The sequence below is a fragment of the Malus domestica genome, chromosome 09 (assembly GCF_042453785.1).
Source record: "Malus domestica chromosome 09, GDT2T_hap1".
In the NCBI taxonomy this organism is placed as follows: Eukaryota; Viridiplantae; Streptophyta; class Magnoliopsida; order Rosales; family Rosaceae; genus Malus; species Malus domestica.
Window position 1 is genome coordinate 15,815,844 of NC_091669.1, and position 125,207 is coordinate 15,941,050.

The 125,207-nt window shown below is 38.7% G+C and overlaps 7 protein-coding genes, 1 long non-coding RNA gene, 1 other non-coding gene and 1 pseudogene across 17 annotated transcripts; 5 read left to right on the forward strand and 5 right to left on the reverse strand.

Annotated features, from left to right (window-relative positions):
* Positions 1-9,902: 9,902 nt before the first annotated feature.
* LOC139187794 (uncharacterized) lies at positions 9,903-13,127 on the reverse strand. The gene is made up of 5 exons (XM_070804389.1): positions 13,098-13,127; positions 12,979-12,990; positions 12,666-12,682; positions 10,347-10,898; positions 9,903-10,263 (listed from the first exon to the last, which is right to left on the reverse strand). The coding sequence occupies exons 1-5, from the start codon at positions 13,125-13,127 to the stop codon at positions 9,903-9,905; spliced, it is 972 nt and encodes a 323-aa protein (XP_070660490.1).
* A 1,228-nt stretch (positions 13,128-14,355) lies between these two features.
* LOC103453591 (threonine synthase 2, chloroplastic-like) lies at positions 14,356-16,150 on the forward strand (annotated as a pseudogene).
* A 7,833-nt stretch (positions 16,151-23,983) lies between these two features.
* Positions 23,984-25,862, reverse strand: LOC139188081 (uncharacterized). Its single transcript, XR_011571242.1, has 2 exons — positions 25,641-25,862; positions 23,984-24,646 (listed from the first exon to the last, which is right to left on the reverse strand). It is a non-coding gene; the product is annotated as an uncharacterized lncRNA (long non-coding RNA).
* Positions 25,863-27,214: 1,352 nt separating this feature from the next.
* Positions 27,215-32,793, forward strand: LOC103453592 (aminopeptidase M1-like). Of its 2 annotated transcripts, none has more exons than XM_008393142.4 (19): positions 27,215-27,639; positions 27,722-27,867; positions 28,040-28,142; positions 28,285-28,471; positions 28,548-28,641; positions 28,714-28,867; positions 28,978-29,082; positions 29,186-29,302; positions 29,698-29,811; positions 30,215-30,397; positions 30,465-30,771; positions 30,904-31,025; positions 31,118-31,215; positions 31,472-31,649; positions 31,738-31,852; positions 31,957-32,024; positions 32,114-32,191; positions 32,310-32,387; positions 32,502-32,793. In XM_008393142.4, exons 1-19 carry the CDS (start codon positions 27,412-27,414, stop codon positions 32,682-32,684), a joined length of 2,658 nt encoding a protein of 885 aa, XP_008391364.1. In that variant the 5' UTR covers positions 27,215-27,411; the 3' UTR covers positions 32,685-32,793. The 2 variants fall into 2 exon arrangements, with proteins under 2 accessions (XP_008391364.1, XP_008391366.1); XM_008393144.4 differs by having other exon boundaries at positions 27,287-27,639; positions 30,263-30,397.
* Positions 32,794-48,653: 15,860 nt separating this feature from the next.
* On the reverse strand, positions 48,654-51,115 carry LOC103424148 (formin-like protein 18). Its single transcript, XM_008362225.4, has one exon. It carries the CDS (start codon positions 50,937-50,939, stop codon positions 49,155-49,157), a length of 1,785 nt encoding a protein of 594 aa, XP_008360447.3. The 5' UTR covers positions 50,940-51,115; the 3' UTR covers positions 48,654-49,154.
* Positions 51,116-54,700: 3,585 nt separating this feature from the next.
* Positions 54,701-58,487, reverse strand: LOC103453587 (large ribosomal subunit protein eL20z). Its single transcript, XM_008393134.4, has 5 exons — positions 58,200-58,487; positions 56,571-56,629; positions 55,840-55,966; positions 55,638-55,755; positions 54,701-55,021 (listed from the first exon to the last, which is right to left on the reverse strand). The coding sequence occupies exons 2-5, from the start codon at positions 56,578-56,580 to the stop codon at positions 54,953-54,955; spliced, it is 324 nt and encodes a 107-aa protein (XP_008391356.1). The 5' UTR covers positions 56,581-56,629; positions 58,200-58,487; the 3' UTR covers positions 54,701-54,952.
* A 641-nt stretch (positions 58,488-59,128) lies between these two features.
* On the forward strand, positions 59,129-59,209 carry TRNAL-AAG (transfer RNA leucine (anticodon AAG)). The gene has a single exon. It is a non-coding gene; the product is annotated as a tRNA-Leu (tRNA).
* Positions 59,210-61,067: 1,858 nt separating this feature from the next.
* Positions 61,068-65,909, forward strand: LOC103453588 (DNA-directed RNA polymerase I subunit rpa49-like). Its single transcript, XM_008393135.4, has 4 exons — positions 61,068-62,567; positions 63,055-63,204; positions 64,842-65,156; positions 65,258-65,909. The coding sequence occupies exons 1-4, from the start codon at positions 62,142-62,144 to the stop codon at positions 65,681-65,683; spliced, it is 1,317 nt and encodes a 438-aa protein (XP_008391357.1). The 5' UTR covers positions 61,068-62,141; the 3' UTR covers positions 65,684-65,909.
* A 1,627-nt stretch (positions 65,910-67,536) lies between these two features.
* On the reverse strand, positions 67,537-71,528 carry LOC103453589 (protein phosphatase 2C 50-like). Of its 8 annotated transcripts, none has more exons than XM_070804931.1 (6): positions 71,318-71,497; positions 71,049-71,160; positions 69,762-70,946; positions 69,062-69,421; positions 68,841-68,946; positions 67,537-68,196 (listed from the first exon to the last, which is right to left on the reverse strand). In XM_070804931.1, exons 3-6 carry the CDS (start codon positions 70,593-70,595, stop codon positions 67,862-67,864), a joined length of 1,635 nt encoding a protein of 544 aa, XP_070661032.1. In that variant the 5' UTR covers positions 70,596-70,946; positions 71,049-71,160; positions 71,318-71,497; the 3' UTR covers positions 67,537-67,861. The 8 variants fall into 8 exon arrangements, with proteins under 8 accessions (XP_070661032.1, XP_070661036.1, XP_070661037.1 ...); XM_070804935.1 differs by having other exon boundaries at positions 71,049-71,241; positions 71,318-71,485; XM_070804936.1 differs by having other exon boundaries at positions 71,049-71,212; positions 71,318-71,471.
* Positions 71,529-82,544: 11,016 nt separating this feature from the next.
* On the forward strand, positions 82,545-87,001 carry LOC103453690 (U-box domain-containing protein 35-like). Its single transcript, XM_029108290.2, has 9 exons — positions 82,545-82,897; positions 83,513-83,610; positions 83,938-84,059; positions 84,152-84,409; positions 84,540-84,813; positions 84,938-85,039; positions 85,130-85,558; positions 85,709-86,479; positions 86,621-87,001. Exons 1-9 carry the CDS (start codon positions 82,726-82,728, stop codon positions 86,675-86,677), a joined length of 2,283 nt encoding a protein of 760 aa, XP_028964123.2. The 5' UTR covers positions 82,545-82,725; the 3' UTR covers positions 86,678-87,001.
* Positions 87,002-125,207: the final 38,206 nt, after the last annotated feature.

The following is a 125,207-nucleotide window of genomic DNA, read 5'->3' on the forward strand; positions in this document are numbered from 1 at the left end:
TTATTAAATATTATTTTTTCTAATCTTAAAGTAAATTCAATAAAATATAGATGGAAATTGAAAGACCACTTTTATTAATATAGATTCAGCTGATTTGATTAGTTAAAAGACCGCTTTTATTAAATGTATTTATTATTCATTTCCATCTACATTAATAAATACATTTAAAACATGTAAATCGCACGTAACACGTCATGATTCAAAAAATGTCTTCTGCACGTGCGTGAGCGTGTGCATGGAGGCTAGTTATATTTAAAGCTAGAAGGTTGATGAACAGTGGAGAACTGTGGAATTTGGGGTCACGCATGAGACAAAAATTTTGGTGTCACCCACTTTGACAAAAATAATTGGACCAAACTGACCCTCAGCAAAAAAATTGAAAACTTGCCCAAAATAATATATCAAATTATGCAAGGGTAAGCTGGTAATTTGGTCATCATAAAATATAATATAAATATAAATGGGGAGAGAGAAAAGAATAAAAAAATGAAAGGGAAGAGAGAAAATAATATGGGTGTGATATTCACACCCCATTTTACTTTTCACACACCTTTCTAATTTTCAGCCGTCTGATCAGATGAACTAAGAAAATCAACGGATAGAAATTAACAAGGGGTGTGTGAATAGCACACCTCAAATAATAAACAAATTACAAAGTTGATTGTGCCCACGTGATGGGGAAGAAAAATATAATAAAAAACAAGAAAAATCATGAATGTTGTGTTCAAAACATCTTAAGATGCACGTAGCGCCGGTGATAAAAAAATAAAATAACGAAATAAAAAAATATTGAAGTAATTTACGCATGTAAATAATTTAAAAGTTGTCTAAGTCGTGCTTAGCATGCTATGATTCAAAAAATGTCTTTTGCACACGATTGTTTATTAAATATTATTTCTCAACTTTTTAAACACTTAAGAGGTGCGTAGTGCCAATTATAAAAAGGTCTCTCGCACACGCATAATAATGTGATTCAATTAGTTGTCAAATGATCATTTTTTTTTTACCAAACTATGTTATCTACACTAAGGGGAGGGAGTGGACTTAGCCTCATAATGGGTAAGCAAGCAATTGTTTATTAAATATTATTATTTTTCTAATCTTAATGTAAATTCAATAAAATGTAGATGGAAATTGAAATACTGCTTTTATTAATATGGATTCAGCTATTTTGATTAGTTAAAATACCGCTTTTATTAAATGATTTATTATTCATTTCCATACACATTAATAAATATATTTAAAACATGTAAATCACGCATAACACGTCATAATTCAAAAAATACCTTATGCACGCGCGTTAGCGCTTGCATGGAAGCTACTATGTTTAACTCTATTTCTCTAGATGATGCACGTGCATGGAGGCTAGTATGTTTAACTCTATTTCTCTAGATGACGTAATTTTCTTGTGTTACTTTGTGAAGCATATTTGTTGGGCAAGTTTTTCGAAAAAGAATTTGGGCCGGTCAAAGATGCCATAGTCATTTTAGCTCAAATGGAAAACAAGATACATTCTCGAGGCTTTGGATTTGTCACTTTTAAGGAAGAGAAATCTGTTTCTCTAAATAAATATGCCAAGGGTTTAGTAGGTGTGTGATCATCATCATCAACCATATTTTTTAAGGAATATCACTTATAACGCATCTATAAGGATGTCAATGTCGTTGAAATCACTAAAATAATGAAAAATATGAGCTCTTACCTCATGTTAATACATGCATAGTTATATGGGGACAAGGAAGGGCGGACGCCCCTTCGGTCGCCAAAAATCACCACTGAGAGTGAGGATTTCGCCCTTTTAGTCCTTTAAACTATTGTTGAAGTCTGTTGCGCTACTTCGCAGCTTCTGGGTTTTATGCTTCACTACTTCTTCTGCGTTTTATTTTTAAAATAACCAGACCGAAAAGACGTTGTTTTGGTCCTAGGATAAAAAAAAACATAGAACATAGTCATTCAGGAGGGCTACGGTAAAGCTGTCATTGTTCAAGAGTCTATTAAGTTATTTGACAATATTAACTAATTGGGTGTGTAGAGAAGTTTCAAGTTTTAGAGGCTCTATATAAGGTCATTATGCGCCATAGCCAGTATATGATGGCCAAGTGGTATTTTAATGTAATGTTGAGTGAGGAATAGAGATAAATAGCCACACTTATAAATCATATAAGTCACTCAGTCATGCCTACAAGGTGTTTGACGAAACACCTCACTTAACTGTCTCTCTCTCAAATGCCACGCTCCGTAGCTACTGTAGAGATAATCGATCGGAAGATACCTTGTATCTCTTCCATAACATGTTATCTGAGTTAAGAGGCAATAATGAAAAGTTAGATAATTTCACCATTCCTATTACCTTGAAGGCATGTACGAGGTTAAGGCACTCACATTATGTGGGGTGCTAGTAAAAAACAACATTTTAAAAAAGAAATCAATTAAAATAATTGAAATATTAATTGATAGCACCGGTGAAATCCCGTTGCTAAATTTCATTGTTCAATTTTTGGTACTGCGTATTTTCTGGAAATTGGTATTATTTTTCGTTAATTTTAGAATCTTAGTTGACTAGTTACAAAGTTTGATTTCATGCAATTAGTTATTAAAAGTCGGTAGACCTTTTGGAGTCACACTAAGTATGTTTGGATAGAGCTCGACATCATGAACATGTAGGCGAAAGTCGATCGAGAAATGGAGTTGTAACAAACGATTTGCGAGGCACTAAACTTAGGGGCAAAATGGTCATTTAATCCTCTTTTTATGGATGGTCCTGCTTAGTTAATCTGCATTAGGCGACCATACTATTATATATGTGCATGCTTATGGCCTTGCCTGGTTAATCCCCATTGTGGACAATATGCATTTTAGGGGTGACTCTGTCTGGTTAATCCTTGGGGATTATATGCATTTTAGGGGTGACTTTGCCTAGTTAATCCGCATTGGGGGGTCACTACCTATCTAGTTGGTTACATTATTTTCCTAGATAGTTTCGCCTAATTAATTATTATTGGGGAACCACACTATTGGAGGCATGCCCATGGTCATGCCTAGTTAATCCGCATTGGGGACCAATACTCATTTTAGGACTACACCTAGTTAATCCGCATTGGGGATCACTGCCCACTCAGTTACTTACTTCCATATGTGGTCATGTCTGGTTAGTCTGCATTGGGGGGCTATACACATTCTAGGGTGACTCCGTCTGGTTAATCTGCATTGGCGGGTCACTGCCTACTTGGTCAAATTATGTTATACGTGGTCTTGCTTGGTTAATCCGCATTTCAAAGACGGATTTTGTTGAGTGGTCCGAAACCTTAACTTCGCTAGATTCCGTTAAGTGGTCTGAACCCTATCTTCATTATATTTCGTTGAGTGGTCCAGAATTCCTTTCCTAATTCAGTTTCATTGAGAGATCTAGAACCATAGATTATTGTGCATAGAAGTTGCTCAAGTTTATGTTTGTGTTTGTAACTTAGGGTTACAATGTTATTGCTTTGGATTTCAGATAAGGAAATATGGCAAACTTTATGGAGGTTGTCTTTCTTAAAATTAGTGAAGTGATAATTGATCTTGTTAGTTGATTAACATAGTTAAATGTTAATATGATGCATCTTTGATTCATGGAATTGATTACTTGTTGTGAATGTGGAACTGTGGTTGGAAAACATTGTGAGATGTGAAAAACAAAATGACAGTCCTAGTTATTATATGGTTCGTTAAGCAGTCTGAAATCTAGTGAGTCATGCTCGTAAAGTCCATTGAGTGATTCTGGAACCCTATGTATTTCGACTGTAAGTATTATGAGAAATGTTGGAGTTTAACAAAAGGGTGAACTACGAATGGTTTGATTCTATGACCGAATTGACACACCCCGATCCTAGAATCAAGGCGCGCTGTCCGTCACGTGAGCGTGACGTAGCCAAAAGTGCGACACGGAAGCAAGATATAATATAAATATGAAGGAATTTAAACCATCCACTAGCAGCAATAACCTACTAGCATAAAAGAGTGGGTTATAAAGTAAAACACACGAATTCAGAGCGTAGGTACTAGGTGCAGTCAAGTAGGACCATAATTAAAAGTACAACACCCGCAGGTGAGTCCTACATGCAGAACGTCAGTCAGAACGCCGAAAAACACCTCATGAGCCACCAACTGCTAACTAGAACCTGGAGGGGCGCAAAACAAAGATGAGTGGGTCAGTAAAACCAAAGATTTTCCAAAAACATTTCATTTAAAACATTTCTAACCCCTCACCATAAAACCTATATACTTTCCCAGAATTTATTATAAAAACATCAATATATATATCATCAAAACTCAGCCCACAATCTTTCAACGTTTTTCAGAAAGAATATGTCATGCCATGCCAAAATATAATATGAATGCATCGATATAAATCAGGTGAAATACTAAATCAACCGGAGACCCTACAGTGGTCCTGTACGGCTGATTCTATAGCTCAATATCCCACTCAGCCGGAGTCACCACAATGACTTATACGGCCCTACTCTGCACGTCACTCGGAACTACGTAAGGTAGTCTGTACGATGAAAGGTGTAAGAATACGCTCTAGTGCTTCTCTCATCAATCATCGGCGCGCATAACTAAGGTCACCCACTAGTCGGAATCACATCTAGCGATCTATACGACTAGCATGTCGGAACCCTCACATGGTCTGTACGACATTCACCTACTTGGATCCAAGGCGAGCGTGCGGTGTGGTGAATAATATAAGCACTAACACCTAGGGTGCAGGTTATGAGCTTTCAATGCAATTCACATAAAATAAATCGTATAAATAATGTAAAACTCACCTGTGCGTCCACAGCGTCAATTCATATATATATGCATCAATTATCAATTCAAATATCTCATCGATTGCATGCATGGCATTTTAAAACATATTTTCATATAAATGCATTTTCTGGGAAAAACAGTAGTATATAGGTAATACGAAAACAAAACTGCCCATTCACTGGTAAGTCGATGGGTCGTAACCCCCGTGACATCCCTGGATGCGCTCGTCCTCGGGATAGGTGTCACCTATATGTGAAACAACTATAAAAACGTTAATTAAAACACATAACCAACAATTCGAAATAACTTCTCATACGGTGCTCAATTTGAGTATGTGAATATACCACAGTGGCCTACTCGACGTCACGGACGTCGACAATTTTTTAGAAAATTTTTTGGGTCTGCCACGCGCCCCCACACGCCCTTCTTCTTCCCCGCGTCACCGGACTGAGTTTTCTGGTGATCGAAAAACTGGGTACTTTTTAAAACCCTTGTTCTCCTTCGTTTCTCAACCGTTTTCTTCGAATTTTATATCAATTTAAAGCCCTTAACATGTAGAATCACAATGGACTAGTTTCAAGGTCTAAAATCCACTAGATTTTACCTGAGGGAGCACGATAATCAGGCCAATTTTGAAAGACTCCGTTCTCAGTCATCCGACGTCCAAATGTTACCAACGAAGTACCTCGAAGCTCGTGAGGATGTCCTTAAGCTCACTATGAGCTTGAAATTCCCTGAAATGTAAGATTTCACGTGTGCATGAACAGTGCACATTTTCGGGGTTAGGGTTTCACGACGATTCCGAGGGTTTCACTTCCTAAAACTAGTACCATTCAACTCAGAACATCAAAAGGATGAAGAATCTTACCTTATTTGCTTCGATCCGCAAAGTTTTGAAGGTTTTTGGTCTTGTCCGTACTATTTCGAGAGTGAGAGAGAGAATGAACGGAGAAGAGAGAGAGAGGCACGGGGAAGAGGGAATGAAAGGTGGTCCTGTGCGTGTGTGTGGTCCAACCAAAACCATACATACCAATTTTAATCCCTAACCACACAAAATACAATCTAAATTAATCCAACTTAAATTATTTTCTCCAAAAGTTTAAGGATGAATATTTAGTCCAAAAATATATATATGTCACACACACGTACCTTAATACCCGTCAAGGGTAATTCCGTCATTTCACGTTCCCGATATAAAATTTTCGGGACGGGCTGTGACAATCTCCCCTCCTAATAGAATTTCGTCCTCGAAATTCCCACAACCAAATAATCCGCTTAATACCCATAGAATAACCTTGGGTACATCTCTCTCATTCGATATTCTGTCTCCCAGGTAGCTTCTTCTACTGAATGGTTCCTCCACAACACCTTCACCAAGCTCACCGTCTTATTCCTTAGAACATTATCTTTCCAATCCAAGATAGTCACTGGTTCCTCATCATACGTCAAATCCGGATTAATCTCTAGCGGTTGAGGAGGGATCACATGTGAAGGATCAGAAATATAATGTCGAAGCATAGAGACATGAAACACATTATGAACCTTGGATAACTCCGGAGGCAACTCCAACCTGTAAGCAACTTTACCAATCCTCTCAGTGATCTCATAAGGTCCTATATATCTCTGACTTAGCTTGCCTCTCTTTCCAAACCGTACCACACCTCTCCAAGGCGACAATTTCAAAAATACCCAATCACCCACATCATACACTCGATCAGTAGCATGTCGATCCGCTAAGCTCTTCTGTCGATCCTGGGCTGCTTTCAGGTTAGACTTAATCACCTGAATATTTTGAGTAGTCTCATCCACAATCTCTGGGCCTTCTAACACTTTTTCACCAACCTCAGACCAACACAATGGCGTACGACACGCCCTACCATAAAGTGCCTCAAATGGTGACATACCAATGCTCGAATGAAAACTATTATTGTAGGCAAATTCCATCAAGTCCAGGCAATCATGCCAGGAATCACCAAATTGTAACACTGACGATCTCAACATATCCTCCAACGTCTGAATAATCCTCTCTGATTGCCCATCAGTTTGAGGATGATAAGCAGTGCTGTAAAGCAATTTCGTACCAAGAGCTTCCTGAAAAGCTACCCAAAATTTAGAAGTAAATCTTGGGTCTCGATCAGAAATAATATTCACTGGAACTCCATGATACTTCACAATCTTCGTGATGAACAACTTAGCCAATTTATTCAGATGATACTTTTCCCTTACTGGAATGAAGTGCGCTGACTTGGTAAGTCGATCTACAATCACCCAAACACCATCGAATCCATTTCCTGTACGAGGAAGCTTATACACGAAATCCATGGTTATATTTTCCCATTTCCACTGGGGAACGGGAAGTGGCTGCATTCGCCCAAAAGGCTTCTTTCTTTCTACTTTGACTTGCTGGCAAACAATACATTTACTTACATATTCTGCAATTTCCCTTTTCATACCCGGCCAATAATAAAATGGTCGAATGGTATGATACATCTTAGTTCCTTCTGGGTGCATCGCATAAGCTGAACAATGCGCTTCATCCAAAATTTCCTTATTTAATTCCTCATTATTCGGTACATACATTCTGTTCTCCTGCATAAGCATGCCATCCGATTCTCGAATCCTGAGGTCTTTCTTTTTCCCTTCATTTCTTAATTGAACCATTTCTTGAATTTCTTCATCCACCATCTGAGCTTTGAGTATACGATCAACCAAAACTGGCCTGACTTGAAAACTAGCAAGAAAAGCTTCGCTTCGATCTTCCAACTCCAACTTTACTCCAGTTGCCCTCAATTCGGCAAGAAGGGGAACACGGCAAGCATATAAAGCATTGAGTCGACCTTAAGGTTTCCTACTCAGTGCATCAGCTACCATATTAGCACGACCCGGATGATACTCAATAGTGCAGTCATAATCACTTAGCAATTTCATCCACCTTCGCTGACGAAGATTAAGATCATGTTGAGGAAATAGATACTGGAGACTCTTGTGATCTGTGAAGATCTTACACTTCTCACCATATAAATAATGCCTCCAAATCTTCAAAGCAAAGACAATGGCTGCCAATTCAAGATCATGAGTAGGATAATTTCTTTCATGATTCTTCAACTGTCGAGAAGCATAGGCGATCACCTTATTATGTTGCATTAAAACACATCCCAAACCATTCAAGGAAGCATCACTGTAAATCTCAAAATTACCGCTATCAAGTACCAATACTGGAGCATGAGTGAGGCAATATTTCAATTGCTGGAAACTCCGCTCACAATTCTCATCCCACTCGAACTTAACATCCTTCCTGGTCAACTTCGTTAACGACAAAGCAATCATAGAAAAATCCTGAACAAACCGTCGATAATAACCTGCTAAACCAAGAAAACTTTGTACTTCAGTGACGGTTCGAGGTTGTTCCCAATTCTCCACTGCTGCTATCTTTTGAGGATCTACTTGAATTCCTTGTGCCGATACAACATGCCCCAAAAATGCCACTTCAGTCAACCAAAACTGACATTTACTGAACTTGGCATACAACTGATGTTCCCTCAATTTCTTTAATACCAAGTTAAGATGTCGAATATGATCTGCTTTAGATTTACAGTATACCAGAATATCATCAATAAAAAAAACAAATTTATCAAGTTATTGCTGGAATACCTCGTTCATTAGCCTCATGAAAGCTGCAGGCGCATTAGTCAACCCAAATGGCATCACCAGAAATTCATAATGTCCGTAACGGGTTCTGAAAGTCGTCTTAGGTACATCTTCATCTTTAATCTTCAACTGATAATAACCAGATCTTAAATCAATCTTAGAGAATACACACGCACTTTTCAGTTGATCAAACAAATCATCGATACGAGGCAATGGATAATGGTTTTTAATCGTTACCCGGTTCAATTGCTTATAATCAATGCATAATCTCAGAGTTCCATCTTTCTTTCTCACAAATAATACTGGAGCTCCCCAAGGTGACGAACTAGGTTGAATGAAACCTTTATCAAGTAATTCTTGTAACTGAATTTTCAATTCTCTCAACTCAGCTGGAGCCATTCTATATGGAGTTAAAGATATAGGGTCTGTACCTGTAAGCAAATCGATAGAGAATTCCACATCTCTGTCTGGAGGCAATCCCGGCAAATCATCAGGAAATACATCAGGATAATGCCTGACCACACCAACTTCTTCCACACTGCTAGGAACAACATCATTTAACACCACATGTGCTAAATATCCTTGGCAACCTTTCGATAATAACTTCCTTGCTCTTATGGTAGAAATAATGCCATGTCTCACCCCACTTCTTTCACCCACAAAAGTAACCTCGGGTAGTCCAGGGCGATAAAAAGTAACTGATTTCTCATAACAATCAATATGGGCACGATGATAATGCAACCAATCTGCTCTGAGAATCACATCAAAATCCACAATATCTAATGGAATAAGATTAGCTAGCATAACTACGCCCTCTACCATCACTGGACACCCAAGATACACATTATCAACGTAACACTTATCTTCTCTAGGCATGGCAAACTCTAAATCAAATCTTAAAGGTGAAGGGTGAGGTTGAGTCATTTGAGCAAACGTATGAGAAATCATAGAATGCGTAGCACCACAATCAATCAAAACTCTAGCAAAATGATCAAGAACATTTAACGTACCATGATCAAATATGGATGGTTCTGAGCATCTTGCAGTGAGATGTGATTAACACGTCCCTGAGCTTGCTGTCGTCCACCACGACCTCTGTTGCCTTGATTACCTCGCCCCTGAGGAGTACGTCCCTGGCCTGACTGATTAGACTACCTAAATGATCCTACACCACTAGCAGCAACCTCTCCCTGACGGGGCTGACTTCCCTGATGCCACTGAGATCCACCAGCTGGCATGGAAAAATAAGAAAAATAACCCCCAAGGTCTTGGGAATACCCCGTCTGAGAATAAGGATCTTGGGGATACTGATATGGTCCGGAAGCATAAGGAGCAGCATCACCCTGGTAGTGGTAAGCACCACCACGACCCGACTGGCCATAACTGCCTGGTCCAAAGTTTTGCTGAATCGGCGCTGGAGGTGGCATAGTGGTCTGCTAAGGTCTCTGTTGACCCTGGGGACATTAAGAAGCCCGATGTCCCATTTGTCCACAAGTATAACAAGCACCACCACCTCTCATGCACTCACCATAATGACGAAAATTACAACGGCGGCACCACGGAGCACCAGAACCACCAGCACCACCGGAATCCCTCTGCCTCTGAAATCTGGGTCCACCAGAAAATCTTCCACCACCTCTCATCGGGCCAGTAATACTATATCCTCCACTGGAAGAACTCGAACTTACTCCACTTTTCTTAAAATTCTGCATCTTACGAGGTCCCGGAATGGGGATACCCTTACCTTTATCATCTTTCTTCTGACCATCATTCTTGTCCTCGTCATCCTCACTGTCACTAGGAAGATTGTCGGAGTCCTCCATCCTAACCAAAATCTCGAAAACTCATGATAATCAGCGCAGGGAAGTGCACTGGTAAAAGTCCGCCATTTTCTCTTAGTTCCCAACTTGAAACGTCGAAGCATCTTTACCTGATTACCAGTTGTATCAGGGTCATAATGAGACAAATCAGTAAACTTCCTGTAGTATTCATGCGCTGACATATTGCTTTGCTTCAATCGAGTAAACTCCTGTTTCTTGCGATCAATGTACTCTGGAGGGACAAATCTTTTCTTGAAATTCTCTTTAAATACTTCACAATCAGCTGCCATTTCTGGGGACATAAACTGAGTTTGATTCCTCCACCAACCTGCCGGCTCTCGTCCCAAAAACCAGGTAGTGGTCTCAACCCACCTATTAGCAGGAAAGTTCCCCTGACTTTGCATCACCTGAAACGTCTTCTCAATATGGTCTAGCCATTTCTCTGCCCCCTCGTGACCCTCATTACCCATAAAACGATCCAATTTCAAATTGTACATAGTCTCCAAGGGTGTCCTCTGAGGAGGGGGAGGAGGACGAATTGCATTCTGAAAAGCCTGGGCCATTGCTTCCCCTAACTGAGTGATATCAGGGAAATTAGGTTCAGAAGTACGGCGGGATTCCCTACGAGGCGGCATAATTCTGACAGAAAACATCAAAAGATCATTAGAGCATTAACAATTATACAGGACTGCAACCTAGGCTCTGATACCAAACTGACACACCCCGATCCTAGAATCAAGGCGTGCTGGCCGTCACGTGAGCGTGACGTAGCCAAAAGTGCGATACGGAAGCAAGATATAATAGAAATATGAAGGAATTTAAACCATCCACTAGCAGCAATAACCTACTAGCATAAAAGAGTGAGTTATAAAGTAAAACACACGAATTCAGAGCGTAGGTACTAGGTGCAGTCAAGTAGGACCATAATTAAAAGTACAACACCCGCAGGTGAGTCCTACATGCAGAACGTCTGTCAGAACGCCGAAAAAGACCTCATGAGCCACCAACTGCTAACTAGAACCTGGAGGGGCGCAAAACAAAGATGAGTGGGTCAGTAAAACCAAAGATTTTCCAAAAACATTTCATTTAAAACATTTCTAACCCCTCACCGTAAAACCTGTATACTTTCCCATAATTTATTATAAAAACATAAATATATATATCATCAAAACTCAGCCCACAATCTTTCAACGCTTTTCAGAAAGAATATGCCATGCCATGCCAAAATATAATATGAATGCATCGATATAAATCAGGTGAAATAATAAATCAACCGGAGACCCTACAGTGGTCCTGTACGGCTGATTCTCTAGCTCAATATCCCATGCAGCCGGAGTCACCACAGTGACCTATACGGCTCTACTCTGCACGTCACTCGGAACTACGTAAGGTAGTCTGTACGATGAAAGGTGTTAGAATACGCTCTAGTACTTCTCTCATCAATCATCGGCGCGCATAACTAAGGTCACCCACTAGTCGGAATCACATCTAGCGATCTATACGACTAGCATGTCGGAACCCTCACATGGTCTGTACGACATTCACCTACTTGGATCCAAGGCGAGCGTGCGGTGTGGTGAATAATATAAGCACTAACACCTAGGGTGCAGGTTATGAGCTTTCAATGCAATTCACATAAAATAAATCGTATGAATAATGTAAAACTCACTTATGCGTCCACAGCGTCAATTCATATATATATATGCATCAATTATCAATTCAAATATCTCATCGATTGCATGCATGGCATTTTAAAACATATTTTCATATAAATGCATTTTCTGGGAAAAACAGTAGTATATAGGTAATACGAAAACAAAACTGCCCACTCACTGGTAAGTCGATGGGTCGTAATCCCCGTGACGTCCCTGGATGCGCTCGTCTTCGGGATAGGTGTCACCTATATGCGAAACAACTATAAAAACGTTAATTAAAACACATAACCAACAATTCGAAATAACTTCTCATACGGTGCTCAATTTGGGTATGTGAATATACCACAGTGGCCTACTCGACGTCACGGACGTCGACAATTTTTTAGAAAAATTTTTGGGTTTGCCATGCACCCCCATGCGCCGTGGGTGGCACGGGCCTACGCACCCCCCACGCGCCCTTTTTCTTCCCCGCGTCGCCGGACTGAGTTTTCCGGTGACCGAAAAACTGGGAACTTTTTAAAACCCTTGTTCTCATTCGTTTCTCAACCGTTTTCTTCGAATTTTATATCAATTTGAAGCCCTTAACATGTAGAATCACAATGGACTAGTTTCAAGGTCTAAAATCCACTAGATTTTACCTAAGGGAGCACGATAATCCGGCCAATTTTGAAAGACTCCGTTCTCAGTCCTCCGACGTCCAAATGTTACCAACGAAGTACCCCGAAGCTCGTGAGGATGTCCTTAAGCTCACTGTGAGCTTGAAATTCCCTGAAATGTAAGATTTCACATGTGCATGAACAGTGCACATTTTCGGGGTTAGGGTTTCACGACTACTCCGAGGGTTTCACTTCCTAAAACTAGTACCATTCAACTCAGAACATCAAAAAGATGAAGAATCTTACCTTATTTGCTTCGATCCGCGAAGTTTTGAAGGTTTTTGTTCTTGTCCGTACTATTTCGAGAGTGAAAGAGAGAATGAACGGAGAAGAGAGAGAGAGGCACGGGGAAAAGGGAAGGAAAGGTGGTCCTGTGCGTGTGTGTGGTCCAACCAAAACCATACATACCAATTTTAATCCCTAACCACACAAAATACAATCCAAATTAATCCAACTTAAATTATTTTCTCCAAAAGTTTAAGGATGAATATTTAGTCCAAAAATATATATATGTCACACACACGTACCTTAATACCCGTCAAGGGTAATTCCGTCATTTCACGTTCCCGATATAAAAATTTCGGGATGGGCTGTGACACGAATACATAGACAGTCTAACACAAAGATTAGATGCAGCCATAAAGTAAACGAAAAGATACTATGCTGTTGGAATATGGGTTGTTTCTGCTACTTCACTTTGTGAGACTACTGAATTGGTTTACAAGTGCTTATATATGTATATTATTGAAGTACGGAATCTAACTTGATTGTTAATGCTTGTTTGCTACGTCTCAACGTCATGTGTCGATTCTGGACGTATCTTAAGGTCGGGGCATGACAACACCTTTTCTCATATGTCAAATTTGACAGCAAAAATTTCATGTCTATCCATGTAGGATTAAGGCATCAGTTGAAGTTTCTCCATCTTTCAAATTGAGTGACATTCTACTTGAGATTTGACTTAAGAGCTTTTTATAAAATAAAAAAAAATTATTTAAATGGTACTTTCCTTTTGGGTGAAATTCAAATTATACTTTCTAATTTAAGGAGTATGATAAACATTGCTATGAAATTCAAATCATAAGGAGTATGATAACATTTATATTAACATTTCTGTAAAATGTAGTTAAATTTTTTTCTTTCTTTTAAACCTTCCCCATTTAAAACGATAATCTCCCAAGTTCCAAGTCCCGAGTCCTGACCATGGTCTAAAATATCCATAATATCCCGATATTTCCATCGAAATTTCCGTGTTTTTGGACTACCGATATTTCTGATATCATTGATATTTTAGACCTTGCTAAGTCACTCATGTATCTTACCATGCAGTGTATAAAGTGTAAAATATTGTACTAATTCATTACATAGAAATGATTATGGTGTGTTTAAACTTCTTTCATTAATTACTACATATTTTCTACACTCACAATGTTTGCCAGCTCGCTATATAATCAACTTAAATCAATTATATTTATCATGCAATGCATTTCCTTTCAATTTTTTGTGATAAACTAATAGATAATTGACTAAATAAACATTCTGCAAAGTTTCAATAAAAATTTCCAAGTTTTTCTTACAATTTCCGTGGTTTTTATTCAATTTTTATCGATATCGATAACATCCCGATATTTCCATTGAAATTTCCATATTTTTAGACTACCAATATTTTCGACATCATCGATATTTTATACTTGGTCCTGACCCAGTTATATAATACAAACCAATCAGCCACCGAAGCCCCCACTTCCCCTTCCACACACACTCTCTCTCTCACATTCTCCGACGATGGCATCTTCCTCTCTCTTCCAATCTCCCCCTCTCTCCCTCAAACCCCAAAACCCCGCTTCCCACCACGCTCCAACCAAACCCCAATTCGCCACCACCATCAAATGCGTCTCCACCTCCACCCCTCCTCCCTACTCCTCCTCCGACCACCCTCACCACAACATTCGCGACGAGGCTCGCCGCCACAACACCACCCACTCCCACCACTTCTCCGCCCGTTACGTTCCCTTCAACGCCCACCCATCTTCCGCCGCCGCCGCCGAGTCCTACTCCCTCGACGAGATCGTCTACCGATCCAACTCCGGCGGCCTGCTCGACGTCCAGCACGATATGGCCGCCCTCAAAAACTACGACGGAAAGTACTGGCGAGACCTCTTCGACTCCCGCGTCGGCAAGACCACCTGGCCCTACGGCTCCGGCGTCTGGAGTAAGAAGGAGTGGGTCCTACCCGAGATCGACAGCGACGACATTGTCTCCGCATTTGAAGGTAACTCCAATCTCTTCTGGGCTGAGCGTTATGGCAAACAGATTCTGGCCATGAACGATTTGTGGGTCAAACACTGTGGGATCAGCCACACTGGAAGTTTTAAGGACTTGGGTATGACTGTTTTGGTCAGCCAAGTGAACCGGCTGAGGAAAATGAACCGCCCAGTGGTCGGCGTGGGCTGTGCCTCCACTGGAGACACATCCGCTGCCTTATCAGCCTACTGCGCCGCAGCTGGGATACCCTCGATTGTGTTTCTACCAGCGAATCGAATATCTCTGGCTCAGCTGGTTCAGCCCATTGCCAATGGGGCCTTTGTGCTGAGCATTGATACTGATTTCGATGGGTGTATGCAGTTGATTCGAGAAGTCACAGCGGAGCTGCCGATTTATTTGGCTAATTCTTTGAACAGTTTGAGATTAGAGGGTCAGAAAACCGCTGCAATTGAGATTTTGCAGCAGTTTGATTGGGAAGTGCCGGATTGGGTCATAGTTCCAGGGGGAAATTTGGGTAACATATATGCTTTCTACAAAGGATTTCATATGTGCAAAGAGTTGGGACTGGTCGATAGGATTCCTAGGCTCGTTTGTGCCCAAGCTGCAAATGCGAACCCGCTGTACTTGCATTACAAGTCAGGGTGGGATCAAGAGTTCAAGCCCGTGAAGGCGAACACTACGTTTGCATCCGCAATTCAAATAGGCGATCCTGTTTCGATAGACAGAGCCGTGTATGCGCTGAAGAAGTCGAATGGGATTGTGGAGGAAGCCACTGAGCAGGAGTTGATGGATGCCATGTCTCAAGCAGACTCCACTGGCATGTTCATATGCCCTCACACTGGTGTGGCATTGGCGGCATTGATTAAGCTTCGGAACCAAGGGATCATAGGCACTAACGACCGGACTGTGGTGGTGAGCACGGCTCACGGGCTGAAATTCACGCAGTCGAAGATTGATTATCATTCAAATGATATCAAGGATTTGGCTTGCAAGTATGCTAACCCGCCGGTGCAAGTGAAGGCGGATTTTGGGTCCGTGATGGATGTTTTGAAGAAGTACTTGTTGAGCAAGGCACCGAAGAATTAGTTGCTGAGTGTGATCTGCTCAAGTAATCATGTAGTCTTATGTTATTGTTATTTGGTTACTAGGAATTGGTTGAGTCTGTGTGTTCACTTTTTTGGTTCGGTTCCTCAATGGTTATAGGTTGAGCAACTATTTTGGCTTGTTTGTAGAACTCAGGGGAACAATTCTGAGGCAGCATCGCCAATTTTTGTATGAGTTAATTATCATTCGAATTCCATCATAGTTTTCTTCATGGTGAGTTTCTTTCTGCCCCCTTGAGATTGTTTCTCTAGAAAACATTTATATGCTCATAACTTGGGCTGGTTTTCTGTTTAGGTTTCCGTTTGGTACCCAAACCGAAAACCAGTTACCGAAAATCGAAACCGAATAACTTGGGAATAAGAAACAAAAACCAAAACCAAACCAAAATTTTAGATTTACCGAGAATTGGTAAAACCGAAATAAAAACCGTTTTTGATCGGTTTGGTAAACTGAAATTACATTCTTCTATGGATTCAACGGAGGATTCGATGATGAAAATGCAGATTCGACAGAGAATTGCAAGAGGAATCGACGGAATTTTGCCCAGAATTGTAGGGGAACTTGACAGAGGAGAACTGAAGAAATCCCGGGTAGGATTCACCTTAAATTGCTTCAGAAACACTTCTCTTTTTAAACTACTTAGAACCCAGATGATTAGAAATTTAGAATTAGTAAAATTATATCAGACCTCCGTCGAATCCAAAGTAAAGTACGAGTGACCGGGAAAGTATAGGATTAATAATGAGGGTATTAAAGGGCAAGTAGGAGTGGCTGGAATTGAAGAAAAAATGAGAGAAAATCAATCAAAGTAGTTTGAACATGTGAACCAATGATCTACAGATGCTTCAGTTAGAAAATACAACTATGAGACGGAAGTTCAAGGCAAAATGGTACATGAAGACTTAGGAAGTCTTGGAAAAAGACTTTAAAAAAAATGTGGAGTACTTAAAATTAATAGAAGATTTGGCACAAAATCAAGCACAATGACACTCTACGATTCATACAGTCGACCACACTTAGTAGGATATGACTTGGTGGTTGTTATTATACAATTATATCAAACCGCAACCAATTTTAAAATGCCCAAATCGAAACCCTTAAATCAATTCCTAAGTCTCCAAATTGAAAACCCTAATTCAATTTCAAAATACTTAATTTTTCCATAAAAAAGAAACACGAAATTATTCCGAGTTAGAGTGAAAATTCTTACCTTCAAGCTTGTACGACGAGAATGGCCGTTGCAGATGGCCATTGATGGTGGGAATGCTTGGAGAAGTTGCAGAGAAGAAGCTTGTATGACGTCAGAGTGGTGTGGCGTGGCATGGTGTAGTCAGAGAAGTTGCGAACTGAGTTGAGAGCACTGTTCTAAAAATCTTTGGTTATCGTCGCCTAAGCTCCACCTAAGCACTAGGCGGCTAGCCACTGTTCCGACTAATACCTAGGCGTTTGAAAATTAAGAAAGGGCGTCCAGACTTACTGAGACGCTCGCCTAGACCACCTAAGCACCCATCTAACCCGTCCAAATCCGCCTAGGTCCGACTCACTTAGACAGGAAATAGATATCCTTCATTTTGTATTTAATTTTTTTCAAAAAATTGTAAGAAATTTGTTACATACTTAAATGAACACATATTATATCATTGTTTCTCATGTTTTCATTATGTTTCAATACTTCATAATATATATGTCATTCTATTTTGTAGTTTATAATGAAAATATATATATATATATATATATATTAAGTATAAACATACACTTATTTACATGAAATATAATATATTTACTTAAATCTCTAGACCCCGTCTGGCCGTCTAGGCATTAGATCCCAACCCGCCGTCCGACTAGCGCCTAACATCTTTTAGAACATTGATCGGAGAGAGGGAGAGAGGGAGAGAGGGTGTCAAAGTCAATAGAGGGGAAGTGAAAGTAACACTGTGAAAGAGTGAAGACCTAAGAAAGAGAGTTGATTTTAAACGGAGGAGGGTGAACAAAAAATAATTCCATTAATAAATAAACAAACAAACATTTGTTTGTTGTGTTTGGTTTTACTAAACAAACCGTTTATGCAAACTAAATAACATAGTGAAAGTTCGGTAAGTTTCGGTTATTGAACTATTCGAGATATCGAGTCGGGTTCGATATGATTTGAGTCGGGTTCGATTTTTTTGGATAGCTTTTTCAGTTTACTCATAAGTGCTTTTCCAAAAGAAGATTATATTTTTCTGCCAAATAAAAAGTATTTTTAATTGTTAGAAAACGCTTTTACTTCTTCGGAAGTGATCACAAACAAGCCTAAGGTTCTACTTGTACTTTTGTGTTAATAGGTGAAATTTTCTTTGTGTTTTAATCTTGGATACTTTGGATGCGGCCTCTAATCTTTAACATTCTTTGATTAAAATCTTAATAATATTCAAAGTTTGATCAAGATCCCTTGACTTTATACACCTCATTATATTACTATTAATATTTATAGTTTTATAGTTTTGACATTAATTGTTTGATATTTTATGAGATTTATAATCCTATAAGTTTAAAATCCCTCATTATAATACTATTAAAAATGGTTACAATAAAAAAATTTAAACACTTTGATTGAATAAATGGATAAAAACTATGTAAAAATAATAAATAGCAAAATAATGTGTCCATAGTGTTAAAAAAATTGGTACATTTTACAAACAAATTGGTACATTTCACATATAACAAAGTGGTACATTAATAAAGAAGAATGGGTACATTAGAAATAAATTAGGGTACAAATAAAAGATTAAAAATTATGAATACAAATGAATTTTTAAAAATATAGGCGCTAAAAGAAATTAATACATGGGTACACAATAAAACTAAAAAGAAAATACTACAAATTTAAAAAAAAAATGTTGCAAATTAAAAGTGGGTACAAACTAAAAATATAAATATATGATACAAAGTTTAGGCATAAAACATAAATATACCATATGTAATTTTTCTATCATTGATTAAATATCACGTGACAGTATACACATGGGTACAAACACAAATAAAACTTTAAAAAATATGGGCACAACAAGAAACTAATATATGGGTACAAATTAAAAATGAAAAGAAAATTGGTACAAATTAAAAAATATTTGCAAATTAAAAATAGGTACAAACTAAAAATAAAAATATATGATAAAAAATTTAGCCATAAATATAAATATACTAATTGTAACATTTTTATCATTAAAGGAATATATTTAAAAATACAAATATTTAATTATTCAAATAATTAATGATGTTATTAATACCCAAAGACCATGATCAAAAATTGAAAATGAATAAGATTTTAATCAATGGAGCAACAAAAAGAAGGATGTGAACCTAATTTTCCCTTTAATCTTCAACTCGTTACTTTAATTACAAACCTTGAAGAGATTCATGCATGTTTTCTCCCAAGGAATATTTTAGATGGTCCAAGTTTTCAATTCCCAATTCACTCTTTTAAATTCTTTTTCTATTTTTATTTATTTTGAAAAAAACCTCACTTCGACTTCTTTATATATTATTTTCCATAATCTTTTAATTCACCCATCCAACGACATGTTCGCAAGCAACATGTGGAACACGGTCAAGTACTTTAAGTAATTTCAATTATCCAATCAATTGTAATATTACATTTTATAAACCGAATCGTGTTCATGTCTAGTGTTCTAAAAATTGACCTAGGAGGCCGCTAGACGCTGGGCGGCGGAGCCCCAACTCAATTTGGACCAAAAAGTTCACTTAAGGTGGGGAGTCAAGGCTGCTGCAAATCCCAAAATTCACTGCAACTCTCGCAACAAATTTGCAACTTCCAATGTCGTACATACAAATTAAGAGAGAGAGAGAGAGAGAGAGACTACTTGACATTCCAATCCGTTGCGGCGTGAGTTGCAGATTTAGTTTGAGTTTATGAAAGGGCTTATGAAGAAGAAGAAACGAAAGGGTTTAATGGGAATGGTATTTTCACTTTCCAATGGGTCAAAATGTGGTTTTGATCTCGGCTCCACCTTGGGGAACGTGAGAGAGGTGGAGTGGAACCTAGTTTTTAATTTTGAAACCACCCACTGCATGGTCTTTTTATCTTTTAAAAAGTTGGGGATATAAATAAATACTAGCATTTCTACACGCGCATACACGTGTGCAAAAGGCCTTCTATTTATCATGGGCGCTGGACTCCCTTAAATTTTTTAAGGGTTTTTGAACATTAGTCCTTGCAAAAGATTAAAATTTTAAAAAAACATGGTGCTATATTACATATTAAATTTAATCCCTTGAAGTGTACTTTTATCAAAATTTATATTCATTTTTTGTTATTTGATGTGTATTTTTATTTAATCTCTCCACATTAAATTTTAATTTTATTAATATGCACATATGTAGTTCTTTAATTATAAATGAGAAAATATTAAAAGAAATTTGTGATACAAAAATATATAAATACATAAGTGTACAGAAATGACTATGGCGAAATATATAAAATTGACTTTTTTATACCGAAATATTTGTACCTACATGATTGTACCGAAATATATTATTGACTTTTTATACCAAAATATTTGTACCTACATGATTGTACCGAAATATATTATAATGAACCTAAATGTATGCACCGAAATGTATTATATTGGATTAACGTACCTAAATGTCAATACCAAAATGTATGTACTAAAATGTATGTACCAAAATATAGTATATTGAATTAATGTACCTAAAAGTCAATACTCAAATGTGTATACCAAAATGTACATACCAAAATGCATTATATGAATTAATGTACCTATATGTTTGTATATACCGAAATATTCAAATGTATTAATGTACCTAAATGAAGAACATACAAAATTGTTATCGGAATATATATTATAAAAAAATTAGTTGTCTAAATGTAAACATTAAAATATATTATGATGTATGAAATGAAAATTAAATTTAAATGTAATTTATACATTAAAATAGGAATAAAAAGATAAATAAAACATCAAAATATAACTAATAAATGAGATAATTAATGTACTAGGGGCTAAAATTGGATTTTAATCTTACACAAGGTTATAATCTAAAACTCATATTTTTTAAGGATTAAAATGAAGTTTTCTATTTTTTAAATATGTTTGATAAATGTGGAAACAACATAACGTTAGTGTTTAATAGCATGACGTAGGTCATATTTCTTCAAGATGTCACGTGCCTCCTCAATTTTTGGAGGAAGAGATATTATATCGCCTAGCGTGTTGTGATTAAAAAAAGACATTTCACATGCGCATGAGTGCATGTAAGAAGGTTATTACTTTATAATATGAACAGTTCAGATTATAAAACAGAGTGGATGAAGTGGCCCGATTGTTGCCAAACCTTATGATCACATCCTTCATTTAACTTACACTGGTTTGTGAGTTTGGATCAGACCCACGACCTTTCCTTCTCTCCTGCCATTGTACAGTCAAGTCTAAACCCTAGCTTAATACAGTAGGATGGGGTATCGACGGACAATAATAAGTGAAAATAGAAAAACAAAACAAAATGATCTACTACAAATATGTTCGATAAATGTGTAAATGACATAACATTAATGTTTAATCATACGACGTAGGTCACGTTTCTTCAAGATGTCATGACCAAATTTTGGACGTACATACAAAAACATAAAGTTTACTTGTAACGTAATGGTTCCATTAACAAATCATGGTATGTTTTAACGGTTTAGTCTCATTAATCACGGTCCTTTTTATGTCCACTTACTACTATTTTCTCAATTTTTGTTCTTGCATACTATGCTATCTTTGCCAACTAATGTGAATTTAAACTAACCTAATAAATAGATTAATTCAAGCCAAATTTACTAGCAAGTGCATGAATCAGTTGTAGGGGAAATATGTAAATACGAGATCAAATCCACCGGAGTTGATTTAACAATTTAATCCTATAACAATTACTTAACGAATTGAAACAAAGATTGGGTTTGTATCGAAGAATAATTAAAATTAACAATAATTAAACAGAAATATGATTGAGAACAAATGTAAGAAAACACAAACGCTTTGATTCCACCACTAATTGTCATACCCTAGTATTCAATTGTCAACTCATGAATTATCAAATTAATGATAACAACTTCCGCACATATGTCTATGATCAGGTACACATGCCAATAATTTCCCAAATAGATATGAATTTTACCGTGATCAAGCTTAAACTCAACTAGTCCTACAGTATCCATATCCATGGTCCGGTATACACATACATGTAGAAATCCAATTAAGCAAAGTGAGAAATAGATTAACCACTTATCAACTTGGTCACGTCAAAAAAATAGCTAATTTTCTAGGAAGCCACACAAACAAATATTCATCTATGGTCGGATCAAAATATAAGTTCATGGTTCTCATTCACAAAGCATCGATAGAATCCAATTCATGGACAAAAATAAATTCATATGCAAATAATTTCAATATCAAAATCCTGGGCTATGTTCAAGCACAAAGAATTAAATATCAAAATTGCAATTCCACTAGTGAATGAAAACCAATCATCAATCTAAAATTCACGAATTAAACAATCAAATAACTAGAGTAATCATAATTAGGGCTTCCTCTTAGCCTTAGCTAAGAGTTTAGAACCCCATGAATGAAGAATTCATAGTAGTTCTATAGAATATATGCATAAAATAAAACTGAATAAGAGAAACCAAATTGCTGTTACTCTGCCGCTGCCTTGTTCCATGCCAGAAGAAGAAGAATCCTCCCCACCTCTGCTCTCAACTGCTTTTATATCCATTCTACCTGACTCTAACTTGTAGGCATTCAAATCTCCCAATAAAATAGGAGACTTTTACTTAAATATCCCATATTTGCCTCAATTAAAAATCCATATCGCTTAACATGATCTCCTTCCCTGATTACCTGTAAATTGCACCCACCAAATTGAATTAGAGACATCAATTCGTAGGACCCAAAAATCTCTTATTTCCTGGTATCTTGCTAATTTGCATTTTCCACCGCCAAAACCCAATCTGATCATTGAATAAGATTACTGTTTGGGTTAAAACTTGAACTTTGGGCTTAAAAGGAGGGTTAGCCCAAAAGGAGATCCAGAAGGAAGGAAGACGAAGCCCAGCCGAAGCCCAAAAGAAGAAAGAAGCCATTTTCCCGACTAAGTGCAGATCACTTAAGCCACTTGCTCACCTACCTAGAGATCAAGTGGTGTAGACTAGCCAGCTAATCATCCCAAAAGTACTTTATAATGGCAGTACAAGTAAAAACCTAATGAGTCACTAGCCTTCAGCTGCATTCGGGCAAGATTAATGCTGCAGGCAACTAAGCCAAATTGTCTATAAAAAGAGAAAGAGAAATTAGAGATAGGGACACTCAAACAAACAAACAACTACACAAACTCTGCTCAAGCCAGATTTGCATACGAAGCTGTAGTCAGCACCAAGCCTTCATCATTTTCGGGATCAACCTTCACCAAAAAACCTTTGTAAAAGCTCTGCTACCCTGTCTAAATCTTGTTGTAGTATCGATTCCCTTCTGTAAACTCATCCCCCAATCTCCCATTCTAGCACTCAAATCCTTTGTAAATCACAAAGAGAGGAAGTTGCAAGATGATCAGCCTTGCCCGACCCTCTTTGTTTTGTCTTTTCATTCATAAATCTAGTAATGTGTTGTATACTTCCATCTGCATCCAAGTTATTTCTGGCAAATTTATGATTAAAAGACTTCTAAGTTCTAACCTTTCGGGCATACAAGATTGATCAATTAAAAGTCCTTAGTCTCAAGGCATAAAACAAGAACTTTATGTGGACTTAACCCATCCATGACAATCCTTGATAACAAGAAGTCCGAAGTTACTTGGGGTGCAAGTAATCAGCCTATTTCTCAGTTTTACTTCTGTTATATTATGATTGCCATAGAACGCTTGAGTATAGAATTAAATTAACTCTAATGGGAAGCCTCAAGGGCTATACCTAAGGCCCTACAAAGGCACCTATCTGGGTTCATTCTGTTCTTCGGGCATGGGCGATTAGAGGATAACAGTTGTGATATGTCTGCAACAATGAAACAACCAATATATATTCGAGTACTTAGTTAGTTTTTGATTGGAAGCCTCAATGCCTACACCTAAGGCCCTACAAAGGCACCTTTCATAGCTAACTTGGTCCCTCGGGCATATATAACATATGTTTTACATCTGTCATGCTAAAGATGGCAGTGGCACGCCTGAACACCTAAAGTTAATTTTGATTATGAGCCTCAAGGCCTACACCTAAGGCCCCACAAAGGTATTTTTCAGAATTAACTCTATCCTTTTCTTACAGCCCGCCAATATGCAGAAGCCTGACGGATAATATCAACCGGTGCCAACCTCTCGGGAAGCTGTGTGCTCACTGGCCAGGAAACGTCCCCATCGGAAATTCCTCCAGACGAACAATTACTATATTCATCTTCTTACCCGACTCGTCGACTCTAATTTGATCAAGAAAAACAATTTGTCGTTCTTCAGTCGATGTCACACCTTCAATGGAAAAGCAGTCTACCTGTCGTACCATCTACTCGCAAGATCACCGACTGAAATTAGTTGTACAAGTGTGATTTAGCTATCTGGCTTCTTGTTACTATCTTTGCCTTTTAAGTGCCTCGTGCTTTTCCTCTTCTTTCCTTCTCAATGCTAAGAATCTCAAAGGATATGTCCAAGAAGATAGGCCCCACTGCCAAACAAAACCAAAAGTTAACATCCAATTTACCAAAAGTAAGTTTGATATGACACGAAAATATATTAACTTCTTAGCACTTTACTAGCATTGTCTTAATATTTCACCCTTGACAATATTGCATCCACATCCCAAATTATTAAAGAATTAAGCAAAACACTCTAATTAGCTCGAAAAGGACACACTATAGCACTAACAAATATGAGTTTAAGAGTAATAAATGTAATAACTATGCGTCTATCACCAACCAAACAGCCTAAAAAGTTTGTGACTCATTGCACATCTGCAAAACATTTTCCTTCACTTACAAAGTGGCAAGAAGAAGGGTGGTAAACCACATGACAATAAAGAAGAAATATGACTACCTCTTGAAGCCAATTTACACAACAAAAAAGGCCACCTACGTCGAATGACCTGAGAGAGGGAAAATATCAACTACAAAAACAAACAGAAAAGAGAGGGGGAGGGAAAAATGTAAGAACAGCTTTGAAACCAACACACAGCCCGCACACAGAGAGAGCTCTTAGGACATAAACCTTAACATTTTACCTGCAAGCCCACTGTCTAAGATAACAACACCAAATCATTGTATCCCTTCAGAAATATAACACGATGCTTCACCTTGACCCAGTGACCAATGATGTTGGGCAATAACACATATATATTAGAGAAAACAATACAATAGGTTATAGAGAATATGAAGGTAAAATATACGGTGGTTGTATATTGAAATCAACCATTACAACCCCTCTGGGTCTAAATCATTGAAGAAGAAATATCTACAGTAGTTTGGAAGCATGAAACTCCATGCAAAAAAGTAGATTAACGTGGGTCAACTACATCTTCATGGTGCCAAGAAAACAACCACAATGGTATTGCTATTCATAGGAATATTGAACACCCTTTGTACAATATACGAACAGTTAAGGATTGATTCAGTCAATTTTGAAGCAAAAGAAAAAACCTTTGTACAAATAAGCATTATTAATACCTTGTGAAATCGCAATGTGATTTTGACACTGTAAAACTCTAAAACGTTGAGCGAATGAATGAATGTGCACTTCTGTATCCCAATCCTCTCCAAGATAGAAAAGGATAATTATCCATTGTAGGAGCGATTGGGAGAACCAAAACAAAAATCAAAAGGAGTTATTAACTTATGAATTAAGAATTAAACTTAAAATTAAAAAAAAAAAATCCAAAACCATTCCTCTTTATAACTGTTCCGCTCTGTTCGCAAAGCCAGAGACGTACAGGAAATACTGATGTGGGTGGGACGTTAGGGGAAAAAGCAATGCTATGCGTGCGAGGAAGAAACGTGGAGGTTTGAATCCCACGTTCAATTTTTTCTTTTTTTTTTTCTCTTGTATTTATTATATATTTTACTTTTTATGTTTTATTTTACAAAAGCACCCATACGAATTATGATCTTGATTTCTCTCTCTTACGATATTTTTTTTTTGTTTCAAGGGCTTTTGTGTCCAATTATTTTTGGTGAAGTCTTGAGACACCAAAACTGTCACATCCCAGCCCGGACCCCCATCACATCCTGACCTCTACTACGCCGTAACACGATATTGTCCGCTTTGTGCCACGACCACGCCCTCATGATTTTATTTCTGGGAACTCATACGAGAACTTCCCAGTGGGTCATCCATCATGGGATTGCTCTCGCGCGAACTCGCTTAACTTCAGAGTTCCGATGGAACCCAAAACCAATGAGCTCTCAAAAAGCCTCGTGCTAGGTAGAGATGGGAATATATATATAAGGCTTACAGGATCCACTCTCCTGAGCGATGTGGGATATTACAAAAACTCACTTCTCACATTCTAATACTAGATATTAGAGATTAGAGATATATCTATATAAATGTTATATGAATTATTTAAATAAAGGCTTTTTTTCCTTAAGAGTATCATATTATATACATAAAATAAGTAATTATATAGTCATATAATATATAATAAATTTAAATCCGCCTAGTCCGCCTAGGCGCCTAAAGGTTAGGTTTCAGCTCACCGCTAGACTAGGGTCTAGTGTTTTTTAGAACCATGTGTCACATTGAAAAATTTCTCCTTCGCAAGATCTAAACTAGCATCTCTACTAATTAATAAAACATTCATTGTCAATCAAAACTTTATGAAAGTACCAGTTTAATTCTCTAATTAAAACAGAACATGAATAAGAAATATAGGGCAGAAATGTAATTTCACACAACCAAATTTTGCTTTTTTTTTTTCAAAGTTTCACATACATGTAATCCTAACATATCTCTAATTTAAAATAATAAAAAATTAAAAAATTAAAAAAAAAACATTTCCCACTCCCACATTCTCTATCACTCTCTTCCTCTCTCCTTCTATTTCAAAAACAAAAATAAAAAATTTCTCACACACTTTGTGTGTACCCATATGCTAGTTAACTATTAAAAAAATGCTTTATTACTCCGATGATATTTAAACTTAAAACCTCTTTTATCTGTCTTTAAAGGGGAAGTAAAATTAAACTAACGTCTTCCAAACTTAAGAAACTTTGAGAAGAAAAATATTACCATAAGAGTTAGTTGATATACCGAAACTATTCTCTATTGAAGAAGGCAATAATGTCCATCACTTTGGCCCATTCATGTCAAGGAGTTGACTAAAAGCACATAAAAGAATAACAACCACAGGAACAGGAACATCACAAAGAACGAAGCATCAGCAGGTACTACTATCATTACCGGCTGGATTCAAGACACTTCACTTCCCTAGGCACTGAGATGGAGCAGAAGCAAAGCATACAAGGATTCAAGGGCCACTCAAGGTTGCCAAATTTTGCAATTCCGAAACGCTACGATCTTCATCTCAAGCTTGATCTCTCGTCAGCATGCGCCTTCTCCGGCGTTGTGGAGATTCACGTTAGCATAGTCGAGGAGACCAAGTTTCTTATCTTGAACGCTCTTGAACTTGATGTTCATGAAGTCTTGTTCACCAGCTCTCATGGCCAAGTAACTAATTCTTGATCGACAATGATTTGATTTTATTGGATTTTCGTTTTGTTGGGTTTTTTAGTATCTTCTTCATTTGCAGCTTTACCGCCCGTGTGATGTTGTTTTGGACGGTGATGATGAATCTCTTGTTTTGGTGTTTGATCAAGCACTTGGTGTTGGTGAAGGAGTTTTGGGGATTGAGTTTTCTGCAGTCCTTAACGCGCACTTGAAAGGGTTCTATAAATGGTAAGAAAATTTAAATCAGTTGTAGATAACTTATAAGTTGCTGCAGGCTGCAGCTATGGAATATAGTTTATATATATTTCCGATACACAATAAGGTGATTTCTGGCTTTTGAGAAGAACTTTTCATTGTCACCAAACAATGATATTAATGAAGAATCTGACTCTTTTCCCAGCACTTATATGGATGGAGGAGAGAAGAAGAATATGGCAGTTACTCAATTCGAACCTGTGGATGCACGGCGGTGCTTTCCATGTTGGGACGAACCTGCCCTCAAGGTACGCATATTCGACAAGTTCCCATAATTGTTGAAATATTATGGATGTAACCTCTACGTTCGCTACTTAAAAATTCCATGATTAAACAGTCATATATAAATTTGCTTAAATCCGGAAACTCTTCTTTATTGTTTTGAGTCAGGCCACCTTCAAGATAGCAGTAGATGTACCGCCGGAGCTGACAGCTTTGTCCAATATGCCAATTATCAATGAGAAGCTTGATGCAAATGTTAAGACTGTTTATTTTGAGGAGTCTCCTATCATGTCAACTTATTTAGTGGCTGTTGTTGTTGGCGTGTTCGATTATATTGAAGACACAACATCCGACGGTATGCAAATAGGTGAAGACTTTGTTCAATTATGGAACAGAATTCGTTTTAGAGATTACTTAAATTTCGTCTGCAGGGGTACTGGTTCGTGCATATTGCCCTGTTGGGAAGAGTGACAAAGGGGAGTTTGCTCTTAATGTCGCTGTTAAGACGCTCGATCTTTTCTCCAAGTAAGTTTTGTATTATTTTTTCTGTTTTTCTGTTGTGCTAATTTTATTTAACCTAGTGATCGTTACATCTAGATACTTTTCAACGCCGTACCCTCTCCCCAAACTCGATATGGTTGCAGTTCCTGAATTTTCTGGTGGGGCAATGGAGAATTATGGTTTGATCACATACCGTGAAAATGAACTGCTTTACGATCCTTTGCATTCCACAACAGCAAGGAAGCAGACAGTAAGTCTAATTTCTAGTTCTGCTTTAAGCTTTGTCTCACTTTTGCAGTTGTAAAATGCTCCTCTGAAAAGTCTGATGAAATATCTATAACCCTTTTCTTATTCTGTTAGATGGCAATTGTTGTAGCGCACGAAGTAGCACATCAGTGGTTTGGCAACCTGGTGACGATGGAATGGTGGTCCGATTTGTGGCTTAATGAGGGTTTTGCAACATGGGTAATTTCCGGTCATTCAGCTCTCTATACCTTTCCAACATGATGGCATTACACCAGAGATAATTATCTGATTTTTGTGTGCCTGTTTGATCTTATATTTCCAGGTAAGTTATATGGCCACAGATATTTTATTTCCCGAGTGGAAAATATGGGCTCAATTTCTTCAACAAACTACTGGCGGCCTAGTTAAGGATGCACTGGAGCAGTCACATCCAATTCAGGTAAACATCATTTGATACTATTGCTCAGGTGAAAACTGCTTAATCAGAGATATGGCGGTCATTAAAAGTAAGAACCGCCATAAAAAGCTTTCTCCTGTATCATCTGTAGCATCAACCAAAGACCAGTGTTGACATCCAAAGTATAAACAATAATATGGTTAGAGTTTCTGAAAAAATGCACTGGACTCCGTCAAGTGAAGTTATTGATAAACATGTGTGTCAATGTATATGGAGAAGGAGGAACCAAGGAAGTCAAGGAGCAATGACATATTATAGTTTCACCTTGATGATCATCAAAGTGTCAATATCCATTTTAACAATTCACATGGGGTGTGGTGGTTTGGATGTAAAGTGCTCTATGCAGTATATTTATCTGCTGGTTGGCATAATTTCAGGTGGAAATAGACCATGCTCGCTCAATTCTTGAAGTCTTTGATGATATCAGCTATAAAAAGGGATCAGCTGTTATTCGAATGCTGCAGGGTTATCTTGGGGATGACATATTGCAGGTACAAAACTGATGTAGTGAAATTACCTTTCATACCGTACCCCAAATTTTCATAGTGAATACTGTATGTGGAAGTACTCTTCTTAATCTTATCACCAAATGGACTGCTTGAAATTAGGCTTTGCAATCCTAGACAGTTTTCTGCAATGTCATGCGCAATCCAAATCCCAGTACCAACCAATTTTGTTCCCTCAGGACAATATAAACATATGAAAACTGCAATAGATAGTGCTTTGAACAAAAAGGACTTAAGGGCAAAGATGGGAAAGATGGGAAATGGAGTAGTTCTTGTTATGAAGACATTCTAGTTTGTAGTTCATTGTCATTTTCCTCTATGTAATCAGCGAAATTTGTTAACATATTTCAGTTTGTTTATTTACTCTGTGGCTCCATTATCCAATCAGAAATCGTTAAGTTCCTACATTAAAAGATTTTCTGGCAAAAATGCGAAGACAGAAGATTTATGGAGTGTTCTTTCGGAGGAATCTGGTGTCAAAGTCAGTGAAATGATGGATGGTTGGACAAAGGAAAAAGGATATCCTGTTATCTCCGTAAAAGCCAAAGAGCATATTTTGGAATTTGAGCAGGTACTATTAATACTCAACGCCAAAATCATATTATCTGCCGAAATCTAATGAAGTTTTTGTTTTGCAGACACAGTTTTTGTCATCCGGTTCGCATGGTGATGGGAAATGGATTGTTCCAATAACTTTTTCACTTGGTTCGTATGAGAGGCGCAGGAATTTCCTTTTGGAAACAAAGTCCAGAGAAGTGAACATATCAGATCTTGTTAATTCATCTGATAATGATTTAAAGGATAAAGAGAAATATGATGAACAACTGTGGGTCAAGGTTAACATCGAGCAGAGCGGTTTCTATAGGGTCAATTACGAAGATAAGCTTGCAGCTCGGCTTAGGAAGGCTATTGAGCATAATAGCTTAGAAGCAACTGACAAATTCGGTGTGTTCCATTTGTCACTTTTCAGATTGTTTTTATTCTGTGGCTTCGTTTTTCAGATTGTTTACTTGATTTTGGGCCATTGTAAACCACTCATGAGTCGACGATATATAACTCCCAAGTCTCATATTTCAGGCATTCTGGATGATGCATATGCTCTTTGTGAAACTTGTGAACAATCACTTTCATCTTTGCTTTCCTTGATGGATGCATACAGAAAAGAAGAAGAGTATATTGTCGTAACAAAATTGATAGATGTAAGCACATAAACTTTTGTCTTGGTGAATATCAGTAGCACCACCAACTATTTATCGTAGCGTTACCATTGGCGTTGTATATGCAACTGCAGGTTTGTTATAATGTCATTAATATTTCAAGTGAGGCCATCCCAGATTTGGCAAATGAGTTGAAAAAGTTCTTCATTAGTCTCCTCCTGTTTCCAGCAGAGTAAGAACACGCATTATTAGTATGAGTATACATTTTTTTCCTTTTAACTTATTGAATGAGTTGGTACTTTGGCCTGCAATTGTGATTCCGATGCCAATGAAATTGGTTTCTCTCTTCTTTCCTTTCCTAAAATGAACATTGTATCTCGTCGTGATGTTTTGCAGTCTCCTCCCGATCATGCACAAATACTTGATTTAGGATTGACAAACAAGAGTTTAACGCTAACATACTTATATTTTTGAATGTATTCATACAGAAAACTTGGTTGGGAATCAGTACCAGGAGAGAATCACTTCGGTGCACTTCTGAGAGCAGAAATCTTGCAAGCTTTGGTTACATTTGGCCATGATAAAACTCAAAAAGATGCATTAGACCGATTTCAGACATTGTTGAACGATAGAAACACTCCGCTTCTTTCAGCTGATACAAGAGGGGTAATAAATCTTTCCGTGTGTATGACTTCCTCATCCTTATTAGGCATTTTCAAAGCAAACAGGCAGAAGTCTGAACACTGTCCTGCAGGCTGCTTACATTGCCGTGATGAGAAATGCTAGCAGCTCCAATAGAGAAGGTTTTGAGTCCCTATTAAATTTTTACAGAGAAGCGAATACAGTGCAAGAGAAGGAAAGGATTCTACGTAAGATTGAAATGCGTTGCATTTTCTGGCATTCTTCTATTTTCCATCTCTTGTCTAAGCGAAAGTAACTTGGAATTTTTCCTTTACAATTTAATCCTGTACAGGGTTTTTGGCGTCTTCTCCAGACCCAGATACAATTCTGGAGGTTCTGAACTTTTTCTTATCCGAAGAGGTATTTATTCGCAGTACTAAATTGTGTTCTGCAGCAGCTGCACTTCCATTGCCAGTTTATATGTACTTCATCTCAAATATTATTTTCAGGTTCGAGATCAAGACATTATATATGGACTTTTTGGTATAAGCTCAGAATGCCGCGAAACAGCGTGGAGGTGGTTAAAGGTACGGGTTTCATTAATTCCTGGAAACACGATTTAGATAAACATGGAATCGGTATAATTGGCATTGTGAAAGTCACATGGAATTGGAGAGTTTTAACATTTTTGGGTTATGAATGCAGGAGAATTGGGACCTGATCCTGACCAAATACGGCGCTGGGATGCTGCTCACCCATTTCGTAAAAGACATTGTGACACCGGTAAGTAGAATGATTTCTGTCCTTAGACTGGTAGGCAATTGTGCCTTGTAGAACACGGTACAATTGCTGCTTCTGATGACCGCTTTGTGTTACTTATAAAATCTTCGTTGGCAGCTTTGCAGCAACGAAAAAGCTGATGAGGTTGAAGAATTTTTCGCTAGCCGGGCGCATCCTGCAATTTCCATGACTTTGGAGCAAAGCATTGCGCAAGTCCGAATCAAGGCGAGGTGGGTAGAACACATGAGGCAAGAGCAATCCCTTGAAGGGCAAGTCAGAGAACTAGCAGGCAAGAAATGATTGTTTGTCACTTGTGTAATTTGCATCTTAAAGATGACAATTGGAAACGTTCCTTCTGATCGTATATTGGTACTTGTTTAACCATAATATATACTGCTTGAGAATTTAATTGCCTCTAAATATGCCAACTCGTTAGCAACCACTATTCTAAAAATTCTCGCCTAGCCCTATTTGGGCCCTGCCTATGCGCTAGGCGATTAAGCCTTAGACATTTGAAAATTAAGAAATGACGTCTAAACCTGCATAGGCGCCCACCTACCCCGTCTAAACCAACCTTGCCTAGGTCATGACTCTCTTAAACAGAAACAATAACTTTCATTTTGCATTTTATTTTTCTTAATAAATTATAAGAGACTTGTGAAATACTTAGATGAACACTCATCATATGCTTGCTCCCCATGTTTTCAATATGTTCTAATACTTTATAATCTATATATCATTCTGTTTTGTAATTTATTTATTCTAATGCAATTATGTATTTGTTTTAACTATATGTTGACATTTATTTTATGTTTATATAGTAAATTTAATTACCATTAAAAAAAAACCCACCTAGGCCCCATTTAGATGCCTAGGCACTAGGTCTCTATCCGCCGCCCGATTAGCGCCTAACATCTTTTAGAATCTTGTTAGCAACTGGCACTCCAGTCTAGTGATATTTCTTTCTACTTGTAAGTGGAAAATCTCAAGTTTGATTATCAAGAATGATTTATTTGATACCTAATTATAATTGACTCATTTCGTGGCTTAGCCCAAATTTTCACCTCAAATATCATTGTATAGAAAAAATGTCAACTTGGTATGTAATGCCTTGAACAGGTTCCTCTTTTTTGGGTCAAGACTAAGATATTGCAATCAAACCAAAAAACAAAAGATTTTGTTGTTGAATTTCTAAGTTTCTTTCGCTTGCAGCTTACTAATTTTATATAATTATATATACATATAAATATAATATACATACGTATGTACATATGGATGCAACTTGCAATGCATGCATTAGTTGACCAATGTTCTCTAGAACAAAATATGTGTCTAATTTCGGTGGTATTTTTTCTTGCTTTAAAAACCACAATTTGCATTGTTTCTTCTTTACAAAGCAAGATAATTATATTGAAAATTTGGAAATAGATGACTTATAGCCTCCCTCCCTACAAACCACCTCTGCAAGTTACCGTCGTCTTCGTCATTGACGGGAAGAGATCCCATCCGGATCTCTCCCACTAAGTCCTAGGAATCCGGAGATCCAGACCTTTGAAATTTGATCAAACGGTTACAATTATTAAAACTTTTAGAGGGGTCTCCTGTTTGTAACCGTTAGATCAAATTTCAAAGGCTCGGATTTCTGAATCCTTAGGATTTGGTGGGAGAGATTCGGATGGGATCTCTTCCCGTCATTGACAACAAATCTATATCATTAGCATATTCATATTGCATATGCTTGATCATTTCTTAGTGTAAATTTTATATTTAAAACCCGTCAAACTGTTGTATAATGCGGTATTTTTATTATATAAATTTGTCGTCTATTATGTATAACACGTAAACTGGTTATCGTATTCAATAACGTATACTATTTCCCCCCCCCCCCCCTAAACTACGCCTCAAATCATGGGAGCGTTAGTCCTCATTCAGAAAGCATCCACAATTAGTTTTGTCATCCAGCTGTCCAGTGCCAAAGGAATCCATATGAAGTTTGTTGGTTTCCAATTTCCAAATTCCAAATTCCGGTTAGTTCTACGAGTTTAAACTGTTACGAAGTACAGCAGAGCACAATATGTGGAATTCAACTTAGAGAAAATACGTGGCCTGGTTTGGATTGATTTCACGTATCAGTTACGGTTTAAGTAAGTAATCAATCGTTTCGATTCGCCCGATTTACCTCAGTGGCGAATTGGCACACTTGCATGGAAGGAGGCAGCATATGCCTACTCGGCGCAATTGCTCCCAATCAACTTCTTTTGCCATGAAAAATGGCTCCAACTAAAAATATAAATTACCCTTTCATGTTCTATACTTTTTCTACTCTTTCACCCTTTCTAGTCATGTAATCTTTTTCATTAATGTTCTAAACACCAATTACGCAAAACATGTACTTAGTGGGATAATAAGTTGATAACATTGTACCGAATTTCAATTTTTAATTTCATTATTTAAAATCGTCCCCACAGAAAAACGTTTTTGGCTCCATCCATGCACGCCTTCATCAAGCAATAAAAAGACGAATTTGGATCCCATCTGGATCCAATTTGTAAAGGTCCTAGGGATCTTCACATCTTATTTGTTCATCATACATTGTGTGACCATTGTTGATGCACAAAACCGGATGGTCTTTGGTACAACAGAAAGTGTCAGGTTTTGTGACCTTCGCTTGGTTGCTTCGGTCACTAGTGAGGATAAGTACATAAATGAATAGAGACAGAGAAGCAAACACAGGATGTACGTGGTTCACCCAGATTGGCTACGTCCACGGAGTAGAGGAGTTCTCATTAATTGTGAAGGGTTTACACAAATACATAGGTTCAAGCTCTGGTTTAGTGAGTTCTAGTGAATAGTTTAGTACAAAATGACATTAGAGATTATTGTGGGAGAATGATCCCTATTTATAGAGGAGAGTTTCTAGTTTTGTTCTAACATCGACACGTGTCGTGTTGTGATTGGCTTCTGATGTTGACACGTGTCGAGCTGTGATTGGCTTCTGATGTCGACACGTGTCGCATTGTGATTGGCCTCCTGGTTGAAGGGAAGCTCTTCTAGGTCCTTGACGGTATAACGTTGACCGGTGCTCAGTAGTTTCGGGATTGGTCAAGTATGGTACAAACAGTGCTCCCCTAAGTTCCCGAGTGAGGGAAGCTCCTCGGTTGGGGACTTGCAAGATCCAAGCCGCTGAGTAATCACGAAACTTCTAAGTACCGAGGTGTGGTATCATTTTCACTTGCCTTATCTGTCTCATATGTAGATGTGGCATCTTCTCTGGAAGTACTTTTCCTCCATTTAGGGGTGGTATCTTTAACCGATGAAGATGCACAAGGTAATGTATCAATTTCACTTGAAGCTTACTTGTAGTTTCGGGCTTGGTCAAGTGCGATACAAACCCTATAGTAGGAGTCCCCCAAGTCGCCGAGCTAGGAGATCTGCCGAAAGAGGTGACAGACAAGGTAAGCAGTCAAACTTCCAAGCAAGCAACCCAGGATCGGAGGTTCGTCTTCGGCTTCCGGTTGATTGTTCTCCTTTTCCTTGTCTCTCATTCAGCTGCCAGGATAAGGAGAAACAAATGGAGAAGAGGTGATATGAGATACTTTTGCTTTTGAAGAAGTAACTTTCCACAGGCTAATTCTTGAACTGTGCCGGAGGGTTTTCTGGTTCCCTTCAGAGTATAAAGCTGACTCAAGAATTTGAGGGTCAAAACAAGTCCATCAAATCTAGAGTATGTTCGACCTTGATGATATGGGATACTGTTGCTGTTGACGGAATAGTGAATGTGGTATGGAAAGGTGTCGTGCTGTAGTGATCTGTTTCAGCTCACCGTTGAACCTTCTGCTTCAATCTTTTGCATGGCAGAAGTGGTGTGCAACCTTTGCATTTAAATGGTCCTTCAGAACATTCCTTCATAGTGACTCATCCACGCTTGGCAGCTTCAGTGTAAAGAGCCAATATCTGATCAACTGTCATGAGGTATTTGCTGGTGGAATTCGTGACCTTGACAGCAGTTGAGGATGAGTACTCGAGAGCAATGCTAAGTAAGCAACCAGGCAAAGGTTCCAGGCAGTCAGTTCCAGATTGGAGGTTTGATTTCAGGTTCCGACTGACTGCTCTCTTTCTCCTTGTCCTGCAGGTGTGGACAAGGACAAAGACAAAGACAGGGAGAAAGCATGATATGGGATACTCTTGCTTTCGACCCTGATGATATGAGATACTCTTGTTCTTGGTGTGGCTTATTTGCTGAGGTATTATCGGGGGGAAATAAAGCTGAGTATTTCGAAAGGTTATGTTGAGGGTGCCTTCTCGAATGCGAGAAATGGTTGAGCATTTTTGCAGTTTTGTCTGTCCGTGGAGGAGGAAGGTCGATGTATATAGGGATTTCCCAATAACAAGTAGTAATGCTATTCCTTTACCCTTCTTGGTCGCAACAATGTAGTGGGAGCTGCCAGCTTCACGTGTTTTAACTTTGTCAAAGCACTTTGAAAAAGTGGTATGTGGTATCTGGAAAGTTGATGTTACGTGTGAAGATTACAGACAAGCTTTATCTAAGGAAATCTGGCTCTCGAAGTTCTGAGAGTTGTGCCTCTTCAGTTTTTGAACAAGCAATCCCGTCGAGAATCTGACTCTCGAGATTCGGAAAGCGGTGCTACTTCAGTTTTTGAGAAAGTAATTATGTTGGGAGTCTTTTCTCGAATGTGAGTAAAGGTTGGACGTTCTTGCCAACCTGTCTTGCCGCAAAACACGGAGGTCGACACACATAGGGACTTTCCAGTTGTCAAGCAGTGGTGTTGTTCCTTTACCCTTGTGGGTAATAGTAGGGTAGCTGGAACTTCGAAATTCTCGTGCCTAAACTTTGTCAGAGATCTTTGACAAAGTTATATGTGGTACCCGAGGAGTTGATGGTGCATGTGGAGAGCGGTGATTGAACAGTAAGATTCACGTGCTTTCTACTTCACCAGAAATCTTCGACAGATTGCCCGTAATTTCCGCAAAGTTGAGTGTACATGTGACAGGTGCTGACGAGGCTGAAAAAGCAGGTGCTTCTTCGATTTCTGAGATCGGCTCTCGTGGTCTCTGAGCAGCCCAGCTTTTGAGAAAGCAAATGCCTCTTCGATTTCGGAAGCTCCGTCGAGTGCAGATTTTTATAGAGGTTGGCATTAAGTTCCACATCACACTTGAATCTCTACCAGTAGAAGCTCCCTTCTTGCACTTCTAAGATTTTGATTTGTCTGACCTCTTCCCTCTTCAACACATTTGAAAATGTCTGGCCCCTCTGACCGTCGCTTTGATTTGAACCTTGCTGAAGAGGCAGACACGCCTTCTCCAGACAACATATGGCGCCCATCCTTCATATCCCCTACTGGTCCTCTTACCGTTGAGGATTCTGTGATGAAGAATGATATGACCGCTGCGGTGGTGGCCAGGAACCTTCTCACTCCCAAAGATAACAGATTACTTTCCAAACGGTCTGATGAGTTGGCTGTTAAGGACTCTCTGGCTCTTAGTGTTCAGTGTGCAGGTTCTGTGTCTAATATGGCCCAACGCCTATTTGCTAGAACCCGCCAAGTTGAATCATTGGCTGCTGAAGTGATGAGTCTCAAACAGGAGATTAGAGGGCTCAAGCATGAGAATAAACAGTTGCACCGGCTCGCCCATGACTATGCTACAAACATGAAGAGGAAGCTTGACCAGATGAAGGAATTTGATGGTAAGGTTTTACTTGATCATCAGCGGTTTGTGGGTTTGTTCCAAAGGCATTTATTGCCTTCGTCCTCTGGGGCTGTACCTGGTAATGAAGCTTCAAATGATGAACCTCCAATGCCTCATCCTTCTGGGGTTTTGTCAAGTACTGAGGCTCCGGATAACCACCCTCCGGTGCTTTCTCTTTCTGAGGCTCTACCGACTGCTGAGACTTCCCCTAAGCAACCTTTGTGAAGGCTCCCTTTTGTTTATTTATTTTGACTCATGTATATGTACATATTTGTGGCTTTATCGAAAATATTAATAAATAAGCTTTGCTTCATTTCAACATATTGTGTTAAATACACCAAAGCCTTCTTCAGAAAGTTCTTTGAATTTTTTCTTTTGTTGAAACTTGTATTGTTGAAGCTTTGTGAGTGAAGCATGTAGTTTGAGGTAGTGTTCCCTTAATTTCCCGAGTGAGGAAAACTTCTCGGTTGGAGACTTGAAAAATCCAAGTCACTGAGTGGTTGTGAGACTGCCGAGTATCAAGGTGCAGTAGCATATGGTGGGAGTCCCCCAAGTCTTCAGGCGAGGAGAGTTGCCGAATGAGGTGTCTTGCTTGCTACTAATTTGTCAAAGTAACGAAGCCGTGTTTTGATGTCACACCTTCATATATGCCTTATCTAAAAATATTTCCAACTTTCGTGTGTTTGATGCTGCATGTTATTGACTAGACAAGATCAAGTGCAATTAGTAGCTTTTCTCTCTTTTTCATCTTTTCTTTGGTGGAATTGCTTTTCGTTTCCACTAATCAGCCTTAGTGGATGCAAGATAACACCATTCTCTATAGCTCATATTGCAAAGTCGTCTTCATGAAAGTTGTTCCTTATCTTGTGAACTACAACATATCCAAGTTTGAGATCCATCGGAGTAGTACAACTTCAGAAATGCAGGTATGATGAGTAACTGTTCATCAATTTTCTGTTAACCCGTCAGACTTGTTGTGAGCTTCGAAACTCCATTTTCTCTTGTTCAGATCAACATACTTTCTTCATCGAAGTTGTTCCTCATCATCTCTTCCATAACATATCAAAAATTCAGAACAAACTAACGGTTGAATATTTCCAGATCTTCGAAACACCGCAGCAGCTTCGAAGCTTGCAGAAATCTGACCGTCATGTTTGGAGCTTCAACACTCTAACTTCCGTCGCTCAAATAGAAAAATTTCCTTCGTGAAAGTTGTTCATCTGCTCAAGAACTATAAGATGTCCAAAATTCAGCTCCACTGGAATTAGCTTCGCACTATCTTGATGAAGAGTGTGTGAAGCTTTTATGTGTTTTGGTGTTGAAATTTGGTATTGTAGGTGAAGTTTTGGTGTTGAAGCTTTGTGTTTGAAGCTTTATAGGTGAAGCTTGATAGGTGAAGCTTTGTGTTTGAAGCTTTATAGGTGAAGCTTTGGTGTTGAAGCTTTATAGGTGAAGCTTTATAGGTGAAGCTTTAGGGTTGAAGCTTTATAGGTGAAGCTTTTGTTGGCACCATAAATTGATTGTGCTTCGCACTATCTTGATGAACATAGTGCGAAGCTTTGGAGATTGATACTTGTCCTCCATTGATGAAGCTTTTGTTGGCACCATAAATTGATTGTGCTTCGCACTATCTTGATGAACATAGTGCGAAGCTTTGGAGATTGATACTTGTCCTCCATTGATGAAGCTTTTGTTGGCACCATAAATTGATTGTGCGTCGCACTATCTTGATGAACATAGTGCGAAGCTTTGGAGATTGATACTTGTCCTCCATAGGTGAAGCTTTTGTTGGCACCATAAATTGATTGTGCTTCGCACTATCTTGATGAACATAGTGCGAAGCTTTGGAGATTGATACTTGTCCTCCATTGATGAAGCTTTTGTTGGCACCATAAATTGATTGTGCTTCGCACTATCTTGATGAACATAGTGCGAAGCTTGTGAGATTGATATTTGTCCTCCATTGATGAAGCTTTTGTTGGCACCATAAATTGATTATGCTTCGCACTATCTTGATGAACATAGTGCGAAGCCTTTGAGATTGATATATGTCCTCCATTGATGAAGCTTTTGTTGGCACCATAAATTGATTTTGCTTCACACTATCTTGATGAACATAGTGCGAAGCCTTTGAGATTGATATTTGTCCTCCATTGATGAAGCTTTTGTTGGCACCATAAATTGATTGTGCGTCGCACTATCTTGATGAACATAGTGCGAAGCCTTTGAGATTGATATTTGTCCTCCATTGATGAAGCTTTTGTTGGCACCATAAATTGATTTTGCTTCACACTATCTTGATGAAGATAGTGCAAAGCTTTTGAGGATTGTAGTTGTGTTCCATTGATGAAGCTTTGTTGAATTTCCCAATTTCCAATTTCCTTTTTTTTTTTTTTTTTTTTTTTTTGGGAAAACTAGAAATTTGAAAATGTGGGAGAGACAACGTATACAAATTTTGCTTCCATACTGTTAAGCGAGAGATTGTGATGCAAGCCACATCTTGTAGTAGTCGAAGGTTTGGATGAACCATATAAATTGAATTTGCTTCGAACAGTCTTGATCAAGAGCGTTTGAAGCTTTCTATGAGTTGTAGTGTTTGCATTGTTACAGAGGAGAAATGTCTGAAGCAGATGCAAGAGGGCTGAAGAGCTTGATCTTCGTATACCATGCATTGAAGCCATTGTTGGCTTGCAATAAGACTTTGTTGGTGACTATAGCTCTTGTTAGGCATAAGTGCTCCCCTAGTTGAGTTGTAAAGCTTGATGGTTTTTTATTATTTGTGAATGCTAGGAGTTCACATGTACAAGTTGTACCACTCGTCTTCTGGTTAGTGGAATGAATGGTGGGTTGCTTTCATCACTTGGTTGGTGGTACGAATGTGAATTCCTTAATCACATTTCATCACCTGGTTGGTGACATGAAGGAGAGTCCGCGTTGTACATTTCATCACCTGGTTGGTGGCATGAAGGAAAGTACGCGTTGTACATTTCATCACCTGGTTGGTGGCATGAAGATGGGTTCCTTCTTCACCTGATTGGTGATAAGGGTGGCAAGTTTCCAAAAAATATTAGAGTACGGGTTGTACATTTCATCACCTAGTTGGTGGTACGAATGTGAGTTCCTTCATCACCTAGTTGGTGAGAATAAGGGCAAGGTGTCGAGGCACATTGTGGCAAATGTCGAATGACACAAAGTGTGTTGAACCCTTTCGAAGCACAGTTGGCTTATGTATGGATGTGTTGGAATGTATAATGTTTATGCATGAATGTGTTGGAATGTATGATGTTTATGTATGAATGTATTGGAATGTATGATGTTTATGTATGAATGTGTTGGAATGTATGATGTTTATGTATGAATGTGTTGGAATGTATGATGTAGATCCTTTGTATAGTCTTGTTGACACATACTTAGATTTTGTTTTGTATTGGAAACATTTGCGTTGAAGCTTCAACACTTGAGTGTTTCATTGCTCAGAATGTAAAAGAGTTTAGGGCCGAGTTGGCTAAATCACCTCTTTATTGAATTCATACCAAATGGTCTTTGTTACATAGGATGCCGAACGGCTGTAGCTTAACACTTGTACAATGTGAGTCTATTTGTAATAGTACTTCAAGTGGTCAGCATTCCATGGATGGCCACGGGTCTTGCCGTCGGAGTTTCTGAGCTTGTAGGAGCCAGGGCGGCTGATGCCAATGACCTCGAACGGTCCGTCCCAGTTAGGACTGAGTGTTCCTTCACTCGGGACCCTATCACATAGTAATCTTTTCTTCAGTACCCAGTCTCCCACTTTGAAAGAGCGAGGTTTGACCCTTGAGTCGTAGTAGTTGGAGATGCGCTGCTTGTAGGCGACATTCCTCAGGTGAGCCTGATTTCTGTGTTCCTCGACTAGATCCAGGTTGAGGGTGAGTTGCTTGTCGTTCTCACTCTGTATGTAGTTCTGGATTCGGTATGTTGCTTGCTCAAGCTCAACTGGGACAACTGCTTCTGTACCAAAAGCAAGTGAGAATAGAGTTTCTCCTGTGGAAGTCCGATATGAAGTGCGGTATGACCAAAGGACTTGGGGTACGAATTCTGGCCAACAACCTTTAGCTTTGTCCAAGCTAGTTTTCAGAGTGCGCTTGATTATTTTATTAACGGCCTCGACTTGTCCGTTAGACTGGGGATGGGCTGGAGAGGCAAAACATAAGTTGATGTTGAACTTAGAGCAGAACATCTTGAACTTCTTGTTGTCGAACTGCCGCCCATTGTCCGTGACTATCGCATTGGGAATGCCGAATCTGCAGAGGATGTTCTTCCATACGAAGTCTTCTATTTTTCCCTCAGTAATGGTTGCCAAGGGTTCTACTTCAGCCCACTTTGTGAAGTAGTCAACTGCAACGATTGCATAGTGGACCTTGCCTTTCCCTGCAGGCATTGGGCCGATCAAATCAAGTCCCCATTGGGCGAAGGGCCAAGGGCTGATCATAGGAGTGAGCGGCTCGGGAGGGGAGTGAGGGATAGTTGCGTAGCGTTGACACTTATCACATGAGCGAGATATTCTGATGACATCTTGGTGGAGTGTTGGCCAATAGTATCCTTGGCGAAAAGTCTTGTGTGCTAAGGATCGAGACCCAGCATGATCTCCGCAGATTCCTTCATGTATTTCCCGAAGGACAATTTCCGCCTCCGCAGGTGTAAGGCATCTTAGGTATGGCAGGGTGAAACCGCGCTTGTAGAGTTGGTCATTAATGATCAGGTAGCGGGCAGACTTGTATCGAATCTGTTTAGCTTGGACTTTGTCAATTGGAAGGGTGTCATGAGCAAGGAATTTATAAATTGGGGTGATCCAACTATCTTCTTGTTGTAAATTGCACACCTCCGCGACCATGGTGCTTGGTTCTGCCAACAATTCGACATGAATTTTTCTCCCAATCTTGTCTTCCACTGCCGAGGCGAGGCGAGCCAAAGCGTCTGCATGACTGTTTGCCGCTCGAGGAACTTGGGTGATCTGGTAGTGGAAGTGCTTGAGCAAAAGTCGCGTTTGCGCAAGATATGCTGCCATGGAGCTATCCTTAGCATCAAAGTTGTTTGTGACTTGGTTGACCACTAATTGGGAGTCACTGAAGATATTCGTTTAACCCCAAGGTGTTTGGCCAAACGTAAGCCTGCTAGAAGGGCTTCGTATTCGGCCTCGTTGTTCGATGCCTTGAATTTGAAACGAAGAGCGTATTCCATCGCCACTTTGTCGGGGGTAGTGAGGACTAATCCTGCTCCGCAGCCCTGTTGGTTGGATGAGCCATCAACATACAGACTCCATGCTGGGGTCGTTGATTCTACTTTCTGAGCTTCCGATGGTAATGAAGCTACTGCTTCAGGTGTAGAAGCAATGTCAACAGGATATGTGAAGTCGGCGATGAAATCTGCTACTGCTTGACCTTTTTCGGCTGGTTTTGGTTGGTAGGAGATGTCAAACTCACCCAATGCTATCGCCCATTTAATCATTCGTCCAGACGTGTCAGGACTCTGGAGTATCTGTCGAAGAGGGTGATTGGTAAGCACGATGATGGCGTGTGCTTGGAAATAAGGGCGAAGTTTCCGAGCAGACATGACCAATGCTAGAGCTAATTTCTCAATGTTGGAGTATCGTGTCTCCGCATCTTGTAGGGCCTTGCTAGCGTAGTAGACGGGCCTTTCGACCCCACTGTCATTTCGAATAAGAACAGAACTAACTGCTGAAGCCGAAACCGATAGATAGATAATGAGAGTGTCACCAACTTCTGGTTTGGAGAGCAGAGGGGCTTTACTCATGTACTCTTTGAGGTTCCTGAATGCCTTGGCACATTCCTCCGTCCATGTAATGTACTTCTTATTTCCCTTGAGTGCTTTGAAGAAAGGAGCACATCTGTCTGTGGCCTTAAAGATGAATCTGGTTAAGGCTACCACCTTGCCAGTAAGGCTTTGGATGTCTTTTGAAGTTACTGGCTCTTTCATGTCGAGGATTGCCTTGATCTTTTCGGGGTTAGCTTCAATGCCTCGTTGGCTAATCATGAAGCCTAAGAATTTTCCAGAGCCCACGCCGAAGGCACATTTGTTGGGGTTCAACCTCATTCGATACCTCTTTAGAATGGTGAAAGTTTCAGATAGGTTGGTGATGTGTTGGTCAGCATGTTTGCTCTTGACTAACATATCATCAACATAAACTTCCATGCTCTTCCCAATCTGTTCGGCGAACATTGAATTGACCAGTCTCTGATAAGTTGCTCCTGCATTCTTTAGGCCGAAAGGCATGACTTTATAGCAATATAGTCCCCTGTCAGTAGTGAAGGCCGTGTGTTCTTGGTCTGAGGGGTTCATGAGGATTTGGTTGTATCCTGAATAAGCGTCCATGAAGCTCAAGAGTTCACACCCTGCCGTAGAGTCTATAAGTCTATCAATGAGAGGAAGGGGGAAACTATCCTTCGGGCATCCTTTGTTTAGGTCGGTGTAGTCGACACACATTCTCCACAAGACCTTTTGAAGCAGGAGACTTTCCTTGGTCGGATTTTTCTTAACAAGGACAACATTTGCTACCCATGTTGGGTAATTGACTTCACGGACGAAGCCTATGTCCTTGAGTTTTTCAACTTCTGCTTTCATCGCCTCGTATCGTTCAACATCATAAGATCTTCGCTTCTGTTTTACTGGTTTGGTCTTGGGATCAATACTCAAGTGGTGACAGATGATATCGGGAGAGATGTCCGGCATATCTTTATATGACCAAGCGAAGACCTCGGCGTTCTCTTGCAAAAAGGAGATCAGCGACAACCGAATGGGTGGTGACAAAATGGTGCCAATATTCACCATGCGGTCTGGATGGTCTCTGGAGATAGAGACCTTCTCTAACTCTTCAGCGGGTTGTGCTTGCTGGGTGAATGAGTCATCTCGAGGGTCGTCGGGTTGACTGTTGCCATCCTGAAGACCCGAGTTGGATTCATCTAGACTGGTCTTTACAACTTGGTTATGTATAAAGAGAGTCTCCTTGGGGACATGCAGGTGTTGTTGTTTGACTGAAGTGTTGTAACATGATCGAGCACTAAGTTGATCTCCCCTGATGTACCCATTGCCGAAAGGGGTTGGAAACTTCATCAACAACATATGTGTGGATACCATGGCCTTGAGATCATTGATGCCTGTGCGCCCAAAGATGACATTGTATGCCGTCGGGCAGTTGACCACTAGGAAATTAGTGGTAATAGTAGCTGTGTAGGGGCCTGTACCAATGGTGAAGGGTAAGTGTATACTCCCTAAAGGTTGCACGATATCACCAGAGAAGCTTATCAGAGGAGAAATCGAGCGATCGAGTAAGTGTTCAGCTACATTAAGTGCCTTGAAAGCTTCAGCAAACATGATATTGACTGAAGCACCTGTGTCTATCAGGATTCGTTTCACATCAAAATTTGCTATGTGAGCTTCCACGATCAACGGGTCATTGTGAGGGTAGATGATACATCTTTCTTCCTCAGGGTAGAAACATATTGGATCCCAATTAGGCTTTTGATACTTGCCTCCTCTGATGTCTTCCACGTGAAACACTTGATGGCCAGGTCTCAAAGTTCGTTCACTGCTTTTCATGGCCCTATTGGAAGATTCAGACATGGGTGTGCCGCCGCTTATGGAATATATCACATTAACCTGGCGTTGGTTACGGTTATCCCTTGGAGGGTGAAGGAGGAACTGATCAATTTTTCCTTCACGTGCCAAAGCTTCAATATGGTCACGGAGGATAATGCACTTCTCACTATCATGGCCATTATACTCGTGGTAGCAGCAAAACATGCCCGTATTCTTCGTGGACTTGTAATCTGGCTGTCTTGGCTTTGGCTTTGGTATCAGGTGAGCTATACTGGGGTAGATGGCAGCACATGTAGCATTCAAAGAGGTGTATGTCTCATACCTCGGGGTAGGGCCTGTCTTGACACGTGATTGGCCCACTGCATTGACTGCCTGGGGGCGGGCATTATTGTGACGATATCCTGAGTTATCGCTATAGTGCCCCTTATTCTTTTTATTAAAATGAGATTGGTGAGGATGGAAGTCTTTCCTGTTGCCCTGAGATTGATATGTTTGCTGACTTGGCGAAGCATTAAATGAGGCAGGGGGTGTGCTGCTACCATTTGGAAGGTTGAGGTCTTTTCATTCGGTTGGATTTGGCCTCCACTCCCTACTTGCTGATAAGGGGTGACTGTAGGGGGTTTCCCTTGATATGTCCTTGCCTCGGTGGAGGCATGGTTGTAAGCTTGTGTCATCACCTCAGAGTAAGTCTTCTAAGTGTTGGCATTGATCATGTACTTGAAGAAACAGTCACGTAAGCCTGTCGTGAAAGCCTTGAGGGCGGTCTTGTCATCTGCCTCAGCGCAGCGAGAATACTCATGGCTGAAGCGGCCAGCGTACTTTCGTAATGACTCGTCCGGCTTCTGATGAATAGTGTACAAGTCATCTGCGAAATGCAAGCGATCGGTCTGGAAGATGTGTTGAGAGACAAACAGCTTTCTCAACTCTTCAAATGAGTCTACTGTCTCAGGTGGAAGACGGCAATACCAGTTTAAAGCTCCGCCAGAGAGGGTAGAGGGGAAGAGAAGGCACCGTTCTTCGTCGGTGTGTCCCCGGTATACCATGGTGGACTCAAAGAGGTTAAGGTGTTCAATCGGGTCTTCCCTTCCAGTATAGAGCTGTAAATCAAGCTTCTGCTTTGTCTTCGCTTGGAGGGGAGTGTTGAGGATCCTTCTTGTGAGAGGGCCAGGCCTGGGTTGGTTCCAGTCAGGTATCTCGGCTTGACGTTCAGCCTTCAACTTGTTTACTTCCTCAAGGAGCTGCAGGACAAGGGGGTCCTGAGCGGAGTCGTGCACCACCGAAGTTTTCTTCTTTAAGTCCCCATCGCCTCTTGGAAGTAGGAAAGTTTGATCAAGATAGCGTGATTTTTCTCTGGACTCGCCATACTGACTTCTAGAGTGAGTTTGTCGGAATGTTTCCGAGTCCCCAGTACCTTCATATTCTTCTGGGACTTGTTGCCCCTTCTCTAGATTGGCGGCTGGCCTGGGTCGTGGAAGAGGACCGAGTCTTTCAGAAACCCTTGGGTCATTGATCTTCGAGCTTATGTGGATGGGATTCTCTCGACGTTGCTTTAGGAAGTCTCGACAATCGCGATAGACAGCTTTTGATCCTTCCACACCCTCTGTGAGGAGGTGTTTTCCTCTACTTCTCCTGTTTCGGGTTGAAGCAGCCGGGTTGAGAGAAGTCTCATGTTGATTATCACATTGATGTGTAGCTCAATCCCTATCAGGGATGTCCGTGTTGGATATCGGCGACCCTCCGTGTTGGGGGGCATTCAGTTGATTGTTGACCTCGACAGGGGCGACGAGCTTGTGTGTTTGAGCCTGCCTAGCCTCGTGAAGCATCTCGAAAAGTTTTTCATATTGTTCCTGGAGGACTTCATTCTTTATCGCTATCTTGTTGTTCTGAACCTCTAGCTCATCGACTTTAGCTTGAAGAGTAACTCTATTTCCTTCCTGCTTTCGTTGCTTCATACTAGGTCCAGCAGGGGTGTCATTCTGTGTGCTGTGGCTTCTTTCGCTCCCCATGTTGGAGAGAGATGTTTGGCCAAAAGAAAGTGTACGAGCGGTGGAAACCAGCTTAACAAAGCTGAAGAGAGTGGGAGTAAGTGTCTTTCCCACAGACGGCGCCAAATGTTGATGCACAAAACCGGATGGTCTTTGGTACAACAGAAAGTGTCAGGTTTTGTGACCTTCGCTTGGTTGCTTCGGTCACTAGTGAGGATAAGTACGTAAATGAATAGAGACAGAGAAGCAAACACAGGATGTACGTGGTTCACCCAGATTGGCTACGTCCACGGAGTAGAGGAGTTCTCATTAATTGTGAAGGGTTTACACAAATACATAGGTTCAAGCTCTGGTTTAGTGAGTTCTAGTGAATAGTTTAGTACAAAATGACATTAGAGATTATTGTGGGAGAATGATCCCTATTTATAGAGGAGAGTTTCTAGTTTTGTTCTAACATCGACACGTGTCGTGTTGTGATTGGCTTCTGATGTTGACACGTGTCGAGCTGTGATTGGCTTCTGATGTCGACACGTGTCGCATTGTGATTGGCCTCCTGGTTGAAGGGAAGCTCTTCTAGGTCCTTGACGGTATAACGTTGACCGGTGCTCAGTAGTTTCGGGATTGGTCAAGTATGGTACAAACAACCATAAATCATTTGAACTTTTATTTAAAATTAAACACAAACAGTACTTAACGAAAAATGATATGAAGATGTGCAATGAACAGACATGATGTGAGGATCCGGATCCTCACAAAGAGTATCCATGAGAGGATCTTCATCCAAAAAAGACGTAATTAAATCTTCATTACTCGATCTATGCGCCACGTAGACTTGATAATTTTTAAGGTCAAAAATACCCAATTATATGCAAGTTTTTGTCAAAATTAAGAATCAATATTCGTATCTATTAGATGAGGTTGACAAAACCACACAAATTGTATGGGAAACAGCGAATTAATTGAGAAAAAAAAAGTACAAAAATTGGTATCAAATCCTCCTTGAATCCCCATTAAAATTCTGACAATTACATGAAATCCAAATTCCAATACTCACGCACACCCTGATCTGATGAACAATGCACTCCCCTTAGTCCCCTACTATGTATTAATTAAGAAAATTAAATAAAAGAATTTTTCTAACCACCAACCATTAAAAATAAATAAATAAATCCTATACACCTCTGTATAACTCCCCACTGTATATGTCAGAAAAAAACTCATAAACAAATAAAATCAACATTTCTATCTCCACAATCCTCAACCACAAGGTCTTCGGCCAATCTCACGCTGTTTTGTATTTTAACTTTCTCACACGTTCATACGTATCGTCTATAGGTAATTGGTTTATGTTACTGCTGCACCACAGTATACTTAACCAATCCCAACTTGTATGTATTTTAACTTTTCCCCATAACTATAGATAATTAGTTTAGGTTATCGGTATACCGCATCACCATGACATCCCAATTGCATGCAATCAGTTTTAGTAACTTGGGCCTTCTTCTCCTTCACTTGAATTTGGGCCTAGATTGGACCTTGCCCTAACAGAATTCATCTTCTCCAACTTCAAACCAGCTCTGAACCTTGCAATGAAGGTATCAGCTTTGGTGTTTACGTCCGGGCTCCGACAGAACATAGCTTTCGTCGGCGACTCTCTGTTCTCCAGTGGAGTTCTACTACCAGCTTCCGTGGTCGGCGATGGAACTGAATCCTGATCACTATCGTCCAAATCCGGCGAGCCGCTGCGTGAACTGTCGTTGCTTTTGATCCTAACAAAGTCCCCGTGCACCTTGTATTTCATAACCGGCATTCTAAATGGCGGTAGCGGCGGTGGCGGCGGTATTCCAATCAATGGCGACTCCCCACCACTGTTAGCATTCTCATCATCCGCATTGCTGAACCTACTAACCTTGACTGGCTGTGGTGGTTTTTGGGTCGTCGTCGTGGGCCACACTTGGGTTTTGGTTTTCGATAAACGCGCGGTGGAAGTGACCCGCCGCGGCGGCGGTGGCGATGGCGGTTGTGGAATTGAGTGAATAATTTTCTTGTGTTTGTTGGATTTCTTTGAAGAAAACAAGTTGTGAAAAACCGAAGGCGGCGGTAGCGGTGGCGGAGGAGGCGGCGGTGAGGGCGGCGGAAGTAAAGACAAAGAAGCCGAAGAAGCAGAAGCGAGGAGAGTCTCAAAATTTTCGACGCTCTTTTGTCTCTGCTTCTTCTTATTCCTCCTTAATGACGTGATCAAGAACTCTTTAGTGGTAGCAACTCCCTTCTTCTTCGCATATTTCCCGGCAGACGTTTTCTTGTTCTCAGCCTCCTTCGACGTCCACAGCGGTGGTGATGGCGGAGGTAACGGCGGAGCAGACGGTTGGGGCAAAATTTTCTTTACTTCCAAATTGTCACTAGCATTCGATTTTTCTTTCTCTCCAATAGCTTGGTACGTCCTCTTTGTCCTGCGCGGCAGCGGAGGAGGTGGCGGAGATTGTGTCCGTGGCGGAGATGGCGGCTGAGGATCGGATTGATTAGCCAGAATTTGTGCGTGTGAAGAACTAGCTTGCTCCGTACGGATCGCAAAAATGTCCGCCGGTATATTCTTGGTCCGTCGTACACGTCCTACTTGTTCTTGTGCTAGAAACTGCGCCGGTTCTTCATGCCACGACCGGTGACGGCGGTGGACCTGATGCTGCTGATCTGAATCCGAAACCCGATAACCGGCCACATGGGTATCGTCGTAGGATCGCCACCGTTCATCCCTAACGACATTCCACGAAGATTCCTGTTGGCGTAGATCAGGGTACGAGCTGCTGGTCCTCACTCGTCTGTTCATCGTACTAGCACCAGTGGTTTGATTATAGATCGTCCGATCGGAATACTGATCGTACCACTGACGTGGGATTGATGGGTTTGACTTCTCAAGCTTTTGTGGAGAAGAAGCATCGTATGACGTGGGACTGCTAACGTTGTTGTCGTTGCCGGTGCCTCTGCTCAGAAATCCGCAAACAATTGCGAAGAGTACGAGGACGAAATTGAGAGAATCCCAACTTTTTTTTACCAAATGCGGTCTAAAAATTTGAGAAGTGAAGGACAAAAGTGAAGGGATTATGAAGAAAATAAACACAATAGCTACAGCAAGCAAGGCGAAAATGAACGCGCCGGAGCTGAAGAAAACAGAAGAGGAGGAGCGGCCGAGGCGGCGGCGATGGTTGGATTGCCGGAAAGAGTCGGAGGCTTGGAGCCAAAAGGGTGGCGACATGTTTTCCTCTTCATCCATTGTGTTTTGGGGTGGGAAACTTTTGCTTTTGGTTTGGCTTTTGGATTTTGCTTGTGCTTTTCGGTGGGTGCTTTTGCTTATATAAAGGGTAGAACTAGAAGGAAAAGCATATTGATATAGAGACTAGAGTGTCGTGTGTTTGCTGTCATTTGACAGCTAAATGAATTGTTAGATGGTGATTAAAAATTTGAGAGTAAACCATGTGCTTTTAGGCCTTTTGATTCAAATTGGTCATGGTCATACACTCATACAATCCGCGTATGACAATCATATTCACATATATAATTGTATTTTAATGAAACCTACATAAAAAAAACGCATTAGTGGTTGAAGTTTATAAGTTTTTGGTCTGGCTTTCATCTTTCATCGTCACGTGGTATTATTAATCAACTAATGTTCTAAATTATAAACCTTGCATTTATATATAAATATTTACATGTTACGTTCATAAAGTATCGATTATGTTATTCATTCATATTTTAACATGTGACTTAGTAACACCTAGCAGTTAGAGGCAGATCCACCTTGGAGGGTGATCAGCTAACCCCCACCCTCCTAGCTCAAAAATCCTTCATGGAAAAGGTATTTGCTGCTTTTTGAAAATCTGATATGTCCTGAAAGTTGTCATCCTACTACCCGACGAATTGCCTTTAGGGCCACTAGGCAAGGCAACTGCTAGCCTCATCCATTTGCATGCGTTGCTATGGCCATTTGTCTATAGGCTCACTCGCATATGTCGGTATCTATGGACATGCACTCTCAAAGTTATTGACATTAATCGACATGCTTGCTCGGAAGCTATTGACATCTGTCGACAAAGCATGCAATATGTCTTGGCAAATGACCTCAAGCCCACCAAATGCTCGATAAAATAGCTCACTATAAAATTTGCATGCTATTTTGTCCTTAACTTTTTGCGAGCTATGCTATTTTTACTGAATACTGAACCCCCCCCCCCCCCTCTTCTTCAATAATTTTTCTTAAATCCATCACTGGTGTAAATCGTCACACAAAGGAATGACATTGGTGCCATTTGTATCATCTTTCCTTTTCTTTTCTAAAAACATAAAAAAAAGTTCAAAAATAATCATCGGCGGATCTTTAAGCCATACATATCAAACTTGACCCTAACTATGATTTCTTTAAAAAAATTACAAAATCAAATACAAGAGTGATAATACTTATGTCATAAGATCGTGAAAGTATATATTGTCATGTTTACTTCCTTAAAAGTATGTTGAAACCGAATATTAGAAACTTGCCTCGATAAATACCATATATTTTGAATAATGAGCATTCGCCATGGTACTTGTGTGTTTTCGTGTAGAACTATGATTAAAATTGTCATTTTCTTAGTATAGGAGGAATCCCACCATATAATACCAGCAAACTAATCCTCTCCTTGTGCTGTCAGGTAACACATGAGGCGACAATATATTTTTAAATCCCAAGTTAAACAATATGTCAAAGTAGAGCTGATGACCCTAAAAAATACATTCATGAGAGTTCGAACTCAAGTTGAAGGTTCCAAACATTTGTTTGCTTTTCACTAGACCAAATTAAAATTGCCATATACTTTGTTTAGTCTCTTAAAGGGTATAATTAGTCTGTATCATAGTTTGGGTGCACGAAATTGAACATTTTGGTCTGAAAGAATGGTGGGGGAATATATGCCTGTGTGCCACAAAGACGAACAAAATAACATGAAAAGAAATCCTGGTGTCTTTCAGGCCAAGTCATTCATATAATTTGGAATGTTTTTGTGTCCTTCAATTCAATTATTTGTTAGGGTTTTTATTTTTGTTTTTTGGGAAATTACTTTTGTTGGAATAATTTGAATCCTATAAATAAAAAGGAGGTGTCCCTCTCAAGGGCCCACCCCAATCCAGTTTGCAAGAAATACAGCTTGTGCACGTTGTAAACTTGTGCTTTAAGACACTGTCAGGAATCCGGATGGCATTCAGCGCTCCTTTCCCGGAGTCATGACTCAAAAGTAAAGGTTGTATTTGGGAGATTAGATATTCTGCATCCAAAATATGTGTGGTTTTATTGTGATCTCAATAAATGTATGACAGATATTAAATTCATAACAACAAAATTTAGAAAAGTTAAGATAATGAATACGTGTCAATCACTTATTGGGGCTACAGATAGGCCACACCAAATTTGGGTGCAGAAGATTTGGTCTCCTATTTTTTATTTTTTAAACAGCGACAATATTATTGTTAGTCTATTGTGAAGCTCCGCATTCCCCTTAGTGTAGATAATATCGTTTGTTCATAAATAAAAAAATTTAAAAAAAATCAAAAAAAAAGAGGGACAACTGGTGGCAAGCCACGGTTATCCATCTTTTTCAGACCCGTAAAAGCTATGGGGAATTTCACCACCTTATTCGTGACGACAGTCAAACAGACTTCATCATTTTTGCTTTTAGTTTTTTTTTTTTAATTTTATGAAAATAAAAATTAAAACTCTTCTAGTAGCTAATCTCAGTGTTTAAAAAAATGAAACATACAAACAAAAAAGTGAAGAATGGTGCTATAATTATCATCTATTTGTATCATCTCTCTACTAGAGGTAGAAGCTACCAACACATATAAGTCTCTTAAGTTCTTAAAAGTTGGCCTTCACTTTTGTAATTTATTTGTGAGGATTTTTGAAAGCCCAAAACATGAGATATTCCGAAGCATTTTAGAATTTTTTGTTGTTTGCAAGGGAAGGAAAGAACAAATAGGGGTCCCTCCTCCAAAGAAAAGGCCTGTTGTGTCATCTTAATAGCTTTGGTTGCCAGAGTTGGGATTCCAATCTCGCGTGAGAAATCAGGCTAAATGGTTTATCCATCAATTGGTGCTCCATTTTTGTTAAATTGTGTTTTGGATATTCATTTTTTATTTAAAAAAAATCCCAAAAATATAACTGTATTTTATATAACTTCTGGTACATGAAATTCTCACATGCAGATTTTTTGGTTTTGACTTAATTATCTCTCTTTGGTAATGCAGATTTGTTTTGTTTTGTGTGTAAATTCTTACTTGGTTGGATTCAAGAAAAAGGTGTCACTGTTTTGAACAACGCCAATGGGCAATGGCAATCTATTTATCAAGCTTTGGGGACAGTTGCCCACCAGAGCCCCGTGGATGACTCCAAACCATTCATGCAGTCAGACTCACAATTATTTTCAATGGCCGACTAGCTACCATGGCTCGGAGTCACCCACGTACTAGTAGATGCGGGCAACTTACCCAAACATTTTCATTTATTTATAGCATTGGTAATCCAGTACACAGATCGGTAATCCACGTGGTAGAGAGTCCGTTGACGTCCACTTGTATTATGAGTACTGGCTTGTGTACCGGGTACTTGAAATTATTTTTGATCCCCTGATGGTGAAAGACTGAAAGTGGTCTTGATCTTGCCCATCCAAGAAAGAAAAAGGTGTTAAATCGACCAAGAATCGTATTAAATGAACGACTGGGCACAAGTGAAGTTGGTGCTTTAGGAAAAGGGGTTAGGTATAATGACAAATTAGGTTTTTTTTTTTTTTTTTTTTTTTTTTTTTTTTTTTTTTTGAAACAAACGATAGTATCTACATTAAGATGTGAAGGAGTGGGCTAAGCCTTATAATGGGCTTGCCATAATAGTGTGGTTCAACTTTGCCTTTGCCGAGAATCGAACCTAAGACTTTTCACTCAAACTTGGATGAAACCTGATTGCATCCTCTATCACTTGACCTTGAGTTGATTCACCGATGCAAGCATGCAAGATGATAATTTGCGTGTAATTTGTAAACACAATACCTTTCTACAATGTTTTCTGTACATAGATTTTCTGCTATACACACGGTTTCTATGTTGCACACTGTTACAGATAAATCTCAAACCGTTTCAGGTATCTGTAGGTGGACATACCGTGGTGCCAACATTTTCCTTTCTTGCGCCTGATGTAATTACAGGAAAAACGCTGGAGCTAACCCATGGCCGACATAGGAATTTTTTTTATGAAGCCAGCATAAGCTAGTGAAACAAAGCCTTGATAACAAAGACACCAATCGTTATTAGCACCGCAACTGTACATATCAAAGCCTGCAAAAGCACAACATTTTTTATCAATGAAAGATGATAAAGGCCACAAATCCTTTCATCACTACTAGTTGAAATTATGTACAAACACATATCTGTACTTTACAGATATTTTTCAAACGTTAACAACTACAACATGGTTACTACCAGAAAAAGAAGAAATTGTTTAGTTCCTAAGGCATGCTTCTCATAAGATCTCCCAATGTGTCCTAGAATTCTGACTAGTAAGTGGTAAGTGGTGGGGGACGTGAAAAAAGAGCTGCTTTATCACACTGAAATCAAAACTAACCAACACATTGTAACAGAAGCTTTTAATTAGCAAGAAATAACAGAGATTCGAGAATGCAAGGTGTAGTAACTGAAATCCATACACAACTAATTTATAGGTGCTTCTATTTGTAGTGTTATTTTTACTCATTACAACCCATTCCCAAAACAAAATCAGAATTAACCCATTTTACCCGCACCTGTTTCTAAAGTTTTTATCTGTTAAAATTTATCAAATAGTTGAGACAAGAAGAAAATAAATAGGGTTAGAGAGGAGAATGGAATTAACTTTCTTCTATAAATAAGGCTAAAATGATCGCTGAGCTGTTTAATTTTTTAGCATAAAACTTACTGCTACTGCCGATGCTTCAAGTCCAATTCGTTCCCTTGGGTCTTTCTGATAATGCTTCGCCAAGTAAAGAAATGCAGCATAGTACCACATCACTGGAAATACAAATCCAAGCAGAAGGCTGATAGAAAAAGGTGCATCCATTAGTGTATATGTAGGGGTGGGGTGGACTGTAGAGGGAGAGAGAATAGCCAAGAATACTCACGAAAACCATCCAATTCCACAGCCAAAGCAAGGAAGGCGTTTGTCAAACATTCCCAATTTCGGGTCCTCTTGATCACGGATGGGAGCATAGTCACCATTTCTATGGTTCACTACATCTGTTGAGATCCCTGTGCTCACCCAACCACTTTCATAAGGTAATCCAATAACATCTTATCATAAAATTTAACAAAAAGTAGCCGATTAATAAATTAAACGCATAGCTTGTATAAGCTTAACCACCAATGATAAAAGTGGGAAAATGACTTCTGCATTGGTATAACAGATTTCAATGTGCCCCAGATGTTAAGGACTTTTACTAGTACTTCAGAAATCAATTTTACTCGGTGGCATGTGATGTGTAAAGCAGACTTTTCAGTTACAAAGGACTAACAATAGGTATGGAGGTCTCACTAGACTAAACATGTGCCGGATCATTGATTTCATAAAGATCCAGCCTTTACCAACTGATGTTGAATCTCAAAAACTAATCATTAAGTAGCATCCCACATGCGCATGAAAAACGAAGTAAGAGCAAGTACTAATTCTTATCATAAAACCATAAGAAATTACAGTAACAATAATACATGAAGTTGGCCATTGCATGTGCAAACATAATTTTTTGGCATAGAATGCAGCATTGTGCAACCCCGCATTTTCCTGCTACAGACATTCGCAGAGTCCCATTTTATATGGAAAAATAATTAAAAATACGATGCAGAAGAAGTTGCATACTCTGATCCATGTGCCTGAAAGACAATCACCTTCAGTTCTGCTCTCTGTCTTGAAAGTAACTGTATTTTTATATAAGAAAATAAGCTGTTATGCGAAAATTTATTCTGTTAAACAACTAACGATAGGTTAAACTTTGACGAATGAAGATGTGCAAGTGAGAATATAGTGAATAAGGTATAAACTGCATGAGACACTCAAATGAATATGAACAGGGAACAAAACCTAATATGCCAGCGAATGGATAGTCCCACAAAGAGAATATAGTTATTTAACAGGTCAGGACTTGAAGGACTTATTCGCCACACCACCATATGATTGCACTAGGTTGATAATTCACCTCATGTGAAACATATCATTTCATTACTAGATAATCTTAACTACTCAAGAATGGCCACAATACTCGATACGGAAACCATAGACATCTATCAATTATGCAGTATTTTCTCCTAAGAGTGTTACCGGTTCCAGTTCATACCGAAACCTGAAAACACTATAAAAAATTCAGCAGGAAGGAAAATGCCCTCCAAATGAAAGACACGCACAAATGGCCTTCCCAGATTCTCAGTAGTGCATCCTAAAAGGATAATATAAAGAACAATCACTCTGGATGCCTAACTAACTAGATAATAGTGGCAGAAGGGAAATTATCATCCTACACAGATTTTGCATCATTTGATTTCAAGGCCTACTAGCCATATTGCAGTGGTGGAGTAAATTCATCGCCATCTTCGACTTAATAAAGAATTTATAAATTTCCATCGTATTGCCACTCTACTATGAACCCGGTCACATTTGACCAACCGGCATTCATGCAACCCTACATTCTTAATGACATTTGCATTTCCCACAGGTAAAAGACTTTTGGAACAAACAGAACCCTAGTAATAATATGGTAGATGCTTACAAGTGGACTTTTTCATGCAAACTCTTCTACTTTTGTTTGAATCTACATGCAATATGCCAAAATGAAATTCAAAAGCCAGTTGGATTTAATCGTGTCTTCTCCAGAAGTGCCAGAGAAATGGTGATTTAAGATGGAAACTAGCAAACCCCGTGAAAGATGTTCACGTTTTCCTTCGTTTAAATTGCTCCAAGTAAAAGACACGAAAATATCGATCAAAAGGAAGGGGGAATTGCTGTTGTATAAAACAAACCAAGCAAAGATATTAACTTTAGAATCAATCCAAGTATATTAGCAAGGCGTATGCACTCAAAAACTAATTGAAAGCAAACCCGCAGTTCTTCTAGCTTTAATCAAAATTTGGCCTAAACATAATTTGTGGGCAACCACCCCACAAAACCCTTCCTTAATCAAATGGCATCGCAAATCCCAATACATGATAACCAAAACAACAGCTAGCAACTTCAGTGAGGTGTTCTATGAAAATTAAGACCAAAATCAATCAAGAATTCCAAAACCCAACAAAACCCATGTTAGAGCAGAGGATTTTAATGTGGAATAATTACTCTAAACACATAAATTTTTGCCAAGACTATCAAAAAACTGAAACGATCCAACCATGAAGTGATAGAAATCAACCCAACTCGAAAACCCCAATTCTCACCAAGAAAAAAGAGCCAAAGAAATACAGTGGATTTCAAAGAGAGAGAAAGTGAGGAAATCTTTACCTCTGAAGAAACAGTAACGGATAGCTGAAATCAGCAGAAAGCAGCTTTCCGTGGAGAATAAATGGGTTTTGCAAAAGCAGCGGCTGATGAAATGGATAAATGGGTTTTTTTTTTCTTACAAGAATTTGCCTTAATTGCTCTCTTCAAAGGTGAGGACGTTCCTCCATTAACGAAGAAATCAACGGAGAGCGTCGACAAGGAATGTAGAGAAACTGAGAAGGAAAGCCTCACATCGACACCCTGTTTCTTTACGTTTTTACAATTTTTTAAGCAAAGAAAATAAAAGATAAGGAATTTTATTATTATTATTATTATTATTATTATTATTATTATTATTATTATTATTATTATTATTATTATCAAGAAAGGAATTTTATTATTTGATTTAGAGGAAATTGCTTTGCTCTCAATTTTAATTTAATTGGAGCAAATTTCTCTCAACTAAAATTTTTTGATATTGGTCTTTTAATTCATCAAAACGTGTAGTTATGATCTTTTTCATTAACTTCAATAGACTTCTGTCAGAATGAGTCACGTGTCACACACGTGGGGTTGAATCAAGGGATAAGTATGAAAACCGAAATGAGAAAAATTGTAACAATGGTTCCTCAATTTTAAACTAATTAGAGACATTCTCCATCAACTTGAATCTAATTGGAGCAATGATCCCTCAACTTTAATCCAATTATAGCAATGGTCATTCCAACATGATTCTTTTGGAAGCAATTCTGATGAAGTTGACGAAAATGACCATAATTTTAACCCAATTTTCCATATCAATTTGGGAACTATTACATCAATTGAATTAGAGTTAAAAGATCATTGCTACAATTTTCTCTTTGATTTATCATAGGTAAGGTGCTGAACGGCATGTCGTGTTATTATCGGTATAGTATCATTTTAACCGAAAAGAAATGAAGGACAACAAAGTTGATATGGCCGAGTTGGTCTAAGGCGCCAGATTAAGGTTCTGGTCCGAAAGGGCGTGGGTTCAAATCCCACTGTCAACAAATTTGTTTTTATTTTTTATTTTTTTATTCATGTTTTCTCGTTTACTTTTTTGTCAAATCAACAAATAATTCTTTACTTTATATTGACTCTAAAGTTTGTAATCATTATAGTAATCTAATTTCTTAGGTTTAGAATTGTTATTTCGTATTGGCTTTGAACTTTACCATTTTAAGACCAAACACAACCGCGGGCTAAATGCTATTTTTGAGGTTTTATTTCTTCTCCAAACCCAAACCAACCCAACCCATGCTAAATGTGTGGGCTAAATCTAAAAGTCAAATTCTTCCCAGGATTTAGCCCAGAAAATGGTGTGGGTACCACCAGCGAGACCACACCCACGTAGGCATGTCTCCTAGGATTTATTGAATTCAACTACTGAGATTGAATATAATCAAATCTAACGGTAAAAAAATGATCTAACGGCCCAAATTTAAATCCAACGACTAAACTAATTTAACTCAAAATTCATCCAAATTTAGTGATTTTTCAATATTTATAGAAATTTAAATATTTTAAGGTTAAAATGTTCATAAAATTAAATTATGATAGTGTACATAATTTTTTTTAAATTACTTTAAAAGAAAAAATTAGCCTAAATGTATTCTTTAATAATCTCAGGCTAAAAAATTTAGGTCAAAATGGTTGGAGCAAAAAAGTTGTTTATGAACTAAAATTTTTATGTTTTAACCCAAGGGTTGGAGATGGTCTAACAAGAATTTTGTACAAGATAACATATTAACCACTTTAACAAGAATATTTATACGGGTTATTATCGTCTAAGAATCTTTGTGAGGATCTTAGGGATCTTTAAATTATGTTCGTTTATCGTATATAGTAGAACCAGTTTTTGTCAAGTACTATTTATATTTAATTTTAAATAAAAATATTTAAAATGATTTCTGACAGTACGATGTACAATAAACGGACATGATTTAAAAAATTTCAGAATCCTCACAAAGAGCCTCCAGAGAGGAACCTCATTCATTGTCTAAAGCTTTCTATGTATATTTTCTCTGGTATAGTTTTATAAAGAATAAGTACAAGATGATAATTTTGTGTACGTTTGCTTTTGGTTTAGAATAAGTACAAGAATAAGTACTATTTATATTCATCTTTTGCATCACAATAATAAGTAAACATGTCAGTTAACTCCAAACTCATTATCAAACACCCTTTTCTCCCACCACATAAGATCATCTCCAACCCTTGGGCTCAAAGTTAAATTTTTTAGCCCGGAAAATTTAGCTTTTAGTCCAGAAACATCTTTTTTACTCTAACCCTTCTAGCCTAAAATTTTAGCCCGGAATTATTAAAGAATGAACTTAGGCTAATTTTTTTCTTAAATCAATTTTTTTTAAATAAATATTTAGATTATTGTAAATTAATTTTATGAACATTTTAATCTAAAAAAAAATTAAATTCCGATAAACATTTGGCATTTAGCTTGGGGAGAAAGCTGGGGGGTATTTGGCCCAGAAATAACATTTGGCATTTAGCCTAAAATTTTAACATGGGTTGGAGAGTGTTTGGGGGGTAATTTGACATTTAGCCTAAAAAAGTTCATTCTTTTTATCATCATTGTCTAAAAGTCAACTCTAAAAATTTGAATAAATTACATTTTTTCCCTCAAGTTTTGGTGCATTTACAACATCATACAAGATCTTTAAACATTTCAATATCATATATTTAGTTATTATTTCATTTCAATTTCATACAACCATTAAAAAATCTGTTAAATTAGCCGTTAAATGATAACGTGGTAACAATGGTTCCATATTTGTGTTGACATAGCTGCTAACTTGTGTCATACATCTGTCTCAATTTCTATTAGTTTCTTCGTTATTTGCCTATTTGAACGTCACGAGCCCCCCAACGAGAGAGAAAGGTCAATGATGATGGAGAATGGGGTGTCTGCGACCCTGTAGGTGAGGAAGATATAGTTTTAGATTTTTTTATTTACTTAGTATTTCAATCCGCAAAGCCAGAAAATTAAACAAATTTCGGAATCCGTTGAAATTTTTGCTGGTGGGTGGGAATTTCAAATAGATGCAATATCAAATCTAGCAATAACCCATCAATGCACCAACCGGTCATCTGAAAATCAGATCTGACAAACCACCGCACTCCGCCATGATGAGCGAGGGTTGGTGTGAGATTTGACTAAACTCATGGCTTGCTCTCCTTTTTCTCTTAACGGATTTGTCCATTCTTTCATCCTATTTACCATTCGAGGGAGAAGACAAGTCTGTTGAGAGAAGGAGAAGGTTTAGCCGTGAATTTGGTGAAATCTTGTACCTACCTTGGCTTGCCATGGCGAATTGCGGTGGTTGGTCAAATCTGATTTTCAGATGGTCGGTTGGTACATCGCTGGGTTATTGCTGAATCTGAGATTGCATCAGTGTGAAGGCGTCCAACCATTAAGCGCTACATCATTTGGTTTGTAATTTTGTTTAAGGAGCATTTGTACTCACCATCTTAAACTTTGGTGTATGTTCATTATACATAGCTATCACGTGTCCTTTCACTTAATCTTAGTTATTTTTTTTTAAATTGAAAAAAGTAACATTTAATATAAAAATTAGCTAAAGTTGGGTAAAATAACATATGACAAATGATTAAATGCATTGTAAGCAAACACCATAGTTATGTTGGTAAGCAAAAATACTCTATATAATTTAAGTAGATGATTTTTCTAACATAATATGTTAATATATTAATTTACTCTAAAAAATTAAAAGCCCTACCAAAACCCTCACTTATAAACCCGTAAATCTGTCCAAACGACGACTTCCCACAGCACCCCCGGGCGCCCTCTTCTTTCTTCTCTGCTCCGTCTCAGAACAGTGTCCAAGTCTGCAATTGCCCTCAGCCACCCACCTCCAACCAGCAGCCACCTCCAAAGCTAACAGATCTCTCTCTCTCTCTGAACCGATGGAATCCGACGCAGAAGACACCAAGTCTCAATTGACCCAAAACCAAGACCCATCGACACCAAAGCACAAACACAAGAAGAGGAAGACGAAGAAAACCGCCGTCCCAACCATTCCAACATTCCAAGCCGCCGTCCAAGTTTTCCCGGAACACCCAGAAAAAACTCCACCTATAGTGGCCCATTTCTCATCTGGGTTCGACCCCACCAAGAACCCAGACCCTAATTCGACCAAAATCGGACTCTTTCGGAACGCCAACCGAGCCAAACGAGTGGAGCTTGTGGTGCACCCGGATGGGACCAGTGTCGATTTTGTTGGAACTAGCTATACTGGTGCGGCCACCAGTGACCAGTACTGCAATTATGCACTTGGTGTTCTAGATAAGGCCACCCAGACTTTGAAGATTACGCCCATTGTTTCTAACAAGGTAATTGTTTTGGGACCGTTCGTTTTTGTGGGGTTTATTTCCGGCGGCTACTCAATTTTAATAGTTTGTTTCGTCTTTGTTTTCGTTTCATTTGTTTGATTTGGGTGATGTATTGCTTTAAAAGCATTGGCACGAAGTTTACATTTGTATTGTGTTTGTTTCTCCGGTGTTGCTTTTGTTTTTGCTGTGGTTTGGATTTGGTGAAGTAAGTTGCTGACTTTATTATTGTTTTGAGTATAACATGCATACTTATTGGATTCTATACTGGATGCTCTTTTAAATTTCAACTGTGGTTATCAAAATTGAAAAGAGTTGATTTGAAATCTCGGGTATTGTTCATAATTGTTATATATGTTTATATGAATGTGTATAATCTCATATTTACGCTCTGGTCCAATGGAATAAGGTGAGCGCGTGTGCATATATTTATCATTGCTTCTGCTTTCCAAGGAATGCTGATAAGCTTACTTGGGATGTGAATTTTCAGATATTTAGATTAGAACCTAAAGTTAGAGGGTATAACTACTCTGATAAGGAACCTGCAAGTTCAGCAATGGGAGAACTTACTGCACAAGAGAAGGCAGAGAAGCAGATGCAGCTACATAATCTATATGGAACAAAGAAGTCTATTAGGGAGGTAAGACCCATTTCGTTATTCATTTGTTTATTTATTTTTGAGCTTATATGTAAGGCATCATCACTAACATTTTCTCCAGTCATATGTCTTGTCTGAGCGTGTCTGTTAAAATTTGAAGTTTATGCAGGTAAAAGGGAAGTGTGGGGTGTGGTGTGTGTGTGTTTGTGGATGTGTGGTTGAATCCTTGAATATAGTAAGAATACATTAGAACTTGTCCTTGAATCTTGTAAGAATACATTAGAATTTGTGCACATGTACATAACTAACATAGAAGTCGCTTAATGATTTCATTTCGGCTTTATTCTTCAAAAAATTTGTTTTCAAAAGTTAATGCATTTTGCATAACCAATCTGCTTGTTTTGAAAAAAAAACATATAGAACAACAACAAAAAAGCCTTGTCTCACTAAGTGGGGTCGGTTGTATGGATCCTAGAACGCCACTGTGCTTGGTTTTGTGCCAAGTCCTTAGCTCCAAGTACTCCATGTCTTTTCTTAAAATCTCTTTCCAAATCTTCCTAGGTCTTCTTCTATCCCTTTCCTTTTCCCTTGAACCTCTGTCTTACAATTGCATTTTCTAATTGGGGCATCTGTAGGTCTTAGTTTCACATTTCCAAACCATCTTAACCGATTTTCTATCATCTTATCTTCAATTGCGGCCACTCCTACTTTACCTCAAATCGTTGTTCTTAATCATGTTCTTTCTCGTGTGCTCACTCATCTAGCGAAGCATTCTCATCTTTGCTACACTTATTTTTTTGCATGTATTGATGCCTGACAGCCCAACATTCTGTGCCATAAAGCATTGATGGCCTGTTGCCTTCCTATAATGTTTTCCCGTGAGATTTAGTGGCGTACGATGGTCACACAACACACCCAATGCACTCTTCCACTCCATCCATCCAACTTGTATTCTATGGTTGAGATCTTCAAATCTATAAAAATCATGTGCACATCCTTTTCCATATCTCTATATCGTTCCATCGTTGCCTTTGTAGTCAAGCGCGCTGGCATGAACGAAGACCCATTTCTCTTGCCTGAGTTTCTGCTCAATTACTCTGTCCCAAAGCCTCATTGTATGACTCATTAACTCAATACCCCTATAAATCAATTAACATGAAATATTAAAATAACTACTGTTTGAGAAAACATATGTAATATTAGAATAACTAGGGTTTTTGCTGCATATGTATGAGCAATATTTTTATTTGTGTTAAGTTCCCACATTACCGAGTGTTTTCACTGCTTTGTGATTTTTTTATATTCAATAAGGGATAGCTTCCTTGTGATGTTAAAGGCCACCAGCGAGTATTGAGGTTTATACATAAAAGATCAAGGGTTGAAGAGGAATGAATAAGAATTCTATATAATGACTAGAAACAACCATTGGGTAGCTATAATTTTGGCGAGGGTGCCTCTCTCCTTCACTTAATTCATTCCCTTTATCAAAAGTAGAAAATGTTGATGCTTAAGTTCAGCAAAGGACATGGTAGAGGTAGTAGCTTGGGCTATGTATGGTTCGAGATACTTGCAAGTTGCAACTGAGAGTGTCTGGGAGTTTCCAACACTATATATCAAGTTGAATATAGTATCTTTTTCTAAAGCATAGCATGTTAATTGAATTTTCTATGATATTGCAGAGTAAGAAAATGCAGTCCTTGAAGCAAGCAGACGGTCCTGATTCTCTAAAGGATTTGGATGCCAAAATGAAACAGATTGTGGTAAACAAGGAGGCTCTTGAAAGCGCTGAAGCCCAAAGCTCTCGCCATATCCCACCATTCAATGAATCTGCCACCACTCCACAGGAGGCTTATCCTCTAGACAAGATCATCATCACAGGAGAGTGGGATGATGTCCAAGATATTTATAATAAACTGCAAGGCGGAAATGATGTTAAATGGGATGCTTACCCAAATTTTGTGCTCAATAGAATCCAGAAATTGAAGGATATTCGGGTAAGAATGCAAAAATTATGTTGTTCCTTCTTTTCTCACTTCATTTTCATGGTGAGAAAACAGAATAATAATCTTCCTTGACGCGTTTTCTATGCTTGTAGGTTGAGGAGGAGAAGTTTAAGCTTGCTTGCATATGCACATACATTACACATCTTATAAAGTTCAAAGATCAGTATACCATGGATGGTGTTTCCTCTGCGAAGGGCCACAGAATCCCAAGCAATCTACGCAATAAGTTCCTCAACATGTTTGATCCGGCAGCAGGTTCAAGAAGGCAAACACTATCAAGAGAGAAAACGAATCTCCTCATTAGTTATGTCTTGGTGCTCACTCTTCATGTGGACGAGTTCCAGACAGAGTTGACAGATATAGCGAAGGATCTGAGAATGGGTGAAGCAAATGTGAAGGACCATTACGAGAACTTGGGTTGCAAGTTAACTAAACAAAGGGGAAAACCAGTCGCGACCCTTCCTGTCCCTCTAAAATTTCCACAAGAGCAGCGGAGGCGGAAGAAGGGCAAGAGATGATTTTCTTCGTTGTATCTGTGTTCTTTTGTTTCTACTGCACACTTTGATTTCACTGTGCTTGTCTGGCTATAATTTTACAAAGTTTGGCCTTTTGTTTTTATGGCAAGACATTAATTATTGAATCCTATTGCAGTGTGCTCCTTTAGGCGTGATAGTTAAATGGAGCAATGGTCTTGAACTAAAATCTCAAATTATCAGAGTATTATCCAGAATTTTATTACTTGGAGCAATGGTCTTTTTGTTTCCATCCATTACAATGTGCATCAAGGGTCTTTTTGGTTCTGTCCATTTCTTGTCACTGTAAACCCTTTATTTTGTATCTAATTTCTGACGGTTGCACTCAAAAGGAAAAGACCATTACTCCATGTTGTGACAAATTCAAAAACTAATACCAGTGGTATTCAACTTAATACTACGGTCTAGTGGTATTTTTTTTTTCTTGCAAGTGAGATGTTTTAGGTTCGATTTTTGGCAAAGGTGAATTTGAACAACACCATTGCTAGCTCATTGTGAGGCTTAGCCCACTCCCCCACCTCTTTATTGGAGATAATATTATTTGTTCAAAAATAAAATAAAATAAAATTTAGAAACTATTAAACTTTTATTTCAAAGACCAAAGCTCCAATGACCAAATTCTAGGGACTAATGCATATTGTCTTTGATGTAACCAGGAGTCAAAGGATTGGATTGGCATAGACTTAGTAAGACAACTCATTCTATTGTGGATTCATAACTCATTCTGGTCAGTCCTGTTTGTCTCACTCAAGTCCATTTTAATTGATCACCGCTTATCTGAGGTAGCCCACCAAATGGAGCCTAAGTGACAAGGGAGAGTTAATAATTTAAAATTAAGATAGGTTCATGGAGGCAATCTATCTCTTACGAAGATCGATGGAAAAGATATAGAGATATGAAAAAAAGATTTGCACATGGTCTTTGTAAATTTGTAAAAACGCATGAAGGACAAGCCGAAAGCTTCCTCATAACTGTAGGGTTACATCAAGGCTCACTTTAAGTCCTTACCTGTTTGCATTGGTAATGGAAGAGTTAACATGACATATTTAAGATGATATTATTTGGTGTATGCTTTTCGCAGACAATATAGTGTTGATAGATGAAACTCAGGAAGGAGTAAATGCAAAACTTAACCTTTGGAGAGAAGTGTTGGAATCTAAAGGTCTTCGCCTAAGTCGGTCAAAGACAAAGTATATGGAATGCAAGTTTAGTGCGAACGAAGACACTCAAATGAGTTAGGGGTAAGAATTGGGGATTAGGAAGTACCAAAAAGTGACTGCTTCCGCTACCTAGGATCTATCTTGCAAAAGAACGGAGAGTTGGATGGAAACTTCAATCATAGAATACAAGCTGAATGGATGAAGTGGAAGAATGCATCGAGTGTGTTATGTGACCATTGTATGCCACTAAAGCTCAAGGAAAATTTTTATGGGACGGCAACAAGGACAACAATACTTTATGGCATGGAGTGTTGGACGGTGAAATATCAACACGTACATAAAATGAATGTAGCAGAGATGAGAATGCTTTGTTGGATGTATGGGCCCACGAGAAAGGATAAGATTGGGAATTAGGATATCCGAAGTAAAGCTGGAGTAGCTGAAATTGAAGAAAAGATGAGAGAAAATCGATTACGGTGGTCTAGACTTGTGAAACAAAAGCCTACTATCGCTCCAATCAGAAGATGCGATTACGGGACAGAGGTTCAAGGTCGAAGGGGTAGAGGAAGGCTTTGAAGGAGACTCTAAGAAAAGACTTGAGAGTTCTTGGATCTAACAGAAGACATGACACAAAACCGAGTGCAATAACGTTCTAAAATTCATACAACCGATCCCACGTAGTGGAAAAAAGCTTTGTTGTTGTTGTTGTATAGGTCCATAATTTTTTATAACAAAAAAAGATAGGTCCAAAATTGGATTACCCTAAAAGAAAGGGCAGAGGCCACAGAACAGAAAGAAATCCGAAAACGTGCGCAAAATACAAACGAGTTACGAGTGGCTCTCCATCTAAAGCCGAAGTAAACTCATTTTCATACAAATTTTTATGCTTGTACACACATTGAGCCGACGAGAAAATGAACGAACCACGCTCTTCAATTATTCTTCAGATAGTAAGGAGATAGCCAAAACCATCCGATGCGGGTGAATAGTTCCCCTCCGAATTTTAGGATTTGCTCTTGAACTTCCTTTGAGCTTTCAAGTCCACCACAACCACAGAGATGTTGTCCTTGCTTCCCTTCTGGAGGGCAAGGGTTGCAAGGTAGGCAGCAGCTTCCCCAGCCGCAGGATCAACTCCCGTTCCCCTTTCCGCAAGAGGTGTAGCCCCGTTCTTTTTGTGCCATAGCAGAATGCGTTTTCGAGCCACATCACAAGCTTCCTCATTCGTCATAACATCCCATAGACCATCACTAGCTAAAATAAGGCATTCGTCATCTCTAGCTCGAGGGACAACCATGACTTCTGGTTCTGGAATTATCCACGGTTTCAAATATCTATCCCCTGTAGATTTATAAGAGTAAAACAATGTTAAGCTCCTTATTGAGTTTAACATATAGATGGGAAATGCTAATAAAAAACTGTAATCCATTTGTTCTGACAAGACTAGACAAGCAACTGAATGTTCATACATACTGCGAACACTCATGGTAAATCGTTACATTATTTTAAGGGGGTGTGCTATCCACACACCCCTTTTTACTTTTCTCACACCCTTGTTAATTTCTGTCCGTTGATCTTCTTCAATTCATCCGATCCGACGGTCGAAAACCAAAAAGGTGTGGGAGAAGTAAAAAGGGGTGTGTGGATATCACACCCCTATTTTAAGAGTCACTTGTTTCCAAGGATGGGGGCGCAAGGAAAAAGTGGTCAAACTGCTTTGTCATGGTCTCATGGCCAAACACCTGAACTGCTTGCTAAATGCGCATTAAAAGCTCTTGAGCTAGTGGGAGGAAATGATCATAGTTAGTCGTATGGGCGGGTTGCCCCTCACTGATGCTTTCTGTTAGCAGACAACTAACACAAGCCTACTTAACAAATCTCATAAGTAATTAAAAGAGTGGAAACGTGAAAGAACTTTGTATTTTATCTTTTCGAGTGGACAAATATGAGAAAAGTCAACAGAATCAGGGTAAGTATAGATGTACCAATGGACCTTGACATTGCAAGAACTCCAAAAACACGGTGCCCATTCCATTGTATTACCTTGCCGCCAGATGCCTCAATCCTTTCATATTCGTCTTCTCTGTTTGGCTGGGAACGATAATGAAAATGAAAATGTAAATAAATGATAGGAGATTGGTTTCTACAAAGAGAGAAAGTTTCAGTACTAAACATGTAATTGTGTACACCATAAACACATGCTTACTTTATGATCGACTGATAATGGTATTGCTTGTTTGCCACGACATAGAACTGCTCTTGAATCACCACAATTTGCAACTATAATATGGGATGACGAAACTAATGCAACCACAGCTGTAGACCCAACAGTTTCTGGGGCAATAGGCTCAAAACTAACTTCAGAGGCATCTGTGTTGCTTTCAATGATGCCTCTGCTTACTTTTCCTCCAATCTCATCATCAACCCTTTGAAAACAATTAGTGAATGCTTTCTCCCAATGCAACTGCTGAGTTTCTCCCGTAATCCCATCACCAGAGTCATCCTTAATGACTCCAAGCTCTTCGGCCAAAGCCAAATGGAGCCGCTCACTACAAAAGTTAGCAACCTGCACGAGGAGACAGAACTCAAATCATTTTCCACCGAGGAAACAAGCCATATGTTTGTACTCTGTTGCAGATATGCAAGAAAACATTCATGAACTAATCTGAATACTGGAAAAAGATCAAACAAATTGACGTAAAGAATCATGTGTTGCCACCACAATGCTATTTAATTTAGCTTACAGTTACAGTTTGTTAATTACCAATATTTCAGCACAATAACAATGTGAAATTGTTCAATGGTACAATATAAAATCAGAATAAAATATTTCCTAAAACAGTACGTTGCATCAGAATAAACCTTAACTTGAATGAATTAAATAAATATACAGAGAAGGCATGTACCTGAGGGCCGCCGTGGCCATCGTAAATGCCAAAAAAGTGACTGGTTAGGTGGGTCAAACTTTGGCTCATTCCATTATACACTTGATTACTGGCTAGCATTTTGATTGGAATATTGATACACCGAGGAACAGCAGCAAATGCATCTTCCATTTCTGGTCGTCTTCCACAAATTGATACAGAACCCCAGAGGGGAATACAGTTTAGCTCAAAAACACTCCGGTTGCCTGCTTTACTGACAATCTTCTCACCATTTGCGTGGATAAGTACCGTAGAGGTTGATAATTCAGATTTATCTGATAACTCAGAAGCGGGGCTTACTGCTGCAACAAATCCAGAAGCCATTTTACCAACAGCCGATTCTACCAAGACAATAGCTTTTGCAACAATCTTCCCTTCACTAATTTTTCCAATCTCCATATCATCTGGCAAGCTTATCGCAGACCCCATCTCTAACTTCAGCACTTCCTCACTAACAATTCCGTTAGTATCAAATCTAGAGGCTAAGATTTGCTCTTCCTCACTTTCTTGAACCATGACATTATTAGCAACAGAAGTGTTTCCACCATCATCGTCTCGTGATGGCACGGGAACCACACTAACTTTGCTTTCAATATCATCGGAACTTCCTTTACTGCAAGCGACTGACTCTAAAGGAATCACCTTGGAGGAATCTGAAGACAAGTTTCCCAAGTCTGTTACAAGCTTTAGCCATGTGAACTCCACATTGGCTCCAATTCCGGCACTATCACATATAGCATTACCTAAACTAAGAGTCACTGCAACTGCTGGAGACATGTCTTCCATCAATCTCCTTATCTTTGTAACATTTGACATTTGCCTTCAATCAACCGGGGAAAATTTCTAGCAACGAACCGGAGGTAAGTTCTTAATTCGGTCAATATCCCCACTTCCGCAAATTATACAAATGATCCACCCACCAATTCTCTCAAATGAGCAGAATACAATGGGGTAATCAGATCTCGTGGAAACAATGGATCTATAACCTCCAAGTGACTAAAACTTTATGATTTAACCAGTGAATCGAGTTTCTTATATAGGGTTCTTAGCTCACCAAACTCTTCCTTCTGGCAGAAAATCAGCCACATAAAACCAAAACCCTATCCTCACCGCCAACCTTTAGATATACACATAAGCAAATGAAAACAACTGCAATCTCACCTTTTTCTATAAATCCAACAAGAGAAAGCAAAAGGGTTCATGAGAGACAACCTAGGAAAAAGAAAACTAACCCTACAAGATCACAAGAAAACCAGACAAAGGTGAAACCTTTTTTTACACGTAACTTGGGCATTCCTGGATCTCAGACAGCTCAGCCTTATCTAAAAATTTTGAGGTTGTCTGCTTTACATTTCTTCTTCTCCTCCTCCTCCTCCTCCTTCTTCCAGGACACACAGGCAACCCCAAATCATCAAGAACCATCACAACAGATTCTACAGAGACATAACATTATCTGGGTTTGCTAATAATACATGATCTTAATCAGTTCCTAACCAAAATTAACAAAAAATGGAAGAAAAAAATTACTGGGTTCTTACCAGCTGAAGCTGATGAGACTTCAAATAATTCAGAGAAAGATGGTCAGCGAGTGAGGATTGAAGAACCCTGTTCTCTCCCTCAGCTAAATTTGTTCTTTCTCTCTGGTTCTTGGGGCATCGGGGGGCTGACTCAGAGAGAGAGAGAGACACACACACACACAAAGGAGGGGAGAGATTCTCGTGTTGTTGTGGAAAATGCTTTTTGCTTTTTACCAACGCACTCCAAATGGTGACACGTATAATGTTACATCACACAGGGAAGTCCCTGGGCGACAGAAAATGCCGACAGGTGAGGACACTGCTGACGCGATGACGAGAGATTTTTTGATCTGACCGTTATACAAGGTGTTACATCACGTGTTCTTATAGAAATTATGGGTTATGAGTGTTAAAATATTAATAACTTAAAAATTAAAATTTTCCACTACTTGCATAAAAACACGTAGTGTACCATCTGTATTCCTGCTACAATTAAAAATTTCTTTGCAATGACAACTACCCACATTGGACTTTTCGTACTGTACTTCGGTGAACGACACGTGTCCGTGGACATGAAAACGACAGTTTGATTAGGGGAATTCAGATCCTAATCTGAATCCAACGGATTGAAATGTCGGACTGTTCATAAGAGGGAGAGAGGTATCCGAATTTGAGCCAATGGTAACAATAGGGGCACGTTTACTAATCCGTAATCAAATTGAGGAGAATTGAATTGAGGAGGAATTTGATTGAGGAAGAATTGAAATGAGGTGGAATCAGAATCAGATTCCTGTTGTAGTTGTTTACTAAAACTGTCTGGAATCGAAGTAGAAATGACATTAAACTATATAAAATGTTTACTAATTCACATGAATCGGAATGAAAACTAATGCAATTACTAAAATGCCCCTATTTTAACCAATTTATTTTATATGTTAATTATTTTAAATAAAATTTTTATCGTTTTATTTTTATTTTGATTACTATACAGAATTTACAAATATGTATTCTTGCTGGTAAAGAAGCTCTAGACATATGTAGAAGAGTCTTTAATCACACAGAATTGTCCAAATTTGATCATTTTTTATTTGCTTCATCCTAAACCCTATTAAGATCAAATTTACTTCCTTTTCTCTCTCTCCCTGTTTCCCCCATTTTTCTCTGCAGCTGCTGGACCAGATCTCGTTGCGGCATCGTTCCACATTGCGTTCGTCGTTGCGGCACCGTTCCAATCGCGTTCGTCGTTGTTCCATATTCTGCTCTGCACACACAGAAGAGAGAGAGGAGAGAGAGAGTACACGACATTTTCTCGCGTCACTGTAGCTACGTGGGCTTTCTTCCCCTTCCAGTAAGTTGCTTCAGGTTCACTGCTTTTTCTTCTTCATCATCGTCGTCTTCCTCTTCTTCTTCTTCTTTTGTTGGGTGCTGTGGACGCAGAGGGGCTTGGTTTTCTGGAAACAGCATGAAGCTTTGATCGTATACATGGGTATTTTGGGTACAAAATTTTGATTCTTGATGGAGTGTTCTACCCGGAACTCAAATACTACCTCTACAGAGGTAATCCAATTCCGGGCAATTCTGGAGTTGAATTCCTAATATTGGGTGGTCCCCACAGAAATTTTGATTCCCTAATTGCTAGTAAACGTCGGAATGCATTGGGGAATGTCCAATTCCGTTTCTCTTGATTCCAATCCCGATAGGTAAACACGCCCTAGGATTTAAATGATTGTTTCAAATTTCTTGATTTGGCTCTGAACTGTTCAAATTTCTTGATATGGCTCTGAACTGTGAGATTCAGAAAGGATCTTCATTCAGATTATGGGGCCAATAATGTCTGTCTACCTCAAGTATTCATGTTAAGTTTGGTCGGAAGATTATTTCAAGCACCCGATATTCAAGTGACACTCTAAATATTTTAATATATAAAAATAACATTATTTTTCGTGTCTCTCTATTAGAAAAAAAAATGATAGCAACTTTCTCATTTAAACTTTGTTTTACTATTTTTTCAATTATTTTTTTAATTTAGAAATGTTTTTTAATGATCATTTTTTTTTGTATTTTTATATTTACATAAAAGAGGAACAACTGATGGCAAGTCATGGTCAGTGGCAAATCCCGAATTTTAAACTCCGGGAGTCCCATTAATAAAGGTCAAAAAAATTATAGACAAAAACAATATTGAAAAGTTAAATATAATACATTTCATTCAAAAATCATAGCAAAACAACATTACAAGCTATAAAATCCTAATTTAAGCGTCAACAACGAGGTTTCATAGTCTGAAAATGTTCCATGACAGCTTCATTAACAATACAAGAAAAAACATCTTTCTTCATGTAAACAACTAAGTTGTCTCTCAACCATTGATCTCCTATTTTGTTGTGAAGTTGACCCTTAATGATATTTATAGCGGAAAATGTCTTCTTCACTAAAGCAATTACAACCGGTAAAACCAAAGCCAACTGAACAAGCAAATATACATATGCAAATGTTTGATGTAACATTTTCTCCACCATTTTCTTAGCAAGATCTCTCAAGATTATTAAAATTAATGTCACACTCATTTTATCTTGAGCTCGAACTACCCGAACAAATAGATAGTGCTATTGGCTTTGGCTTGAAAATTTTCTCCATATTTCTTATTTCTAAACTACACATTTAATAAAAAAAAAAACACAAAACATATACCAATTAACCAATAAACAAAAATTTCATCTAAATTCCAATGATCAAATGAGTATACAAACATAAAACATATCAACAATCATATCAATAATAGACTAAAACATCTCCATCAATACCTATTATAATTTAATTGAGATTATATTAGAATACCGAAAAACTTACTTGAATTTTGAACAAATAGTGGTGGCCTGGAGATTTGAAACAAGTGGAGGTATGATGTTGGAGTAATAAAAATTATAATATGGGATTGGGTGAGATTTAGAATTTTAGGGTTTTGAAATCTGGGGAGTTGGGGATTAGAATTTGGGTGAATATGTTAAAGCTGGACATTGGGGGAAGCAGATGAGCGGGGAATGGTGGGACTGTGGGGACATATGTGGGCTAGAATTTGAAACAATGTGGACAAATGACAGTGTTTTGTCCATTGTTTAAATTTTTTTTTATAAAAAAAATTAAAACAATTGGCCAAAACATTATCGTTTTCGGCCAATAGTTAAAAAGGGTCCTATTTTCTTTCTTCTCCGCGTGCGGTTGTCTTCTTCGAGAAGAAGACATTGCTGCAACTTGCAACCTACATAGCACAAACCTCTTGTTCAAGTATGAGGGGTCCTCGAAAAATTTCTAGCAGCTGTTTAAGGTTGCTGAGGGGTCCTGAGATCTCCCGGGTCTCTCTATAGATCTGCTACTAGTCACGGTTATCCACCTTTTTCGAGCTCGAAAAAGCTATAAGAAATGTTTTTTGATGATCCGAGTGGTCACTTTTTTAGGTTACAATTTAAACATAAAAAATACAAAAAAAAAAAAAAAAATCCATACATAATCTGTTAATGGTTCGATTAATGTTATCCTAATTTTAATTTTGAACTGAATAATATGGTTCGTCTATTTATCAGATAATCAAAGATCGATTAATGACTAAACAATTTTGGATTGATGAGGCAATTTTGGATTTAGTCATCCTTAATGACTTTTTTTTTTAAATTTTAAATAGATGGTTTAGATCATTGTGCAAATTGTAAAATGAGAAGGATAAATAAAAAAGTTAAGGATGAACGTCCAAACAAAATAGGTTGTTAGCATTTCCATTAGAAAAAATGCAAAATCGAAAATATGCTATCGAGATTTGAGATATGAATTTGTTAAACCCCAAAAATTATTATTGAAAAAGACAAATGTTTGGAAAAATATTTTGTGTTTATTTATCGAAAAGGTTTTCATATGAAGGCAGTGGGCGTCATTACGAGTCATTACAACTTGTAGAATGTTTTAGATTATTTTTCAAAACTCGAAGAATTTGTAGGTTAATTTTCATGCGGAGTGACAGCTAAGGTGGGGTTGACTTGCCACGTGACAACAGGTGGGATAACCAACGAGTAGGTGTTAAGAGCACTTCCACCGTGTGCTCCAGCCCGAGGGACAGTCACAGTAACAAGGCCAAAGAGCTCAAGTGATGAAGCCCAGCGTGTGCTGGTGAGTGAGCCCGAGCAGGCCCGAGGGAGAGGCTGGTGGAGAGTTGCCAGCCCGAGAACTCGAAATGGGTTTGATGCAAGGCTGACGTCGCCCTGACGTCAGCCACGTTTTTCTTCTGTTTTGCTTCAGCCGTTGGGGCCCGTGTGCGCATGCCTTCGTCAGTGACCGTTGAAGGCCACATGGCGCCTCAGCGTCTGTTGGATCTCAACGGTTATTTGTTTTATACCGTTGGAAATCCAACGGTAATAATAATTTTAAAACCTTATTTAACTTCAACCGTTGGATTTGAGGTCAACAGTCCACGTTATTCACCTTTATAAAAAAAATAGTTTAAAAATCAGAAATCTTACTGTTGTGCCACGTGACACAATCTGGAGTGTTGGAATTCAAATTTTTTTTAATCCAACGACAGAGATTAATTACGTGAATAATTTTTTTTTAAATGTCAAAAATTAATAAAAATCCTTAAAAAAATTGATTTTACTTTTCTATAAATACGTTCTCATTATCTTCTACCTTACATCACAATTTCATATTTTCTCAACTACTTTCAACCACATTCCTATCTTTCTCTCAAAGTTTCAATTCAATTTTTTTCCAACAAAATGACTACTGATGCAGGTACAAATTGGACACTTATTAAAGATGTTGCGTTGTGTACTAGCTGGGTTGAAGTTACTCATGATCCTCTTACGGGTAATGAGATGCAGTTGCGAGAAATGTGGAGTCTTTTTCATACCAATTTTCTCAAGAAAATTGTTGGGAAAAGAAACAAAGAATCGATGTTCAGTCGTTGGAAATTACTTAGCCAATCGTTTATTACATGGAGAGACGCCTTGGCACAAGCTAGTAGTAATCTTCGAATTGGTTAAGTGATGATGAATATAGTACTTTTTGTAATCGGAGCCCATAATTTTCCAATAACTTTGGGTTGTAATTTATTATTTATTGAATATAGTACTTTATGTTGTTTTTATTGTAGACATAATTTACTGAACACTTATGGAGGCCAGAGAGGGAAAGTGCGGCATAGAGAGAAGAAGAGAGAGATGTATAATTGTGGGTGTATGTTATTCCACCTCATTGTGCCTTTATTTATAGTAGTAGGAAAAGTTAATACCTTACCCTTTATGATTACAACATTTAATAGGTAATCTACTCCTAATAGGAATATAAGATACATTCCCATATCTACTAGGATTTACACAATTATATTCCTAATCTAATAGGACTGCAACAGTTTCCAGTTTATTGAATTTAGTACCTTATTTAAAGTGAGAGTAAAATTATTTAATTTGCTATTTTATTTATACTAAGAGAATCTATATTTAAATGACATAAACACACCAAATAAAATTACATAAACATACCAAATAATAAAAAACTCAGTATTCGGAGGTACTCTGCGGTGTTGATAGATTTGATTGCTCTGCAGAACCTCATCAGGGACTCAAGAATGGTTGATTTCCCCTTCCTCGCTATGTCATCCACTTGGTCTGCAGATACTCCATATGCAAGCATCTGTAAGACAGCATTACTTTTTTGTTCAGGAAAGAGACCCATAGCGCCAAAAACATCCTTATTTTGCACAAAGTATGAATCATGGTTGCAAACATCAATCATGATTTTGTTGAACAAATGTTGTTCCATTCTAAAACGACGTCTAAAGTACGTATCAGGGAATGCACTATTACGAACAAAATAATCGTCCAAGAGTTTCATACCTCGTTGTTGCATGCTTCTATCAAGGTTTCCGGAATGACTGGGCCTACAGATCCGACCCACAACTTGGATGACTCGACGGGAATGTGAGACTACCAATTCTTGCTTCGTCATCTCTCATTCTACGCTCCTCATTATCTTCCCTCGCATTTTGGGCCACCTGAAGATTGAACATTTCTTCTGATTGGTTAAACAATTATTTCTCTTGCTGATTGATTTCCCACATCATCCTTGAAGAATAAGACATTGTAAGAAGGAAGTAAAAACTATGAATAATGATACATATTTTGATTTTGGTGAAGAAGGAAGCATAAACTATGAATAATGATAGAGATCTTCAGAAAATTGGTGTGAGATTTCTGAGGATGGATGGTGGATTATATGGAGGATTCAGAAAGGATTAGGTTGTAGATAATGCCACATGGCATGCCGTCATTCGTTAAAATTTTGATCGAAATCTATCCTCAAAGATTGTAAACAGATTGTGACACGTAGCGCGATATGATTGGTTAAAAATCTTATCGGAAATCTATCCTCAACGATTCTGAAAAAGGTAACGACATGTGGCACGATGATATTGGATAAAATCTTATCAAAATCCATCACCAATAATTGTCTTTTCGGATAATGACACGTGGCGCAATGAAAACAATTAAAAATCTTATCCGAAATTACAAAATTAAATTATTTTGTATTATTTTATAAATAAATAAAATACTAATATTTTATTACCTATTGCCAGAGCTATTCAGTGTAGGGGTGGAGATGCAAAAGGTAGTTGTTATTCATTAAGGGTAGTTATTGTTCACTGGTTGGATTAAATAGTGAATAGTCTGAAGGAACCTTTCCCACGGTGGAACTGCTCTAATAGTACTGCCATTCTACCATGTCAACACATGCAGAAGTATAAATGGAATCAAAGAAAAGGAGAAGGAGAGAAATTAGAATTTTCTTATTGCTTGACACATGGCAAGCTGCCATTGGACCTTAAATCAAAGGGAATTGAAATGGGGAGACGACATGGAGATAGGATCCTGGCTAGATCCTCTTTGTAAGGATTCAGAGATCCTTTAATTCTGTCTATACATCGTACGGTTAGTTTTCGTCAGATACTGTTTGAACATTAAAGGACATTTGTATGGAAGATGTGAGTTGTACCACTTATGAATTTTGTATCTTGGCTTGAAAGTTGGATTTAATTTTCAGGAAAAACAAGTCTGTTGCCGTTGCTTTATACCAGTGACCTAAATGAAAAAAATATATAGTTTCTGCTCATGGGTCATTTTGTAATTATCAGAAAGTTAATGGACCAAAGTGTAAATATGCAAAAGTTCAGGGGTATTTTGTAAACTCGGAAACTGTTTAGGACAAGAGTATAGGTACCAATTAGTGGACACCAAATTTGGATTACGAGAAAAGTATTGGACCCTAATTATAATAAGGAATATAACCGAGTTACTATATGAGGATTATTTAGTAACCGTTTGTATTGTTATTGAACTAGGAACTCTAGTCACGCAACAAAAGGACATTGACAGACTTTGACGGTGACGTGGTGAATGTAGGGATGGCAACGAGACGGATTGGATTCAGATGTGTCATCTCCATAACTGAATTCGTTTGTTTTTTTCGTACCCGAAATCGTAAAAAATCCAAACGAATATTCCTTGTAACCGAACCCGTCGGGTAACGGTTTTCCCTTATGAATATATAATATTTCTTCTTATGAAAAATTAAGCAAGTGCTAACATGCTAAAATTTAACTGATTAAACAGTGAGAGGGACGAGGAGAGAGAGTGAGAGGTTGTAGAGATTGGTGGGGGTCTGGAGGGTGTGGTTTGAGGGCTCGCCAGAGACGGTGGGATGGTGTGGGTGGTGGTGCCGTGTGTGCGTAGCTCAGGAGAGGTGAGGAGAGGAGAGAGAGAGAGAGAGAGAGAGAGAGAGAGAGAGAGAGAGAGAGAGAGAGAGAGAGAGAGAGAGTTGCAGAGAAGTGAGGTGAGGGAGAGAGCACGAGAAGAAGAGAAAGGTGAGGGATGAGGGAGAAAAGATGGTGGTGTGGTCCTTGTTTTGCATGTGTGTACGGGTGTGTGTGTGGTGCTCGGTGAAGGGAGAAGCACAGAGCACAAAAATGGGAGGAACGTGGAGAGAGAGTGAGGTGTACATTCTGGAAGAACTCAAAGGCTTTGAAGTGTGCACTGCACACTCAAGACTTTTGTAGTCTTCAGTATTAAAGTTGCTGGAGAAAAAAAAATAGAGATTTCATTTTTTTTTATAAAAAAATATAAATAATAAATAATTATATTTTTTATTAAAGAATAAAAACGGGGCGGGTTCGGGTACGGGTTCGGAGCGGATACCCTTATAACCATAACCGAACTTGAAATCGAACAATTTACCCAACGGTTACCCATAATTGTAAAAGACCTGAAATTTGATACCCGAAACCGAACTGTTTGGGTTTGTGTTGACCCTAGAAACTACCAAGCTTACGTGGCGCGCAGGCCGAGTAATTTATAAGCTAACTACGTCCTTCGGTGAATGCGGGGCGTGCCAACTCGTCGGCCGAGCTCGGCCGAGGAGTAAATTTTGTTGATGTTGCGTTGGGTGCGCGGCTGACTTCTGCGTCTTGCGATTGTGGCCGAGAAAGGAACACGTCTCGACCTCTGGGGCTCTCGAACCTGAAGACAATGTTACTATTCTTACGAAGTTCACGAGTCGTCGTCGTCGGACTCAGTCACAGTGATGTTATTCGTCAGAGTAAACTCACGCCGAATCGACACCAGAGTGTAAGGGCACAAGTACTCGAAGCAAATATAAGTTTTAATGGTGAACGTGGTTCGGCCGTCCGAATGCCGAACTCTAAATCCTACTTGGGAATATCCAATCATAAAATAACTCGGCGAGCAAAGCGCCGAGCTCGATATACCGTAACACCTCACTTCGCCGAGAAGGCTAATGAGATGACCTCAATCAATAAGGATCCGGAAATCCTCCTCGACCAAGACCTGGATAGGTAATCAACCGTTCTCGCCGCAGTGCTGTTGATGCCAACGGAAGATACTGCGAGATCGACTGATTCTACGGTGACAGAGCTATCTATGCCGACTTAAGATATCACCGGTTGCTTCCACAGTGCTGTTGATGCCAACGGAAGATGTGTCAGCGAAAAAGAAAGAAAAAATCTCAAGTTGTTGAGAGTTTGCGCAGGGCAGTTTTGTATTGATTTGCAGGGGGCATTCTCTGACGCACAGCTTCCCTTATTTATAGCGCTGTATCTTGAATCCGAGTTAAAATCCTACTCGGACTAGGTCTTCCTCTTCGGATCAACACCACCTCGACCAGTCCTATCTTCACTAGGATTGTGAACCTAGTTCTTAACTGAGCCGGATTCACTTTTTGGGTTACTGATCCCGCCGAGACTCCTTATTGTACTAGGACTTGACTTGCGTTATGATCTACCCGACCTAGGCTTGGAAGCCCACGAGTTGAACGATCCATGGCCCTCTCGCCGCGCGGCCTCCCGGGCAGAGGATGATCCTTCCTTCGGCCCAAACTATTATTTTGGGCCCAAACAGTTTGTTACCTACAGGGATCGGGTTTGACGAATTAAATTGCCATCCCTAAGCTTTGGGGGAATCTTTATATATGTCTATTATTTGGCTTCATACACATGGTTATGTGGTATATGTTAATTGGTGCAATTGTATGACTATTTGATAACATGATTCAAATGCTTATGTGTTTGGCTTGTTTCTGGAAGAATATTAGTTGTTTGAAATGTCATTTGAATATTGTTTCATAATTATCATGAACGATAACTGTGAGTCTGTAACATGCATTGTGGACTCATTGGGAAAGTATCAGTGGAATTGAATAACTATGATCATTACATGATCATTTGTTGGAGTCCCAATTTGAGAAAGTATGAGATTTATGGAAATATGAAAATAAAAGTAGTTGAGTTCGCTCTCAGGGCACCAAGATCTATGTTCAGCCCAAAGTGCACGAAATAAAAGAGTGAAGCCCTTTCGGTTAGAGTCCGATAAAACAATCTATTTGGGTTTTGGATTTGGGACTGAGAGTTTAACAATATGACTAATGAAAAGAAATGGGATTATCTGTTAACTAGGTTAACATGATAGAATGAAGAGGAAACATTGCATTCACGCATAATCATTGCTTTCTCATTGCTAAATGCATTGTGGTTATTGCCCTACTGAGCTAGTAGCTCACCCCTTAGGAATTATTTGACTGGTGTTGAATTAGAAATTTGAAAAAGTAGTTGACTTTCATGGGGAGTATAGAGGATTTTTGGAATGTAAGCTAGAGTGTAACTGTATTGTTGTGTAACGTTCTGATGTAAATATAAGAGATGGTTAATTTTTTTTTATTATTTTCACTTTTATTCGCACACCGAGTGCAGGATTATTTATTCCACCGATCTCGGGTCCGGGACGTGACAGAATATGTAGTCAAAAGTGACAACTAAGATTGAAGCTAATTAGTTGCTAATTAGGGGTGGTTTGGAAGTGAGGTGCTTAAAAAAAAAGCATACATGAAAGAAGCTGTGAGGGTTTTAGGTGTTTGGTAAACTGAAAAAAATGGCTTATTTTGGAAGCTGTTGTGAGAATAAGCTGAAATCAAAGAAAAAAGCTGAAGCTGTTATTTGCAGCTTTGGAAAACTAGTTTTTTTTCAAAGCACACTGAGCTACAGTGCTCCTTTAGTGAAAAGACCCACTATCAGACTGCTTTTTTTTCCAAAAGCACTTTTACAAAAAAGTTTACTATACACTCTGCTGATTTTTTTCACAGCCGCTTATTCTTACAGCAGTTTTTTTTCAAAGCACAGCAATACCAAATCAGCCCTTAAGAACATCAAAGGGCCACAACATATGGTGCCTTGGTTCAAATGAAACAGATTCTGCTTAGGTTCTTCAGTTTTGAAATGTTATCGAAACACCTTTGGAATTAGAATTAGGGTAAAAACTACTTGAAAACAACCCACCCACAAGGCCACAACCTTTTCAATCGATATGGCGGTCAGGCCGCGAAGTTATCCTTGCACCTAAGGTCACGTATATGTTTGAGTTTTTACGGTGCGAATGTGATGCAAATGTGACGGTCATACTGTCACATTATTTATTATAGCGAACGATAGAGTGAATTGGTAACGTCATCCGAAAAATTACTCTAACAATGTCCAATCAAATTCAAATATTCAAAATTTCTAAAAAAATAAAGGAAACAAATTGACCAAACTCTAATTATTTTTACGAATTCAAATTTGCAGTCACTAGATTTCAGTTGTACCTATATATTCTAGAAGTGGTGACCTGTGAGAACGAACAACCTAGGCTGGCTACTGCAACTTCTAATTGATTGCTTGAATGCTAGAAAGACGGGCGGAAATTGTTTGAGTCTGTTAATCAAGGTTGGTTTTCCCATGTCATGTATTTAATCATCAAAATTTAGTACAACACATACAACCACACACCACTTTTTTCATTTTCTTTCTTCTCCGTGGTAGCGGGGGTGGTGCTCGGCTTTTGATGGCACTTTTCAGACAATCATCAGCGGCCGGGGACCCCGGCTCCACCGTGGTCGCCATTGACAGAGACAAGAACAGCCAATTGGCAGTCAAATGGGCAGTTGATAATCTTTTGAGCAATAGGACCTCTCATTGCATCCTCATTCACGTTCGAAACCGCAGCTTGCATCCTCGTAGGTATCCGTCTCTTCATCACCATCATCATAACCATAAACACTAATAATTATCACCACCATAATTAACAATTACTGATGTGATCACCATCAAGAACATTATATGATGATCAATTGGGATGTCAATCATGGTTGCATCCATATTTTTATGTTTTAATTTGACAAAAACGATATTCTATTTTAAACCTTTCTAATCTATGGGGAAGGGGATTCTGACTCTTGTGCAACGGGACTGTTACGCTGCTTTGGCCAACTAACCTAACATATATCTGCAGCAATTTTTTTTTTGGTTCAAATAGAAGATTATGTCTTCCGACCCTCGCAAAGTAAGAGTAAGACTGCGCAAAGTAAGAGTAAGACTGCGCACTATAATTGTTCCCCTTGACCCTTGTAAAACGGATAGTCTTGGTGGCTTGGGGTCGTCATTTTAGAAGATTATGTCTTAACCCCCTTAGCACAAATAATTAACCTTGTGTTAGAAATTTTTGTCATTGATTAATTTGTTGTTAACATGTATTTGCGGTATTAATAAATCATTATTTACCTTGTCATGTCATGGAATATGTAGCCTTCACATTGTGTATGCGTTTGAGATATGTGTTCTTGGTTTTGCAGAGGATGTTGGTTTAGTTTCCAAAGATGGTCGCCCGCCAACTGAAGACGAGCTGCAACAGTTCTTTCTTCCCTACCGAGGATTCTGCGCACGAAAAGGGGTTAGTGATTAATATCATTTGATTTCCATATGCTAAAAACCTCTAAAATCTAAATCACCTGAGTAATGTAGCTCACCAGGAACACTTAACCTGAATTTGTTCTTTAATTAGTCTTTACTCCTTATGCGTGCCTTGGTTTTTCAATTTCCCTCATGAGCCTAATACAGTGCCGTCGGTGTGCCCTAAATTCGTAAACTTGGTCTGTGCATATATGAATGGCTAAATAACTAAAACTTGCCAAATATTCACTTGGATTATTGGATATTATGTCGTAGATTAAGATCAGTTTACCTGGTCGTCAGTTATTGATGGCAATGAGTTTTTCAGATTGTAGCCAAGGAAGTGATCATCCACGACATCGATGTTCCAAGTGCGCTCATTGATTATATTGTCAACAACTCCATATGCAATATTGTTGTCGGCGCTTCCAGTCGCAATGCTATAACAAGGTGATCTCTCTCTCTCTCTTTGAGGCCTTTGTAGTTGAGATGTTATGTATTTTTCTTTTTAACAACTAGAGTGGTATTTGTCTTTCATGTAGAAAATTTAAGGATTCAGATGTGCCTACTTGCTTATTCAAATCTGTACCAGAAACCTGTGCGGTATATGTCATATCGAAAGGAAGAATTCAGACTTCAGGGTCGGCAAGCAGACCTCAAACACCGGGGAGTAATGCAGTTACACCGAGAAGTAGGGCAGTTACACCAAGAAGTAGCGCAGTTACTCCCAGGAAAAGTTCTCTACAGGCACAGCTTTTCAACCATACTCATGGCGTGTCGGACTTCGAAGATGTCATCAGGTATATAATCTCGATTTTGCAGCTGCATTCTTTTCTTGTTGGATAAGTAAAATAATTGGGTCTTTACTGTATAATGATCCTTGCTAAAAGTTATCAATGAAACAAGAAATAAGTTTTTCCTACATTGCAGAAAACATTTTAGTGACGGGAGCTCAAACAGTGCTAGCTCTGACAGAGTATCTTTAGATAAGAGCACCGAGTTTAAGCAGTTAATGCCACCAACGGCGTATAGGCCTGGCAGCACAACAAATTCACCAACACAGTCAGTTGCAAGCTTCACGTCAGAAACTTCATCTCATCGGAATTCTGCATCAGGTTGCAGTGATCTCTCAGGGCCATTTAGTTTCCAATCAAATGGTTCAGATAATGAAGGTTCTGGTAACTCTTCCAACTCGCAAACCCCAGTAAGTTCAACGTATAAAGAACAGATAAAAGTGAATACTGACAATTACTTGCATCAAAATCCATGTCCATTTCTATGGTTTGAACTTATATAGATAACTGAAGCTCATGTTGCATAAGTTACAGTCTGGCTTGGATGCCGAAATGAGGAGATTAAGGGTCGAACTGAAGCAAACCATGGACATGTATACTTCAGCTTGCAAAGAAGCTACTACAGCTAAACAGAATGTAAGACATTCAAAGATGGTTATATTTTCCAATGATCTGGAAAGCAGTTTATTCTACTTCAAACCCGAAATTTTGTATTTTTTTGTCCAGGCGTGGGAGATGCAAAAATGGAGGACGTCAGAAGAGCGCAAGTTGGAGGAAGCCAAGCTAGCGGAAGAGGCTGCGCTGGCAATGGCAGATATGGAAAGGCAGAAGAGCAAAGCTGCAACGGAAGCAGCACGGATGGCACAAAGGCTAGCAGATCTGGAAACACAGAAGAGAAAAATTGCAGAAAGGAAAGCCAAGCAGGAAGCTGAAGAGAGCAGGAGAGCTATAGATGCTTTGGTGAACAATCAAGTTCGGTACAGAAGATACACCATTGAAGAGATTGAAATTGCAACAGATTACTTTAACAATTCAAACAAGATTGGAGAAGGTGGATATGGACCAGTTTATAGAGCGATTCTTGATCACACTCCTGTTGCCATCAAGGTCTTGAGGCCGGACATATCACAGGGGCAGAGGCAATTCCAACAGGAGGTAAAACTATGTTCTTTGTTCAATTTTCTAACTTAAAGCATGAAAATAAGTTCATACTTTGATTTGAGTGAGTAGAAGATTGCGAAATGGAAAAACTCTCATGTATCATTTGTCCAAAACTTCATTTTCAATATCGATTTTTTAATGTAGGTTGAGGTTTTGAGCTGTATTAGGCATCCACACATGGTTATCCTAGTAGGCGCCTGCCCCGAGTATGGATGCCTTGTTTATGAGTACATGGAAAATGGAAGCTTAGAAGACCGCCTCTTCTGCAAGAACAATACTCCTCCAATCTCATGGGCAATTCGTTTCAAAATATCTGCTGAAATTGCCACTGCCCTCCTTTTCCTTCACCAAACAAAACCCGAGCCTCTGGTGCATCGTGACCTCAAGCCAGGAAACATTCTCGTAAACCGAAACTACGTAAGTAAGATTGCGGATGTAGGCTTGGCTAGGCTAGTTCCACCATCTATAGCTGATAGCGTCACTCAATACCGGATGACAGCAGCAGCTGGTACATTTTGTTACATTGATCCGGAGTATCAACAAACAGGAATGTTGGGTGTGAAATCGGACATATATTCTTTAGGAGTAATGCTATTGCAGATCATTACCGCAAGGCCTGCAATGGGTTTATCCCACCAAGTTGAGAAGGCTATCGAGAAAGGTACATTTGCTGAGATGCTTGATCCTGCAGTGACAAATTGGCCAGTTGAAGAGGCTTTATCATTTGCAAAACTAGCTTTGAAGTGTTGTGAGCTGAGGAAGAAAGATAGACCAGATCTCAGTACAGTCATCTTGCCTGAGCTGAACCGGCTGAGAGATCTCGGGATGAAGAATGAAGCGACTGAAGTTTCTTGTGGACATTATTCATACACGGGGTCACTTCCACCGATGGCGTCAACATCAACTCAGAGTCAGGTTAGTCATAGCTAGTTTTAGTTATTCAGCTTCTTATAGTGGCAATAATAAATTCAAAGCTTCCTTCAAATTAAGGATATTTAGATACATTTCTAAAATATAATAGACTTCTGTTGTAATTTTTATTATGTATAATATCAGGATGGAATGAGAGAAAATGCTAATGTCGAAATGGAAATTCAACGTAGATCAATGTAAAGAAGAGGTGGCTGCTGCTGCGGTTGGAGTCTATGACCAAAGTGTGGAGCTTCAAGAATAGTTTTCGAAAAGGCGGTTGTTCTTCATCATCATCAATGGGAAGACATGTCGGAAAGTTAAGCAAGAAGCAAGTGGAGGGTTGTTGGACGTTTGTAAGTAATTGCTCTTCTGTGACTCCTACTCCTTTGAGGAGGTCCAACTCATTTTCGCAGTGATAATTTTGGATTCTTCATTCTTCTTCATGCCCTTGTCGAAGACATTTCACACGATCACAGTTGTACGTGTTCATAAATTTAGCTTATATGCACAAGTGATTTTTACTTATTGTCGGATCCATTGGTCATATCTTGGGAAGTTGGTTTTTATAATGGAGAAAAAAAAAACTCGAAAGAAAAAGTTGTGTATGTAAACATAATTTGAAATTTGGAGATCATTGATCTATATGTAGAAAACGAGAAACGCAATACACAATACTGAAGCTCTTATGATAATTTGATTAGCCCAACCGACGTGAGAGGGTAGGACAAGGAAGGATTAGGATAGGTCCACGGTTCGATTCCTTCAACACAATCTGAAGAAAAAATTAATGCAGTTTTCGTGCATGGTATAAACCACCACAACAATAACGAGAACTGGAGCTGTGCTCCTCCACCGTCCTTCAAAAACTCGATCTTGATCTTATCGAGCGTGACTGCAGCATCTTGGATATTAATCCTTTTATTTTCTTCTGGGGATTCTGCACAACAAGCTAGAGCTTAACTCAAAATGGATGATAAAACAATTCCTCTTCGTCAAGAAATCATGATATTCTTTTGTCCCAAGTAAACTGCAATCCACAATATCGACAATTGCATCCGGAAATAATGAACTTGCAACCCATTACTTTGAATTCAATTCCCCAACAAAAATCTCATCAGTTGACTTCCTATTTGTGAATGCCTCCATCTGTACAATGCCGAAACTATACACATCCCATCTCGTCGAAACAATACCTTCCATTCTAAACTCCGCGAATTATACTTGTGAGTTTTGGCTATCACGACAAGGAAACTATAACTTTGCCTTTTTTCATAACTAAGGACAACATATATAATTTTTTTTTTTTTTTACACTAGCAAGAGTACATTACCTGGAGCCATATAATTAAGGCAATCTCTAACCGATGGCTGGCCATAGAGCTCATTTTAGTCCTCTTACCCTCCAAGATATTAATATTTTAATGAATAGTATAGAGCCATATTTGTCTCCGTCTCCAACTGAGAGCCAAAGGGCCATATGACTCGTTTTAGCCATGTCACAAAAAACCGTCTTTAACCGATGGTCAAAAGGCCAAACATAATTTATTATTTAAATTTAAAAACTACAACAACTTAAATTCAAAAACTACAACTTATATTTAAAAACTACAACTTAAATTTAAAAAGGCATTTTATATTAGCACCCCACAAAATGTTGAATGTACCCCACATTAAAATTTAATATTAATAACTTATTTACCCTACTATGCAATTACAATTTTGACCTTATTAGGCTTAAAAAAAATAAAAAATTTCTAAATACACCCAAAATCACTTTTAACGTATTATTTATCTACTTCAACTATCAAAACCCCTCACACCCTCCATTGTTGAATAAAACCCTAAGCACTGAAACTACAAACATGTTGATTAAGAAAAATTATTTTTGACCGGAACATGAAATCGGTGTTTCGAAAGCTTTACATGAGGTAAGACTTCATATTTTTCTTTGTTTTAGTGATTTCGACGACATCGATAATTATTTAATCTCACTCAATCTAATAATTCAAGAATTAGCACTTATGAATCTCATAATTCAAAAACCATGGCATGCGAACTGATTGCAGATTGAGTCAATGACATTCATAAGGTGCTTTCTTGCAGGTCGACTTGGTTCGACCAAAATATGCACAAGAAAATGAAAACAACATGGTAGCTTTGAAATCATTATTACTGTTATTGAAAAACGTTCAAATGAACCTAAACATTTTTTTTCAAATCATTTAATTTGAAATCATTCGGCAAACTAACGTTTAGATGGCTTGAAATTATTCGGCAAAATTAAAAATGAGTGTTACAAGATTTGAGAAATGTGTGGGTGTATGTAGAAAATGTAAGGTGTATATTAAGAATGTGGGGTGTGATGGTATTATAGGGAAGGAAGTGGGGTGTATTAAGATAATTTTTAATTGAAAAAGTAAATGTGGGATGTATTAAGTATGTGGGGTTTGTTCAACAACTTGTCGGGTGCTAATATAATTAGCCTTTAAAAACGACGAATTAAATTTAAAAACTACAAATAAAATTTAAAAACAACATTAACTTGAATTTAAAAACTACAACAACTTAAATTCAAATCCAACAACTAAGTGACGTCAGCTAGCCGTTGGATTTGAATTTATTTTTTTTGCTATAAATATGGTGGATATTGGGTTAAAATTCACACAACTTTGAATTCAATCTATTTCAATTCAAACTCTTTCAATTCAAGTTTGCAATGAATTCCAACTTTGGATTCTCTTCGGATTCCAACTGGGGGTCCTCATCCAATTCTAAAAGAGAAGCAAAATGGGTGCAAATGAGACGAGAAGATGAGGAGTCTAATGAAGAAGTTCAAGTAAGGCGCAACAAACAAAACATAGCAGCAGCCTTGGCTGCGGCCAGGGTGTGTCAGAAGGTTACTGTTGCACTCCGAAGCAGGACAGTGCAGGCTGCCCTGGTTTCTCACCTCATCAGAAGGTTATTGTTGCACTCCGAATGATGGCCTATGGCTCCCCAGCTGATTCGATGGATGAAACCCATGGTATGTCTGAGTCTACATGCCTTGATACTCTTGAACAATTTTGTGACACAATTGTTTAGGTTTACAAATACGAGTACCTCTGCGAGCCAAATCAAGAAAATATGAATCGGCTTCTTCACAAATCTGAAGACAATGGGTTTCCGGGTATGATAGGGTTATTAGACTACATGCATTGGGATTGGAAGAATTGTCCCACCAGATGGTAAGGAGGCTTTAGCGGAAGGTCGAGAAAGCCAATTGTTGTGTTAAAGGTGGTTGCCTCATATGACACATGGATCTGGCATGCTTTCTTTGGAGTCCCTGGATCCCAAAATGACATTACAGTTCTTGGGTGTTCTCCCCTCTTCAATAACTTAACGGAAGGTAAAGCACCTCAACTTGACTACTACATCAACGACCGTCAATACAATATGGGGTATTACTTGGCAGATGACATCTACCCAAAGTGGGCAACACTTGTCCAAGCAATTCCAAACCCTAGGAATGACGCAGAAAAGTTGTTTACCTTACACTAAGAGGCATACCAGAAAGATGTTGAGAGAGCTTTCGGTATTCTACAAGCACGATGAAAGATCATCAGTGAACCGGCAAGAGGGTGGAGTCAAGAAAATTTGGACTCCATCATGATGTCTTGCATCATATTACACAATATGATAGTGGAGGATGAGCAAGATGGATATATTGATGGAGAGTCCGATGACGACCAAGATTCTCCAAATAGGTTAAGAAGGGCTCGTGTAAAAATATACGATGGGCCTAATTTGCATTTCAATCCAAGAACTGGTAGTATCTCTATAAATGAGTACATGAGGCGCTATAGAATGATACATTCTCGTGACACAAACAAGTACCTATAACAGGATCTTGTTGCACATCTTTGGGCCAAAAGAAGCATGGAGTATAGGCGTTTAAGTTTTATGTTGTTAAATGTTTTTAAAAATGTTGTTTAAGTTTTTCATGTTGTTAAATGTTTTTTTTTATGTTGTATAATTTGTATGTTGGTTAATGTTATTTAATGTTGTTTTCATGTTACTTAATTTAATTTAATGTTGTATAATGGCTTGGGAAGTTATAGGAAAAAAATATAATTTAAAAAAAATATGAAACAAATTTTGTAAAATAGAAGTTATAGGAAAAAAATATAATTTAAAAAAACATATGAAACAAATTTTGTGAAATAGAAGTTATAGGAAAAATTTAATTTAAAATAAAATAAAACAAATTTTGTGAAATAGAAGTTATAGGAAAAAATGGAATTTAAAAAAAATATGAAATAAATTTTGTAAAATAAAAGTTATAGGAAAAAAAAAGAATTTAAAAAAATATGAAAAATAGAAGTTATAGGAAAAATTTTGTAAATAAAAAATAATAATAAAACTGTAAAAAAATAATAATAATTCAAATGCAACGGCTAGCTGACGTCAGCTAGCCATTGCATTTGAATTATTTTCTTAAGCATTCATGTCGATTATAACCGACAGGAAAGATGATTTTTCTGGCCATCCCTCCAGCCCTCCAGCCCTCTCCGATTCCATGGGGCCCTCTCAGATTTCACAACCCTCTGGCCTAGCCCTCGGTTGAAGATAGTTTTCGGACTATTTTTGGCTCTCTAGCCCTCTAGACCCTTCAGTTGGAGATGGCCTAATTGTGGCCAGGGGTCATAGTTCAGGTCATAGAATCGCATTTGCCCCAAGAGTTTTGCAATGCTGAAATAAGCAACATTTGCCAAAATTTTATTGTCTAGGATTATGTTGCTCGGCTTCACATCACATTGGACAATAGGTATGGAGTAACCATGATGAAGGTATTCCAACACCGATGCAACATCTATCATTATATTCAACCTCTCTAGGATGCTCCAAGAATGCTTCTGAGAATGCAGCCGCTTCTCAAGGCTCCCATTGGGCATGCATTGCAGTACGAAGACTTTAAAATCAACTTCGCTGCAACAACTGACGGTCTTGATAAGATTTTGATGACGAATATTGTGTCGCATTTTACATTCACAATCAAAACTCTTGAAAGCCCCTTCAATCTGTAAATTGAAGACCTTCACAGCAACATCTGTCCCATCTGAACGTGTTCCTTTATATACGGAGCCAAAGCCCCCACTGCCAAGTAAGTTGCTTTCATCGAATCTGTTTGTCGCCCTAACAAGTTCCAACTATGAAACTCTTTGCCCTTGTAGTTGAGGTAATAACATGGCAGTCTCTGTCGCAACTTCCACGTTCCTTTTCCTGCACAGTATAAACATCAACATAGTATTGCTGATATGATCCCTATTATAATATATATAGCTTTCCTTGAATTTGGTTTACTACTTTTGCATGGCGGAACATGGAGTCGAGCTGCACCACATAGTCCAGCATTTGAAACAAAATGATTCAGCAGAGAAGGTTTCGAAACGTCCATCGTTTGGAATTTCTCCTTGGTTTGTTGAATGATAAATCCAAATACCTGAGATGCAAGATATCTTCTAAAGATTTGGAATTAGTCCAGATAAATTGGATCGAGGTAAATTCAAGACTTGCAAGCTTGGCAATTTGCTAAATGAACTAGAAATAAGGCTTTGTAGTTTATTATCTGCCAAGGAAGAGCAACCAGATCTTGAAGACCCGCAATTGTGCTCGGATAAATGGTTGTTTGATAAAAATTTGACGGTTTTTTAACCAAAATGGTCTCTGACATTTGTGTAACTAATCACTTTGGTCTCTGAGATTTGAAATCAATAGAAGTGGTCCCGGAGATTATGTACCATCAATCATTTAGGTCATTCTGTGAAACATTATATTAAATAAGTATCAAAATAATAAAAATACCATCAGTTCAATGAACAATAGGCCAAAATGAGTTAACAAAAATTGAGGATATTTTTGTCATTTTATTATTATTTAATGGACATTTTTCATGGAATGACCAAAATGATTGATGATAGACAATCTCAGGGACCAATTCTATCGCGAACCAAAATGAGGAGTTACGGAAATCTCAATGACTATTATGGTTAAAAGCCAAATTTGGCCGTGAAAAAAGGAAATGGATCCTCTCCGGATCCATTTCCACCTAGTCCGAGATCCGGTCAGTTCAAATTTGATATAACGGCTACAATTATTATCATTTTTTAAAGGGCGCCTCCTGTTTGTAGCCGTTGGATCAAATTTAAATGACTCAGATCCGAAACTAGATGGATTAGGTGAAAATGGGTCCAGAGAGGATCCATTTCCATGAAAAAAAACTAGTTTTTACCATTTATAAGTGACATGACCCAAATAATATGATTTACATATTGTTTTTTACCTTGTCTCAATATTGGTCGTTACAGTGGTTCGTAAAGCAATTTACCAATCTAGAATCCTAGTTTCCTTCTCTTTTGTACACAACTTCCAGCCTTCTTTATGTCTTATACGTGTAGTGAGAAGGTGTTGGTGTGAAAAGAATCAATCTTAACATAGTAGAAATCGTTGTCCGTTTGAACAAAAGAAAATCAACTTTTGTAACTAGCTTCACCATTGCTGCTTGACACAGTTTTAAACTCTACAGTGGCAGAGTTAGAAACCGAAACTAAGAGGGGCTTCTTATCCATATGAAAGAAATTGACAAAAAATAATATAACTAATGGAAGAAAAAAGGTTTAATTTTTTTGTAGTGGAATGAAAATTTTAATCAAAAGAGAGTAATGAAGTTACAAATTTTTTTTTTATAGATAACTATATCATAAGCATTGAACTTCTTTTTAAGTTACTACATTGAAGTTGAACAAAAATTAATAATCATGGCTCAAAACTGCAACTATGAAAACTGTCTTTCAAGATAAATTCTTCCTCTATTCCATATATGGGTGATTCTGTTGTAAAAAATACTCTATCATGCAAAATAGTGAACTAAATAAAGAAGGCTAGTTGATATAAGGTTTTGGTTCCATAATAATACTATTGTACTGTAAAAATTCATTTTTTTGGTCAATTACAAAAACACAATAGAAATGGTCCCTGAGATTGGACAATGATTGTCAGAGATGGTCGGAAAATAGTCTGAAAGGTGACTGGTCCACGGAAAAACTAGAAAACTCGACGGAAACTGGGTAAACTTTAAACGTTCATAACTTCTTCAATACTCAACGAAATCGAGTGATTCAAAAATGAAAATCATACTTCTCAACAAGACGAAGAGAATGGCATTTTCTTGACTGCTAACTCACTATGGTTTGGCCGGAAAACTGCTCGAAAGTGGCTAACTCGAAAATGGTTAGCCACTTTCGAGCCGTTGTCTGACCAAACCACGGCGAGTTAGCCTTTGAAAAAGGTACCATTCTCTGTCTTGTCAAAAAGTATGATTTTCGTTTTTAAATCACTCGATTTCGTTGAGTATTAAAGAAGTTAAGAACGTTTAAAGTTTACCCAGTTTCCGGCGAGTTTTCTAGTTTTCCCGCGGACCAGTCACCTTTCAGGCTATTTTCCGGCCATCTCCGGTAACCATTGGGCTTCCAAATAGGTATAATCTTATTCTACACTTTCCTATCTTCATTTTGATATTTTATGGGTCGAATTTGGTTAAGAAACGATTGAGTTACCAAACTTTGAAAATTGCCAAAAGAGTTTTTAACGGAATGACCAAAATCATGGATGGTGGACAATCTTAGAGACCATTTCTATTGATTTTCAATCTCAGGGACTATTTTGTATAATAACCCTAAATCTTTTGAGCAAAAGCACATAAATCGAAGAATGCAGAGTATCCAACCAAAAGTACACAAACAAAAACTCCGACACTAAAACTTTTTTATGCAAATGGTGATGTTATTGGAATCTAAAAATCTCATTGTGTGTCACTCAGTATTATGAGTTTAGTGATATTTCTTTTCATTTGTAAGTGAGATGTCTTAGATTCAATTCTCGTCAAATGCGAATTTGAATAACATTATTCCTAACCTATTGTAAGGCTAAACATGCCCCTTTCTCTTAATGTATATAATATTGTTTGTTCAAAAAAAAAAATCTCATGTGCTTTATATATTTAGAAAGAAACTCCATTTATGAGGAAGTAATGCAAAAAGAAAACAAAATTGAGGACCAAAGTGGAACAACGACTAAAATAATGAGAAAATGTGTAATAAACTCTGTTTATGCGATACAAATAAAGAGGTTTTAACTCCCCAATAATTAGGTCCCTGATAAAAACAAATTTTGTTGTAAAATTAGTGGGATGAATGCCCACATGCATTTGGCATAAGATGAGAAGACTTTAGAATAGTGAATTAATAGTGGAGGTGTGATATTGTCAAAAAGAGCAATGATTTTTCTATTTGTATATCACGGATGTAGCTCTATAAATAAAGTATTCAGCGTGTTATTAAAATATACATTGCAAAAGAAAGAACTAAATAAATAATATCAATATCTCTCTCTTCCTTTCTTTATCTGCCATTCTTTTGTGTTATAGCTACTAAAATTATAATGTGATATTTTACACCTGATTCACTTATGTCCCGGCAAAAATTCTTTCTCTAACTTTTGCTTATTTATAACAAATTTAAGAATATCGTTGATATTTTTGGAGAATCTTCCTCTATTTTCTCGCATTCCAATTTCCACCAGACGCCACCACACCACTGAGCTTGTCGATTCTCTCTCTCTTGGTGTCATCATGCAACATCTACAACTCTTGGTATTGACACTTGACAAAGTCACCCCAACTTAATCAATCTTTTCACTGATGACTTGCAAAATCTCTTTCTAGATCGATTTAATTTCTAGAGGTAAGTGAATAATCTTCCTTTTAAGATTACTAGCTTTCATGCATGTGCGTGACGTGTTATACGTGTGTAGACATCGAAATTTCGGTAAATAAATGTTGACCGATAAATCAAAGTTTCAACGCTCATGTACTACATAAATTTTACACGTAGCGTGCGACTCAACGAAAATTGAAATGAGTTGGAAAAGTCATCAAATAGGACACGTGTCAACACCTGGCAGAAACGACTTATTTCATCTGGGATATTATATTCAAAATTAGGCCTTGAAAAATTCTATAAATACAAGCCCATTTCATTCATTTGGGAGGAACCAATTCATATTACACCTTGAAGCTCCGAAGCTCTGAAACTCCGAAGCTCTCAAGCATCCAGGTTCCCGAAGAATCAAGAAAGCGTTCTTCGTTCTTCGTTCATCGTTCTTCCAAGATCAAGCCCCAACGGCCTTTTGGATCAACAATCATCCACCAATTCAAGATCAAGCCCCGACGGCCCTTGAAGAAAGTGTTCTTCGTTCATCGTTCATCCAAGATCAAGCCCCAACGGCCTTTTGGATCAACAATCATCCACCAATTCAAGATCAAGCCCCAACGGCCCTTGAAGAACTTCCACCAATTCAAGATCAAGCCCCGACGGCCCTTGAAGAAAGCACCATCGTTCATCATCCGTTCATTCAAGATCAAGCCCAAAAGCCCTTGAAGATCCGTTCATCACTGTTCTTCAAGATCAAGCCCCAACGGCTCCTTGAAGATCCGCTCAAATCCACCTTCAAAGATCAAGCCCACGGCCCCTTGAAGAAGCTTCCAACTGTTCATCCAAGATCAAGCCTTGACGGCCCTTGGATCAACGAAATATCCACAAATCAACACCTTACGGAGATCGAATCAGAGGATCAAAATTGAGAGAGATTGTAACCCAAAATCATCTAAATACAAATATTTGTTTGTGCACGTCGTTCTTGTCTCTTTCGTTTCAGGAATTTTCCGTGTTCACAAATTGGCACGCCCAGTGGGACCATCTCTACCTCTCATCTCTTTCTCTGTTCAAGGAATCCAAGCACACCTCAAAGTCAATGGCATCAAGCAAGGGATAAGCCGTTCTTGCAACCACTGAGGGAAGGATCCTAAGCACTTCTGCCGCAAACGGACAATCCATTGGCCCCACAACCGCTCCTCAACATGCCACTTCAAAATTGGTGCCGCTAAAAGAGCAAGGGGAGCATCCAAGGTGTGAGTATGTCATCAACCTGACCTAGCTGGGGGCACCGAAGCATGATGTTGGGGCACACAAGATGACATCCCAAAGCAGCCAACGACGTTCTTCATCAGCATCCTGGATGTCTAAAGGAAAGTCACGTCTATTGGTCGCACAAGTCATGACTATCGGCGTTACCTCCGTTGAAGAACAACTGGCTCAAATGAATGAATCGATCGCGAGGCTAACACGGATTGTTGAAGAAAAAGACTTGCAAATCGCTGCACTCGTCAGCCGACTGGAGCCACAGGGCGACGAGAACCCCGACCCAGAGAATGATCCACTAAAGAGAAGAGATGACGAAGAAGATGAGCCTCAAGTGGAGAAAAACGATGTGAAGCCGAAGCCAGACCAAGCAGCGGCACTCATGGGATCTCTTTCTATCCAGCAGCTGCAAGAGATGTGTTGGAAATGTGCCCTAAAGCCAATCATGTGATGATACTTTACGGACATTTCACATGTTAAACTAATCTAGTTTTACATATAAAGGGCAAAGATTATTGTTTGAGCCGTCTCATATAAATGTTATATGCTTAAACGATAAAGTCCAAGGAATATGTGATTGGGAGAATGTAATATAATGAAGTTAGATTCATGAGACCATTCTTTCGTAGACACATCCTAAATGTTCCTGATCATAGGATTGCCAATTGGGCATTGACAGTCCGTTAAGATCAGTACGTACTATGTCTTCTCTCAGGGAGAGTGATTAGTCTCGAGTCATTGGTGTGTGTGACATCAAGACAAGTACGGTAGGTGCTCAATAGAGAATGAGTTCACTGAACGCGATCAACGAAGAGTTCTCATATTCCATGTCACATGAGAACTCATGGTTGGGATAATGCAAAGTAGTCCTTTGACCTGAGGCATCATAGTTGTCTTGTGGTTAAGTCTTTGATCTTTGATTATGTCAAATTCATTCCATCAGGAGGGTGTCCACGGCATCGTTGGGGTCAAGCCACTTATCTATGGAGACAAGTGAATGCGCAACAAGGGATCTCTAACCTTCAAACCGTTTGAGGGAGAATACTCTCTGATATGATTTGAATCTCTGGCCAGAGTATGAATGAGATTTGGGAATGCGTTCCTAATCACATTCAAGGTAATCATATAAGCACAAGACACACATTGGATAGTGGACATGAGCAAATGAACTATCAAACCAAACAATGTGGTCAAGAGTATTAGATTAGAGAAAGACCGTATTGCATTTGTAATCCCGAACTGAATAGGTTCTCTAACCTCTTCTGATTAGCTTGGGTAACCATGATATGCTGCTAGGTGTCACTCATGGTTTGTGGAAGCCCTAAACGTGTGTAATCACTAAAGGGAGAATTGAAAATAGTTTCAATTCACAATCGATGTAAAATGGTTTTAATCGCCCACTACCTCGCTAAAAGGAACCTAATGGATCGCACACCATAAGAGGTGGAGATTGGATATTAAACGGAAATGAGTAAGAATGATTAAATGGTTTAATCATTTATTTATGGCAAGGATTAATTAATATGTTAATTAATCAAACGAATAAGTTCGTTAAAGACTTCAGGATAGTTTTGGACCTTAAGGCCCAATGGGCTTCGAACGTCAAGCCCATTAACTTAAGTTATATGACAATTTAATGAATAAAGATTCATTAAGGCCCAAAAGCCCAAAAATCCCAAGATGGCCGGCCATAGTGTATGAATTAGGGTATTGGTTATTTAGGTCACTTAAAGAAGTGACTATATAAATGACTTTATAACTAAAATTCATTAAGGGTTTTATTTTGGGGAAAATTGGTGAGAATTGTCTCTCCATTTCTCTCTAAAGAGGCCAACACCTTGGAGGGTGCATCTAGCAATCCTACTACTCCAAGGTCACTCATTTCTTCTACAATCTAACCTTGGTGAAGAGACTTAGAGGTTCTCAATTTTGGGAACTTAGAGAACCTATTCTTCCATCCAAATCCATGGATCTAAGAAGCAAGGAATGAAGGCCCTATCTCTTTGGGTGATTAGCCTTTGCTTATGCAAAGAGGAATCTACAAAGGTATTAATTTCAACTCACTTTGTTTTGAGTTGATTCTTGGTTCACCAATCTACTAGGCTTTGAATTTCATGGGTAATGTTTTGTTTTTGAGTGCATGTAAGCATGATTCCGCCTTTAATTGTTAATTGCATGCTATATGATGTTGCTCAAATGAACATGTTTTCACAAAATAATCCTTCAAGTGGTATCAGAGCCTAGGTCTAGTAGTTGGTGAATCCTTTTGGGTTTTGTGGTTCATAAGTTTGTGATTTAAAAGTTGTAATTGTTACAAGCTTTATTCTTGCTTCTTTGAATGTAAATTTTGTTGGAAAATTTGTCATCTCAAATGTTGTAGATGTTGTTCATATGAGCATGAATATTGGAGCTAAAATTTGGTGCCATGCTTTTGGGAAAATTCGGCCAAATCCAAAGGGTGGATTTTTGGGTTCTTGTTTGACTTGTTAAAAGTGTTTTAATGTGTTCTTTGGAACCCCTAAGTACCCTAGTTTGGTTAGATGTTATTTCCCTTAAGTAAGAATGGTTTTGGAATGTTTTTGGGTGAAAAAAGTTCATGGGAAAATTTGGGTTTTTCATGGATGTTCTTCATTGTTCTTGATGTTCTTGCCAAGAACAAAAAGGTTTGGTGTTTTGATTCAAAGTTTTGATTTATTTCATAAAGTTTATGTGATATGTTTTTAAATGATTTATCATGTATTTAAAGTGTTAGATATTTGTATAAATGATGATTGAAATAATTGTGATTGAATTATTTCATAAACTTATCTTACATACACTTGCATGTTTTTGACAAAACTCACAAATCAACACACACACCAACCTTATCCCTCCCCAAAACCGGCCACTCCCTCAAAGGGAGTACTTTTGGGGCTTTTATGCAATTACATAAAGTTTTGATACTTTTGTGTATTTGCACTTTGGCCCAAAAGTTTACGTTTTTACGTTTAGGTCCAAAAACGCTAAAGGACAAATTGTTTTGTTCCTTTAATGAAGTTTTTGCATTATTAAAAGTTTGGGTTCTAGTTGTATTTACATGAAGTAGTGACTTTTGTGTATTGTACAAAGTGACCCCAAAAGTTTTTGTTATTGCAATATAGCCCAAAAAGTTGTGGTTATTGCATGATGGCCCAAATAGGATGAGAACAAAATTGTTTTGTCTCTTTAAATGAGAATTGGATTTTCATTTTGTTTAGCTCCATTTAAATCAATTTTATGGATACAAAAACCAAATGAAAATGTTGCATTCAATTTAATTAGTTAAAGTGTTAATTAATTAAAGGGTGATTATGAACCTAAGCCTAATATAATTGAGCTATGTGAAATGCCGTTTCAAATTTGTTTGAACCATGGGAATGAGTAGATTAGATTTTGGTTGTAATTTGATTTGATCAAATGTTGTAAAAGGGCTTAAGCTCTTCTTTACTTTAAAGTAATTTGTTATATGCAAATGTTGTAATGAGCATAAGCTCACCTTTACTTTGAAGTACTTCTTTCTTGCTTTATTTGATATGCATGAAAATGAAGTAGTTGGGTCCAACGCCCCTAAGACAACACGCCTTAATGTGATTAAACGCGTAACTAAAATTAATCACCATCCCTAGACCGAGATTCAACACAAGGCTCGTGTTGAATCTAAACAAAGGTTCATAATCATCCTAAGGCCCTAAGGCAACTATGTAGTCCATCAAATGAATGCAAAGTTTATGTTAGTAGTATCATATACTCTTGCTTTAAAAATCGTTTTATAAGCATAGTGGGAGTATTATGTACAACTAAAACAATGAGATGGACCAATAGTTGTAATAGGACCAAAATTGTTTTAATAGAGATTAAAATGAATATTTATATGTGATGAGACCTAAAACCCTCAACCAAACCAATATTAAGTTGATAAGCGGAGAGTGCTTAGAACACTCTTTCGTGGCCTTCCACCGTGGTGGGCTTCAATCGTTTGTGACTCGTACAATGTATTCGTCCAGTTCTGGGGTTGCAAAGTATGTGCTTACATTCAGGAGAAGCCTATAAACATATGATGAAGTGAAAGGTAGGCAACGAGTGTGGCCAATATGGAGTTCTTCTGAGGCCATTCTTGAACCCCTACTTGAACTAGCATGGTGGGAATGACTTAACTAAGTGCAATGGTGCCAATATGGAGTTCTTCTGAGGCATCATTCTCTAGAGGCCAAACGAGATGGGTACTTGCATTAGTTGCAAATGAGTAAGCGTACTCTCTCATTATTATTGTTGCTAGCCAATATGGAGTTCTTCTGAGGTGAGCTTGGTAATAGTGAGCCTCCCATAACCTACTAAGAGTTTCATCCAAAACTCTCGAATTCCAATGAGGGATATGGAATTTGCCAAAAATAGTGGGTGATGCTATTTGATTTAAAGACCCGAATCAAATGGCTTAAAATCAATCAATCTATATTCGTTATGTATTTGTTTACCAATATATTTGCAAACGCTATCCAACACTTGACAAATAAAAACCGAATGTTTTAGTTTCCGGACTTAGGTACCACAATCCCAAAGAATGTCTTAAATGGATTGTATATGTACCTAAGTAGTCTCATCCTCAAAATCTTCCTAATGATAATGTATCATTGGAAGAACATGTTAGATAAGTCTATCATGAAGAGGACAACACAAACAACCAATGCTTAATCCTTTGTTAAATGAACAAAGGAACTTATGAAGATTAGCATAATGACAAGGACACTTTTAGTGTTATTAGTTCTTCACTTACAAATCGTTGTATGAAGAAATAATAGTTGCTTTGAACAACCCTTAGTCAATGCAAACACTAGTGCTTGTTTCTTTGTTAAATGAACAAAGAACTTGAGAAGAGAAAGCACAAAGGCATGGACACTTAATATGCCATGATTCTTCACTTACAATTTGTTGTATGAAGAAATGAGAGTTGCCTTGTACAACTCTTGAAGGTTTGTAATTATGTTTAGAACATAATGGTTGGTTGACAAAAATAGTCCATTAACATGAACTTATGATGATTTTGAATCATTGAATGTTGAAGTGATAAAACACTTAACGAGACGGAAACTAGGCAAGGATTTCACCTTTGTGTCCCTATCCTAATGGTTCACTAAGTTTATTGTAAACTATGTAGTGAACAATAAACCACATGCTCTCCAAAATTGTTTGATGTGCATAACACAATTGAAAAAGGTTTCAAGAGAGATAGTGGGAGTTTAGGGACCATGACTAATGTAGTCAAAGGTGAAAGTCAAATAAAGAAGATAAATAACTCCAAGGGAACAAACTTTCTTTATGAAAGGATGGATATTGGAAGGGGTATTTGCAAGAAATGTCTTGCAAGTGTCAAGGACACACCTTTCGAAGGTGTTGTAAATTGTTCTTGAAAAGTTCAAAACAGTTGGTTCTTCTACTTGAATGCTTGATTCCGTATTAGTGACTATGTTTTACAATCGTTGTAAAAGTGTGGCTAATAAGAAGTAGAAGATTAATGAGAGAAGAGAAAGTACTTCACATTCGAAACGTGAATCAAATGTAGATCTCTGCGAAAGCAGATGGTACTTACTTCCTCATATGAACTACCAAAGAAATTGGAAAAACATAGATTGTCTTTATATTCCAATTTTAAGGAACTAAATTCCGTCACTATGTGAAATGGATAAATGTTTTGTTTGACAAAACAATGTTCTTTATTAATCAATGATTGGATTATGGTAATCTAATTAATTATCTCTATAGTAGAGATAATATGGTAGTGTTAACTGTTTAGAAGAAAATGATGCTTAAAACCCAAAAGGTTGCAAGGTAGTGACTAATCCCAACTAAAGTTGTGATACCTCTAAAACATAAATTACGAGTTGGTCATAAATGGACGCTTTGGATCGTTAGATCCGGATCCAATACCTTCTTGTTAAAATTGTATAGAGGCAAAATGTTCGAATCTTTATCACAAAGTTGTTGAGGCCAATTCACTTAGATGTTAGTGGCACTTGTCCACAAACATAAATACTACTCATGTTGAATAACATTCACCGAAGATCACTCTCGGTTGGACTATAGTTTATTCTGAATAAACACAAGTCCGAATACTTTGCAATGTTTCAAAGAATTCAAGAAATGTAAGTTGATGAGTAAGACATCTAAAGTAATTACCTCCTTAGATTTGATCCAAGGAAAAGTAACACTTTAGATGAGTTTCCTTGATAGATATCAAGGAAAATAGCATCATAAGATAATATATTTCTCCATTAGGAGAAGAACGAACTCGAATAAGATTTAGTTCGTTAGATGTTATCTATTACCTATATATAGGATATATACTTCTAAAACAATATGATTGTCAATGAGAAGATCTTCCAATATTTTCATGACTCCATAAGATGTAGTTGGAAAGAAAGACAAATCTTAAAGCATGTTAAGATTTGGGGTTGTGTGCTAATAAGCAATATTTGTTTGATAACAAACTTGTAGGATATCCTTAAAATAACTTTTGGATATCGCTTCTATAAACCAACTAACAAATGTTGTTTTGTTGGGTAGTTCATTGTAATTCTACAATGTGATTTGCCTAAAAGCAAATGAACGAGAGATAGAACTCGAAGAATGGGTTCTTTGAGAGACAAGAAAGTAATCAACAAATATAACAACCTAGTTCCTATACCACAAGCTCCAAGGTAGTTGATAAGGATTTATAAACCGTCTCAGTTGAATGGTTTTGAACTTTATGACTACATTGAGTGCATATACGATATATACTCAAGAAAATGGTAAAGTACCATTTGACTCGAAATAATGAAACCTTCATAGCTAATTGGTAGCTTAAGGTGACTACAATCAAATAGAATGGTTGACTTTAAAGGAACCATTTTTGACGTAGTCTTAGTTTCAATAAATTCGAAGATTGCTAGCTACAACTAAATGGTGATTCAATGTTTTGACATAATATGGGTTTCCGAAACCATTATTAAGATAGTCTTGATAATATATGTGTAAAACTATAAATCACAAGACATGTAAGTTGGAGAGATCCATCCATCATGGATCTTAGCAAGTTAGTGGGAGCTATTTGCATTTTATGAGAAAATGATCAAATCGTTTGATTTCTCATAAAGATGTAAATGAATCTTTTGTTTACTAGTTTTACAAAAGATTAGTGGGAGTTAATCATGTTCCTAAAATTTAAGTATATATGATATATTAATTTTGGAAATGAAAAGAAAGCTTCTTCGTTAAAGTTATGACTTTAATACATTATATGCAGATAGAATGTATATGGGAGATATAGTCTGTATACATGGGATGGAAATCTATAATGATATATTTCATGATATAATTGGATTATATCAATCCCTAATAATAGACAATGGATGCTAGGAAGTTTCTCATATGATAATAAACTTCAAATAGAAGGACGATTCTAGTGAGACTAGCAAGTTGCCCTTCTCAAAGGGAACGTACCCTTTGACTCCCAAAGAAATAATGCGTAAATTGAATCCTTTATGCATACGCAGAAAGGTGATTTATGTATTTCATATTGTATGAAAAACATTGATATGAGTTGTACCTAGAACAGGTACAAGACGATATCAGTGCAAGCCCAGGATCAGAACCATGGCAACTGTCAAGTGAGTCCTTAAGTATTTAAGAAATACTAAAGGATAAATTCCTCAAAGATCGATGAAGGATCAAAGTAACGTAATGGAAGCGTAAATGTATTAGATTATGAATCTAATCCATCATTGGATGTTTCTTCATTATGAATGAAGAGATAAACAGATATCTCTTTATTATGACTAAAGAGATATTTGGATGGAAACATTAAAGTAATGACTTTAGTGTGTTCCATTATGAATGCAAGATATATTTCCATATAGAAGTTTACAACAATGTTGTTTGGATGGGAAAGTATGAACTCTCTATTCGGTTCCAACCAGAAAGTGTATGACACTAATGGGGCGATAGCTCAAGCCTGGGAATCAAGGTCTCATCAAGATCCGAACACAAATGAGAGACTGAACCACATGATTGAGAATCATGTATAATGGTGACGTCGTTATTCTCAAGGTTGCTTCTATGAATAACACATATAGATGTCCACTGTCTAGGCCTACTATTCAGCCATTTATGAAATGACTACAGAAGAGGTATCATCAAGATGACCAAGCTGATTGGCTCTAGTGCAAGTGGGAGATTGTTGGAAATGTGCCCTAAAGCCAATCATGTGATGATACTTTACGGACATTTCACATGTTAAACTAATCTAGTTTTACATATAAAGGGCAAAGATTATTGTTTGAGCCGTCTCATATAAATGTTATATGCTTAAACGATAAAGTCCAAGGAATATGTGATTGGGAGAATGTAATCTAATGAAGTTAGATTCATGAGACCATTCTTTCGTAGACACATCCTAAATGTTCCTGATCATAGGATTGCCAATTGGGCATTGACAGTCCGTTAAGATCAGTACGTACTATGTCTTCTCTCAGGGAGAGTGATTAGTCTCGAGTCATTGGTGTGTGTGACATCAAGACAAGTACGGTAGGTGCTCAATAGAGAATGAGTTCACTGAACGCGATCAACGAAGAGTTCTCATATTCCATGTCACATGAGAACTCATGGTTGGGATAATGCAAAGTAGTCCTTTGACCTGAGGCATCATAGTTGTCTTGTGGTTAAGTCCTTGATCTTTGATTATGTCAAAGTCATTCCATCAGGAGGGTGTCCACGGCATCGTTGGGGTCAAGCCACTTATCTATGGAGACAAATGAATGCGCAACAAGGGATCTCTAACCTTCAAACCGTTTGAGGGAGAATACTCTCTGATATGATTTGAATCTCTGGCCAGAGTATGAATGAGATTTGGGAATGCGTTCCTAATCACATTCAAGGTAATCATATAAGCACAAGACACACATTGGATAGTGGACATGAGCAAATGAACTATCAAACCAAACAATGTGGTCAAGAGTATTAGATTAGAGAAAGACCGTATTGCATTTGTAATCCCGAACTGAATAGGTTCTCTAACCTCTTCTGATTAGCTTGGGTAACCATGATATGCTGCTAGGTGTCACTCATGGTTTGTGGAAGCCCTAAACGTGTGTAATCACTAAAGGGAGAATTGAAAATAGTTTCAATTCACAATCGATGTAAAATGGTTTTAATCGCCCACTACCTCGCTAAAAGGAACCTAATGGATCGCACACCATAAGAGGTGGAGATTGGAGATTAAACGGAAATGAGTAAGAATGATTAAATGGTTTAATCATTTATTTATGGCAAGGATTAATTAATATGTTAATTAATCAAACGAATAAGTTCGTTAAAGACTTCGGGATAGTTTTGGACCTTAAGGCCCAATGGGCTTCGAACGTCAAGCCCATTAACTTAAGTTGTATGACAATTTAATGAATAAAGATTCATTAAGGCCCAAAAGCCCAAAAATCCCAAGATGGCCGGCCATAGTGTATGAATTAGGGTATTGGTTATTTAGGTCACTTAAAGAAGTGACTATATAAATGACTTTATAACTAAAATTCATTAAGGGTTTTATTTTGGGGAAAATTGGTGAGAATTGTCTCTCCATTTCTCTCTAAAGAGGCCAACACCTTGGAGGGTGCATCTAGCAATCCTACTACTCCAAGGTCACTCATTTCTTCTACAATCTAACCTTGGTGAAGAGACTTAGAGGTTCTCAATTTTGGGAACTTAGAGAACCTATTCTTCCATCCAAATCCATGGATCTAAGAAGCAAGGAATGAAGGCCCTATCTCTTTGGGTGATTAGCCTTTGCTTATGCAAAGAGGAATCTACAAAGGTATTAATTTCAACTCACTTTGTTTTGAGTTGATTCTTGGTTCACCAATCTACTAGGCTTTGAATTTCATGGGTAATGTTTTGTTTTTGAGTGCATGTAAGCATGATTCCGCCTTTAATTGTTAATTGCATGCTATATGATGTTGCTCAAATGAACATGTTTTCACAAAATAATCCTTCAAGATGATCACCAACACCATCAAGGCACAGTACGAAAGGAGCTCATATACCTCCGGGTTGTACTCAAAGCCGTATTCAAAGAAGATCGACGCCTTAAGGATGCCGAGGGGTTATCAACCACCAAAGTTCATGCAATTTGATGGAAAGGGAAACCCGAAACAGCACGTTGCCCACTTCGTTGAAACTTGCAACAACGCAGGAACCGAAGGGGATTACCTCACCAAGCAGTTTGTGCGCTCGCTGAAAGGAAACGCCTTTGAGTGGTACACAGACCTAGAGCCTGAGTCCATCAACAGTTGGGAGCAATTAGAGCGGGAATTCCTCAACCGCTTCTACAGCACCCGCCGCACTGTGAGCATGCTAGAGCTAACGAGCACAAAGCAGTGGAAGGACGAGCCAGTCATTGACTACATTAACAGATGGCGCACTCTAAGCCTTGACTGTAAAGACAGGCTCTCGGAAACCTCTTCAATCGAGATGTGCATCCAAGGCATGCAATGGGGTTTGCAATACATCCTTCAAGGCATTAAACCACGAACTTTCGAAGAATTAGCCACCCGTGCCCACGACATGGAGTTGAGCATCGCCCATCATGGGAAGAAAGAACCGATCACCGACTACAAGAACGACAAAGTTCTTGGGCCAAAGTTGGAGAAGACTGCGTGGAAACCCACCAAGGAAGCAATGACGGTCAACACAGCTCCCGTCAAAATCCCTACACGAGGCAAGGCGATTCAAACCGAAGCTTTTCGTGATCAAGAGATGCGTAGACGCACTTTGAAGGAGCTTGAGGAGAGGACTTATCCATTCCCCGACTCTGATGTGGTTGCCATGTTAGAAGACTTGCTGGAAAAGAAGGTGATCGGTTTGCCTGAGTGCAAACGGCCAGAATAGATGAATCGCACTGACAGTCCAAGGTACTGTAAATTCCACCGCTTCATCAGTCATCCGACAGAAAAATGTTTCGTGCTGAAAGATCTCATCATGAAGCTGGTTCAGAAAGGAATCATCGAGCTAGATCTTGACGATGTGGTGGAGTCAAACTATACCACCTTCACTTCTGGCTCTTCCGACTCAAAGTTTTCACCTCAACCGCTGGGGGCATCCTCCAAGACAAGCAAAGTTGAAGGATGGACTCAAGTCACTCCTAAGAAATTGCACAAGAAGCATACGCCTCCTCCACAAATCCGCCAATCGGAAAGGGGGCAAAGCAGCTCTTGTCAACCTTCAAAGCAACGTGAACGTGTTGAAGATGATGAAATTTCGACACATAGATCGTCCATCCCCATCACGATGTGTGATTTCTTTCCTGAAGACTTCTTCAATCACTCGATCAAGGCTCCTTGCTATGAAGATTGTGAGGAACGCCTCTCCAAAATTGCTTGACAAATTCACCAATGCTCCTTGTTCGCACGAGCCTAAACTGCACGAACCAAAGCTCCTCGCCTGCACGAGCCTAAACTGCATGGCACAACGCTCCTGGTCTGCACGAGCATAAAAGGCAACATCAACGCTCCTGGTCTGCACGAGCATAAAAGGCAACACCAACGCTCATTGTCCGCACGAGCCTAAACTGCACGAACCGAAGCTCCTTGTCCGCACGAGCCTAAACTGCACGAACCGAAGCTCCTTGTCCGCACGAGCCTAAACTGTAGGACACGAGGCTCTTTGCCTACATGAGCCTAAACTGCATGGCACAACGCTCCTGATCCACACGAGCATAAAAGGCGACACCAACGCTCCTGGTCTGCACGAGCATAAAAGGTGACAACCCAATGCTCCTTGTCTGCACGAGTTGAAACTGCAAACGACACCAACACTCATTGCCTGCATGAGCTGAAACTGCAAACGGCACCAAAAGAAAATACCAAGAAAAAAAATGTATTTGAACTACGTTACGACTTGATCTCTTCTTTGGAGGGGTACGTAGGCAGCTCGAATGTTCAATTTTTCGAGTTCAGTCACATCAAAATAAAGAATAAGAAATTTTATTAAAAGTTTGATGCTATTACAATTTCTTTGTACCAAAAAAATATATATATATACATATGTGATTACTATGTATTTAAGAAAAAATAAATAAATAAATAAGTGTTTCAGTCAAAAAAAAAAAAAGAGAAACAAATATATATATGGACCCCGAAGCAACACCAAGCCCAATCTGCGGCAAGCCCATCAAAAGAAGTCGCTCAGGCCTGCTTTGTGTGAAGGACCATCTTGAAGGGTCAACTCAGCCCCCTGTCTCCCTCTCGTTTCAGCTTCTTCTACCCAGAATCCCTCATCACCCACAACTGCTTCAGTCGCTCTCCCATCTCCTCTCTGATGCCTACACCGTGCCCTCACTCCCATCGACACTCTCATAGACTTCGCAATCGGAAAAATCCAGTGGTGCTGCGGCTCACATGGACCCGCAACACCCGACCAAGCCGGCACGGTCGCACGGGCCGCAGATGAAAATGACGATTGCAACCTCACAGCCCTCTGCGACCACATACAGACGGAGGGCTTCAATTCTGGTGCCTTCTCCGATATGGTCGTCCATGCCATGGGCTCCACCTACCATCTCCACCCGAATCTCTACCCGACCCCCGACACCACACCAAACCCGATCCCCACTCCGTCGTCGTCTTCTCTCTTCTACCTCCTCATCTTCTCTTTTTTTTCTGATCACCAATGGAGTCAGACGAGGAGCAGGATTGTTTTCGCGGGTTATATCCGGAGTATGGTGCAATTTTCATGTCAAGCAGTGCAAACGATAGATGAGTGTTTTGAACGGAGACTGTTTGGCCTTCCATCTTCACAAGACCAATTTGTAAAGCAGATTAAAACTGGAATGATTTTGTTTCTGTTTGAATTCGAGAGGAGAGAACTTCATGGTGTTTTTCAAGCATGCTCTGATGGTGAAATGAATATTTCGCCTTCTGCATACAAATTCATCAGGAAGGCAGTTTCCTGCTCAGGTAAAAGTGAAGCTTATTTGGCGTTGTCATTCACTTTCAGAACCTGAATTCAGTGGCGCAATCAAAGATAACTACTTTTCAAATTGGAAGTTCCGTTTCGGTCTCTCCAAAGCTCAGGTCCGAAGACTTTTATTGTTGTTCAGCTCACGAAAGTTAAAATATCAGCGGCGGCAGAGACAATTAGCCAGTAGAAGAGAACCAATATCAGTGGACACTGCTGGTAGAGTCAAGGAAGTCGATGATGGCAAGTCTGTATTGAGTGATAAGGCAATCAACAAGCTTGTTGCTGACAATCATAATGGGCAAAAAAATGAGTCAGTCATCGTGGAATGTCTCTAGGAATATTGGAAAAGAAGATGGTGGCATGTTGGCAAGTGATGAAGTGGGTAATCTTCATGAAGTAGACAAGAAGGTTGGGAAGATCATGCAGCGTGTGTATCTTGGGCCTGTTCCAGGTGAAGTTGGAAAATTGGATGCTGCTTTTGCAATGTCTGAGAAGGCAGGGAATGAATTTAATGTGGATGTTGAATCTGTGTCATCTGAGCATCCTATGTCGGATCAATCTGGACGAGTTGATGACGATCTAGTAATTCATAATGATTCCAGCTGTTTAATTGGTGATAAATTACAACACATCTGTCCCATCTCCTTTGGTGCTTGTTCTCGTAATCTCCCAATCAGATTCGACCCTCCAGAACATCGGCAAGCTTTACTCTGATGTACCTCATCCTCCCTCTCCCCTTTCGTCACCTCCGTCCGCTGGACCCCGCTCCCTCTCCGCTGTGATCTCCTCGCCACTACCTGCAGAAGCTGGAGGTCTACAACGAGGTGCTGACGGCGACATTTGAAGAATCTGTGGCGATGCTGGTATTCACGAGGTCCTTCTCCTGCAGCTCTCCTGTCTCTGCCCATCACGCCCAGCGAGAGCAGCCAAGAAGAGCTTGGATTAGAAGGAACCATTGTCTACCAGAGGTTCCTGAAGACTGAGCGGTGCAATTCTTCTCGATCGATCCACCACATCCACGCAAAAAAAAAAAAAAAAAAAAAAAGCTGCAAACCAGCACCGAGACTCCTCCTCTGGTCAACGAACAGCAGCTCCAGTTCTGCCACGCCATCGCCAGAACTCTTCTCTTCGACGAAGCTGAAGAACACCATCCAAGCATGCCTGTTGCTGCTCCACCGTAGCTTCTATCCAGTTTTTGCGCTTTCGCTTCTCCGTCGTGAAGCTCGACGCCTTGCACTACTTCAAGCTCGCCACTCTGGCCACCATGATCAAAGTCGATGAAGAACTTCAGTGACCGCTGTCAAACGACTAGCCGGTTGAGAAGTGCGACGCTTTGCACCACCAAAACCTCCTCGCCTGTGCTCGGTGGTTGTCCTTCTTGCCTGTGCTCAGTGGTGGTAGTGGTAAAGCTTCTTCCTTTGTCTCACGGTTGCCAACAACCTCAAAGACCGCTGTCAAACGACTAGCCAGCCGAGAAGCTCTTCATCACTTCCTAGCGAGACCCGTGCTTTCGTTCTCGCCTAGAAGCCAAATTTATAGAAGAAAAAAAATGTAAAAAAAATAAAAGTTTCGGAGTGGTGGGCAACACCATGATAAAAGGAAAAAAAAAAGTGATGGTGCATCTGGCACCATGTGCAAAAAAAGAAAAAAAAAAGAAATATATATATACATATATTATAAAAGGGCAATTGGAATGGTGCAGCATGGGTTTTGCATGGGCACCCTTCTGAAAAGAAGAAAAAAAAATGTGATATAAAAAAAAGGGGGAAGATGGGTGCCAGCACCACCAAAAGCAAGGAATAGAAAAAAAATACATATAAAAGAATCATGATGCGGCATGTGTGTGTATGCATATAATATATAGCACTAAAAAAATGATTGAGTGAGATAAAGTCCATTTTATTTATTTCTCTGAAAAAATTACATAAATTCGCATTCCACGTGCAAAAAAAAAAAAAAAAAAAAAAAAAACGTGCAAACAAACAGGAATAAGCCTTCATTGCTCGCGGGCCGCCTCACCACTCGGTGGAACTCCAGGAAGAGGAGGCGCCAAAGGTTGATCATTTGGAGCTTCATTACGCGGTACAGCCCAGAAGACGAAGGCAAATGTTGTTGGAACAAACCCACAAACCTCCGATGATCAAGTAAAATCTGACCATCATATTCCTGCATCTGGTCAATTTTCCTCTTCATGTTTGTGGCATAGTTATGTGCGAGCTTGTGCAACTGTTTATTCTCATGCTTGAGCCCTCTGATCTCCTGTTTGAGACTCATCACTTCAGCCGCCAACGATTCAACTTGACGGGTTCGAGCAAATAGGCGTTGGGCCATGTTGGACACATAACCTGCACACTGCACACTAAGAGCCAGGGACTCCTTAACAGCCAACTCATCAGACCGTTTGGAAAGTAGTCTGTTATCTCTGGGAGTGACAAGGTTCCGGGCCACCACCGCAGCGGTCATATCATTCTTCATCACCGAATCCCTAACAGTAAGAGGACCAGTAGGGGATATGAAGGATGGGCGCCATATGTTATCTGGAGAAGACGGGACTACCTCTTCACCAAGGTTCAAATCAAAACGACGGTCGGAGGGTCCAGACATTTTCAAAGTGTTGAAGGAAGAAGAGATCGGACAAATCAAGATCTTAGAAGTACAAGAGGGGAGTTTTCACAAGCGAAAATTCAAGTGTGCTTTGAAACGAACTGCATGCCTCTATAAAAAATCAGCACTCGACGGGATTTCAGAGATCGAAGAGGCGAGCTCAAAATTCGAAGAGGCCATTCAAAAATCGAAGAGGCAAGCTCAGAAATCGGAGAAGCATCTTGCTTTTCCAGACGCGTCGGCACCTGTCACATGCAAACTCAGCTTTGCGGAAATCACGGGTAATTTGTCGAAGCGCCAATCCCAGATATCGAAGAGGCGCCAGTCTTTTTCAGCCGCGTCATCACCTGTCATATGCACACTCAACTTTGCGCAAATCATGGGTAATTTGTCGAAGATTTTCAGTGAAGGAGAAAGCACGTGAAGTTTACTGTTCAATCACGCGTTAGTTGCCGACACGAGTGAAAGAATAGTACCTCTACAGGTATTAAGGGACCTCCTATAACTGTCCACTTTCGCCTTCCATAGCAAGGCAGACATACAAAGCCTTTCTTCATCTCCAAAAATGCTTTCCCAACGAAGCCTCTCAAGTCATTCAATGTTCCTTATTCCTTGGGGTACCTCTGCAAGCCAATGACTCCAAAGCAAAAGTATCTCATATCACCAGGGTAGAAAGCAAGAGTATCTCATATCATGTGTTCTCCCTGCCCTTTCCTTTGTCCTTGTTCTTACCTACAAAGACAAGGATAAAGAAAACAATATGTCGGAACTTCCACTCAAACTCGGGTAAGGAACCAACTGCTTGGAACCCTTCCCTGATTGCCTACCTAGCACTGCTCTCGAGTACTCGCTTTCCACTGCTGCTGTACTTTTAAAGAAGCTGCCACATCTGCCTGGAGAACAGATAAGGCAAGTGAAAATGATACCTTGCAGCATGTGGAGACAAGGTGCAGAAGGAACAAGCAGAGAAGAATGCGGTCTGCACGGTCAACTCAGCAGAATGAGTCTGAACTGAGGAACTCGAGAAGCTGCCACATCTGCCTGAAGAAACAAGCAGAGAAGAATGCAGCATGCACAGTCAACTCAGCAGAAAGAGTCTGAGATGAAGAACTCGAGAAGATGCCGCATCTGCCTGAGAACTCGAGAATAGGCTGCACGTGCCGATTCACCACCCTTGAATCGAATACTTAAAGATTAAGTCACCAACTGGAAGAAGAGTTCATCAATCTTGAAGATCATACCGTTGACCAAATTGTTCAGGTGTGAATTAGAAAGATTGAATAAAGAAACAGGTTGTCACCTTTACCTCGTGCCTGCTTGCCATGTGTTCGAGTCAACCTTCAAGAATCAAGCCTCAACGGCCCTTGAAGAAGCTTCCAACCAAATTCAAGATCAAGCATCAACGACCTTTGAGGAAATCACAAATCTGATTCAAGATTAAGTGTCTACCACCCTTGAATCAAAACCTAGTTCAAGAATAAGCTGTGGAAAATCAACAATTGGAGGAATCCAGAAAATCCTCCAACCCAGTTCAAGATCAAAGCTGTGGAAAGTCAACAAGCGCAACAAAATACGTGCCGATTCATCCACTACCAAAGCCAAAGATCATCTACCACATGAAGTTCCTTGTGGTCCAATTTCAACCTTCAAGATCAAGCCTCGACGGCCCTTGAAGAAATTTCAAACAAAAGTTCAAGAACAAGCCTCAACGGCCCTTGAAGAAATCTCAAACCCAATTCAAGATTAAGCCTTAACAGCCTTTGAAGAAATTTCCAGCCCAATTCAAGATCAAGCCTCGACGGCCCTTGGATCGACGTCTACAGTAAGGGACTTCAAAACGCATCTCATACACGCAACAAGCACATGTACACGACGCGCCTTGAAGTGGGGGCATTTGTAGACATCGAAATTTCGGTAAATAAATGTTGACCGATAAATCAAAGTGTCAACGCTCATGTACTACATAAATTTTACACGTAGCGTGCGACTCAACGAAAATTGAAATGAGTTGGAAAAGTCATCAAATAGGACACGTGTCAACACCTGGCAGAAACGACTTATTTCATCTGGGATATTATATTCAAAATTAGGCCTTGGAAAATTCTATAAATACAAGCCCATTTCATTCATTTGGGAGGAACCAATTCATATTACACCTTGAAGCTCCGAAGTTCTGAAACTCCGAAGCTCTCAAGCATCCAGGTTCCCGAAGAATCAAGAAAGCGTTCTTCGTTCTTCGTTCTTCGTTCATCGTTCTTCCAAGATCAAGCCCCAACGGCCCTTTGGATCAACAATCATCCACCAATTCAAGATCAAGCCCCGACGGCCCTTGAAGAAAGTGTTCTTCGTTCATCGTTCATCCAAGATCAAGCCCCAACGGCCTTTTGGATCAACAATCATCCACCAATTCAAGATCAAGCCCCAACGGCCCTTGAAGAACTTCCACCGATTCAAGATCAAGCCCCGACGACCCTTGAAGAAAGCACCATCGTTCATCATCCGTTCATTCAAGATCAAGCCCAAAAGCCCTTGAAGATCCGTTCATCACTGTTCTTTAAGATCAAGCCCCAACGGCTCCTTGAAGATCCGCTCAAATCCACCTTCAAAGATCAAGCCCACGGCCCCTTGAAGAAGCTTCCAACTGTTCATCCAAGATCAAGCCTTGACGGCCCTTGGATCAACGAAATATCCACAAATCAACACCTTACGGAGATCGAATCAGAGGATCAAAATTGAGAGAGATTGTAACCCAAAATCATCTAAATACAAATATTTGTTTGTGAACGTCGTTCTTGTCTCTTTCGTTTCAGGAATTTTCCGTGTTCACAACGTGATTTACACGTTTTAAATGTATTTATATGCATAAATTGACAAAAGAAAAGTCAAATATTTGAATTAAGTGAATAATCTTAGATCATGCTAAAAGAAACCCCTCATAAATCAATTAAAGCAGCTGAAATTACATAATAAAATCGGTCTCTATAGATTTATATTAAGAATAGAGAAAATAATATTTAATAAACAACTGATTGAATCATATTATTGCTAGCCTATATGAGACTAAACACACCCCCTCATCCTCAGTGTAGATAATATTGTTTGTTAAAAAAAACAATCATTTGACAAACTAATTTAATCACATTATCATCCGCGTACGAATTACCTTTTTTATAACCGACATTACACACCTCTTAAGATGTTTTGAACATGTTTACAAATAGAGAAAATAATATTTAATGAACAGCTGGTTTGAATCACATTATTGCTAGCTTATTGTGATGTACTAATTTAAAAAAAAAAATTGTACAAAAAAAATTAAGTATTAAACAAACATTGTTAAAATGACGAAAATATCCCTACCACATTTGATGCATTATTTTGGGTTGCTTTTGAAGTTTTTTGTTTGAGGGGTATTTTTGTCTAAATCTTTTTGTTGAAGCTTGTGACATTAAAAACCCCACATCTAATCCCAATTTTTTTTTCAACAAAATGGAGATCCCTTTGCATAAAATGTCTAAATATAGTTTATGTTTTGCATCAACTTATATGCATCTTCAGTAATAATTGTTAAAATGACTGAACACTGTAAAGGCTATGAGAATGGCAAATTGAATATTTCGTATCTCTCATTGTTGTACAATATATACACCACAACTCAACTAATCTACCCACATTAAAGGTTAGGAAACAGTGACCCATATTCAGTGGGATTTGACTCAAACCTATTTAGGTAATTATAATACAAGATATTTACATATAATACCGTATAATATTTCCTAATACTCCCCCTCAAGTTCGAGAATGAATATTATGAAGTCCCAACTTGTCACGTAGTGTCACAAAGTGATCTTTCCCCAAGGCCTCAGTAAATAAATCTACTAACTAGAAACGTGTAGGTATATGTGAATGACTAATCATTCCAGCTTGCAGTTTTTCTCGAACAATGTGACAATCAATTTCAATATGTTTCATTCGCTCATGTAAAACGGGATTAGCTGCAATATACAGGGTGGCTTGATTGTCGCAAAATAATCATGTGGGAGCCTTTTGCGGAACTTTCAAATCTTGCAATATATAGCGTAACCAAGTCAATTCTAAGCATGTGTTCGCCATAGCCCGATATTCGGCTTCTGCAAACGATCGAGAAACATTGTCTTGTTTCTTGGATTTCCATGAGATGAGAAAATTTCCAAGAAAAACACAATACCCTGTAACTAACCTTCTAGTGGCACGACAACCTCCCCAATTGAAGTCACAAAAGGCCTTTAACTCAAGATTATCGGAGGCAAGGAATAACAAGCCTTGGCCAGGAATTCCTTTGATGTACCTAAGAATTCGTAAAGCTGCATTCCAATGAGGTTTGCGCGGCTCATGCATAAATTGACTCAATGTGCGAACTGAAAAGACTATGTTAGGCCTAGTGACAGTAAGATAAATCAATCGTCCGACTAGTCTTCTGTACTTAGTGGGATCATCTAACAATGCTCCGTCAATGGGAGTGAGTTTCAAATTTTGTTCCATTGGAAACTTGGTTAGACGTTCCCTCATAAGTCTAGAATCTTGCAAAATATCTAGTGCATATTTTCTTTGAGACATGAAAATACCTTTCTTAGAACGAGAGAATTAAATACCCAAAAAGTATTTTAAATCACCAAGGTCTTTGATGTGGAAGCGTGTGAGAATAAATGTTTTGAGTCGTTCCATTTCTTGAAGATCATTTCATGTAAGAAGTATGTCATCTACATAGATAAGGATACCAGTGAATAAAGTGCCTTGAGCCTTGGTAAAAAAAGAATAATCAACTTTTGATTGTTGATAGCCAGCTTTCTGAACGATATTTGAAAAAGTGGAAAACCAATTTCTAGAAGCCTAATTGAGTCCATAGAGAGATTTGTTGAGCCGACACACAATGTTCTCCCCCTGTCGGCGAAGACCAAGAGAAGGTTCCATGAATACAACCTCATGCAAATCACCATGTAAAAAGGTATTTTGAACGTCTAATTGATGAATGAACCAATGACGAGCAGCAACGATCGTAAGGAGACAGCGGAGAGTGGTGAGTTTGGCTGTAGGAGAAAAAGTTTCCTGATAGTCGATGCCCTCAACTTGAGTATATCATTTTGCAACAAGAAGAGTCTTGTATCGTTTAATGGTACCATCAGACTTGTATTTGATTCAATAAACCCATTTGCATCCAATGGGTTTGTGACCAGCAGGTAGGGGAACCATGCTCCATCTATTATTGTATTGTAAAGCCTCTAATTCTGAATGCATAACATGTCGCCAATTAGGATCAAGGATAGCTTGAGCATAGGAATGGGTTCAATGAAACCTGTAATGTTAGCTAGAAAAGCATAGTGGGTAGTAGAAAAAAGTGAGTATGAAAGAAAATTAGAAAGAGGATACCGAGTACTTGAGGAAGGACGAGGTTGCGAAGGAGAATGACTGACTTGGTTAGTCACGTGATAGTCTTTATGCCAAACCGGAGGTTGCTTAGAACGATGGGATTGTCGTGGGGGTGGAGATGATAATGTGGCGAGAAGATGAGAGGTGTTTGACAGGATGGAGAATGAAAGGTGGGTAGGTTCGGTATGGGTAGGGAGATAGTATGATGAGGGGGTAGAAAAGTGATGTAGGGGTGAATGATGACTAATTGAGGGGTGGGGTCCAGTGGAAGATGGGACAGCTGGAGGTGGTAGACTTATTTCAGGATAAGATGGGGTGGGTGAATTTATAAGAGGTAAGGTATTGATGTGGGTGGGGTTTGTAGATGGTGGAAGGAAGGGGATATTGGGTAACATGTGGGAGGAGTCATGGGTATCATTTAAGATAGGAATGGATGGTATGGAGAAAGTATCAGTTATGGCAGGGATGTCCTCGTGAGGTGGGGAGGGTGAAGAGGACACAGAGTGGAAAGGAAAGGTGTTTTCAAAAAATTTAACATCACGACTAACAAAGAAGGTTTTAGTCTCTAAATCATAAAGTTTGTAACCTTTTTGATCAGTTGGGTAGCCAACAAAAATACAACGCCTAGCACGCGGGTCAAATTTGTGTGAGGGGTGAACAACAGTGGAGAAGCACAAACAACCAAAATCTTTCAAGTGATCAAAAGACGGTGAACGTTTGTATAATAATTCAAAAGGGGATCTATTGGATAAGAAATGGGATGGTAATCGATTAATGAGGTAGATAGCGGTGGAAACACATTCGCCCCAAAAAGAAAGGGATAAATGGGATTGGAATAGTCAGCTACATGCAACCGTGAGGATGTGCCTATGCTTACGTTCAACAACCCCATTTTGTTGCGGGGTGTGCGTTGATATTCAATGCCATTGGTTTGAAAAAAAAATCTTTCATGGACAAAAACTCAGACCTATTGTCGACTCTTATGGCTTTGATTTTGGCATGAAATTGAGTATGAGCAAAGGTAATAAATGATTTTAAAAGGTCTTGACTTTTAGATTTATATTTCATAAAAAATATCCATGTGCATCTAGTAAAATCATCCACAATGGTGAGAAAGAATCGAGCCCTTGAATGCGTGGGAATTTTATGAGGTCCCCAAATATCACAATGAAGTAAATCAAATGGATTATGAGTTGATATTAAACTTAAAGGAAACGGAAGTCTAGTTTGTTTGGCTATGGGACAAACGTTACAATTATTATCAGAAGAAATATTATTCGAGAATAATGAGGGAAATACTAACTTAAGGCGAGTATGTCACAGCCCGTCCTGGGATAATTTTATCGATGGTGTGAAAGGACGCTTTTACCCTTAAACGTGGGTAGTGGTGTGCGTACATGACTTAGGTTTAGGTCCAAGTTATTTTCCTAAGTATATGGAACTAATTGGAATTAAGTTGTTTTATTGTTTTGGTTGGTTGGCGTGGACAATTTTGGACCACACACATTCCAACTCCATCTCTCTCATCCCTCTCGATTTTCTTCTGTTTTCGTCAACCTTGTACGGACGAACACCAAACTCACATTTCATGCACGGATCGACGTCAAGAAGGTAAGATTCGAACTCCTTGCAAGTCAATGAGTTCATATTATGTCATTTTTAAATCGTGAAACCCTTAAAAACCCGAGAAACCATTACCCCCGATTTGAGTAATGTTAATGTGGTCATAATTATGGATGTTTCAGGGGATTTTAAGCTCGAAGGAAGCTTAAGGATGTTCCTACGAAGCTCAGAGGACAAAAACCAAGTAAATTGGATGTCGGGAACCTGAGATTTGCGAGTTTTAAGTTTGGCCAGATTATCGTGGATTTTTCCGACGAGATCCCGTGAATTTTAGGTCTTAAAACTGGTAAGGGTTTGTTCTACTTGTCTTAAGCTTCATTTTGGTATATAATTCGTGAAATTTGGTTGAGAATCGGACGAGAAATGAAGGTTTGAAAAACTTTGCAGTTTCCGGCAACGGCGACGGTCGCCGGAGTTTGAAGGTAGGGGATGACGGAATATTCTGTCAACTTTGACGAAATATTCCTAACGGCGTTGGTTAGTTTAACGGATTCCGTTACTATTTAACGGAATATTCCTAACGGGGTTAAAGGATTCTGTTCGGGTCCCTGCACGTGGCCGCGCGTAAGGCCGTGCCCTTGCTGGCACGTGACGGCGCGTGAAGGCTCCAAAAATTATTTTTAAAATATGGGGATGTTCTTGAGGTTGGGTAGATCATGTTGGTATATTCAAACATCTCATTTGAGCAATGTATGAGAAGTTATTAGCTAGTATTGGTTATGTGCTTTAAATTAACATTTTTATAGTTGTTTCACATATAGGGGAGACTTATCCCAAGGACGAGCGCAATCAATGGCGACTCGGGGGCTATGACCCTTCGACATACCTGTGAGTGGGCTTTTGGTTTTAAGCTATACGTATATGCTTGATATTTTCCCAAAAAATGCATTTAAATGAGTTATGCTTTGAAAATGCCATGCCTATTGATTTATGCTTAAACCATGAGTTAGAATTGTATGCATAAATGCGATTTGGTGCTGTGGGCGCTCAAGTAAGTTCCAGGTGAGTTTATGAATTGTGAATGTGTATTGAATGGTTGTGATTAATTGAGAAACATTAAGCTCATAAACCTACACTCTGGTGTTAGTAATTAGCCAGAGATATGGCATGGGCCTGTATGTAATGTCACATCATGAACCATATGCTCACATTGGATCCAATTTAGGTGCACAGTCTTGTCATATAGATCATTATAGGTGGTTCCAACTCGTATGTGACTGGCGATTTATCGCACAACTATTATTAGAGTGTAATGATGAACATGACTATATTACACCCAGTCTTGTCATACAGACCTTTCAGTAGTTCTGACTTGTGTGCAGTGTAGTGTCGTATAGGTCATTTGTAATGACTCCAGCTAGATTGACTAATGAGCTATGAATTCAGCCGTACAAACTTCTACAAGAGTTCCGGCTAATGTGTTATTTTCCATGAACTTTATTTTCACCTGGGTTACTTATCCTATTTATATTTTGGCATGACATACTTATGATTATGAATAGGTGAATCATGATTTGAATTGATATATATATATATATATATATATATATATATTTATGCATATGTTTATATTCTATTTCTGGGAAAATTATACATGTTTTACGGCGAGGGGTTATAGCGTTTGATAAATGAAATGGTTTTGAAAAACTTTGTTTTTGCCCACTCACATTTTCTGTTTTGCGCCCCTCCAGAGTTTAGGTAGACTTGCTGTTGGTGGCGTACGAGGATCTCGGCGGTTCTGACAGAATATAATATTTGTAGGATATTTTCTGGTACTGTATAACTAGTACTTGTCCTACTGGACAACACCTAGACTTTCTATGCTCTGATTAGGAGTATTTACACTTGTATCTCACTCCTAGCACTTCCTGGTTATTAGTGCACATTAGTAGCTTTCGGTTTTTATTTATTCGTATATTTCTTATCCTTCTTGCTTCCGCACTGTGCACATGGCAACGTCACCTTCACATGACGACCAGCATGCCTCGATCTCGGTCGGGGTGTGTTAGAGAATTAGTGACTTGGCTAGCAGACATGAGATTTAAGTGAAAAGAAGGAACACACAAAACATTATCTAATGTGATATTGGAATTGAATGGTATGGTGCCAGAGGAAGTGATTATGGCCGAAGAGCCGGTGGGTTATTTAACAGTAGATATTGGTGAAGGTTCGGTTTTATTGAAAAGTGAGGAGTCTGAGGTGATGTGATTGGTGACCCCGCTATCCAAAATCCAAGGCTTTGTAAATATGGAATTAACATAAGCAATAGTAAACGGGGATAGACCTGCAGCGTTTGCATAAGCACTGTTATTACCAGGAGCATGGTTTAAATTTATCATGGATACAGCTTGGGCCAACTATTGAAGTTGTTCTACTGAAAGTCTTTGCAGAGCATTTGATTGAGAAATGTGTGGTTGAGATGGGGCAATTGATGTATTGGCAGCAAGATTAGAGCCATGTGATGTGTTTGCAGCAAGAGGGGAGGACATAGCAGCTGCATTTGCAGCAGGAAAGGCAGCGCGTGAATTGCTGCTATGGGACCCACGAGAGTGTGACTTGTTCATGTGTTTCTTGTCTTGGTTTCCCCCATAACCGGAGCCCTCGATCCCATTTTTTATTCGACATATGTCTTCAATGTGGCCTCTTTTGTCACAAAACTTGCAATAATATTTTCAAGTCTTACAATTTTCAATTGTGTGCCCATCTTTATCATAGTATTCACAGTAAAGATTTTTGAAACTGTCAGAGGAATGGTTCGATTAACTTTGGACTGCAGCAGCAATTGAGAAATTTTCGGTTGATCCCGATGTCATTTGTCGTTGTGTTTTATCTTGAATGACAAGTGAATACGCTTGATGAACTTTAGGCAATGGTGTCATCATAAGGATATTACTGCGAACTCCATTATAGACATCGTTGAGACCCATAAGAAATTGCATCATCCGATCTTCTTCTATTTGCTCATTATGTGCCTTTGTCTGATCACAGATAAGAAGAGGCCAATATATCTCTAATTCATCCCAAAGGCCTTTAAGTTTTGTAAAATAAGTTGAGATTGTCATAGAGCCTTGTGAGAGAGATGCGATTGACTTCTGAATTTGATAGATTGTTGGTGCATTCTTTTGTGAAAATTGATCTTTGAAATCTTCCCACACCTTTTAGGCGTTTTTGGCATGAACAACTTCTTTAGATAAAGGGAGACTTTGGATGCGATCCCTAGCTATGAATATTCTTTGACTGAAACCTTGTTGGTTTTCAATTTTTGATTGAAGTCCCTGAAATTAATGTGATAATTATTTCTATGTATATTACTATATTTTTTTAAATTAAAATTTTAAATTTATAGTTGACACACCCCGATCCTAGAATCAAGGCGTGCTGGCCGTCACGTGAGTGTGAAGTAACCAAAAGTGCGACGCGGAAGCAATAGATAAGAGAAATACGAGGAAATAAAATCCAAATACTAGCAATAATATCCGACTAGCATGCTAGAGTAAGTTTAAGTGCGAAACACACATATTCAGAGCATAAAAACTAGGTGCAGTCAAGTAGGACTATAACTAAATTACAACACCCGAAGGTGAGTCCTACATGAGTAGTCTGTCAGAATGTGGTGGGAATCCTCGTGGGCCACCAACGCTGCTAACTAGAACCTGGAGGGGCGCAAAACAAAATTGAGTGGGTCAGTAAAACAAAGCTTTTTGAAAACATTTCAAATAATAACATTCTAACCCCTCGCTGTAAAACCTGTATACTTTCCCAGAAAATAACATAATATGCATATATTTCTTCAAATATCTCAAATCACCAATCTTTATCAAAACCAGAAAGTATGCCATGCAATAAATGTCAATAACAGATTAAGAATGCATCAATATAACAGGTGAAATAATGAATCAACCGGAGACCCTGCAGTTGGTCATGTACGGTTAATTCCATAGCTCAATATCCAAACCAACAGGAGTCACCACAGTGACCTGTACGGCACTACTCTGCACATAAATCGAAACTACTTGAAGTAATCTGTACGATAAGAATGGTGTAAGAATATGCTCTAGTGCTTCTCTCATCAACAGCTGTATAATAATCTAAAATCACCTACAGTCGGAACCACTCTATGGTCTGTACGACATGTCGGAACCCTCTCATGGTCTGTACAACATGCACCTACTTGGATCCAAGGTGAACGTGCGGTGCGGGGTGAATAATATAAGCACTAACACCATGAGTTCAGGTTATGAGCTCTCAACACAATTCACATCATCAATAGTTCACATGAATAACATAAACTCACCTGATACTCACATGTGCGTCCACAACACCATTTCACATATATATGCATCAATTACTAATTCATAATATGCATGCATGGCATTTTAAAAACATACTTTCATTTAAATTCAATTTCTAGGAAATTCAGTAGTATATAGGTAATAACAGAAAATAACTGTTCACTCACTAATAAGTCGAATGGTCGTAGCCCCCGTGACGTCCTTGAATGCGCTCGTCCTCGGGATATGTATCACCTATATGCGAAACAACTAAAACAACGTTATTTAAAGCACATAACCGACAATTCGTAATAACTTCTCATACGATGCTCAATTTGGGTATACGAATATACCACAGTGACCTACTCGACGTCACGAACATCGAGGTATTTTTAGAAAAAAAATTCAAGGCCACACGCGCCCCCACGCATCGGGAGGGGCACGGACCCACGCGCGTCACCATCTTCCTCCAGTCGCCGGACTGGTTTTGCCAGTCGCTGGAAAACTGAAGATTTTTCAATCTCCTTGTTCTTCGTCATTCCTCCACCATTTCTTACGTATAATATATCAAAATGAAGATCTTGACGAGATGAATACATCCATACCTGCCTCGACCCCCAACTCGCCGGGGATTCACCGGAAAAGCCTCGAAAGTTCCGGCCGAATTTGAAAAGTTCCGTTCTCAGTCCTCCGACGTCCAAATTCTACCAACGACGTACCCCGAAGCTCGTGAGGACCTCCTTAAGCACACTGTGAGCTTAAAATTCCCTGAAACACAATGTTTTACGTGTGCATGAACAATGCACATTTTCGGGGTTACGATTTCACGATGATACCGAAGGTCTTAAGTTCTAAAATTAGTATATTTGAACTCAGGGACTCAAGAGGAGTTCGATTCTTACCTTAGAACCTTCGATCTGTGAAGATTTGAGGGTCCTTGGTTCTTGTCTGTACGGTTTCGAGAGAGAGAGAGTGAACAGAGAAGGAGGAAAGAGAGAGGGCTCGGGGGAAGAGAGAGATAAGGTGTCCCGTGTGGTCCAACCAAAACAATCACCAACCAATTCTTTAAATCCCTAACCACACAAAACATGCATACCAAACTTTTAATCCAACTCAAATTATTTTCCAAGATTTTAGGAGAGTAGGCATTTATTCAAATAACGCCACACGTACCTTAGCAACCGTCAAGGGCACTTCCGTCATTTCATATCAACGAATATGAAATTCCGGGACGGGCTGTGACAATAGTTGTTTATATTAATGAGATTTTAAATATAAAAAAACCATAATTTGTGGGATTAAAAATATTAAAATATAAATATACTATTGTGTGTGTGTGTCTATATATATATATATATATATATATATATATATACAAACATGGGTACATTTATCAATATTAACCAACAAATTATTTTACCAAAACAGGGGTACATTCTTCAAAATCACCAAAAAAGAATGAAAAGATATTAGGCTTAATAACATAAGTAAATTTCTTTGATTAAATTTGACATAGATACATTCTCAAATCAAAGAAAAAAGAATGTACCCATATAAGTTTAAAAATAGATTAGAAAAAAAAATTGAATAGATTTTATATATAAAAAATGGTACATTTTGCATATAACAAATTGGTATATTTAAGAATGAGTACATTTTAAGATTAAAAATTTGAAAAATTACATGAATGGGTACATTTAGCAAAATTAAAAATGAGTACAAATAAGTAAAAAAATATGGGTACAAATACAAATAAAACTTTTTAAAATATGGGCACAAAAAGAAATTAATATATGGGTACTAATTAAAATTGAAA

Excerpts from the sequence above, each read along its gene's own strand:
- LOC103453592 (XM_008393142.4), top strand. The coding sequence starts at position 27,412 with ATGGAGCAGAAGCAAAGCATACAAGGATTCAAGGGCCACTCAAGGTTG. Across the intron at positions 27,868-28,039 it reads TTGAAAGGGTTCTATAAATG|CACTTATATGGATGGAGGAG; the intron begins GTAAGAAAATTT and ends CTCTTTTCCCAG. Across the intron at positions 32,192-32,309 it reads CAGCGTGGAGGTGGTTAAAG|GAGAATTGGGACCTGATCCT; the intron begins GTACGGGTTTCA and ends TTATGAATGCAG.
- LOC103453588 (XM_008393135.4), top strand. The coding sequence starts at position 62,142 with ATGGAATCCGACGCAGAAGACACCAAGTCTCAATTGACCCAAAACCAA. Across the intron at positions 63,205-64,841 it reads CAAAGAAGTCTATTAGGGAG|AGTAAGAAAATGCAGTCCTT; the intron begins GTAAGACCCATT and ends ATGATATTGCAG. Across the intron at positions 65,157-65,257 it reads AGAAATTGAAGGATATTCGG|GTTGAGGAGGAGAAGTTTAA; the intron begins GTAAGAATGCAA and ends CTATGCTTGTAG.
- LOC103424148 (XM_008362225.4), bottom strand. The coding sequence starts at position 50,939 with ATGGATGAAGAGGAAAACATGTCGCCACCCTTTTGGCTCCAAGCCTCC.
- LOC103453587 (XM_008393134.4), bottom strand. Across the intron at positions 55,756-55,839 it reads TGTGGAATTGGATGGTTTTC|CCTTCTGCTTGGATTTGTAT; the intron begins GTGAGTATTCTT and ends TTTTTCTATCAG. Across the intron at positions 55,022-55,637 it reads TTGAAGCATCGGCAGTAGCA|GCTTTGATATGTACAGTTGC; the intron begins GTAAGTTTTATG and ends GTGCTTTTGCAG.
- LOC103453589 (XM_070804934.1), bottom strand. The coding sequence starts at position 70,595 with ATGTCAAATGTTACAAAGATAAGGAGATTGATGGAAGACATGTCTCCA. Across the intron at positions 68,947-69,061 it reads CATTATCAGTCGATCATAAA|CCAAACAGAGAAGACGAATA; the intron begins GTAAGCATGTGT and ends TATCGTTCCCAG. Across the intron at positions 68,197-68,840 it reads TGCAATGTCAAGGTCCATTG|GGGATAGATATTTGAAACCG; the intron begins GTACATCTATAC and ends ATAAATCTACAG.
- LOC139187794 (XM_070804389.1), bottom strand. The coding sequence starts at position 13,127 with ATGACGGAATTACCCTTGACGGGTATTAAG. Across the intron at positions 10,264-10,346 it reads AAGATGCTTCGACGTTTCAA|GATGGAGGACTCCGACAATC; the intron begins GTTGGGAACTAA and ends GATTTTGGTTAG.
- LOC103453690 (XM_029108290.2), top strand. The coding sequence starts at position 82,726 with ATGGCACTTTTCAGACAATCATCAGCGGCCGGGGACCCCGGCTCCACC. Across the intron at positions 83,611-83,937 it reads GATTCTGCGCACGAAAAGGG|ATTGTAGCCAAGGAAGTGAT; the intron begins GTTAGTGATTAA and ends TGAGTTTTTCAG. Across the intron at positions 84,814-84,937 it reads CTTCCAACTCGCAAACCCCA|TCTGGCTTGGATGCCGAAAT; the intron begins GTAAGTTCAACG and ends CATAAGTTACAG.